Genomic DNA, 144,179 nt, shown 5'->3' on the forward strand with positions numbered 1-144,179 from the left:
TAGAATCTGTCCATTAGGAATAACTTTCTGGTTAGAGGTGGGACTCTGTGCCCACTTCCCATTCTCCTTGCCTACATGCTGTCATGTGTTGGAAGGTACTCTGAGAAATTTTTAAAAATAAAGAACAAAAAAGTTGGAATCAGGCATACAGGAAAAAGTCTTTAGGAGAAAACAAAAATAAAGAAAACATCATGCATGATCTACATCTTGAACATGCTACTGAACTCAAGACTTAAAGGAGTAAATAACATTTTTAAGAGTGTAAAAAAGAAAAGGCAGAACTTTATGCATTGTGAGAGTATTTCTCAAAACTGAATACCAAACAAAGCCATGCTTTTCTAAAAAATAAGACTCTCCTATCACAAGAACTGCTAAATATGGCCCTAGGGGCTGAAAGGCACTGATGCTACATGCAAAGGAGGGGGCAGAAAGGTATACTAAGATTTTAATATTACTATAACACTAAGTAAGCAATGTCATTATTAATATTAAGTAAGTTTAATATTACTATTTAAACGTATTTAAATAACACCTGAGACTATTTGAAGTCAAAGGAAAATAATCAATATAGAGTAGGGACCAATTACGAAGAATAAAACTAATGATGACCATAGTACAAATGACAGAGTGAAATAGTCTATAGTGTGGTGAGGATCTTACATTTCATACCCAGAAGTAGAAAAGTTGTTGCAATTAGACTAAGTCCAAGACACATAGCACAATTTTCACAACAGTGGGCAGAAAATGAGTTGATATAGGAAAGATAACATATCAAGTTTCATGGGCCAGGTGGCTTCTATAAAACTTAGCTGGGTGAACAAATGGCCATAACTTTCTACCAGGCCATTTTAATTTGCAAGAATAGATGCCAGGCTGTATTTGAGTCTCTCTATCCTGCAAAGCAGCCACAGAAAACTATATAGTCAATATAAATACATACAAATAAAAATTTTAAATGTGGAAATACCAAAACCAATCAAAATAATGATCCAAAATATTTCAGCAAAACAGATAAAGGAAAACCAAATAGATAACTATAATGGAGAAATTTAATATACCTAAAATCCAAGTGCACAAAAAAGTATAGACTTCCTAATAAAGGGAAGAAACTGTCAGATTTAATAATTTTCAGGCAGTTAGACTAAGTCTGCATTGACCATTGAGATAGTTCTTTTAAAATACAAAGACACTGACATGCAAAAAGATGAGAAAATTATTCTCACTACTAACAAGTAGTAAAAAAGCAGTGTGACCCTCTTAGTAAAAGTTCAGAGACAATCTTAAAATAGGGGTACTAGGAGAAGCAAGAAAGTTTATGTAAATTTATTTATGTAGAAAAAAAGTTCATTTTCTGGCTATCTTTCCTACCTCATGACAGAGTTGCCAGCCCTGTTTTAGTAATTAATTGTCCCAATTATTGCAACATGACAGTATAATTTGGGATTGGTCAAGGGAATCCCTCGCCCTTTTACCCTCAGGAGTGCTTTAGAAATGATGAACCTGGCATGTGATGTCAACTTTTAAAGGTCATGAAAAAGGTCTGGGATCATCAAGCAACATGAGAGCTGACAACTTAAAGACTTGGATCCTTTAACTTTGCAGTACTGATATACAAATATAAAAATACCCACAATTAGCTCTTTAATCTCTTTTATTTTTTTTAGCTATAAATATCTTACATAGTTTTATTAAATTTATCCCTAAGCATCCCTTAGCTTAGAATGTTCTTATTGATCGCATTTAAAAGCATTTCTTTCCAAAATTTTGGCAGTAACATAAACAAAAAAAAAATCAAAAATCCAATTAATTCTCTCTTGTTGGCCTACTTTCTTGCAAAGCTGCCAATCTCATTTGTGAACCATTCTTGTGAGTGAAGAATTAAAGCTTTTTTTCTCTTTTGCTGTATTCAATTTTCTGTGGTGATATTGTGTTCCCCAATATATCCTGCACCCTAATAAATTTATCTGGGTCAGAGAACAGAACAGCCACTAGACAGACATAGAGTCCAGAAAATGGTGGCACTTACACCTTTAATCCTAGCATTGCTGAGGCAGAGATCCCCCTAGATCTCTGTGAGTTCAAGGCCACACTGGAAACAGCCAGGCATTGTAACAAGAGCCTTTAATCCCAAGGAGTGCTAGCAGAAAGCAGAAAGGTATATAAGGTGTGAAAACCAGGAACTAGCCTGGTTAAGCTTTTAGGCTTTTAGCAGCAGTCAGCTGAGAGCCATTCTGGATAAGGACACAAAGGCTTGCAGTCTGAGGAAACAGGATCAGCTGAGGAATTGCAAGGTGAGAAAACTCTGGCTTGTTCTGCTTCTCTGATCTTCCAGCATTCACCCCAGTAACTGGCCTTGGGTTTGGTTTTATTAATACGACTCTTTAAGAAAATATGGTACATATGCACAATGGAGTACTACTCAGCAGAAAAAAACAATGACATCATTAGGTTTGCAGGCAAATGGATGGATCTAGAAAAAATCATCCTGAGTGAGATAACCCAGACTCAGAAGGACAAACATGGTATGTACTCACTCATAGGAGGATACTAGATGTAAAACAAAGATGACTAGACTGCTATACAACTCCAGGGAGGCTACCTAGAAAACGGGACCCTAGGAAAGACACAGGGAATGCCCAATGACAGAGAAATGGATGAGATCTACATGAACAACCTGGATGACAGTGGGAGTAATGAAGGGCAAAGTTTGAGGGAAATAAATCTTAGGGGAGCAGGAGATCCCAGCTGGATCAAGAACAGAAAGGGAGAATGAGGAATAACAGACCATGATAAATGAAGACCACATGAGAACAGGAGTGCTCAAGAGGTCCCCAGAAATCCACAATGATATATCCTCTGTAGACTGTTTGGAACTCTCATCCAATAACTGATGGAAGTGGATGCAGAGATCCTCAGCCAGGCCCCAGGTGGAGCTCCAGGTGTCCAACTGTTGAGAAGGAGGAGGAACTGCAAGAGCATGAATTGTTGAATCCAAGATTGCAAAAAGCACAGGGACAAATAGCCAATCGAATGGAAGCACATGAATTATGAACCAAAGGCTATGGAGCCCCCAACTGGATCAGGCCATCTGGATAAGTGAGACAATTGAATAGCTTGAACTGTTTGGGAGGCACCCAGGCTGTGGGACCAGGACCTGTCCTGGTGCATGAGCTGGCTGTTTGGAATCTGTGGCTTACACAGGGACACTTTGCTCAGCCTGGAAGGAGGGGACTGGACCTGCCTGTACTGAATCCACCATGTTTAAATGAATCCCCAGGGGAGTCTTGGCCCTGGAGGAGATGGGAATGGAGGAGAGGGGCTGGAGAGAAGGTGGGGGCGGGGGACAGAAGCGGGGAGGACAGGGGAACCCATGGCTGATGTATAAAATTAAAACACAAATATAATAAATAATAAAAAAAGAAAATAAAAGATTCATACTATAATTTTCTAATGTTCTATTGGATATTTTTGCTGTTATGTTCATAAAGGATATAGGTTTGTTGGTATTTGTGTGTGTGTGTACAAACTTTGTAACTTTAACACACTGATTTATAATACAGTTGGAAATTATTTCTTTCAGAACACATTTTTCATAAAATATTTTAATTGAAGATATTTTTCTCTCAGTGTTTAACAAAATCCATATTTAACAGAGTATAGGGAAAAAGAGACAGTTCAGCAGTTAAGAGCCCATTGCTTGTGTAAAATATTAGAATTTAGTTCCCAGCACCCATACTAGGCAGCTCACAACCACATGTGACTCTAGCTCCAGGGGATTCGATACCTTTTGGGTTCTGTGGGTACTGAACTTATATGTACAAACTCAGACACACACACATATATACACATAATTAAAATTGAAAATAATACCTTAAAATGCTACAAACTACATATTTTACAAGTCAATGGTTAAAATAAGAAGTTAATAATTTTATTCTAAAACTCACGCTTCAGATTAAAAAAATATTGAAAGTGAAAAATGGAAAGAAGATTGTAGAAGGAACATCCAGAGGAATATCTTCATGGAGAAAGAGAAAAAAGTGAACACTAGGCTTTATTTTGAGATCAACACAAGGTCTGTCCCAGTAAGGACAAGCCACAAGTAATTTCCCACATCTTCAGATTTCATGTAATACCCGGAAGATACCCTCCAAGTCCATCCTGGATGCTCTAGGTTTTGTAGCCCATATTCATGGTTATCTCTGTATATACAATCTCCAGGTCTGTTCTTGGGTAGGATGGCCTTGCAGTTTCCTCAGATTGGAAAGTCTAATGCATTAAGGGAGCCTGCCTAAGAAATTCCAATAAGAAGCCCTCATGTGGATAACCAAATGAGTAGATATAAGTTTTTTGACAGGTTGTCTGGTTAAACATTCTCTCAGAAACACGCAGTCTGAAAGGACAAAATATGATCCCCTTCATTTAATTTAAACTTCAACATAAGACAACAAACTATTAGGGAAAAAACCACTGGAGGAACATAATTACCTACTAGCTGAAACAAAGACATAAAGATACACAGAAGACTGCCTTGTAATTCAAAACAGTTACCTAGGGAAGTTCATGTAACCACAGAAACATACGCAAACTATCCAATAAAATCGAGAGCTGACAAAAATCTAAAATTTTAACAGGGAGATTGGGATTGTTTAGATGACAAAAATCTAAAATTTTAATAGGAAGATTGGAATTGTTCTTTAAGCATCTAGCAGAAATTCTGGAGCTGATTAATACAATTAATGGAACAGAAAATCCTGTAGAGAACAGTGGCAGTATTCACCAAATAGAAACAAAACAAAGCCAAAGAGCCTCTAACCTTAAAGGGAGGTTATTTGAAAATAGTCAGAAAGAAAATTAGGGAAAAGAGTGGAAAATAATGAATAAACGTCAGGGGATAATGTCCAACAAGTAGATATATAGAGAGGACTACATTAAACTAAATTGCTTTTGAAGAGCAAAAGGAAGAATCAATTTAGGGAAGGGACAACAGCCAGTTTCAGGTAATCTATCTTATAAGGAGTTAATAACTAAAATGAATGATAAAGATACACTCTGAGATGACTGAAAGAGATTTCACAAGTAAAGACATGCACGTGCCCAAAAAGTGTGTAAAAAATGCTTAGTATCACTGATCATCAGATCAGTGAACATAAACTGTGCAGCATAACTTCTTCACATTTGTAAGCAAGGTTGCTACCAAAAAGATAAAATATAACAAATATTTAGGAAGGTATCAAGAAAGGTGTAGTTGGAGTTTTCCTGCCTGGCCCACAGTCAGGACAAATCTCTCTTACCAGCCAGTCCCACAGTCACTCAGACCCAACCAAGTAAACATACAGAGACATATTATTTAAACTGCTTGGCCATTAGCTCAGGCCTACCATTGTCTAGCTCTTACTCTTATATTTAGCCCATATCTATGAATCTATACTTTGTCATGTGGCTCATGGATTACCAGTACCTTACATCTTTCTTGTCATGGCAGCAGCTGGCAGTGTCTCTCTGCCCCAGCCTTCCACCTCTTTTTTTTTTTTTTCAGAGTTAAAAGCCTCACATGATATTGGAGACAATGCAAAGTAGGGTGTAAGAGAGAATCCTACCACACCATACCATGCCAGCCCCCTTACTGTGCACAGCTCCAAAGGTAATTATATCAGCATACTGAGCAGATACCCATGGTCATTGCAGCTTCATTACACATGGTGGCCAAGACTTAGAAGCAACCTAAGTTCTCATTAAAAATAAAATGTGACTTTAATTTCAAGTAGAATGCTGTATCACCTTCAAAAAGGAGACTCTGTCCTCTTGAGTAACATAGTGAACTGCAAAGACATTCTGTTTAGGGAAATAAGCTGGTCACAGACACCATAAGATCTTTCTCATAGAAACACACAATAGGATGGTGATACCAGGACTTTGGGGACTATGGGACTGGGAGTTACTGTGGTGCTATTTTCTTTGTGCTCTAACAAATAAAGGTTACCTGGATATAGAGCTGGAGCTAGCCACTAGAGGCCAGGCAGTGGTGGCACTCACCTTTAATTCCAGCACTTGGGATCTCATGCCTTTCATCCCAATACTTGGGAGGAAGAAACAAGAAGTGATATGGCTGGGCAGAGAGGAAGTGATAAGTCGGGGTGGAGACAGGAACTTGGCTCCTTTTGGTCTGAGGATTTCATAGAGGTAAGAAGTAGCTGTGGCTTGCTCCTTTGTCTCTCTGATCTTTCAACATTTACCCCTATATCTGACTCCCGTTTTTATGATTAAGACCAATAGAATTCACATTAGGTTTAAACAGTACAAAATTAAATCAGGTGGAATAATAAATTCAAGTATTGTCCAACAATATCACTGAAGTTAATAACACTGTATGATATTCCTAAAAATTGTTCAGAAGTAGATTTCAAGTATAGTTTATTACCACAGATGTTGAACTATTTCATGGTGTACACATATTTCAAAACAATAATTAGTTTATAATGAATGGATTTCAATGAGTAAAAAATAATTTACCATTTTTAAAATGTTGAGAGGATGACTCTAGAACATGAGCAGAATGATGACAGAAATAAAAATAGCTGACATATGCGAAAAAAATTCTTATACAATCCTGGGCTATTAGCCTTTTATTTCAGGTTATCATTGCTTTTAATGATGGTAGTCATTGTTGGAGAGACTAAAAGAACACACATTCCCTTATTAACTGTTGGCCCTGGCAGCTTCTTAGGAAGGGTAAAGCTGCCTGTAGTTCTAGCTCCAGATTTGACACATTTGGCCCTCCATGGGAACTACTGTCATGTAGTACATGGATACTACATGAGGCAAACCCATACAGATACACATACACAGTCAAGTTTTGAAATAAATAAATATGTAAATAAAAGTGCTTCCTTCACATATTTTCTTGAAAAAACAGAAACTGTTGTCCAAAATATTTAATAACCAGCAGCACCTGGGGACCATCTCCTTCCTATGAATTACACATTCAGGTCACTGAAAACTTAGAATTTAGGCAGATTGCTTCAGAACTGATGGAGGCTCAGTGGAGATTCTTCTCGACCTGAACATACAGGCTAGGGAGCCTCTTAAGTGCAGGGTCAGGAAGAAGCTCCCAATTCCCTGGGTGGTGTTTACATGTCAAAGTGTGTAGTATCCAAGTGATTCCACTGTGTCCTCAGGATTATGTGGAGCTGTGGGAAGCTAAGGGCTGCACACAATGTGTAGACTTTTATTAGGAGAGAAATGTTTTCAATTGAAAACAAGTCTAACAGCCTTACATTATTTATTGAGCTTTGAAACCACTATCTGCCCCCTGAAGAAGCTAGCAGCCTGTACCTGAATGCCTGCCAGCATTAAATTCTTGTTTTTAAAGTGCTATTTTTCATGTACAGTCAATGAAATCACCCACACAGACACAAACACTCAACCAGATACTCCTAAAGTCATCTCTTATGAATTAAGGCATTATGCGAATATTTTCAAACTTTGGAACATCTTAATGATCCTGGAAACAGAATGTTGGACTGACTTTCTGGAATTTTTATGCAAATGTATAAATGCAAGCGTCCAGTCACAATTCCCTTCCAAACAGCTACATGTAGAAATCCTTCATTAGCCCCTTCCCCTAACTGTGAGATCTGGGAGTCTAAAGTAGAACCTTCAGGGCTATGAGAGGGAGCTAAGTACTTAATGTCATGTAGTCACATCATTAAAATATGACTTACTTACTAATTCTTTTAAAATGAACTTGTCAGTATTTTATTGGATATAAAATTATCACAGTAGGGAAAAGCATATGTACCTAGAATGTCCCTGTCTAGCTATGGGGTTAAGGTGGGCATCAGTGATGGAAAATGCAGAAAAAAATGTTCTGGTTTATTCTAAGTAAATGAGGAAATGTCAATAATAAATATTATCTTTCTTTTACTTCTCAAAATAATGGTTAGTTTATATTTGTCTTTGGCGAGTTAAAGAGGCCTTCAGTGTTGCCCATTAACAGCATGCAATTGGAATATGAATTAGGGCTCAGCTATGAAGCACAAACTGTGGGAGGTGACTTGGTATAAAATTTCTCATCCAAAGATACAAATATGTAAAAAAAAGAAAAGTGTTCTAAAAACAGAAAACTTCACTGCAGGTGTCTGCTACTGGCAATGTCATGCAATAAAGCAGTTGGCATTGATCTATGTTTTCCTAAGCCCTGTGTTCTGCAGGCTTATTAGCAAAGTGTGCTTCACGGAGCTGGAAGTTAGAATGTCTTTCTTGGGGTGAGTGCCTCTCACAGTGCAGGAGTAAGAGTGCCCTTGTCTTTTCAGCAGTTCTTATAAATGGCTCCCAGTGGGTTTAGTAAAGAAGGCAAAGCTAAGATAAAACTGACCTTAAGAATCTTGGAGGTCTTCTGTTCCTGCACCTGCATAATGTCAATGTGAACAGTATGGAGGCATTCAGTACTCGGGATCATTGTAAGTTAATGGAACAGCCAGTTTTGAGCACAGAATGCAGTGGCTAATAGCTCTTCCACTGAGAATATATGTTTGCAGCCTGATGAAAGTTTAAACAAACTTCCAGCAATTGCTAAAAAAAACAACCCCACCCCATCCCATTCATTTCATCTTTGACACTCTCATCTTAGTTAACACAACACATCTTTTCTTCTTGGTTTCTTTGTTGTTTGTTGGCACAATTAACAGGCAAGCCACACACTGAACAAATGATTTTTTTCTTTGTAATATTATGTTGGCATTACCTCTTAAAATTCGAATTATGTTAATCATGAGATTTAAAAACAATTTTCCACTCTGTGCTATAAGAAAATATGAAACATTATCTAAGGCATCAAAAAATGAGCACCTTTGGCCTCAGATATAGTTTGGATTGCATGTACAAGGCCCTAGGTTCAACCCCCATCACTAAACAGAACAAAATATGCACCAAATTTCTGGAGAATATAAAAGAAAAATGAGAATCAATATAGGAACTTACATTATCCAGACTGGATATTAACTGCTGTTGGGAAAGAATGCATTAGTTTATATGCCTACCATTAGAAGTAAGTTTACGTGTCATTACACTCACAATGAATATGTAAAATCTTAGACAAAGAAGAGCTCTTAGGGTTTCTATTGCTGCGAAGAGACACCATGACCACAGCAACTCCTATAAAGGAAAACATTTAACTGGGGCTGGCTTACAGTTCAGAGGCTTAGTTCATGATTATCATGGCAGAAAGCATGGCAGCATGCAGGCAGAAATGGTGCTAGAGAGGGGAGTAAGAGTCCTACATCTGGATTAGCAGGCAGCAGGAAGAGACTGAGACACACTAGACCTGGCTTGAGCTTCTGAGACCTCAAACCCACCCCCAGTGACACACTTTTTTCAACAAGGCCACAGCTACTCTAACAAGGCCACATCTCCTAATAATGCCACTCCCTACTAGCCTATGGGGCCATTTTCATTCAAACTACAACAGAGGCTTAGAGTTTAATTTTAGATTTCATTGTGGTCTATACAGAAGAGAAATTAAGTCTTTGAGCACTGCTGAAATAACTTATTTCACAGAATTATTTCCTGAAGCTACCTGAAAACTGACAGTTCTCCAGACTGTCAAGGTCTAACTAAGAAGGTGAAGCTGCCACAGACCTCATGGAGAGACCCTAGAAGAATTGTGCTTCCTCCATCAATGCAGAGGCCAGGCAGCAGGCTCACTGGCGAATACTCCCTGTGTGAATGGAAAAGCTGGGGAGAGAACCAGCCAAACTCCAATGCTCCTCTGCCTGTGGTCTTCACAAAGGATGCCTGCTCTCTAAGTGTACCTTATCATTTGTTTTGTTTCATTCTCTGCCCAATATTGTCCCAATTAGAGTACAGCACAATTTTTCTCACTGGGTGAAAGAGAATGATTCCATTTTCCAACTACCCATCAATATGGCACATGCTGAATTCTCTACTGACAGACATAAACTGAATTTGCCAACATTTTTCAGTATTTCCATGACTATTTGTTCTCATATTCAGATTTTGAGAATTATAATTTGGATTTAATATTTGAAAAGTATGCTGAATCATTGGAGAGAGCTTTGCAGTGTAATTGCGTGGGAGTGCCAGTGTGGTAAACAGTGATTTCTACCCATTCTACAGAGCTAGAAAAAAAGAATTTGAATGTATTCCATTTAGCAAACTGATGATGTTTGAGGAGATAGATGTTTGTCAGATTCAGACAATGTAAAATGCATTTTTATATACCATAGCATCATGCAGTAGCTCATTAATATGTATGATTTTGTTTTTATTTATGAAGCTTTTAATCATTGTAAATCAGGTGTGATAAAATCTTCTAAAGTAGTAATGAATTAGATCATAAATTCTTTCTAAAATCTAAGTGGATTATTCACAGTTTATTAATCCAAACCTCATAATTAAATGAATCTAATCATAATGACATTCCAAACATACCTAGTTTAGACTTTGCTTTATTGTAAATTGCCAAGCTGGCAACAATTTTTTTTTTTTGCCAGTTTGGTGATTGACTCTGCAGTTGTGTACTATATTGTATCATATGGGTTCAAATACATTGGATCTTGTAGAATATTTCATCAAATAGAGATAGAGATCATACCGGTAAAATGTACCAAAGTATACTTTTTAAAAAGATAATTGGGATCTTATTATGAATGTAGTATAAGCAACAACAGACTTATTTAAAATGCATTCCTTTACTGGAAAATACATTCCAAAACTGCCCAATTTCAAAAGTAGATATTATTAGCTTTAGGGGCATTATCTGATCTTCCTTGAAAATAGCACACACTTAGTGATACTCTTGTAGTAGAAAGCCCTCACAAGATATGGCTAGTGAAGACCATTGGTTTCTAGTCACCTCAGCCTAAAAACATAGTATCACCAGGGAATTATTAAGCAATATAAATTTTAAAATCATGTTTCAGCCACCAAATATAATTCTCTTTCATCTTTTAAGATTTAATTTTATGAATGATGTTAATAGCTATTCAAAGTTTTTTATTAACTGATCTGATTAATTGTGTTGTAGCCAAAGACCTTCTAACTTTTAAAAGCCTTTAGCTGGGCGGTGGTGGTGCATGCCTTTAATCCAAGCACTCACTCGGGAAACAGAGCCAGGCGGATCCCTGTGAGTTCGAGTCCAGCCTGGGCTACCAAGTGAGTTCCAGGAAAGGCGCAAAGCTACACAGGGAAACGCTGTCTTGAAAAAACAAACAAACAAAAAAAAGCCTTTAGTCTCCAAAATTATTGGCAATATTTGAATGTGAGACAAATTTTTAAAGTGACTCCACCTAAAGTTAGTGAAATGGTTTTCTATTTCTTTATTGCTAATATACTATAGTTGAGGTATTTTACATGCCTTTATTAGAATGCAATACTGGTTTTGGTGACTGATCTCATATCTGATAAAGAAATTTTACTTATATTCAATATTATATTAAAGTGCATATGCTGGTATCTATGTAATGACTGTGTTATGGTTGTGTATTTTATAGCTGTGTATATGTATTATGGCTATATGTGTGTAGTTGTGAGTATTCTATGGTTTCATACATGCTATGGTTGTCTGCATGCATTTATGCTTGTGTGTATGATTGTGATATGTATGTTATACTTGTGTGCTTGCATGTTATATTATATAATGCAAGTATGCACACCTAGTTGCATAGACTTTGAAAGATGACCTTTGTGTTGGATAATTGTTGCTAATGCTCAGCATTTATGAAAATGGTAATAGTGAATAATATTATTTTGTTAAATGATTAAAAGTATTATAATTGAACATTATAATCATTAAGTAGATGATCATTACTGCTTGTAGCAGTTTTATTGAGAAAAAGAAAGGATAGCATAGTAACAAACTATTGATTTTCATCATTCATTCACTATTTTTTACTTGAAATTATATATAATTAAAATTCGATTAAAGTATATAAACTAAATAAATATTACCACACTATTCTGGCATTTGGTCTGCAACTTTCCATTGAATGAGTTAGTGGTTTTCTACTTATTTTCCATCTTGCTCAGGCCATTTCATTAATTTGACTGAAAGAACAGAGAACCACTTTCAAAGTTCCCATTAGTGGTTCCAATAGCTGACTTTCTAGTTGAGGTTTAGATCTATTGGTGGGAGCCCACTTAGCTCTTTAGTATGAATCAGAAGAGGAGGGCTACCAGCAGCACCAAGTTTCTAGAAGTAGTATGGAATACTCATAAGTGGGCACAGTTGCGTAAGACGGCTTGGATGGGAAGAAGGAAACAAAGCCCATTAAGGACTCGAGTATTAAATCAGAAGAACAATGCACAAAACCATGAGAGAGAGGTAGGAGAGAATATGAATGGAATAGGGAGAAAAAAGGCATGAGGCAAATAAGTAAAGAATGTATGTCTGGAAAGATCTCCAGGGCAGTGATCTGCAGGACAAGGTCATCCATTTGAAGTCTCTTCAAGTACTCAGAAACAGGTCCCTCTAGCATAAGAACTGTCCTTCTGGAGCTGTATGTTCCGATCATGTTCTAATCCACTTAGTGATTCCCAAGTGAGAGGTCTCAGTGCTCATCATTTATTTCTCACATATTTAAAATTCCCCATCCTGATGATTCTAGTACCAGGACTTTAAAGCCAATTACTTCTCTCTATTTCTCTGCTTTGAAACCAACTTCTGTAATGATAATGCCTATTTTTCCCATATCTGTATTTCCAAATCAAATTGTTTTCTATTTTTGTTATGTTTCTTTTTTTTCTTTTTTCTTATTTTTTTTTTGTGTGTGTGTATGTACAGATCCTCTCCATACATGTTTTCCCTGTCTGTCTGCAGTTATGATTACTATTCCTATAGTCTAGGTGAGGACCCAGCTTGATTTTTGCCATTTTCACCCAGGACATTACAATCTTTGGAATATCACAAAGGCTAAAACAGGATCTATAGACAAATTTCTAAATGGTCTTATTAAATAAAAAAACAAGGAGCCAAATATAGGGGTGAAAGCCTTAGAGAGATCGGGGAAATAGGGGAAGCCACCAGCCAAACTTACCTCACCAACTCTGCAGCTTCTAAATGCTAGCTAGTTACTGTCCTAACCACACCTTTATTGCCTTGCTGTTCTGCCCTCTCATTGGCTATCTTAGCCCAGCTACCTCACTTCCTTGTCACTGTCTGTACAGACCTCCAGATCTCTATGTTTTGTCCTGGGATTAAAAGCATGTTTCACCATGCTTAGCTGTGTTCCCTAGTATGGCCTTGAACACACAGAGATTCAGACAGATTAAGAGCTTGTGCTGCCTGATTTCTTGTTTACTTAAAATGGCTGACCTTTCCCCCTGATCTCCAGGCAAGCTTTATTAAAGCACAAATAAAATATCACCACATTTCAGCACAAATAAAATATCACCACAAGGATCTACTTAGGATCACCAGTTTCAGGTACATTCCATACCACATTTAGGACAACTTGGACCTTTGCATGCTCACCTTAGGAGAGCCTGAAAGCAAAACACAGAGAGGAAGGGGAATGTTCCACAATCTCCTTCAAGGACACAAACTTGAGGACTTGCAACCAAGTCCGATCTCTATAAATTTTCCATAACCCCCCAACAGCAAAGCTGGGGAAGACATTTTATACAAGCTCCCTGGCAGGATATTCAAGTTTCATATCATAAAATTTGCTTTTCATGTCTATTAAATTGCCTATTCTGTGTCAAATGTTACTCACAGGATCAATCAATTACAAGGTGTAATATGGTAGGCAGCTGCCCTTCAGACCAATCACTGACTATATCTTGTACTGTACTCATGAGAGTTAAAGGTGGAGTCTCAGACTCTAGCCCCCCAAATATCCAGAAAGCCCATTTTCAATCTCTTCAATATCATTTGTTCTCACTGTAACTTACACTCTTATTCTTTTAGTAATAGTTTGGTATCAGTTATAAAGACATGCTATTGAGAGATATCCAGAAACAATTATTCTTAGTAGTTTGTGCACAGAAACAGCAACATAAATCAAAACCAAGATTTATTTTTAACTAATCCCTATGAAATAAACAGCAGCAGGGAAATGGGCTCGTACATTTTTATCTGTTGATAACTACATATTTTGGTTCTACATAATTAATGGTCCTTTAAAAGAGTTGAGATGATTAAAGATAGATTTCTCTGAAACTAAATATTCTTCCATTCATGTGGAAACTTATGTATAGAATATACTTAACATTATTATTTAAGCAACAGGAATGTGCCCTGCAGTCCTAGAGAGCCATAACTCAGAAGGCTCCTTTACTAACGCTCAGATTTTTACAATGTTTTGAAGTGCACATAACAATAAACGTATAGATTTAACAGCACCATATAAAAAAGACAATTAAAATAATCAGTATAATTTGTTAATTTTATGGTCCATGCATGTTTGAGCTACTGCATATAGCTAATTTGATGTTTCCAGAAATTCACAGAGTACCACATGCATGTTTCCCCATGCAGATCTTACAAGAGTGTCCATGAGACTGATTGACCAGCTAATTTTTAATTTTCAGGATAACACTTATTAAACAATGCAACATATTCTCTCTCCATCTCTCTTCCTCCCCCTGACTTCTCTCCCTCCCCCTCTTTAATTCCCCCGTTCTCACTCCTCTTCCTCATCCTCTTTCCCTCCTGCTCCTGATGTCTTGATTCCTTCTCACTCCTCTCCCCTGCCTTCCCTTTCTCACTCTTCCTCTCCTCTTCCCTTAGGTAACTGAGACCCAAACAGAAGTTCCACAAATGTGCAAGCCTGAATGCACCCCCCCACACACACACACACACTGGCTTTGAAGTCATTGCCCATGCTTCCATCATCTTGGCTCACTCACTATTTGTTTTGAGATTTGTAGTCCTATTCAAATCCTTTATGGAACAAAGCTGTAAATAAACACATGCGCTGGTACTCTGCAGAGTGTCAAGAGCACAGTCACTGCCTTGTTCTGCTTCACACTGAGGACCACAGCCTGGGGACAAATTGGTTAGTGTGGTTGGTGGAACCAGGCCCTGAGCTACATAAACACTGCTTCAATAGCAGCTTTATTGTCAAAGCTGTTTAAAATTGTTGTCACTTTGTTAAGATTGTGGAAATGCCTTTTAAGAAGTTTATTTTGCATATTTGGGCCTCTCCTGTCTGTGCAAGTCGCCAAGAAAAGCTGTATGACTCGGTACCTAAATGCTGCTCTCAGGGCATTCAGCTCTGCACTCTATAGAACATAACTGGCCAAAGCAAACTTGGCCTTTCACATCTATTTTTGCATGTTACAATAATTCTTTAAATGCATGTGGATTTTCTCATGCAACAAGCTTTGAAAACACTTGTCAAAAGGTTCTACCTAATTAATTAAAATAATTTACAGAAGATGCATTAAAATAAGATTTAAAATGACAGAATGTATCATGAAAGTATATTTTATTGTTATATTATTTATAAACTATATAATTATTATAATATATTTTATTATATATTATCATGGGCAGCAGCAGTAGAACACTAAACATTGGTTTCCTTATGTGACCTTACCAGAAAACTAACTGTAAAATTATTTTTGGAGCATGATTGTATAAGTGGATAGATTTTTGACATATTACAATTCTTTTTGAGGCAACTGATATTAATCCCTTTGCTTTTATCTTGCTCATTACATTAATTACAAATGCTTCATTCCAGGATCACTCAAGTTTAATCCTCACCATAATATCAGCTGAATTGCCTCAAAACTCCAAATTCAGAGAGGAAAAAATGCATAGGGCTAGAGAAATGGCTCAGCAGTTTGGAGCACTTCCTGTTTAATCATGAGGACCAGAGTGCAAATCTCAACATCTGCATAACAACACTTACATCCTGTGATACATCCCTGTAAACCCAGTTTGGAGGGAGATGGGAATGAAAGAATCTGAGCTTGCTCACTTCTAGCATAGCCAAGGAAAGGCAAACCCTAGGTTTTACTGGAGACCCTACCTCAAAGGAATAGATGGAAAGTGATAGATAAGGAAACCTGATGCTCTCTTCTGGCTTATACTGCACACACACACACACACACACACACACACACACACACACACACACATACACAGACTTCCAGGTAAAGAAATAATCTTTAAAAACAAACAAATGCTGCAGAGATGGCTCAGTGGTTTTGATCACTTGCTGCTTTTCCATAGGACCAGACTTTGGGCACAGCTCTCATATCTAGTAGCTCACAAGGACTTGTAACTCCAGCTCCAGTGAATCTGGCCTCTGACGGCACTGATATACACATGATACATTATTTTTCAAATGAGAAATATTTTAAAAGAAAAAAAAATGGTGTACTACATCACAAACACAAAAGTCTTCCTTTTTTGAAGTATTCTGGAAACAAGTTGCCAATCTGTCATCTGTGTGCTACATGGCTATAACATGCATAATGGGGGATAAGGTTACATGGAGTTTACTCCATGAATTCTACTGTCAAGTTCACAAATAGAAAATTTGGCAGTATTCCTAGAAGTGGGGTCCAGGGGGTATAGGTAGATGCATAAGATAAAGCCAGGTCTTTACAGGAAGTTAAGCTTAAGGAATCTCTCATGTTAAATCCTCTGTTTCTTGCCCTTACTTGGCTTTGGAGAGACACACAAGGATTTTCTGTTCTATGCACAAATCAGATTCAAAATGTTTATTGGCTTTCCAAAAGGCATGCACACAACTGGCTGAATATTCAGACAGGATCAATTAGTATTAACATGCAGGATACCACAAGATGAATTTTGAATACTGGTGGTGACTTGAATAAATGTGTGTAGATTCTTGGATATGGATGTTCCATGAAGAACATCAGTATCTCAAGCCAATCAGCTGCAATGGTCCTGTTTCCTGTCAGTCTTTGGCCTTCTGCTGACTATCTCCAGTCCACGACTCCACATCTGTCAACGTAATTTGATTGCCATCATGCATATAGAAGTTCTCTTGCCTTCTCAGGACTCTTGTATGACCTTTTACTACAGTCTATTTCTTCCCCATTGGGCTAGACATTCCTATAACTTCCTTCATAAACACATTCCCTAGAGCCTGACTTAACTGAAGTTTCCCTGTAATTGATTCTTTCTCACTCTGTTCATCTCTACAGTTTAAAAAAAATGCAGTATTGCTAAGTAGAAGGTAGCATGCCGAGTAAACATTCTCTGTGGTGTTTCATGAGTCTATTCAGTCAAGTGAATCCGCATTTGAAAGTTACAAATCTAAAGTTGTATATGTATTGCTACAAACTATTATTTAGATTCAAGTATGAAAATTACCCTCAAATTTAGATCAATTGTGGAAAGTATTACAGAATTTTTTTCTAGATTATGTAATTTCTAAGTTAGCCTTAAATGATGCTATGTATAGCTTTTTAAAGTGGGGGCTATACTAGATATGATAGCAGGGTCTATAATCTCCGTGAACAACAGAACAGAATAGACAATGTAAAATTGTGTGTGTGTGTGTGTGTGTGTGTTGTGATGTATGTTCCTAAGTATGTATATGTGTACAAATGCCTGTGTGAGAGCATGTGGAAGCCACAAGCTGATATTGGTATCTTCTATTATTCTAATGTGTAGCTGGAAGTTTCTCTGGTCCAGACGAATCTTTCCCACCCACATCTCACAGCCGATGGACCCCAAGTAAACACACAGAGGCTTATATTATTTAAAAATTGTATGGCCTTTGGGTCAAGCTGCTTATAACTTAACCCATCTCTATTAATCTATATGTTTTGCTACATGTTCTGTGGCAACCTGCTTCTCCTTAGGTGGCAGCTAGTGCCTCTTCTGCCTCTGCCTTTCTTCTTTCCTGTCTCTCTCCTTGGATTTCCTGCCTACCTATAACCTGACTTGCAATAAGTCAAAGAAGCTTCTTCATTAACCAATCAGAGCAACACATATTCACAGCATACGGAAAGACATCCCACAGCAAACATGTAATAAGTACCCAGCGGGAAGGATAAAGAAGACAACAGGAAGCTCACATTGCAGCTTTGTGTCTTGCATTTTTATTGAATTCTTCATTCTCACTGTGAAAACAAGGATAGTTCTTGAGATTTCAGAATAGCAGACCCATGTTCCAATCACCTGTGGTTGAGGCTGCTGCTTAGGAACAACATACTAAATGCTAAGTGGTCTCAGTATGTTTCTGTAGACTTAGAGCTGTACAGATACTCATTAATTTCCACTTTTCAAGGAAAATAATTTATAAAATCAAAAATGACAATATATTGTTTTAAAATATAACTTGTTTATAAGCAGAAAATTCAGAAACCAACAAATACATCGAAATATTTGTAACTTACATAATTTGATTATATAATTATCAATTTAATTTTATTTCTCTAGTTTCATAAATTTGAGAATTTGTTACTTTAATCAATTATTTTTGTGATTTTAAAAAGTTAATCTTCTAAAACATGTCACCTATTGCCAAATATTTACCATGTACATATAAATAATTATGGAGATGACAATAACATATGCTAAGATCAGTGTAGGTATAACTCAATTTTTTGTCTTCAAAAATAATGAATCCTAGAAAATCCATTTTTCAAGGAAGTTCTCAGACAGGCAGTGGTGTTGCATGCCTTTAATCCCAGCACTTGGGAGGCAGAGGTGAGTTCCACACCAGCCTTGTCTACAAAGCGAATTCCAGAACACTCAGAGCTATACAGAGAACCCCTGTCTCGGGAAAAAAAAAACAAAACAAAACAAAACAAAAAACAAAAACCAGAAGTTCTCAGTAGAACTGAAGTAACTATACTGGGCAAGATGGCTCCAAAGGGAAAGGTGCTCTTCAATGGGCCTAACAACTTGAATTCATACCCTGGGATCCACATGGAGGGATGGGAGAACCAGCCCTTGCAAGTGACCTCCATATGGACACTGTGGTGAATAGGCGTTACCATTCCATCCCACATACAAATAAGTAAATCATTGTAATAAGCTTTAGCTCAAAACTCAGTGAAACTGTATGGAAACCCCATACCAGTGGGCCAATAAGTAAAATGGGGTGTTGGAATGAGCTTTGTTTTTTAATGCTGCATCAAAACATTGTCTTCCTGAATTTCAGAGTCCCTCCTATTGTACATCCATTGGTCTTTTCCTCTCCTCAGCCCTCTACTCTGAATCTCAGCCTGCCTCTCCCTCTCCCACATTCCCACCTGCATCCCTCACATTGTCTCCAGAAAGGAAAAAGAAAGGTATAAAGAAAAAGTTCTCTGTGTTTTTACGATTGGAATTTGTAGGGAAATGACCACGAATGTATGTTCAAAGCAATAACCAAAGAAATACTTAACTTGCTATGTATCCATACTTAGGAGTTCAATGCTCACCATCAGTATCACCAGAATTGATGGCAAGCCAGGCATGGCAGCTCATGCCTATAATTTCATCACTCCATTTGAAAGGCTGAGGAAGTAAGATTGTCCTGAGTTAGAGGCCAATCCACACAACATGGGGAATATTGCCTGATCATTTGGGGCTGCATTGAAAGTTCCTGTCCCTTAGAAGCAATGACAAGAGAAAGAGAAAAAAAAAACTGAATGCAGAGTTAGTATCTATTAAAAACAAAATATTTCCAGGTTTGGTAATGTCAGCACTTCAAAGGCAGAGGCAGGAAGATCAAGACTTCAGGGTTATCATTGGATTTATAGAGAGGTCAGGATCAGCCTAGGATACATGCAATCCTATCTCAAAATTAAAATAAAGATTGTGAACTACTCTTGACACAGTCATTGGAGGAAATGTTTGTTAGCTTATTCTTCTTTGTAGAAACACACTTCTGTTTTCACAATATTCGAAAAGAACAACATGGGTTTCATAGATCATAACACTCCATGGGCTTCTCATAAGCAAATACTGAGAAAATAAGATATGAGCAACCAATTATATCATTTGCTTTAAATAAAAGCAGATGTGGTGATAGAGTTTGAGGCAGGAGAATAGTTTGAAGGCAGTCCAGGCTTCAGAGTAAGATTTTATCTTAAAACAGCAGCAATAACCCTGGATGTCCTGGGCTTACTCAGTTCATCAATGTGATAATTTATACTATTTAGTAACAAAAAGAGGACAAGAAATAGGCCCTTCTAATTAGTGAGCTATACATATGTACTTCTAAGTGTAACATTCAAGTGGGTTATAAAAGCAATCAAACACACACAATTATTCTGAGGAAAACTCCGTTCTCAATATTAAGTTCCCCCATCTGTTATTGGTAGTATTGTGTGTATCATGTCTCAGAATCCTGATAAACCCTTATAGCACAATATAGCTGCAGTTAGAATTTCACAAAGGCAAGGAGCCACAGGATGAGGGATGTGTGCTCACCATTGTCCTGCTGGTGTAAACGAAGGTCTGTCCTCTCCCAGCATATTTCTTCCTACTCAAAATCACTTCTAGTCTTTTATACAATAATGAAATTGTATGTTTTAGTCATGAAAGTCTGAAAAACAAAAATGTTTTCATTTACCACTCATAATTCCCTGGTTCTCTTGCTGAGTGAAGTTACATTTTCTTCTATTGTAACCTCATTCTTGAAGGTAATGTGACAGAGCTGAGGTCAAGAAAAATATCCCACCGGACTAATTTTCCAAACTTCAGGGGAAGTTTTAAGAGAGTGCTTGGCTGTCGAGTCCTACCTTAACACAATTCTCACCTCAGCAGACAAATTCTAGGGAAGCAGGAAACCCTTTGCTTGAACTTCTATCAAAGCACAGTAAGCCACAGACTACTTCTGAAGAGCAGGAAGTTAGGAAAGTCAAAATGACAGATTCAAACCACCTGTGCAGTGTAATTCTTCCTGTGTTAAGAAGACTCTGAACAAAGATAAACACTTACTCAGAGACTCAGCAAACACTCAGAACAATGCAGTCAGTCCTGATGCTGGCCCCTGCAGCCTGTTACAGATTAGCCAGGAGATTACTGACTTATGCTGTGCTCCTGCGTAAACAGTGTAGCAAATACCTGAGAAAATCAACTAGAGAAAAGCCTGGTTTTGTCTCATTATTTGGAAAGCCACATTCATGACTGACTGACTGGCCCCATTTTTATTAGACCTGTGGCAAGACACGGGCAGTACATCATGAAAGTAGAGAAAGCAAAATGGAGGGGTGAAGGAAACAGGATGCCCCAAACCTCCTCAAGAACACATCTCAATAACCTAAAGGCCTCCCATGAAGTCAGCCTCTTAAATGCCCCATCACCTCCCACAGCACCACTCAAAAGACCAACTATTTGATACATGTGACTTTGTGGGACATACAACAAATTACAGCATACATCAAGTTGAGTTTCTTCAGAGAAAAGTTAGCTTTCAGTTAGAAGTAACTGAGATTTTTGTTTTCCAACTATTAATTATCATGTGTTACATGAAAAAGTCTCCCATAAAATGAATTAAATATAAATGACTTATTAATAACTACATAATAATGTAGTCATATGATACTTACATAAACTCAACAGGGTTCAGTTCTATGAAATTTTGACTGACAAATCAGAAGGATGAATAAAGTTTTATTAAGCAACTACAATTGCAGGCAATTAATTATATTTTAATTATATAATTAAAATGAAATTATTTAATTACTTTTTCCACTCAAATGTCCTAGGTGGCTAAAAGCAACATGCTAAGCCTGCGAGTCATTTTAAGTCATAAGAGATCAGGCTCCTCACCCTATCCTTTCATCTTTTTCCTGTTGAAGATGCTAGAGAATGAACCCATAGTAGTAGCCATTCACACATGCTAGGAAAAATGGTGTCTCAACTATATAAGGACAAGTATATCTGCACATAGTATCCAGGCACATAGTATCCAGTCAACCTACCTTACACAACAAGGTTTTCATCAGTGAAAGGTAACAGCAAAAACTGTGTGTGGTTATAGAAATATTTGTGATCCCAGCATTGAGGAGGTTGAGGGAAGATGGTCAGTTCACAGCCAACATAACATATATTGTGAATTTCAGGGTGTCCTGGGATTTATAGCAATACTGTCTCTATATGCATACACACACACACACACACACACACACACACACACACACACACACACAATCTTTAGTATTTCTAGGCTATTTAGTGATTCTTTTATGTTTGATTAAGATAAGGCAAATAATAGATTTATGGCCACCTCTTTAGTAGTTAGGGTGAATTTTGTTATTTTCTTTGGATACTATTATGTTTAGTTTCTCTACCTCCTTCTCCTCCTCTCTCTTTTCCTCTTCTCTAGATTCTAACTAAGCTACTACTTTCTAAATCTTCCAGAATGTGAGTAGTGTATATCTGAATAGAAGAATGGATTATAATGAATAGAATTATAAAATAATTAGTAGTTAATAGAATAGTTAGTATTTAATAGAATAGTTAATAATTAATAAAACTAAATACCCATGTGTGTCATTCATGAATGTTTGAATGTGATTGGCCCTCATAAATTCATAGGGAGTGGCATTAGCAGGAGGTGTGGATTCCTTGGAGTAGATATGACCTGGTTGGAGGAAGTGTGTCACTGTAGGGGTGGGATTTGAAGTCTCCTTTACTCAAGCTTCACTCAGTGTGACACTCAGACCTCTTCCTGTTACCCACAAGTCAAGATATAGGACTCTCAGCTCCTTTTTCAGCACCATGTCTGCTTGCATGCCACCATGTCACACCATGATGATAATGGACTGAACCTCTGAAAATGTACGCCACCCAAATTACATTTTTTCCCTTTATTATAACTGTGTGGTCATGATGTCTCTTCACAGCAATCTAAACCCTAACTGAGACTTCATTCAAGCTGTTTTTAAAAAATACCAAAATTAAAGGAATTATAAAGAATAGGAATTTGTGTCTCATAGTTGAAGAATGGGAAGATAAATGTGCTTTTGTTTGCTTATTTTTTATATCTCTATGTGTGTTTAGGGCCCACTTCCTCATAAAGAGTTTTCCATCCTCTCCTGACTTCCAGAACTGGTATCATTCTAGATATCTAGGGGGCTTTGCATAGAGGTATTGATCCCAGTTATGGGGACTCTGGTGACAGGAGCTCAGCTTCTCTTAAGGCCTGAGAACATAATATCATCACTTTGGAGGTTAGAATTAATTAAAAGGGAGAACAGATCTTGAAATAAACGTAGATAATAGATCATACACATTTTAAATACATATAATATAAATAATTAAATGTGAATAATTAAAATTATTAAATTGAGTCATATGTTTTCTGAGCACCAATCTCTTTATTGTTCACCTGTGCAGTTAAAATGGATTAAGAATATTTTTTCTTTTATTATTATTATTATTAATTAAATTTATTTATTTTACATCCTATCCACAGTTTCTTCTCCTTCCTCTTTTCCCATTCTCTTTCCCTACCTCCCCCTACCCCACCTCAATCCACTCCTCCTCTGTTTCTGTTCAGAAAGGGGCAGGCCTCCCATGGGTGTCAGCAAAGCATGACATATGAAGGTAGGGTAGGATTAAGCTCCTCCCCTTATATTAAGGTTGGGCAAAGCAAGCCAGTATGAGGAATAGATTCCTGAAAGTCAGCAAAAACAGCATTAGGGACAGCCCCTGCTTCCACCACTAGGTGTCCCACAAGTTGATCAAGCTATACAACTGCCATACATAATGTAGAGGGCCTAGGTTGTTCCCATGCAGTCTGTCCATCAAGTCTGTGATATCCTATGAGCTCACATTAGTTGTTTCTGTGGGTTCCCTTGTGATGAGCTTGACCCTCTTGGCTCTTACAATCCTTCCTCCCTTTCTTCAACAGGATTTCTAGAGCTCAGCCAGTGCTTGGCTATGCATCTCTGCATTTGTTTCCATCAGACACTGTAGGAAGGCTCTCTGCTGACAATCAGGGTAGTTACCCAATCAGATTACAGGAGATGGTCAGTTCAGGCTACCTATCCATGATTGCTAGGAATCTTACCTGGGATCCTTCTTGTAGATTCATGGGAGTTTCCCTTGTATTGGGTTTCTACCTGACCACAAAATGCCCTCCATTAAGATAACTTTTTGGTTGCTCTTGCCCTCTAATCACCCTCACAACCCAATCTCTCATGTTCCCATCACTGCCAGCCACCAGTCTACCCAGGAGATCTCTTCTATTTCCCCTTCCTAGGGAAATCCATGAATCTCTGTCCCAGTTTGGGACCTCCCTGTTACCTGGTCTCTCTGAGCCTATGAACTGTAGCATTGTTATCCTTTACTTTACAGCTACTAGCCACTTATAAGTGAGTCCATAACGTGTTTGTCTTTATTGGTCTAAGTTACCTCACTCAGGATGATTTTTTTTCCTGTTCTATGCATTTGCATTCAAATTTCCTAGTGCCATTGTTTTTAATAGATGAGAAATATTCCATTGCGTAAATGTACCTCATTTTCTTTATTCATTCTTCTGTTGGGGAGGGGGCATCCATGTTGTTTCCAGGCTCTGGGTATTTAAAAAAAAGTGCTATGAACAGAGTTGAGCAAGCGTCTTTATAATATAATTGAGCATCCCTTGGGTATATGGCAAATATGGCATACATAGATGGATCTTGAGGTAGATTGGTAGCCAATTTTCTGAGAAACATCCATGTTGATTTCCAAACACATTTGCACAAGTTTGGACTCCCAGCAGAAGTAGAGGAGTATTTCCCTTGCTCCACATCCTATGCAGCATAAACTGTCATCAGTATATTTTATCTTAGCCGTTATAACCAGTATAAGATGGAATATCAGAGTCATTTGATTTGCATTTCCCTGATGGCTAAGGATGTTGAAAAATTCTTTGAGTATGTTTCAGCCATTTAAGAAACTACAGTTGAGAATTATCTATTTAGATCTATACTCCATTTTAAAAATAAGATAATTAGGTATTTTGATGTCTAGTTTCTTGAGTTCTTTACATATTTGGAAATCAGTCCTCAACCAGTTGTGGGGTTGGTGATTTTTAATTCAGTAAGCTAACATTTTGTCCTATTGACAGTGTCCTTTGCCTTACAGAAGCTTTTCAATTTTTTTATTTCCTAACCCTAAAACTAACCATAACCCTATGCCCCTAATCCTAACCCTAAACCCTAGCCCTAACCCTAACCCTAATCCCTAACCCTAATCCTAACCCTAACCCAAGCTTTTCAGTTTTATAAGGTTCCATTTATTAATTGTGACTCAGTGTCTGTGATACTGGTGTTCTATTCAGGAAGTTGTCTCCTGTCTCAAGGCATTCAAGGCTCTCTCCCACTTTCTCTTATCAGGTTCAGTTGAACTGGGTTTATGTTAAGGTCTTTGATCCACTTGGATTTGAGTTTTGTGCAGGGCAATAGATATGGGTCTATTTGCACTATTTTGCATGCTGACATTTGTTGAAGATGCTTTCTTTTTTACATTATATAATTTTGGCTTCTCTGAAAGAACAATACTCAACTTCAAATGGAAAAACAAAAATTCAGGATAGCTAAAATAATCCTGTAAAATAAAAGAAGTTCCACAGGTATCCATAATTTCAAGCTCTACTACAAAGCAGTATGAGATCTGCATGGTATTAGCATAAAATCAGAGAGATGAATCAATGAAATCAAATCAAGGATCCAGACATAAATATACACACCTATGGACACATGATTTTTGACACTAGTGTCTAATTTTTTTTGTGTGAATATGTATGTATGAGTGTATGTAAGTATAGTGTACATTTGTGGTACTGTGAGAAACTGTGTGCAATGCACAGAGGCCAGAGGAGAAAATCATGTTTCTGCACTACCACCAAACACCTCATCTCAGTCCACTGAAACTAGGTCTTTCACTAAAGTTGAAGGTAGACTTAAGGCCAACATGCCCCAGCCATCATCCTGTCTTTCACATACACAATACTGAGATCACAGGCACAGATGGACACATTTAACTTTTTACATAGGTGTTGGGATTTGAACTCCAGTCCTCATGCTTCCATGGCAATAGCTTTCCCCCCCTGAATCATATCCCCAACCCCTTAGAATATTTTAGACAGAAGATAATAATTTTTTGGTGTTTTGCTCTTATTCAAAAGGAGATGTCATCTAGCTGTTTTTATATCTGGCTATTTTTAGTTACATGATGTAGATTATGAGGAAAAATTCATTATTTAACATGTACCTACTTTCAAACAGTTTTTCTTTTTCATTCTTAGCATAGACCATCAGTATAAAATTTCCTGTCCTACATTACATGGTCCATGTCAGAGCATCACTTCTGCTCAAGATTGAATCTCAATGTCCTCAAAGTATTGCATGCTAAAGTTCTCTTCCTAGCTTTTGGAACTGGGATAAGTGGAGGAACAGTTGGGAAGTAAAGCCAAGAGGAATGAAATTCAGTCACTGGGGATAAGCCCTTGAATGAGACTGTGAGATGCTCATCTCTTTGTCTTTTCACACCTGGACATGATATGAAAGGATATGCTCCCACTATGATGTACAGTGCCACCACAGACCCAAAGTAATATGGCTAATCAGGGACTTCAATCTCTAAAGCTATGAGACAAAGGGAATCTGCTCAGCTTAAGTTGATTTGTCTCAAATATGTGTCACAGTAACAGCAAACTAATGTATCCTCTTTAAGTATCCATATCATTTAGTATAGAGGGAAGATCTTAATTAGGAAGTTACAGTATTCAACTGTAAGTGAAAGTGATTATTAATCTGTGGTCATTCAAAATAGGAGGCAATGTTAGTCAAGAAAAATAGAACTAGCAGTCAATAGTCAAGAGTAACAAAATCAAGAAGTAGGTTCTAGTTGAGTTTGTTGATGTTAGTATATAGCCAAGCACAGCTACAGGTTGTTTTAGAGTACAGTGGAGCTGTGACTTCCATGTCTTTTGAAATACAACTGATGACTGGTAAAGCAACCTATATTTTTAGCACTTGTGAAATGTATTCCTGTGATGTTAGCAGAATTTTTCAAAGTTTAAATAGCTGAGATGTTATGGTTAGATGTTAAATGAACCCTAAAGCCCCAGGTGTTAAAAGCTTGATTGCTAGCATGGGGCCATACCAGGATACAGTGACTCATTTAAGAAGCAGAACCCAGTGGGGGGTGGTCTTCAAGTCACTGGAGGTGTGACCTGGGAACCTTGGCCCCTTCTTATCTCTTTGTGCTTCACAGACACCTTAAGTGATCAGCACAATGATGACCTTCCTCAACACAGGTCTCAAAGCAACAAAACAACCACCCTGACAGTTGACCAAAAGAAGCTTTCCCTCTCTCTAAATTCTTTGTCTCTGAAGTTTTCTCACAGTGACAGAAAGTTGACTAACATAGAGGTGTGTTTTGTTGTTGTTGTTTGTTTTTTGTTTTTGTTTGTTTTTGTTTTGTTTTTTTTTTGTTGTTGTTGTTGTTGTTGTTGTTGTTTTGGGTTTTTCGAGACAGGGTTTCTCTGTGTAGCTTTGCACCTTTCCTGGAACTCACTCTGTAGCCCAGGCTGGCCTTGAACTCACAGAGATCCACCTGTCTCTGCCTCCTAAGTGCTGGGATTAAAGGCATGCACCACCACCACCCAGCTGAGGTGTGTTCTAAGATACAGTATTTCCTAGGAAGATGTAAGACCTAGGTCTGTTCAATCCAGATAGGAATCCCACAACAGACCACAGTACGGATACTATCAAAGTCTCACTTGGTGAGTTAACAAGCTTTTGCAGAGTTACTTACAGGAGTATGGATGAGGGGTTACTTACTGGGGCAGAAGTGACTCAAAGGCAACTGCATTGTCAAAGCTCACCCCAATGGAAGACATCTTACAAAAGTTGGGGACCTAGAGCACAGTGAACAGCCTGAAGTCAGTTCAACAGGTTAGAGCACGGCATTTCCAAGTGACTCAATTGGTATAAACCTCTCCCAGGCAGCTTGACAAATTTCTACTTCTTGAAGGCTGCTAGTCTGGTGTCAGTCTTCTTAACTGCTCAACTCCACTGCTCTGAGACGTGTTCTCAGCTTTTATTGTTTACTTTGGTAGGGAGGGGCCTAGTGAATCTGGTCAGTTTCAGGGACTTCCTGGAGCTACTTTGAGCAGTTTGCCTTCCCATTTAAGAAGCTTCCTGCAGGGTGGAATATTACAACGTTTTTAGGAAACTGTTATACAAGTTGTTAGGAACTTAATATTGTCTTTATTTTTTCCTTTTAAAAAATTATTTTATTTAATTGACATTTTTTCATTTATTTTACATACCAACCACAGTTTCCCCTCCCTCTTCTCCTGTTTCCTAACCCCCTGTCCTGACTCCAATCTACTCCCCTCCACATCCACTCCTCCTGCCTCTCCATCCAGGAAGGGGCAGGCCTCCCATGGGCTTGAACAAAGCATGGGCCATCAAGTTGAAGTAGTACCTAACTCCTCCCCCTACAAAAACACTGGGCAAAGTAATCTAGCATGGGGAACAGATTCCCAAAAGCCAGCTAAGCACCAGAGACAGGCCTCAACTCACTTCTATGAGCCTTACAAACAGACCAAACTACATATCTGTCACATGCATACAGAGGATCTAGGTCTGTCCCTTACAGGCTCCCTCACTGATGATCAAGACTCCATATGCTCCAACAAGCTTAGGACAGTTGATTCGTTGGGTTCCTCAGTGATGACCTTGTCACCCCTGGCTCATACAATCCTCATTTTCTTCAGGAAAACTTCTGGAGCTCACCCCAATGCTTAGCTGTGGAGTTCTGCATCTGCTTCCATAGGTTACTAGATAAAAGCTCTCTAATGACAATTAGGGTAGTCACCAATCTGATTGTAGTAGATGGTCAGTTCAGGCACCACTATTGCTAAGAGTTTTAGTTGGGGTCATCCTTGTGGATTCCTGGGAATTTCTCTGGTACCAGGTTTCTTCCTAACGCCAAAATGTTCCTCCATCAAGACATTTCTTTCTTACTCTCCATTCCAGTCCTACCTCCAACCTGACTCCTGCACCCAGCCCACAACCCACTCCCTCATATTGCCATCCTCCTTCCCCTGTCCCCAGTTTACCCTGGAGATTTCCTCTATTTCTCCTTCCCAGGGAAATCCATGTGTCCCTCTTTGGGCCCTGTTTGTTATCTAGCATTTCTGGGGGCTGTGAGTTGTAGGTTGGTTATCCTATCCTACTCCTAATGTCCAATTATGAGTGAGTACATGCCATGTTTGTCTTTATTGGTCTAGGTTACCTCACTCAGAATGACTTTTTTCTGTTCCATCCATTTGCTTGCAAATTTCATGACGTCATTGTTTTTAACAGCTGAGTAATATACTACATTATACAAATGCACCACATTTTCCTTATCCATTCTTCTGTTGAGGGGCAACTAAGCTGTTTTCAGGTTCTGGATGTTATGAATAAAGCTGCTATGAACATAGTTGAGCAAGTGTCCTTGTGGTATGATTGAGCATGCTGACACTCACTTATGCCAGTGCCATTTATTAAAGTTGCTTTCTTTTTTTTCCATTGTATATTTGTGGCTTCTTTGTCAAAAATAAGGTGTTCATAGGTATGTTGATTTATATTGAGGTCTTTGATTCAGCTCCACTAATCTCCCTGTCTGTTTCTATACTAATACCAAGCTGTTTTTATGACTATAGCTGTACAGTAGAGCTTGAAGTCAGGGATGGTGATACCTCCTAAAGTTCCTTTACTGTACAGATTTGTTTCAGTTATCCTAGGTTTTTTGTTTTTTCCGTATGAAGTTGAATATTGCTCTTTCGAGGTCTTTGAAAAGTTGTGCTGGGATTTTGATAGGGAAATATCACACAGGTGGTGATATTTCATTTGTGCTGAAATGTGGTGATATGTAGGCCCTTAGTGCTATGATCTTTCCTCTTAGCACTGCTTTCAGAAGTTTGGGTATGTGTGCATCCATTTTCATTGAAATTTAGGAAGTCTTAATTTCTTCCTTCAGAATGAGAGCACTTCAGTTTCCCTGAGTGTGTAGGCTTTCTGTAGTTTGTGTTGTTGGATTCTAACTTTAACCCATGGTGATCTGATAAGGTGTGGGGTGGGGGTGGTTCCAATATTTTTGTATCTGTTGAGATTTACTTGGTGACTCAGTATGTGATCAGTTTTAGAGAAGGTTCTATGAGATGCTGAGAAGAAGGTACATTCTTTCGTGTTTGGATCAAATGTTCTGTAGATGTCTACTAAGTCCATTTGCGTCATAACATCTGTTAGTTCCCTTATTCTTCTGTTAAGTTTCTGTCTGGCCAACCTGTCTATTGGTGAGAGTCCAGTGTTGAAGTCTCCCACTATTAATGTGTGGTGGTTTGTGTGTGATTTAAGCTTTAGTAATGTTTCTTTTACAAATTTGGGTGCCCTTGTATTTGGGGCATAAATGTTCAGAATTGAAACTTTATCATGATTGATTTTTCCCATGATGTGTATGAAATGTCCTTCTCCATCTCTTTTAATTAATTTTAGTTTGAAGTCTATTTTGTTAGATATAAGGATAGTTAATACCAGCTTGCTTCTTGCTTCTTAAGTCCATTAAATTGGAAAATCTTTTCCCAACTCTGAAGTAATGCCCGTCTTTGAAGTTGAGGTGTTTCTTTCTTTTCTTTTCTTTTTTTTAAATTTTCAAGACAGGGTTTCTCTGTGTAGTTTTGGTGCCTGTCCTGGATCTTGCTCTGTAGTCCAGGCTGGCCTCAAACTCACAGAGATCCACCTGGCTCTCCCTCTTGAGTGCAGGGATGAAAGGCGTGTGCCACCGCCACCTGGCTGAGGTGTGTTTCTTGAATGGAGCAGAAGGATGGATCCTACTTTTGTATCCATTCTGTTAGCCTCTGTCTTTATAGGCAAATTGATTCCATTGATATTAAGGGTTATTAATGACCAGTGATTGTTAATTTTTTTATTTTGTTGGTAGTGGTGGTAGTATGTGTGTGAGTGTTTCTCTTCTTTGGGTTTTGTTAGTGTGAGATTATTACCTGTGTTTTCATGGGTGCAACTAACTTCCTTGGATTGGAATTTTCCTTCTTGTACTTTCTATATGGATGGATTTGTGGATAGGTATTGTTTAAATTAGATTTTGTCATGGCATATCTTGTTTTCTCCATGTATGGTGTTTGAAAGTTTTGATGGCATCTGTGGCCTCTTAATTTCTACAAAGCATCTGCCCAAGACCTTCTGGCTTTTAGAGTCTCCATTGTGAAGTCAGGTGTAATTCTGATAGGTCTGCTTTTATATGTTACTTGGCTGTTTTCCTTTGCAGCTCTTAATATTCTTTCTTTATTCTGTATGTTTGGTGTTTTGACTATTATTTGGCAAGGGGACTTTTTTTTCTGGTCCAGTATATTTGGTGTTTTGTAAGCTTCTTGTACCTTTATAGGCATGTCCTTCTTTAGGTTGGAAATGTCTTCTTCTATGATTTTGAGTATTTTTTCTCTGCCTTTGAGAATTCCTCTCCTTCTTCTACCCCTATTATTCTTATGTTTGATCTTTTCATGGTGTCCCAGATTTCCTGGATGTTTTGTGTTAAGAATTTACTGGGTTTAACATTTTCTTTGACTGATGAATCTACTTCCTCTACCATATCTTCAGTGCTTGAGATCCCCCTCTTCTCTCTCTTGTATTCTGCTGAAGATGCTTGCATCTATAGTTTCTGTTTGCTTACCCAGATTTTCAGTTTCCACTGTTTGTATTTTCTTTATTGTCTCGATTTCAATTTGAAGTCTTGAACTGTTTCCTTCACCTGTTTGACTGTTTTTTTTGTTTGTTTGTTTTTTTGCTTTCTTTAAGGGATTTATTGATTTCTTCCCATTTATTGTTTGTCTTTTCCTCCATTTCTTTAAGGGGATTTTTCATTTAACCTTTAAGGGTAGCTATCATCTTTTTTTTTTTTTTTTTTGGACAGGGTTTCTCTTTATGTAGTTTTGGTGCCTGTCCTGGATCTAGCTCTGTAGATAGACCCGGCTGGCCTCAAACTTACAGAGATCCACCTGGCTCTGCCTCCCAAGTGCCGGGATTAAAGGCGTGCACCACCACCACCACCCGGCTATCATCTTCTTAAAATCATTTTCTTCTGCTTCATCTGCATTGGGATATTCAGGTCTTGTTGTTGTAGGACCATTGGTTTCTGGTGCTGCCATATTGGCCTTTATGCTGTTGAATATAAAGGGCAATGTCTGACACTGACATTTATCCATCTGTTCTTCCAACTGGTGTAGGAGGTGCTAGTGCCTATAGAGGCCGACGGATGTACTTCCAGTTGGTATGGGTGGCCCTTTTGCCTATAGGGTCTGATGATGTTGCCCAGAGAGGGCTGTCAGAGGGGAGGATGGTAGGCACATGTGATGGTAGGTCTTGTAGGAACAGAGTCCAGTGAGTGGTAGAAGTTCAACCTACCTACATATCTCTCACCTTCTGGCCAGCTGCTCGCGTCTGCACAATAGCAGTGGAGTTCCACCAGAGTTGGGGTAGGACTCAGCTGCCTTGCAGGGGCTGAGATGGGAAAGGGAAGGAGCATGGAATGTGCCCTGAGACTTAGGGCCTGGAGGTTGGGGCAGTTCAGCTCGGAGAGCAGTCACTCAACTGGTGTGGGTGGCACTTGTGCCTGCAGGGTCTGCTGGTGTTGCAGGGGAGGGCTGTACATGGGGAGGACACGGGAATAGGTGGGAGTGGGCAGTAGAGGGAGTCTTGTGGGAACAGAGTTCAGGGAGTGGCAGTGGTGGTGGTACGATCTGCCTGCAGGTCTCTCACCAGCTGGCTGGCTGCTGGGGTCCTAAGATTGTCTTTATAAAGGTAGATCGAGTTTTTATTTAAGTAGAGAGACAAGAAAGGGGAGGAAGAAAACTTAGTGAATTTGTACTCTAATCTCAGCACAGAATTACTTGCCTTCTAGAAAACAGTTTATTTTTACGTACTGTGACTAGTTACTTCCATGTTTTAATAAAACATCTGAAATTTTTGTTTTCAGATGCCTCCTTGGCTTTATTTTACTTTAAAGATCTATTCTGGAGATCCAGTAATTATCCAAATCATAGAAAGACAATGAATTACAGGAGACCCTAAAGAATAAAATTAAAAGTATCTATCTCACACTTCCAGAAAATGACTTTTCACTTCTGAGATTAGTTCCATGCCTCACTGTTACTCAGAAATAGAAGAAACTAAAATCAATGTTTGTGGTTAATATTGATGTGTGATTTTTTGCAAGTTTTTATATAATAATAAAATTTATACAATTATGTAAATTAGCAAGTATAAGTGTTAAAGTTTTGAGGGGAAGAGTTTCCCCAGTGAAAGTGTTCCAGCTCTGAAGGGAAAGGTATCCTGGCAGTAGGGAGCCAAGGAACACCACAAAGTCACAAAACACAACCAACCTGACATAGGAGATTTATTGGGAAAGATATAGGAGGGTGTGAAAGGACCTACTTTAGCACAAAACACTCCAAGACCAAGTTCTCAGCTCAAAGAAGATTTATTTGCCGAAGATGGACAAATAACAAGGGTAAGAGACAAAGACAGGAGATAGAGGACTATGGAGGTGGGGAGGAACAAAGGAGAGGAGGAAGGAATATTTGCCCCCGAGGGACAAAGGACTGCCTCTGAGTAGAGAGGAGACAGATATGGCCCACAGGCAAATGGTGTTTATAAAGGTAAAAGGAGAAACTCTGTGTTAGAATTAGGTGTTTAATTTTGATTGGATTGGCTAATTAAGGTAGCCAAATGGTAGCTTTCGATCGCTGGACTTTAATATTTTGACAGCTGGACCCTGGTGGTCAGTTTCAGAGGGAAGAAGTGGACACATGAGGGAATATACCTTGCTGGCTAGCTTTAGGAATGGAATCTAATGGTTTTTAGTAAGGAAGAGGGAATGCAAAAGGCCAAGGCCTGCCAGAGACATGACTGTCATGCTCCGGCCTGCTGAAGTACCTGCAGGGTGGCTGCTTCTGCTTGGGCAAAGAGCCACGAAGAAATGAGTCTTAGGCAGGCTTTAAATAGGGTTTCTTGGAGACAGAGTTTTCTATGGTGGAGATTTCCAGGGTGGAGATTGGTAAAATTTCAAGTCCTAAACTTGGGATTAGCTAAGGAATTGATGTAATTTCAAGCTCAGGGGTTGGTGGAATTTCACGCTCAATGATTGGTGGGTTCTCCAATTCCAGAATTGGTGGGCTCCTGAGTTCAGACATTGATGGGTTTTCAAAACCCAGAAGTGAACTCAGACTTGTTACCCTGTAGCAAGTAAATAAGTAAATAAAACAAGGCTATCTAATTGGACTTGCACTTCCAAGAGGAGCCATGTTTGCCTACTCTGGACATTCGAGGTAACAATGCTAAGCTGGCTTCCTTGGCGCTAGAAGCCTAGGGGAAGGATCACCCCAGAAAAGAGCCCTTTGTAGACAGAAAGGAGGTCAGGTTTGGCTGTCTCTGGCTGCTTCGTGTCATGTCAGAGTTAGCTACAGACCACTACGTTTGTCAACATGTTTAAAGACATGGGGATTCCTGGGTTCCTTCAGCTAGTGTTTACCTTGTGTCAATAGGATTTTATGTACTTGCGGTGAGATTCTCAGTGTAGGAGTCCAACAACTACTACTCCTTTGGTTGATGGATCACACTGGCAACGCCTGGGAATATAAAAGTAAGCCAAGGGTTCTTTTCACCCACAGAAGACCTCAGACCAGACAATGTCAGGCAAGCAACATTGGAAACTACCTGGGGCCTACCTTTTAACTGACATTCTATTAAATACATTTTTGTTTTCTTTTCCTCATAATTCATTGCAATGTAAAGTGCAGTTGAAAAGGTATATATGGTTTAAAATAGAAAAGATTGTTGTTGTTGTTGTTGTTGTTCTTTTTGCACAGGGGGAAATGAAAACATTTCCATAGGCCAGTTCCTTCCCTGTTTGCTTTTAGTACTTAGTGTATTGGAGCAGCTATGGACCAAACATCTGACTCGGGAGAAGTCAGGGAACCATTGCTTGTGCCTGGCTCTGCCTGGGGCTCTAAACAACTGACTCTTTTCTCTCCAGCTGATGAGAATGTCACAATTTATAAGAGCTGTGATGTGCCCAGGTTTGTGTTAGAAAGATAAAACATAATGTATGAAGTGCAAACCTACAGAAAGTGAGAGATTTTTTTTTAACTTGGAAAGCATGCTAAAAGACACAGCAGAGAAAAGCAGGAGATGCCGGGGTAGAAAGGCACACATTCCTGGTCATATGATGTATGTGTGTGATGACCTCATGTCTCTAGTCTAACATTGCCTTGTATTTCATTTGCATAATAAACTACAAAGCATTTATGGTAAAAGCAATGCCAGACTGTTGGTTTGCTTTTTGCCTTCTTCTTCTACAAAAATAAAACATCAGCACTCATTTATAGACCCATGTTTAATTGGTCAGTCTAGTACTTATTTGATTATTCTTGTTGAAAAAGTGTCACAAGCTCCCACATGGAGATCAAGTTCATACTTAAGAATCTAATTTGAATACAAAGTGGAAACTCTCTGTTCAGTGTAATATTTGATCAAATGGAGCCCATTAGTTTTCATTTACTGTACTACTTCATTGATTTCCTGGAATCTGATTTTATAATTCTTGACCCTGCTTGGACTCATTAAAATGCAGCTTTTAACCTTTCTTCTGCAAAGCTTTTTAGGATGAGGAGGTAAACACATGCCATGGGTGGTTTGGAAGACAAGGATTTTCAAAGGCTGGCATGCAGGGTATTCCAGGTAAATTTAGTTCAATTCAGTTCTACAGTTCAATTATGTGAGGGCATATATTTGTGAAGGGGGTGGTGGAAGGGTGTGTTTAGGGAGTTTAAAGCTAATATAATTCCATTCTGCTATTTGAAAAGAATGTTGTCCAGTAGAAAATTGTTTGGATTCAGATTATGTTGCCTTTAAAAGTGTAATCACCAGCCAGTTGCCTCCTTAATTCAATTCCGAGATATGTTGGGAAACAAAACAAACTTCAAAGAAAACAACCACAGATTTCTCCCAACTTTGCCAGCTCACTTTATAGGCAGCTGAGGGTTTGGGCATTAAATTTCATCTGCAAACCTTAATTGGAAGCATCTAAATTATTCTCCTTATAACATTTGGTATTTAGCTGTTACTGCACCACAATCAAAGAGACTCCAAAAGAAGAAGCTTGGCCCCTTGATCACCTTGGGCTATCTGGCTGGTCCTCCATACAGCCTTGCAAGCCAGAAGACTGCAGAGATATGGGTTCTGTTAATGGGAACACAGCCAGGTTCTAACAATAAAACCTCACAAACTGTGTGCTCTCTGAAAGTCATTAGAAAACACACTGAGTATACTTGCTTTTACCTGGGTCTTTCCAGATAGCAGACAGACATCAGCCATGCTGCTTTGAATGGTGAATTTATCTTCTCTTCCTTAGGTGTCATGAGTTGTGGTTATTTTTAAGAATCCTTCAGCATTTGACTTTATGCTACCACACTGCACTGTTCCATTTTTTGCTCATAGACACAGCTCCTTGCTCCCAAGAGCACGTGCATATAAACACACCCAGGAAAGCTAGGACTTTGTGTATCAGTTCCTGAAAACATGTGCATGCAAACACATTCAGGAAAGCTGGGAGCTGTATCTCTCAGCTTATTTACATTTTCATTCTTAAAGATTCTGCTAGCATTGGGAATGTTAACCAAGATTGCTTTTATTGACAGGTCATAGAAGAGTATGAGAATTTACTCAAGGTAATGCTTTGAATATCCAAATATAGTTAACCTTAGAATGAGAATGGAGGTTTCTTTGTTAAGGGACATATTTAATAGAGATTTAAAACCGATGATGAGCTGTAATAGTCAGTATTCCTTAAAATTACCCTACGCAAGACGAGGTAAAGGATCTCTTGTTGGAGGTGATAGGAGAAAGCACCTTGAGCCCAAGCCCTCTGATTCTACATTAAACAGGCCCCAGACCACACACAGACAACTTTTATGGCATCACTTCTTTGCATATTAATCTTCTTTATAAAGCAGATGGTAAGAGAATAAAAAGTTCTCTTCACCATAACAGGACCTTATAAACGGAAATCATTTACAATAGGGAGAATTACATCAATAAAACATAAAATGGATTTAATTGTTAACATGAAATTGAACTCAATCCAAAATTAAGAGTCAAAAGTAAGAAAGATTTAAGATTCCTGCCTCACTTTGTAGTAGGATATTTACTGCCCCTGAGATGTTGCAGTTCAAATCACCCCTTTTTTTTGTTTCTAGGGGTGGATAGTAGTAGTGTGTTGTTCATGTTTGGTCTGACCCGTTAGAGATTTTATGGTCTAGTTTAACTCAGAAGGATAATTCCAAATAAGGAATCATGGGGATTTATATGCTTAGTACTGGGAACCAAACATGCTCTATTTTCAAGCAAAAGGAATTTCCTTAAAATGATGAATTCATGACTTTGCTATTTTCATGGCTCAAGAATAATTTATAAACAGACCCAGGGATGAATATCATGTTTCTTCTGCTTCTTTGTCAGTCCAAGAAATTAGAAGCTCTTATGGAGAGCCTGTTCACAGACTTGTGAAAGCAGGAAAAATACCTTCCTTGATGCACAGAGAAATTCAGGAGCAATTAGCAAGCATGGGCTAGGCCAGAGAGAAAGATAATTCCAAAGTTATCAAAACTAAGAATTCTGAGCTGACCCTGGGTGATGCTGGATCTTTTTCCAAAACTTTCAAATCTCATCCCATGTTTCCATCTCCAGACTATCAAATTGTATTCCATCACCCAAGGTGACTATAATTCTCCTTTCTTTCTTTATGTTGCTTTCTGAAGTATGTGTTTTTGAGATACTAGCCTCTGGGTACTGTTAAATTGCCTGAGACTGATCATTTCAACATGATACAATCTATACTTACTCCCATGGGAACATTAAAATTGTTTAAGAAAATAGCATATATGCTTATGTATTTATATATTTTTTATGATGTCATCTTATGTAGACTCAAACCTTTGATCTTCCTGCTCCTGCTTCTCCAGAGCTAACAGGCATGTGCCAATGTGCTCACCTATAAAAACACATCTTTTTTTGACCTTCTATGTAAGACAGGCATTCTGCTAGGTGTTTTGCAGACATTACTTCACCAAACTTAAAAAAAATAAGTCTGCAAAATGGAAATTATTGTCCATACTTTGCAACAGAGAAAACTGAAGCTCAGAACAGTCCAGTGAGTACCACTCCAGAAAGGTTAAAGGTTCCATAGACGACAGTGGACACAGCACCATCTAGGCAAGACCCACAGACTCTGAAGTTTCAGTTACCAGTACTGGGTGCCCAGCTAAAACCTTGGCCAAATATTGTTTTCCCAGACCCATTCTGATGTCTTTTCTCTCTCTGGGAAAAGATTTTAAATGCAGTGGATTTGGGTCCTGCCGCTTCTGCAGCTGCTTCTTACTCCTTAATCAATCCTGATTTGATTGCTATCCATGTACTCTCTTGCTGTTTTATTTGAAATGAACTTCTGTCCCCCTTTACACCTTTTCTCCTGCAGTTAGCACTGTTGAGAACTTTTGTTCAGAAAGATCTCCATTCTAGAAATGCCAAACATTATACCCTCTTGCACTTTCTTCCATGTGTAAAGTTCTTCCCACCACATTATTTCAACCTGGTGCTGTTTTTTTCTTTGGCCACAGCCCTACACATATGTCTGAGAGTATCTTTGTCACATACTTTGCTATAATCCCCTTAAATTCATTGGGTTACAAAAGGAATTCGCTGTTAGAGCTCTTTCTAATCCATTCTTCATGAGTCCTCCATCTTAATAAATTCAGACATATTCATTCCCCAATTCCAATATCCACTTATTACCAGAGATGATTCTTATGCCATATTTCAATTAGTCATCAACTTTCAGTGAGTCTCTTGAATCTATCACTTCCTTTTTATCTGTGATGCCTTTTTTTAATTTTCAAATTTTATTTATTATATTTTTGTTTTAATTTTACACATCAGCCATGGGTTCCCCCTGTCCTTCCCCTCCCACCCCTGACCCCATGTTCCCCACAGCCCCTCCCCTCCATTCCCATCTCCTCCAGGGCCAAGACTCCCCTGGGGATTCAATTCAACCTGGTTGATTCAGTACAGGCAGGTCCAGTCCCCTCCTTCCAGGCTGAGCAAAGTATTCCTGTGTAAGCCCAAGGTTCCAAACAGCCAGCTCATGCACTAAGGACAGGTCCAGGTCCCACAGCCTGGGTGCCTCCCAAATAGTTCAAGCTATTCAATTGTCTCACTTATCCAAAAGGCCTATCCAGTTGGGGGCTCCACAGCTTTTGGTTCATAATTCATGTGTTTCCATTAGTTTGGCTATTTGTCCCTGTGCTTTTCCAATCTTGGTCTCAACAATTCACACTCTTACAGTCCCTCTTCTTTCTCAACAGACCATGATAAATGAAGACCACATGAGAACAAGAAGAAGCCAAGTGCTAGAAGGTCCCCAGAAATCCACATTGATACATCCACTGTAGACTACTGGCAATGGTCGAGAGAAAGCCTGATATAACCTAATCTGGTGATCAGATGGCCAAAACCCTAGTGGTCGTGCTGGACCTCTCATCCAGGAGTCCAATTGTCTGTCAAGAAAGGAGGGACTGTAAGAGTGTAAATTTTTTTTTTTTTTTTTTTTTTTTTTTTTTTTTTTTTTTGATTTTTCGAGACAAGGTTTCTCTGTGTAACTTTGCGCCTTTCCTGGAACTCGCTTTGGAGACAATCCTGATGTCGAACTCACAGAGACCCACCTGCCTCTGCCTCCCTAGTGCTGGGATTAAAGGCATGTGTCATTACCGCACAGCCCATGATGCTTTTCTTTCATTGAGTCCCAGAATAAACTTCTATATAGTGTATGTTGTGGACAATCACTTCTTCCCTTGCTTCCACTTACCTACACTTGATGTTTCATAGTGTATTGTACACATGAAACCAAAGCTACTCAGTGGCTTTTTAAAAAGTACAAAATCAAAACTTCAGACTAATTTAGTCTGATGCTTAGCAAATATTTTCTGTGAGGATCTACTTCAGATATGGTGACCTCAAACTCTCCAATACAGTTACACAACTATGGTTCAACCAAAGCTTCCATAGACTATATGTGAATGAACAGGCATTGCTGTATTACAGGTTTCATGCCATGGTGGCCATCCTCTGACCTAGACAACATCACAAATTTTTCAACTTACTCCCTGTTGCCCTCTCCATCTCATACTAAGCTACAGGCAATATCAACGACATTGCTCCTTGACTTTTTGTGGTTTTTCTTGCCTTGTGTGCTCATGACCTGTCTCCTTCTAGACTTCTTGTAAGAACACAATGGCTTTTTGTCATAAAACCTTTTGTTTATTTATGACATTTTTGAGAAGTATCCTTTAACTTCTCTCACATAAGCTCTCATGTGTTTCCATCTAAATTTTCACATAATTCTAATCATTAATTTAATTTATTTTTAACTGTATCTGATACAGGAAGGGGATATAACTTTAATATCATTGTTTTCTAAAATCTACAAACATTGCATTTTCCTTTCTACATGGCAGCTACCACAAAATCCTCCCTTGTAGATGAATTGATTGCACCACCATGTATTTTAAAATCTATCTATCCATGATAGATGAAGATGAACACAGGTGATGTGAAGAAATTGCTTAGCAAGGGAAGCTTTTTAGAGGCTGAAGATACTGTCAATAAATTTCAACTCTCTTAGATGCACCAACAACATAGGAACTCAAACAAAAATGGCTTCCATCCTTGCCTGACATACTGTGAGAACATTCTAGACAGATCAGAAGACATGGTTTCATTCCGTATCTTAAGAGCCTTAAATGGAAGAAAAAAATCAGCTTTATACTATCAAGATTAAATTTTAAAACTTTTGGCATCTGAAACTATAACAAGAAAAAAGACATTTGATTAGTTGATATTGGAAATGTAAAGTAAGAAACCAGAAGCAAGACTGAGAGAATGTTTGAATAAAATATTTTAAGAACTCGCTTTCACAGGTACTACTTTATAAGGATATTATTTGTATTTAAGGGAGCGGTGATTCTACTCCTGTTCCTAACACAATGTCTTATAGACACCACTTCATAAACAGATGACCTTAGCATGCATATAGTTCATTTGTCATGCTGCTGAGAATAAAACATACATGTTCTCACCTGTCGTTGCAGTCCCAACTCAACTAACTTTGGCTCCTGTAGAGCTTGCTTTCATCAGAGAGATGTTGCAGTTCCTATCTGTCATTAACTATGCTGTTATTAATCTGTCATTACCAATGCTGAAGTACCATGGGCATTGTATTAATATTTCTGATTTGTACTAAACTACAATGGTACATGCACTATATCAGTTGAGAACTATACAATTGACCATAATTTTTTTCTTTTAATAGTTTACATACATAAATGCATACATTCAGGAAGACCAGTATATATGACATGTTCCATTATTCTATATTCTAGGATGGGATGTATCAATACAATTACCTTATTGATACATTGAAACCATTTAATAAATACAAATTCAATGAGTTCTTCCCTAGCTGAAGTAACAGCAACAACAGACACAATGGCAAAAGTTTTCAAAGGGCTTACTATGTATCAACTATTCTTTTAATGTTTCTATGAATATAAACCCAAATTCATCCATATAAGCCATTACTACTCTTTTCCCAAGATGACCCAACTGAATCAATCATAGAGAATTTATGGAAGTCTATAGAATCACTTGGTGGAAATTGTGGAATGCAAAATGAACAAGGCCAGCTTCTGAATGGACATACTTAAAGACCATACTTTGTCCATGCTCAGGTTTTAAACAAGATGTCTATTCTGTAGTGTACTATGAGAGCTATGTCTCAATTTACATATATAACATAGATGTTATCCACATTCAGATAATGAAAATAACAAGAATAGATCCTAGTTTTATGATCGATGCTTATTATTCTGTCAGTGATCCAAATTCTAGTTCAAACACTGGAAGCCACTGGTCTGTTTCTAATAAAAGCAGAATACAAAATATAGCATACATCACAAAAATTCCTATATAAAGAACTTCCTTAAAATCAACATCTACAAGAATATCAATCATGAATTTGGAAGACATAATAAATGGAATAAAATGTATAGCCAGATTGCTCTGTCACACATTTTTTTTCAAAAGATTTATTATTTGTTTTATGTATATGAGTGCTCTATCGACCTTATTCTGGAAGAGGGCATCAGATCACACTCTAGATGGTTGTGAGCCACCATGTGGTTACTTGGAATTGAACTCAAGACCTCTAGAACAGCAGCCAGTGCTCTTTAACCACTGAGGCATCTCTCTAGGGCCTCTGTCACACAAATATAAACTTGATGAAATGTCTCCAGTGGTAGAATATGTTTGGGAAACTGAAAACAATCATTACCCTGACTGCTAGCAGGCAAGAGAAATAGAAGCGTTGTGAAATGGAGTGCATAGAAACCAGTGTGCTCATTAGAAGACCCTAAATTGAATGGAAAGGAAAGCATTCTCTTTATATTAGCTACAATTTGAGCTATTCCTTGAGAGAACTTGGAAAGCTCCAGATTGTGTAACTAGAAATAGATATTGTGATGGTTGCTTGTGCTGTTCACAATAGCTTATGGTAGGGTCACACTTCTTCATTCTAAATTTGAGGGAAGCCTTGTACATGAGTTTCATTGGGAATTGTTAGCTTGCCTGTTTTGGGCCCTCTTTCCTTTCTCTGCTGGCCTGACAATAGTAATTGCGGCCAGCTCCTTGACCAGCGAGGAAGAACGACCACCATTCAAGGATTCTTCTCAGATCACACTTTATTGGAGCGCCTCTTGATTGAGGGAGAGCGGGAGGTGAGGGGCCCCAAGAACCAAAAGGTAGCTGCTTATATAGGGAACCAAGCAAACGGGTCAGTCTGTGATTGGATCCGCCAGAATGCAAGCATGGGGAGCCACGGGATAGGCTGAGGACATAAGGCCAAATTACCATATACGCACATGCGCAAGCCTCGAGGTGCGCAGCCCAGCAAGCACAGCCAAATATGGAGTTGTTTATAGCAAAGCTGTCAGGAAGTCAGCGTCATCTTAGAATGGCGGCTCCCTACATCTCCCCCCTCTTTATTAATTAAGCAACAGGAGAGAGTAGAGGTCTGATCTCTGATAAGACCTTCAAGTACCCTTTTTTCAGAGATGGGATATTGGTACTGACCCATATGCAATCGGACTTGCTCTCCTTGAAGGAAGGAAAACGTCCTACTCTCCAAGTGCAGTGCACGAGCCTGGCATCCTGTGCCCAATACAAATACTTCACCCAATCAGGTCCCCACCTCATGATGTGTTGACCGATCAAAGGTGAGTAAACAAGATAATTATCCACATACCTTCCCGAGTGCAATGGACTAACTAGTCCTAGGGGTGCAAAGGCTATGTGAACTTATCATTTGTTCTTTAAGGCAGAAAGCCAGATCTGGGAGGAGCCACACTCCAGAGCAGCCAATGCCTGAGTGATAATGACCTTGTCCTTTTTTGTACGTGCTCGCAAACGGCAGACCAACCACAGACAAAGCACACACCCTCCAAGACAGCATGCCAAAAATATACCCACCCCCACCCACTCTTTAAACAGGGAAAGGGCAGAAGAAATCCAGGAAGTTAATCCCTCCGCCAGTCTGGTGTCCACCTGGGTCGAGTTCACCGTGATGATAGACACCCTCAGTTGTTCCATCAGGTTGTCGAATTCTCCCGTCCAATTGCCTAAAAGATAACAGGACAACTGTTTAGACAGATTTACAGCACAGGTAAAGTTTTCATACTGGATACTAGACACACACAACCCAGCATATTTCCATTGACAGCCGAGCTGGGCAATCTGCCAAAGAGTGTCAATTTGCTCTTATTGGCCACAGCCTCTTCATTAGCAAACTCAATCAGGACAGACACCTTAACTCAGGCCCTTGGCCCTAATCATTCTCTATGCGGACCTGCTGGATAAAGCCACGAGAAACCCCAAAATGGGCTCCCACAGGTCCCCCTTTCTTAATATATATATAAACTTATTATTTATAGCTTACAGCAATCTCCATAGCTTTTATACCTCCCAGAGTGGGAGGAGAGGATGATAAAGATGGCATTTCTCTTTTGGATTTGGTCCAAGGTGACTACAGCAGTCTTTAGCTGCATCAAGCCCTCTCTAAACGAAAAACTTAATACAATTGCAAACTTAAAGAATCCCTTAGCTTCATCATTACCATTAACAGGTTAACATAAATATTGCTATACATAGTCACAATTCTCCCAGTCTTACAACTCTAACTCTTAATTTTTTTAATACAGTAGCTCGTTAAGAGCCAGAAAAATTGGGTGCGATGAAGAAGCGCCCATGTCTAAACTTTTCAACCTTTTAAACAATGTTTCACTTTCACTCTCTCTTTGCCAACAGAGAAGAGCAAAAACCTCCTAGCTTTCACTTTCGGCTCGTCCCGCTCTCTCTTTGTCTGCAGAGAAGAGCAAAAACCTCCCCGCTTTTGTCACAGGTTTCCAATTCACCCGGGAATTCCTTTAGCCCTGCTTTTGTCGCAGGTTCCTAATTTGCCTGGGATTTCCTTTAACCCTGCTTTTGTCGCAGGTTCCCAATTTACCTGGGATTTACCGGTGCACCACCCTGACTGCAGAAAGTTCTTAGCCCTCTTTGAAAGTAGTGAAGTTCCCTGTATGGGCCACCACTTGTCACGCCCGCCTCGACCAGCAAGGATGACGCGACACCAGGCTCTTCTTTCTGCAGTTTATTTAGGACCTTGTTACAAGCGATGTCTCTCTCGACGTCTGTGTGTTGAGTTCTGAATCCCCTTCGACCCCCTCACCCGGTGTCTGAGTTTCCCCGGTTTCTGAGTTTCCCGGGTTTCGGCACCAGCTGCGGCGAGCTCCTCGACCAGCGAGGAAGAACGACCACCATTCAAGGATTCTTCTCAGATCACACTTTATTGGAGCGCCTCTTGATTGAGGGAGAGCAGGAGGTGAGGGGCCCCAAGAACCAAAAGGCAGCTGCTTATATAGGGAACCAAGCGAACGGGTCAATCTGTGATTGGATCCCGCCAGAATGCAAGCATGGGGAGCCATGGGATAGGCTGAGGACATAAGGCCAAATTACCATATACGTGCATGCGCAAGCCTCGAGGCGCGCAGCCCAGCAAGCATAGCCAAATATGGAGTTGTTTATAGCAAAGCTGTCAGGAAGTCGGCGCCATCTTAGAATGGCTCCCTACAAGTAATGTGCCTTAAAAAGCCACATCTTTTTAAACTACATCCCCCAGAACCCAGCCAGCACCACAGGGATGAGGGACTCAGACTTTTGGTGTTAGTCTGTGAGATTCCAGTTGGCTGTGGTGATGCCATGTTTTCCTAAACCAACAATTTAAAAAATGACAAACTTACCCTCACAAATCTAATTTGCTAAATAAACACAAACAAAACAAAACAAACAAATCTTTCTCTGTCTTTATTTCTATTATCAATCCAGACTTAACTCAATGATCCTTTCTCCTTTTTCCTGGAACTAGCAGTACACTTACCTGTGCTATGAACAGAAACTCACTTCCAGTTCTCTACATTTCTCCAGTGTTCATGATATTTTGGTTGTAAGCCTCAGCCTTTAAGACCTGAGCACTCTTTCCAACCTGATTTAACCAATATGCTGATATGTTGCTGAAATATACTGTCAGAGATTCCTTTAGATAATTTTCTCCACGGATCATCTATGGGCTAATAATGTATTTGAAAATAGGACGTAAAACATAAAAGTACCAGATTGATAATAGAAAAGACAAGACTGGTCTATCCAAGTGAATTCTGTTTGTGACCATTTTGCTGAATGGCGATATGTCTGCCTCATCCTTGGTAAACCTTGGAGAATTCCCACTAGACAACCCTTGTTTATGTGTTTAGTCTTAATCATTTTGCACCTTTAATACCTTGAACCTGGAGTAATTCAGATGTTACAGGGCCTAGCTCTTGCCTAGTTTTAGGAGATCTCATCAAGACAAAAACAAAATATCTGCCTATAAGTTATGTGTAGCATGGTAGCTACTATGACACAGGCATTGGTAGTAATAATGCACAGTACAACCTTCCTACACTTGAGGCCACAAAGAGTAAGTTCCAGGAACTTCGGCGTGAGGCAGTACTTCTGACTTTGAAGGTCCTACTGACCCCTCTAACCCTAGTCTGTGCAGATTACGTTTCTCTAATCCCAGGAGCAGAGAAATTCAATAATGCAAATCTGAAAGATCCCTGCCTTTAATTTCTATCAAGAGAGAGGAGTTTGAAATACATCCTCTATGAGTGCATTAGGGTGATAATTCTTAGAAATATCAGAATTCATTTCTCAGTAAATTATCCTGCCACATAAAGATATAAAAAGAAACCTTCAAACTGGCAACTAACCATGCATGCTGTTCATTTAAATTGCCATGTTTACTCTCTTCAAGTAAAAAAACTGTTATCGCTTAAACAAGGAATCCTGCCATTTGGGGCAGTTCGATTGAATAGGGAGGACACTGTGCTAAGTAAAATAAGTCAGACACACAAAGGCGAACCAACATCGAAACCATAGAATTAGAGGACCAAAAGACTGTAGCCAGGGCCTGAGAGGTGAGCAGCAGATGGACAGTATTGATCCAAGTGTACAAAGTTTTAGTGAGACAAAATGGATGATTTCTGGATAATTAATCTACAGCATGGTGTGTACAGTTAGTAACATCACGTTACATAGTTGAAATGTGCTGAAATTAGGTTGTGCATGTTCCCCCAGACACTATACACAAGTGACAACCATCTAAGGTGACAGAAACGTTACATAGCTTCATTTTGATAGTCATTGCTTAATGTATGCTATAAATACAGGCAATGATTTGCCAACTACATCACAATAAATCTGACAAAAATGAAGATACAATTTTTTAAAAGACTAAGTGGTTCTTTGTACCATACTTGTCACACCTTCCATCTCCTAACTGTGGTCCATATTCAAAAGAGAGCCTGAAAATGGTACCAGTGTATTTCTTGTTCCCATATCATACTTCAAGTTATGAGTCATAATTCAAAGAAGTATCTTACTAAATAAACATGTTTTCTGTCATTATTGAGTACAATAAGCCAGAAGCCACCTACTAACACTAAAAGTTAAATAAATAAAGCAGAGAAGGTATTTGTCCTGTTAGCCAGACAACGCTAATCTCTCTATGCTGCTAAGTGCTTACACATATCAGACATTGCTTACATTCTCCACCTCCTTCACCCAGAACTGAATTACGAATTACATTGTGTGTAAAATTTCCTCCCAGAAACGAAGGAACAAGACTTCCAAAACCCTTCTCTTATAAATATACAAAATTAGCTCAATAAAGACCACTTATTATTTTTGAGACAGTTCTGCCATAATAATCAGGGTATTAAAGACTGACTCAGTCATCTATATCATGACTTTTAATTTTTTATTTTGTGGGCCTCACACATGCTACACAAGGGCTCTGCCAGTGAGCTACACTTCTAGGCCCATATTGGTTCTTTCATTTTTGTTGTGTGTCTGTGGCTGGGCTTCCTAATTTAAAAAAATCTATGCATTGGAACTATGCTGATGAGTTTAATGTTATTTCAATCTCCATTATTTCCTGATACATATTAAATAACCATACATTCACAATACATCAGTGGCTTCCAGCACATGACTGGAACAGGTGTGCTTCCATAACATTCTATGTCCCACCTGAAAATATTTTGTGCATACAAACAATCATTCTAGGTCAGAAATACTTTAAAATTAAATTTGATTCATTAAAAATGGAAACATTTCACTGGAAAAGACTAATATTTAAAGTAAGAACTTGATGTTGCTGGTGTATAGGTTAATTATTCATAGAAAATTACTCGAAAACCCTGTCATCTGACACTCCTTTGGATGCTAAATAATGGAATTGGCTCTACTCATAGATCCTCATATGTGCCGTATAGAAATGAGAGTTTTGGAAAGGTATAGATTTATAACGAAATTACAAGCTGATTAGTCCAGAATGTTGTCACTTAATGAGAAAGATATCTGCATTCTCATGTGAGAGAACTAGATTCAGGTTTTGTGGAGGCTCTCCAGGAACATTTGTACATGCTGAACTTTCCAAGAATTATCTGTAGTCCCTAGAAGTCAGGTAAATCTTGCTGCAGTTTCAATGGCTGTATTATCTGAGAAGGTGAAAGCTGATTTGCATGCTGACTATGAGATATGGAGCTTCCACATACTGCCTGCAAAGCAGAAAAAGAACACTAATCAAAGACACCTGGCTTGCTTCCATGATGTCACTACTTTACTATGGGAGTTCAAAGCTCTCTGTAAGCATATTGTTGCCTTCCTAGAAAATGAGCTACATAAACTATGTCCTGAGTGCAGTGCTTACCCAGGAGAGTAAATTAACTATCACACTCTATTAAGTATTAGGATATCATTTAGTGACTTCAAAACAACTGTAGAAGTTATATGACAATAAACAGACCCATAGGCTCAGAACCTAAATAAACCTTGTTGTAACCAAGTACTTCTAGTATGAATGAATCACAAAGAAATAACTTCTGGACGTTAATAACCCTATCAAATACATTGCATCCATATACAATATTCATTAAAATATTCTGATAGTATGATTGTAACTTTCTAGGTTACCTGCATGGCAATGTAGGATTTTTTTTTTTCTCTACAAATAATACTTTGAAAACTACAGTATTAATATTGTTAAAGATACAAATGTAGGTAAATTAAAAAAAAAGAAAAAGGGAAACAAAAATTAAACATGAAAATTTTAGTGTAAAATAATACTAAAATTTCATTATTTGGGTACTGTGGCAGTTTTTTTTAAAGATTTGTTTTTATTTGTGCCTATGTGGGTGTGCCATGTGTGTGCAGTCTCACGGAGGCTAGCAGATAGTGTCAGATATTCTGGAGCTGGAGTCGCAGGCAACTGAGAACTGCCCAATCTGGAGGCTGGAAACTGAACTTGAGTCTTCTGAAAGAATAGCAAGATCTGTCTCTCCAGCCCAAGACGGTCATTTAAAAAGCAATAATAGTTATTATTAAAATCAAACTAGGATGTCTCTAAAGTTATTTTCATTATAAAATGACTGTATACACATGGGGTTTGCATTGGGGAATAGAGAATTGGTTGTAGTTTAAAGGGATAAGATCTTATTTTGTAGCAAAAGTTAACCTAGTACTCACTGTGAGGCTCAGGCTGGATCATACCCATAGCAACTCTCTTTCTTTTATAGCCTGAATATGAGACTCAGGGTCTGAGCTACAGTACCCAGAAGAAAGAAAACCAGCACCAAACCCAGCATCAGACACCAACAGTCTCTATGGAATGTAGAAAAGAAAGCAATACTTGCCCACAACACGAAACTGCACAGTGCACCATTTCTTTTCCCCTGGTTTCCCAAACTGAATGTAATAGTAGATGTCTTCCGGTATTTTTTTTTTTTTCATTAAATCTGTATTCACTTGAGCATAGTAAAGATTGTGCTTTTTTGAGCACACAGATTCATAATGGGTGTAAGACTGTGACATCAGCACATTTTGACTGGGTAAAATATTACAGAATTTTTTCCTAGAGCAATTTAAGATATTTAAACTCAGTCTTTATAAGGACTCCCTAGAGTCTCTTCATATGAATACATTTACTTATGAAATCTCATTGTAATTAAAATCTAGGTTGTTTCTGCAATTTTTATTTTCAGGTGACTAACAATGCTGGAATACATAACGTCTTTGTCCATACAACAGGAATATTTTCTAGAAATGGAGCTGGTAGGAAGTGCTGGCTATCATTGCCTGCCTTCCTGGGAACACTAAAGGGAGTTCTTTTTCTCAGTATCCTTTCTGTCAAATGTCATCAAATTCTATACCTTATTAATTTGATGACAAGTTGACAATACCTTATTCTTTTATGCATTCATATTATTTTCTGTGATATGCATATGCTGAGGCTATGTATTATGAACCATATATATTTCTATTTTTTGGTCTTCTCACACTTCAAGAAAAACCACTACTATTGTTCCTACTGATTGCTATGTACCCTTTTAGAGACCCCTGGATATTTCTTTTTTTTTTTAAACTAAAAGATATACATTTTATTCACAATATTATTTAGTTGCTAGTAATTTGAAAATGTGTGTAAGAATGAATAAATTATTATAATTATTACTTTTTTCTTTAGGAAATTTTTAAATTCATTTTACATACCAACCACAAATCCCAGCACACCCCTCCTCCTGCTTCCCTCCATCCTCGCTCCCTGACCCATGCCCCCATCCCCAAGGGTAAGAGCTCCTATGGGGAATCAGCAAAGCCTGGTACATTTAGTTCAGGCAAAACCAAGCCCCTCTCCCTATTTCTAGGCTGAGCATGGCATCCTGCTATAGGTAATGGGCTCCAAAAACCCAACTCACACACCAGGGATAGATCCTGATCACACTGCCAGGGGCCCTGCAAATAGACCAAGCTACACAACTGTCTCCATATGCAGAGGGCTAGCCCAGTCACATGCAGGTTCCACAGCTGTCAGTCTAACGTTCATGAGTTCCTACGAGCTTGGTTCAGTTGTCTCTGTGGATTTCCCCATCATGATCTTGACACCCCTTGCTCATATATTCTTTTGTGTTTGGGTGGAATGTTCTGTAGATGTCTATTAATTCCATTTGAGTCATAACATCTGTTAATTCCCTTATTTCTCTATTAAATTTTTGTCTGGCATTGGTGAGAGTGGGATGTTGAAGTCTCCCAGTATTAGTGTGTGGAGTTTGATGTGTAATTTAAGCTTTAGTAATGTTTCTTTTATATATGTGGATGCCCTTGTCTTGGGGGCCTAAATGTTCAGAATCGAGACTTCATCTTGGCTTTTTACTGTGATGAATACATAATGTCCTTCTCATTCTCTTTTGATTAGTTTTTGTTTGAAGTCTATTTTATTAGATATTAGGATAGCTATGCCAGCTTGCTTCTTAAGTCCACTTAATTGGAAAGTCTTTTCTCAATCATTTACTCTGTCTTTAAGTTGAGATGTGTTTCTTGTATGTAGCAGAAGGATGAATGCTGTTTTTGTATCCATTCTGTTAGCTTGTGTCTTTTTATAGTTGAATTGATTCCATTGATATTAAGGGATATTAATGACCAGTGACTGTTAATTCCTGTTTTTTGGTGGTAGTGTGTGTCTGTGTTTCCCTTCTTTGGGAGTTGTTTGGATGGGAATATCTATTGCCTGTGAGTACATCTGACTTCCTTAAGTTGGATTTTTTCTTCTAGTGCTTTCTGTAGAGTTGAATTTTGGGATAGGTATTGTTTAAATCTAGTTTTGTCATGGAATATCTTGTTTACTCCATCTATGGTGATTGAAGGTTTTGCTGGGTATAGTAGTCTCAGTTGGCATCTGTGGTCTCTTAATGCCTGTATAAAGTCTGTCTTCTGGCTTTCAGAGTCTCCAGTGAGAATTTGGGTGTTGTTCTGGTGGTCTGGCTTTATACGTTACTTGGCCTTTTTCTTCTGCAGCTCTTAATATTCTTTCTTTGTTCTGTACGTTTAGTGGTTTGATTATTATGTGTTGAGGGGACTTTTCTTGGGGGGGCAGTCTATTTGGTGTTCGGTAAGCTTCGTGTATCTTCATAGGCACTTCCTTCTTTATGTTGGGGAAATTCTCTTCTATGATTGAATTGAGAATGTTTAGTTGAATATATGTTCTGTGCCTTTGAGCTGGGGTTCTTCTACTACTCATTATTCTTAGGTTTGGTCTTTTCATGGTGTCCCAGATTTCCTGTATGTATTATGACTTCGTTGCCTTTATGTTTCTTTTGACTGATGCATCTATTTCCTCTATTGTATCTTCAATGTTAGGGATTCTCTCTTCCATCTCTTCTGTTCTTTTGGCTATGCTTACATCTGTAGCTCCTGTGCATTTAATCAGATTTTCTATTTTCAGCATTCCCTTGGTTTGTGTCTTCTTTATTGCCTCTATTTCAATTTTCAAGTCTTGAGATGTTTCCTTCACCTGTTTTATTGTTTTTTCTTGGATTTCTTCAAGACATTAATTTCTTCCAATTTTTTGTTTGTTTATTCCTTGTTTTTTGAGGGAACTTTTTATTTCCTCTTTAAAGGCCTCTATCATCTCCATAAATTCTTTTTTAAAGTCGTTTTCTTCTGTTGCTTCTATGTTGGGATGTTGAGGTCTTGTTGTAGAACTGCTAGGTTCTGGTGGTACCATATTTCTCTTTGTGTTGTTGAATGTATGGTTGCACTGGCACCCTACCCATTTCTTCTTCCAATCAGTGCAAATGGTGTCTGTGTCTCAGGGAGCCATTCTTGGTGCAGCTGGCACTGTTGGTCCAGTTGGCATTGGTGGAGTCTGTGTCTTAGGGAGCAGCTGAGGTCTCATGGTGGGTGAGTTTGGGGGGTGGGGCAGGGTTTGTAGATTACAGGATCCAATGGGAGGCCTGACTGCAGGAGTCTTGCCTGCTGGCCTGCAACTGGGACTGCAGTGAATGATGATAGAGTAGTTATTTCTTTTATTTTTTGAGACTATATATCCCACCATTTGCCCCTCCCCTTACCTTCCTCCAATCACTTCCATATTCTCTTCTTTGGCTTTCTTTCAAATTCATGGCCTCTTTTTTTATTAATTATTATTGCATGCATATGTGTATATACATATTCTGTAGTTGGCTTTCTCTCTAAATAGTAATAAGAGCAGAAACCTTAGCATCAGGAAGACGTGTAAAATAAAACATGAAGATCTGGCAAAATTGAAACTGAAGGACATGTTGCAGTCTACACAGCAAAGAAACATAAGCACAACAGTATGAGAAACCAAGGCATTGGAGACCTTAAAAATCTCACAACTGAGCAACACTGGAAACCAAAAACAATGAGTTACATGAAATATCAGGAAAAAAATGTTTAGAATCCCACTTTTCACAAGAATTAGTGACAGCACAGAGAACTCAAGTCAGTGGTAGACTGAACTAAAGAAATAAACTCAAGACCTAGGTACGAAAGATAACAAAGGGGTCAAAACAGTCAGCAATGTGGAGGGAAGATTCGAAGACACAGAGGGAAAATTATGTGGGGAAATTCAGATGCTATGAAAGAACACAACAGAAATGCTGAAATGAGATCATTAATCAAATAAAAAGAAGCATGGAGAGTAAGGTCCATAGCCAAATCCATACAGAGGAAAACATATTGGAGATGGAATAATAATTTGATGCATTAATACACTCAGAAATATACAAAGAAAGGGCTGGAGAGATGGCTTAGAGGTTAAGAGAGCACTGGCAGCTCTTCCAGGGGTCCCAAGTTCAATTCCCAGCAACCACATGGTGGCTTACAACCATCTATAATGAGATCTGGTGTCCTCTTCTGGCATGTGGGCATATGTGCAGGAAGAACACTGTATACATAATAAATAAATTTTTAAAAAAAGAAGTATACAAAGAAAAATGAATGAATTCAACAGGATAAATGTAAGAACCAACATTTTAGAAGGCTTTGGGAAAAATATAAAGTCATGGTACATGTTCAATTTATACAATTAAAGCATAGCTTCCTCAATTTTATTGTAAGTTTAGAGAAATGCATTTCATTTGAAATGTGCTGCATTAGCTCCTTCTAGTCATTTTCAGTGAGCAGTGCCTGAAGTCACTTCATTGAAGATAGGAGCCTTAACGGAAACGTTCTATCAGTTATAATGTTACTGCCCTGGTATAACTTGTAGACTAACACTGTAATTCCTCTGAGCAAGCCATCTCATTAAAAAGACACTAACAACTCATATTCCTGAATTTTAAAAGTATGTGTGCATACACATAACCTTTATGATTATTGGCCTTATTAAGGTAAACAAAAATATTTTAATTTGCTCTCTAAATTTATAGAGAAATTAAAATCCCTTTAAAAATAATACAAAACTTGATGTTCTCAATTCTACCATGTATAATGTATAAATAACAATAAAAATCACTGTCACACTAGCAGTGTTGTTTTCACCTGCATTTTTGTTTGTAGTCTAATAATTCTGTGTGAACAGTATAATCAAGCATTGTCAGGTGATAAGAACTGTCACTCTTTCTTACATCACTAGTGAGTGGCACTCTGGATGCCTTGATGATGTACCCTGTTAGCACAAAGCATTGCGAGACATCAGCATGCTGCTGCCCCTTATCTCCCTGGTAAAGACATGACATTTTCCCTCGTGAAATGTCACCAGCATTTCTTACTCATAGCTATTCTCAGCAAGCTCTATAAAATGTGCTCAAACTGCTTCTTTGAGGAAAAGAAAATGTGCATGAAATACATAGCCTGACACTCAGATTTGGAGCCATCAACCCTCCATATGGCTTATAGCAAAAATCATTAGCTCTAATCTATCTTAAAAACTTCATTCTAGCTCTTCTGCATTATGCTTCCATCAGCATGAGAAAAGACTAAGTAACAAATATCATCCCATGGTATGACTTGACTAAGCAAGAATTAATGGTGTAAACTAATGAAAGGTTTCTTCCTTCAAAATGTACCCGTGCAAATCCAGTTTCTTCTCACATAACAGTCTGAAGTGAAAGAAGTAACTGAAATTTATTACTAAAAAAAAAAAAAAAACAACAACTTGAAAACCAAATATCACTAGGAAGAAAAATTAAATAATCTAATATTTCTACTTTAACTTTGAAAATGTATGGGTTCTTCCCTACTTTTATGGACATACAATGATGCAAAGACAAGCGTATTTATGTGTGCATATTTGCATGTCTCTACTGACATGACTGAAAACTGTAAGACATACATGTATTTTCAGTCCATTAGCTTTAAATTACCAATTGGTGTGCATTCGTACACTAGATTGTTTGGGGTGTGACAATCAGTTCCAGTTAAAATTCATAGCCCAAAGTAACATTAGTAAGAGGATAGAAGAGGTAGCCCCAGGTCTTCCTTTTTCACAGGACAGAGACACTAACAGAACATCAATACACAGACTGATCCTTTTTCTTAGGAACTGAGAAGCCAGTGAGGCTGCTACATTAGAAAATCATGACGCTTTGCTGAAGTAAAGTTTGTTGTGAAATCTAGACTGACTTTTACTTCAATCCTATTATGGAAATTCCTAAGCTCCAATTTTTCCATGGATAGGTGAAAAGAACAATGGATCTCTTGCTTTGCTAGATTCAGAATCTGTGTTTCAAATGTATTGGTATCCGTGCAACATTGTAAGACATAAAGAAACAAGAAAAAATGATGCAAGGGAGCAAAATGATTCTCCAGAAATTAATTCTTGAGAAATGGAGATTATGAAGTGCCAGTCCAAATAAACAAAAAAACTATTGATGATTTCAGGAAAATGATACATTGAATAACAATGACAAAAAGCATTTCTGCAAAATAATCACAAACATAAAATGAATGACCCGTGGGTGAAGAAAGAAATGATAACAAAACTGGAACCTTCATTAAAAAGAACACAGATTTGATTAAGCAGAAGCAAGCATCAGTGAACAATAATGAAAGACACTTGAAATTACCCAGACGAGCAAAGACAGGAGAATGAAAGAGAATGTGGAAACACCAGGGCTTTAGGAAGACAACACAATACATGGGTAATAGACATTATGGAGCAATGCATGTGTTGTGGGTATTCCAGAAGAAAGAGAAAGGTAGAGCTCTTACTTGATGGGTGATATTGCTCTGTATGCTGTGAATGTGTTGTTCTGATTGATTGATAAATAAAATACTGATTGACCAGTAGCCAGGCAGGAAGTATAGGCAGGATAAGCAGACAAGGAGAATTCTGGGAAAAGGAAGGCTGAGTCAGGAGCCACCAGCAAGACACAGAGGAAGCAAGATGTGAAGGCAGAACTGAGAAAAGGTACCAAGCCACGTGGTTAAACATAAGTAAGAATTATGGGTTAATTTAAGTGTAAGACTTAGTCAGTAATAAGCTTGAGCTAATGGCCATACAGTTCATAAATAATATAAACCTCTGCATGTTTACTTGGGTCCAAACCGCTGCAGGATAAGCAGGTGAGAGAGATTTGTCCTGACTACAGACCAGGTGGGACACAGGAAAATGTTCAGCTACATTTACTTAAAAGAAAAGATAATAAGAAGTGTGCATGTACCAATGAGGAAAGCCATGCTGCATCAGATGTCAGAATATCAAAAGACACCACAGTAAGACACCGCGGTTTTGACCTTTCACATGTTTACATCAAGGAAGATTAGAAAAGCAAGAGGATAGCTGGGTGGTGGTGGCACACGCCTTTAATCCCAGCACTTGGGAGGCAGAGCCAGGCGGATCTCTGTGAGTTCGAGGCCAACCTGGTCTACAGAGTAAAATCTAGAAAAAGCGCAAAGCTACACAAAGAAACCCTGTCTCGAAAAACAAAACAAGCAATAAAAAAGAAAAAGAAAAGAAAAGCAAGAGGAGACATAAGTCTCTGAATCTACATGGGATTATCAGTGAGTTTCCAATCGCATGCCTGTAGGCCAGAGGAGAGCATTATACATGAAAAATTGCAGGAAAAAACTTCAAAACCTAAATACCATTTCTAAACTTTAAAAATAAAAGACATGAACACTTTCTATGTGAACACTGGAACAATCTCACAAGAAATTCAGGGAGATCTTTGAGAAGACAGAAAAAGACACTAAACAGCAAAATGATGGGTAGGAATGTTCAGGGTGTAGTTGTATGGGTTAATACCCAGAAAAGTACAGAAGTACAGAGCAGTATGATCACATACCAGACATGAGAGTGTCTTTAGTCTTCATGTAGAAAGGCTTTAATTGTAATGCTTATGCCCCCTGTAACTATCTCCACTCCACAGTGTGGTAGTGTTTGGAAATGGATCACCTGGGGAGACGATTTGGAAATGAAGGCATACCCTTATGGTTGATGTTAATACACATATAAAATAGAGTCTGGTGCAAAGGTTCTCAGCCTGAGGGTCACAAGCCTTCTACCTCCAAAATTATTTCCATTATGATTTTTTATAGCAGTAAAATTGCAGTTATGAAGTAGCAGCAAAAATAATATTATGGTTTGGGGTCATCCCAAACAAGGAACTGTGTTAAAGGGTCACAGCATTAGGAAGGTTGAAAACTACTGCTCTAGATGCCTCTTTGCCCTGTCCTCCATGTAGAAACACAGCAAAAGACTTGTTTTCTATAATCAGAAAGTGAGCCATCTCCAGTCACCTGGCCTGCCAATCTTCATTCTGAATTTCCCAGACCTCAGAACTGTGAGATGTATGTGTTGTATTGTTTATAAACAACTGAGCTTGGTATGTTTTGCTTTAGCCACTGATCCAAGAGAGAATTTGTCACTGAGAAATAGACCCGACTTTGGAACTGCACAATGTGGCAGCAGAGTTCTCCAGGTGAGTTATAGAAAAGCCTAGATTTCTATAAGTTCACCTTTGAAAGTAGCTCTTGTGAGACATCAGAAAAGAACAGAGTTGTAGAGAAAGCTTCAGTCTTAGAGAACACTTCGGAACTGGGCTGGGAAGATAGCTGGGTTAATAAACATGCTTAAATACCTTAAATTGATTCCCAGAACCTACATTAAAAAAAAAAAAAAAAAAAAAACAAGTAACAACACAGCCTGACCAGGGCTAATGATGGGAGCTTGTCATCCTAGTATTGAAGAAGCAAGCGTATGCAAATTTTAGGGTTCTCTGATCAGCCAGTCTACACTACATGTCAAGTTTCAGTCCAATGAGGGACCTTGACTCAAGAAATATAGGTGGAGCCTGGGAACCAAGCTGAGGTTGTCCTCTGATTGCTACACATATGTGCACATGCGTGCAGGTGCGCGCGCGCGCGCACACACACACACACACACATATACACACCTGCACACATACACATGAGCATGCTGACACACATTCAAATATGGGGGGAATGTGGGAGAAAGACAGAGACAGAGAGACAGAGACAGACTGAAAGCGAGACAGAGAGAGAGAGAGAGACAGAAAGAACTCTTCCACATTGAGAAAGTTGATAGAAATATGGATGGTGAAGGGCATTCTGGTGAGATCTCAATAGAAAATGAGGAACTATCCATTAAACACTGGAGGAGTGGCAATCCTTATGATACAGTTACACCTTAGATTGATATTTTAGTACTTTGTGAAATGTAGATTTTCAGACCGATGAAATGGATTATTTAAATTGAAGATACGGCTAAGAAAACTTCTGAAGGTTGTAGTTGTAAGTTTTTTTCTGGTCCTGCCCAGCCCGCAGCTGCTTGGTCCCAAGTAAACACACAGAGGTTTATATTATTTACAAATGCTCAGACATTAGCTCAGGCTTATTACTGATTAGCTCTTACACTTAAATTAACCCATCGTTCTTATCTATATTTAGCCATGTGGCTTGGTACCTTTTCTCAGTTTTGTCTTGTCATCTTGCTTCCTCTGTGTCTGGCTGGTGACTCCTGACTCCTCCCTCCTCTTCCCAGAATTCTCCTAATCTGCTCGCCAGCCTGTATTTCCTGCCTGGCTACTGGCCAATCAGCATTTTATTAAACTAGTGTGCAAGAGCATTATCCCACAGCAGAAGGCGAAGTTTGGCTTGTACTGAAGGCTCATATGGAGGCTCTTGGAAGAGAGCAGTTGCTTAAAATGGATTTGTTAAACAAAGAGGAGAAATTTTAAAATCTTGAAAACTCTCAGTCTATTCATATTGAAAAAAGTGAAAACACTGGGCTGTGACTAAGTAGCCAGTTGATAAATAAATTATGAGGAAACAGTGGTGTCAAAAGAAACCAGGCACTATGTTTAAATCTGTGGAACTCAGTGTACAGCTCAGTGGCAGAGCACTTGTTCAGTATGCATGAGGCCTTAAGTTTAATTCTGAGCACCATTAAAAATAAGTGAGTGAATAAATAAATAAATAAACAAACAAACTGTAGGGAAGTAGCCCTGAAAGTGAGCCAGGGAATCTTAGGGCTTCTGTAGTAATCACAGGTCAGGAATGTGCTGTCTGGGGAATTCGGCTCTGTCCACTTTGGTTTCACAGGCTCAGACTATCTAGAAACAGAGGCAGGGCATCATCATGAGAGCTCTGTGGCGATGGAATCTCAACTCAGCAGAACAGTTTTGCAAAGGGACAGTAGAAAGAGAGAGAGAGAGTTGGGGCAGAGCAGTGCCTACCAAGCTGGGCACTGGCATAACTCGCCTTTCTTTGAGCCTAGAAGGCAAAGCATCACACCAAAGTTCATTCTCAAACCTTACAGTCCAAAAATTGAATGGCACCAGTCCATTAAGTTTTAGGCTTGCCTGAGACATGATCTTTCTCTTTTTCCTTTTCTTTTAATTTTTCCCTTTGGAAATAGGAAGGTTCTACCCTACAGCTAACCCACAACTATATTTGAAAGTGAGTAGCTCCTCTGGCTTCATAGATTCATATCTGGAAAGGACTCCTCACAGGATGAATGTCCCCTCTAGTCCAATGCTAAGTAATGTACATGCTTTCTGATTGTGGGCTTTAGAGCTCAGGCTGTACTGAGTTAAGAGTCTGGGGACAATACAGGGGAAGAAATGTATTTTTCATACGAGACATACAGATTTTTAGGAAACAAGAGGGCGAATATTATACACTAAGTATTTATACCAGCCTAACATTCTTATATTGAAATACTACTGCCCCCCCATATTGGTATTAGAAGGAAGACCCTTGGGGGGGGGGGTTATTAGAACATGAAGGACAAGCTTTATGTAGTAATTCTGATGCCATGTAAAAAGAAACTCCAGAGAGCTGTCATGCCCCTTTTGGCCTTTAGAAGACACTACCAAGGACATAGCAGCCTATGAAGCAAGAGGCAGACCTCACCACACACCAACCCTGAGCTTCTTGAATTTTAATTACCCAACTTTACATGCTGAAAGTTATTTATTTAGTCATCTGTTTTTTGCTATTGTAATATGGATTGACAAGTGTATTTTTCATTGATGATTCATCATATTTACCTAAAAATCTATCATGTGATATACTTACATCTTCATAAGGAAAGATTGATGATTTAGAAGTTACTAAGAGTCACATAGAAGTTGTACTAAATCATCCATTAAACTGTGTGTGTGTGTATATGTGTGTGTGTATGTATATATGTGTGTATGTGTGTGTATGTATATGTGTGTGTGTGTGTGTGTGTGTGTGTGTGTGTGTGTGTGTGTGTGTAGTGGAGGGGAGAGAAGTGGGAAGAGAGAGTCAGTCTTAAATGTAGTTCACCCTGGCCTCAAACTCACTACTTTCCTGCTTCAGCTTCTAGTCTGTTCAACTCAGCATTCCTCACAAAGGGAGAGAGAGAGAGATGTGTTTTATTAGAATATTATGTAATTCTTGGGTTGTTCAAACTACAACATAAGAATCTTGTGTATTGTGGAGAGCCTTCATCCAGTGACTGATAGAGGCAGATTCAGAGACCCATGGCCAAACAGTGGGCCTAGTCCTGCTGAGGAGAGGTAGGAGGGATTATAGGAGGAGTCACGGACCTCAGGGACTTCAGAGGAAATCCCACAGAAAAGGCCATCCTGGCTCATGGAAACTCACAGAGTCTGAACCAACAACCAGGAAGCCTGCAGGGGACTGTAGAGTTCTTTTATTTAAATTATCTCTGGTTTTGTAATTAAGAGGAACCAGATTTTAAAAATTTCTATTCATGGGGAGATTCACCGTGGGATTAAATGCCATTTGAACAGAAACATCCAGATTTTGGTCGCTTCCATTTCTTTTGCCTAAGATGATTTTTTGACTAAAATCTGAAGGAGCAGTGAAAGTTTTTGATTGGAAAAGTTTGCGGCTTTTATCCATGAAGAAAATAGACATTAATATTCAATAGATGTACCTGGTGGCGAGCAAAAATCAAAGTTTCAGGTCATTGTGGAAAGAGAAAGAATCTTGTGTATTACTGATGAAAATTACATTATCATAAAAAGACAAATAAATAAGTCATTAAATAACCAGATCCTCTTATTGAAGGTAAGGCCGAGGAGAGCGTGGTAGGCCATGCCATCCACTCTTTCCTCCTCATGGTCGGTCATTCATTGACAAAGGACTCTGGTGGTGGCTGTGGCAAAATGGAAATAACTCTTCTAGACAGTCTTTGCTACCCACAAATAGAGGACAAAAACATTCTCTTCTTGGCCTGAGTAAGCGAACAAAGGAACCACAGAGACAGGTGGATAAACAACCCCCCCAGGCTCGCCTTCTGCTCACATCAGTCAAGTGAAGTCAGGACCTCCCAGATTAGTTTCTCACATCCTACCCAGAGGATCTTTGAATTTAGAGCTGGGCATGACACACGGGAAGAGCCTGGAGACTAAATATTCACATTAAATCTCTATCTTTCTTCCTTAGGCTAATAGTTGTTAAAGGATTATATATATATATATATATATAATGCATACTATGCTGCAATATGATACATGCATAATTGTTGAAGTAACAATAATAATGCTTTTTATAGGAATACTTTCTGTAACAACATATAAGCTTGCTTGTATATTATATACAATCATAAATCAGCATCTGTGGTTTTTCTGTGTGATTTTTATAAAAATGAGTCTTATCTGTTGAATCTACTAGAACTCATATTTAATAAGCAAGAACTATTGACTTGAAGACTTCTTGGCCATATGTCTCTGTATATTCATTTTCTGAGCTGTAACTACTTAGTATACGAATGATAGCCAAGACTGACAGCTCAGACTACTAGTCTCTTGTATGGTTTTGGAGTCCTTTTCTGGGTGATAACCCTAAATCTCAGTCTCCAATTTGAACTGCTTGCCTAAGGGGTAGACCTATGTACTGAATTATCCTCTCTTCATTTCCCTCCGAATCCTCAAAAGTGAGGTTGTATGCTGAGTCAGCTCACTCCTTCCAAGAGTCCATTATTAAGCACTTTTTCTTTTTTTACTGCAAATAGATTTTTTTCATATAATGTATTCTGATTATGGTTTCCTTTATCCCAACCCCTCCCTGATCCTCCCTACCTCCTGACCCACATCCTCTCTCTCTCTCTCTCTCTCTCTCACATTAGAAAGGAAACAAGCATGCAAACATAATTATAAAGTAAAACAAACAAACAAACCTGAGTAGGCCAAAGCAAACTCCTAAGAAGCATATACAGATGCAGAGGCACACACGTTGACAAACAGAGAAAGCCCATAAAACACCCAAATCCAGAAACCACATTATACAAGCAAAAGACCTATAGGGAAAGAAAAAAAATTCCTGGTTTCTAGATAAATCATTATGAGACAAAAACAAAACAAAAAAACCCTCCAAAATTACCACTGAGTTTATTTTGAGTTGTCCATCTACTGCTGTGCATAGGGCCTGCCCTTAAGAGTGATTTCTATACCCTACAAGACTCTGTTAGAGAAAACTGATTTTTCATTTGTGAGTTGGGGCTTGAAACCCAGACATTAGGAAAAAGCCAGTTATGCAAACTCACAGGAGTACATACTTGAATCAGACACATTGCTCATGTGAGATGTTGAGTTCTGAGTGACTGTATCATTTGACTACTACCCGTTTTCTTGGACTTATTTCTGTCTGTGGAATTCACACATTGAAAGTTCTACACAAGGCAGGGTGCAGTCTTAACTCTGTATTCAATGCTGTGAATGGTTGTTTCCAATGACAGTCAGCCACTTTCAGAGTAGCTGTATTAGCAAAGCCGACAAGCACTCCGAAGTGGGGGACCTTCCCCTGGAACGCCAGCCAGTGATCTTTTTGCTTTGAGCTCATTATTAACTCTTCCCTGGATCTACAGTTTTTTTCAGAAGAACTGCAAGATGCAGTTTTTAGGTCCCTTTACTGAATAATTTCTAGATAAGTCAGTTAATAGAGATCATTATAAACAATCGGCTTAGGAAGAAACGGAAAAGCCAAACAAACATTCTGATTGGGATGCCCTCTCCTAGTGAAGTTCCTATGGTTGTACTTTCCTTCTAATGGGTCATTGTGACTCTAGTGATGCCTCTTCCCTCTGCTCCCTTGATTACTAAATCACATGCTCATTTACAGTTTGCAAGAGGGGCCCCTGGTTTGTTTCATTCTCCGCAATTCAGAGATACATAACAAAGTCCATGAAAAAGGCTCCTTACTTTAAATGGTAAACGCATGTCTCATCCTTGATCTCATTAGGAAGTAGACACAGAAGAGTAAACTTAACTGGAGATATTCTATATTAAAGAAACAGTAAGCTGTGAGCAGTAACTCTAAATATGTAGTAATGGCGTTTAAAGGACATCGGGGCTTGCCCACAGCAAGGGCAAACTTGGCCAGGAGAATCCTTTGCTTGATTAGGCCTGAATCTTGTTAGGGAAGGCGTGGTTGCCGCTCCTGGATGGCAGACTGGGCTGCTGAGGTTTCTGGGCTGAAGCTGGTCCACATTCAGCAGACAGGAAGGAAATGAGCCAGCCTGCAGGGTGCGGGCGTCCAGCCCATAGGCGAGTCCACAGAGGAAGTCTGGGTGCTGCTAAGGACTCCAAGCCTGGAGCATTCAGTGTCAGTATGCTGGGCTACAACTTTCTGAAGGCGGTCACAGGCTTGAGCTGAGCCTATGAGGTCACTGTGTCCTCTGGGTACGTGGCTGGACGAAAAGCCACCACATGTTCTCACCACACATTCACATCATGGATGGAATAATGCAGCAGATGCCAGAAGGCTAACTCCAAAGCAAAGCTGCCCAAAGGAGGAAAAGAAAGAAAATCCCGGTTTTTTTTTTTTCTTCAGCGTGACTCTCGCGCCCTCTATCGGCAGAGTTGGCGTCATGCGGTTGTTTCCAGAGCAGCCTTTTGAAGAGGCTGTGTTTGAAACAGAGGAACAGTGGTTTGAAATTGGCACCGTGTTCTTTCGAGCCTCACGGTTGACTCATGATTGATAAATTCGTGAAGTTAGTTCCTCTGATTTATAGTGGTATCTTTCTTTGTCTCCTCGACCTAGTAAATTTATAAGTTGGAAATTTAGCGTTGCCTTTATGACTCTTCTTTAGTTTAGTGCCTTTCTCTGAAGCAAACACCAGCCCCGAAAAAGCCGTGTCTTTTTTTTTTTCAACCTCAAACTTATAATCATTATTTGTCCCATGGATTACTATATCTATTTCTTAAGAAATAACTAAGTGCCTATAGTTTATGAGGTAGGTAGATGATTTGCTTGTTGTTTGTAGCTTAAACTGCACTGCAGAGGTAAAATAACCACTCTATTTATTAATAACATTAATAATTACAAACACAAATATTGAAATAATATGATTACCATGATGAAAATAACGACGAGAACAGATATATTCTTACAAAAGAAAATGCTTCATAACCTAATTGTAAGATTGGGCCTAATGAACTGATGCTAGCTTCCTACATGGAGACTCTGGGGGAAGATGAGGACGAACTTTCCAAACAGAGGGAACAAAATCTGTAAAGCCAAAGGCAAAATTCATTTAAGACTCTGAGAATTCTTTTAAGGAACATAAAAATGTGATTATATGGAAGGGAGTCTGCGAAGGGACACATGTTAAGACTAGGAAGACATATTAAAGATGTAGGTATTTTCCCCAAGATCTTTGATATTTTTTCTAGTAGATCCTCATTTAGCTTCCTTTTGTGAGTCTTCTCTGTCAAGCCTCTAATCTAATCCTGTTCTCCAGATCTCCTTCCCCATAACAAGTCTCATAAGTAACCACTCATCTTTGAGATGATCTTGGACCAAAGCCATATCCTCTTCCATGCTTCCAGTTCCAGCCCTGTTGGGGTACCCAGCCTAGAAGATGACACTCAGAGATTCTCGGCTCTGTAACCTTGTGTGGCTGACTCTCTGTAGCTGTGGGGTGCAGCTTTTGCCGATTCTCTCAGTTAGCGTGCTTGATTTGTAATCGTCAGTTGTATTAAGAGGGCACTGCCGTTTTAGTCAGTCTTATAATCACTACGATGCAAACCTTGTGATAGGCCTATCAAAAAGCTAAAAGATCTTTATTTTAGCTCCTCATTCCGGCGGTTCAAATTTAAGATTGGTGGCATGACTTTCTTCAGCCTCTGATAGATGTCACACATCATTTGTAGGAGCGAGTGCTTTCTGCTCAAGACAGGAAGCAAGGGAAAACTGGGATCCCACAGTACATGGAGAGGTATATGGCAGTGATGTCAAAGCCTCATTCTAGGCATCACCACTTAGTGTTCCAACACTTCTCAACAGTGTCAACCTGGGACCCAAGCCTGCAGCCCATGGCCTTGGCTGGGAGAAGTCTAAATCCAACCCATAAATCTCAAGAATGCTGTAAAGCAGGGAAGTGAAGCGCCATGCCGTCAGATGATAAGGAATCTAAGCTCCCTGCCACTAGCCTACAGAAAAGGAGGCACTTACCAGCTCCCATGAGAACTGACTATCCCAAACAAACAATAATGTGAGTAAAACCCTAGACCTATCAATTGAAATCTCATGGGAGTCTGAACTAGGGGACAAAAGCCACCAAGACCTTCCCAGATTCTAGATATGAAATAGACCCATAGTTAGTTATCAACATGAACATATAGCCGGTCAAAACCTTCATGCTTGGAGTTAGTCTGAACTTCTCCACCAATTAAATTTCACAGGGATGAATTTAAGGAAGTTATCTAAATACCAAGATACATTTTCAGCCTGGTATTTGTGTTTGTTACTGTTATCTGGGAAGAGATTCCATTTGATATTATGATAAGGTAGATGCATTGGTCCGGCTGTGTTTAGCATCGCTTCCCCACAATAGTCACTTGGATCTAATCACGTGAATATTGAAATCTCAGCTTAAGTAGGACACCTTTTGGGAATTGTTCCTCCCAAGATGCCCAGACTCCTTACATTCTCCTTCACTGTATTTTTACAGCCCTTTTAGCAAGCATCTGCAACACTTTTAGGAGTATATTGATCTGGATACCTCTAAGATTGCTCATATGCCTGTAAATTGTCATGACTCTCCGAATCTACTGAAAATTGTAGTTAAAAAAGAAGAAGAAAATCATGAGGCAGAGCTTGCAGCACAAAGCTAATGTTGTGTGAGCTGATTACAGGACTCCAATACTAGGAATGCATACATATTTCTTTGAAATCATGAAACCAGGACCTCAAAAATTACCATTACTGAAATGTAGATAGCATACACAGAGGCTTCTGAGCAGAAGAGATGGAGGGAAGAAGCTGAAAAATCACCCAGCAGAATTTTTGAAAAGGTTCTATTTTATCTGCCTTTTGAAGCCAATAGTGCGTGCTTTAGAATAGGAAAAATGAGACACCCAGAAAGTCTTTGTCTTCACCCCTAATCAAGGAAACTTACCTGTGAAACAGAGACCACTACAGAAAATCACAACTAATCCAAATGTAGCCTTGTGGACCCCAGTCCCAGTAGATACATCTACAAAACACTCCTGCACTTAAGGCTCTGGAGATGTTACTGAAGGGAGGGCGCAGAAATATTGTTAAGAACCAGAGTATCACAGAGTTTGCTGTGAGATTGTGTTTCCTAGTAATAACAGAAGCTGCACCCATATAAAGTCTTGCCAGTATGATTGCTCGCTTGTGAGCTGGACAAGACAATGAACATGCTAAACTGGATGCAGAAAATCCTGGGAAGCCTCAATCCTACACAAAGAATAAGAGACAACTAAGGCAAGGTGGGAGCAAGGGGTGTGGCCTTCCCAAGGGAAGAGCACAATTGTTTGTCCAATACTGAATGGTCGGACTTAAAACATACAGAAGAGTAACATACAAACTGAGCAGTTTGTATTTATGTAGTTAGTAATATGTAATAAAATCTAATCTAATATAATATATATAATTTAATATATGTGTAACAATTCATATTTGTATATGTGTGTGTTTGTATAACCATGATTAATTTTTAAAAAGAGGCCATAAATTTGAAAGAGAGCATGGAGGGGTATATGGGAAGATTTGAAGGGAGGAAAAGGAAGGGAGGAATGTTGTAATTAAATTATAATCTCATACATATAAATGTGTTTAGTACCATACCCCCTAGTGTCCTACTGGAGGTCATTGTGCATATTATCTATTTCTCTGTAACAACATAGAGCACCATAAGTCAACAATGTACCACCTGAATCCACTACACCGAAAACACAGGGGCAGAATCTTATAGTTCTGAGAGGTCGCATTGCCTCCAAATATGTCTTGCTGCAAAAATCATTAACTGCTCACTCATGTAAAGTGATGTAGAGGTCCTACAAATTACACATTATGTTCCATTTTTCACTCAATCACATGAATTCATGATAGCAGGACGTGCTCCTTGGCTTGGCTCACTCACTGCTAAGAAGTCAATCCAAAGAGCAGGCTTGCTTCACTGTTCATCATTGTGAAGTACTCAAACAATTTGGAATGATCAACCAATTTTCCACATATACCAATTTTTTTTTTAATTTCTTTTATTATGTGTTTTAATTTTATACATCAGCCATGGGTTCCCCTGTCTTCCCCCCTCCCGCACCCACCCCCACCTTCCCCCTATCTCCTCCCCTCCATTCCCATCTCCTCCAGGACCAAGACTCCCCTGGGGATTCATTTAAACCTGGTGGATTCAGTACAGGCAGGTCCAGTCCCCTCCTTCCAGGCTGAGCATGTGTCCCTGTGTAAGCTCAAGGTTCCAAACAGCCAGCTCATGCACTAAGGACAGGTCCTGGTCCCACAGCCTGGGTGCCTCCCAAACAGATCAAGCTATTCAATTGTCTCACTTATCCAGAGGGCCTGATCCAGCTGGGGACTCCACAGCTGTTGGTTCATAATTCATGTGCTTTCTTTCGATTGGCTATTTGTCCCTGTGCTTTTTGCAATCTTGGTCTCAACAATTCACGCTCTTACAGTCCCTCCACTTTCTCGACAATTGGACACCTGGAGCTCCACCTGGGGCCTAGCTGAGGATCTCTGAATCCACTTCCATCAGTGATTGGATGAGAATTCCAAGACGACTGTTAGGGTGTTTAGTCATCTGATCACCAGAACAGGTCAGATCAGGCTTTCTCTCCACCATTCCCAGCAGTCTACAGAGGATATATCATTGTGGATTTCTGGGGACCTCTCGAGCACTCTGCCTATTCCTGTTCTCATGTGGTCTTCATTTATCATGGTCTGTTATTCCTCGTTCTCCCTTTCTGTTCTTGATCCAGCTGGGATCTCCTGCTCCCCTAAGCTTTCTTTCCCTCAAATCTTGCCCTTCATTACTCCCACTGTCGTCCAGGTTGTTCATGTAGATCTCATCCATTTCTCTGTCACTGGGTGATCCTTGGGTCTTTCCTAGGGTCCTGTTTTCTAGGTAGCCTCCCTGGAGTTGTATAGCAGTCTAGTCATCTTTGTTTTACATCTAGTATCCTCCTATGAGTGAGTACATACCATGTTTGTCCTTCTGAGTCTGGGTTACCTCACTCAGGATGAATTTTTCTAGATCCATCCATTTGCCTGCAAACCTCATGATGTCATTGTTTTTTATACCTAGTAGAAGACTCACTAAAGCAATGTTTTCCATTAACATAGCATCATTATATCACCCTACATTTTCTGTGATTAGACTCCATCTAGGACAGGAGTGTTGTGTACTTTGTTGCTTTGTTAATGGAAAACATTATATTTACTTTTCTGAAACTTTTAATAATAAAGATGAAATTTCCAATGCAACATAGGAAATCTGCTGTACATAGGTAATAATGAGTAGATGTGTGTGTCAGTAACACACGTATTGCAGAAAGCTGTATTGAGAAGAATTGTACCAGTTAATATTTCCTCAACAGATTGACAAAGATATTAATTTCTCAATTTGTACAGAAATCCTCAGAAACAACAACAACAAAAAGAATGGATAGTTTTGATTTCTTTAAATGTCTTGCGCTGGGCTGTCGTGGCACACATCTTTAATCTCAACACTTGGTACACAGAGGTAAGTGACTCTCTGTGAGTTCAAGGCCAATCTTGTCTACAAAGTGAGTTCCAGGACAACCAGGACTGTTACACAGAAAAACCCTGTCTTGGGGAAAAAAAAGTCTTATAATTTCTATAATTACCAGCTATGGGAGAGTGGAATTAGGCAAGTCCAATGTCTCAGTGATGTCATATTTTATGCAAAATTTATTGAAAAAGAATTATCTTATTTTGTGGAAAATAATGCCAGAATATTTAAATTCACAAAAGTTGAGACTAATAGATTACTAATGTTAATAAATATGAATTTTACCTCATTCAGACCAGAAGTGAATTGCAATAATTATAAGAATCTGTTCTCTGCTTAAAGCTCCATGTCAAAGCTTAAAACAGTTTCATCATTCTTACACAGTTGTCAGTCAGTATCTCCAGAATCAGCAGAATGTATTGCACAATAGTACAGCCTAAACTTGTTATTCAAGATTACGAGAAACATCAAAATAAGCATCTCCTGTTACTTAGCAAAGTAAAAAAGTTATTGAGAGTCTTGAAAGTATGCTAAACTCCAAGGAAGACCAAAAGTCACATAGTTATATAATTTCTTCAAGTACAGCAACTCCTCTGAAATTCCAAAACAGAGTTATCATTTACATAGTTCATGCTTGATAATTGTGCAATAAAGTTATGAAAAACATCACAAGAACATCTCCTAGTGTTTTCAGTAAGTTTCAGTTTACAGTTTTGTGTTGGGCTGTATTGACAGTTGTCTGAGGGAGATCCTGTGAGTGCAGGCACAAAAACAAACATCAAAGAGGACAGAAGGAAAACTGGGATCAGACTGACTTCATCAACCTGGATCAAACTTCAGAAGTCTGATGCCAGGCAGTTTATTGTTAGTATATTTAAATACAATATAATTTGGGAGGAAAAAAAAAAGGTTTCCTGGTATAAGACAACCTCTGGTGCATAGGAAGCATAATTACATCAAAACTCAACTCAAGGTGCATGTCATTTCTTCAAAGATGGGTTCTGGAAATAGGCTACCTATATTAGTTTAAATGCCTAAGGAAGGATCTGACCTGGTCTTGGTCATACACATAGCATAGAGGTCATTTAAGATATTAGCCATCTCTGGTCCTGTTGTGTGAGCTTGAGGGAGCCCCTTGCTATATAAATAATGTAAGGGTCATTTAGACTGCTACATATCTCTGGTCCTGGTTGTGAGAACTTGATATGGCCTTGCCCCAAAGATAATGCAGGTCACCAGGCTATTAATCCCCTCCAATTCCCAGCTTTCTAGAAAAAAAAAAAAAACAGGTTTGAAAGAACAATCCTGGGTGCTTAACATTCCTGGTTTCCCTGGAGATCTTTGGGTGCAAGGATCTTCACACTCCCAACAGCTGCCTTCAGCCAGAAGCAGGCTGCAAGGTTCAGGTTGGACATGCCTGCATGAAATTAAACTTCCAACAGGTCATATTTTGTCAAGATGATACCCACTTACCATTTAAGGTGGCTTTTGAAAAACACTTAAGTGGCAAAAAAACAAAAACAAAAACAAAAAAACCCTTAAGTTTGAGTAGAACTTTACAAATGAAGATCTGCACCAGAAAAAATAAAATAGTGAACCATATCCACAAAGACAAAGTAACTTCTCAATGTCATGAGGATAAGATTGGGCATTCAATTTACTGTAGCTGAACTACTGACTCATGTGATCCTCTTCTAGTCAAAGTGAAAGGAAACACTTGTGTTTCTTCATTGTGCCGATTGGTAAGTGCAACATGTGTTTAGAGGGCTTCTCTTTTTCTGAAGGGAAATGGAGGGGGAGTGGATCTGGAAGAGAAGGGAGCTGGGAGGAGTAGAGGGAGGGGAAACTGTAGTCAGGATGCATTGTATGAGAGAAGAATCTCTTTTTAAAAAAAAAACATAAGGCCAAAGATTGAATATAGAATTTTCTAAAGAAAGATTTCTATTTTCTTCTTAGAAAAACAAACCTTAAGATGGGAATTGCTGTTTTTGAGATGCTGTTTGTGAAACTGGAAAGTTCCTTTCTGATGCTGATTATCTGAAAGACTTTCATTAACAGTAGATGCCAATTTACATTAGTTTTACTAGTAGTAGCTGGTTTACATCACTTTTCCCCTATTTAACGAGCCAACAATAATGTATACACACAGACACACACACACAGACACACACACACACACACACACACACACACACACACACACACACACACATATAAAGACACCATACAGAGTCCTTTCAGTGTTGCTAATATGTACTTGTGTTCAGGAATGATTACGTAGGATTGGATAATCTATCTAGGGGCTAGCCACTGGAAAAGACTATGTCTCCTCTCAGCAGCCATTGGCTCTTCACCTAGCAGTGGTAGTCTATGAGATTTTCCCTATCCATGTTGGGATTTCAGCTGGTGTTGTCCCAGTCTTGTTCAGGTGACGGCCATTGTTTAGATTTTACATGTGAAACTCCTTGTCATGTATAGAAGACACTATCTCTCAACAGATGTCCTGGTCCTCTGGCTACTATAATCTTTCCATCCTTCTTCTGAGATGTCCCCCTTAACTTTAGGTGTAAGGTTTATGCTGTAGATATATTAATTGGTGTAAATAGGCTTTGACAATGTGTTGATATGTTTTGGGGAAGGGAAGCCTTCTGTTGTAGAAGGTCAGTCTTTTATGAATCTTTTCCTTTGAAATATGATCTTCTCACATATTTCTCAGTCACTGCCATCCATATTAGTGGCACAAAAGGCAAGAATGAGGTGCAGTTGGGAATCCCTCTTCCCTGGGTCACTCAGACTGGAACAACCAAATGGGAGGATGGATCTGGTTAGCTTTCCTAATTGTAAGCCAGTAGTAAGATTGGAATGCTCATATGTATTTGAAAATGTTTACTTCCCCTTCTGTCTACCAAAAATACAAATGGCCTTTGCTCTGACGTTTTCTTATGATCCCTGTTGAGCTCATAGATTTGAAATTTACAGAAATGTGCCCCCTTCCCACTACAGGGTCCTTGTAAGTCTTAATGTTCAGACTTGTCCACACTGAACTTCCAACAGTTAAGTGAAGGAGGTCAGGTTTTGCTGCTCCCACTACTTCCTTTGGGATTGCCTGAAAATCTGTGGTGCCCAGTATTCACCTGTCTTTCCAGTGCTGGAGATGAGGCAGTGGTTTGCCCCTCCTCCTCACCTTTTGTAAGGAAGCTAGACAAGATTTTGAAATCTTAGTCTTTTTAAAGACAGACTATGGCTATGCCTAACTTCATCAGACTTTCATCTGTGCTATGGACTTCAAAAACTACTTTGAAGATCTTACATTCTTACTGTTGGGATCTCTTTCCTCCTCGCTTGGCCTCTAATGATCTCCCCCTCTTGGTGAGTTGGATTTTTCTTTCTGCTTTGACATTTTTCTGGAAACTTTCAATGGTAACTTTACCAGTCACTACGTGTTTGGTGCTTCTATAGGTATCCCCATGCTTTCTTTATTCTGCAATCCATTTGTAGTGCATGGATACTTGTAAAGTCTGCTAGAAAGAACTAGAGCATCCATGCCCTAGTTTTCCTACTACTGCTACTAAAATGAAATGATGGAGTGTTCTACTCAATTCTTCATGGAGTATGTGATTTTTCCATTCATTGGTTAGAACCAACACTTTTTTGGTTGGTCTGTAGCTTTTGGTTAATTTTTTTATACAATTCTGTGTTGGCTTGCATTAAGCTAGAGACTCAAGCGAGAGGTCTTACAGAGTTCTAGCACTTTGTGCAGTTTTTTTTCCATATTCTACTTTGTTATTCTTACCTGCTTTGGAGTTTTTATATTTCCACTTCTTTCTGCTCAGCTCCAAAGGCCTTCAGGTGATCCCTGAGGAGACATGGACATCTTCTCACAGGGTAGAATATGCAGATGGCACAATTCTCTCACTTAACTGTCCACACCTCAGGATGACTCCTATATAAATGGAAGTCCAATTGCTGAAAAACTTGCTCTGTCTATTTCACCATCCCATATGTGATCATAAGTGAACTTTCTATCATTCTATCTTAAAGAGAAGAATATACTTCAGTTTTATATAAAACTTTTAATCATGCATATATTGTAAAAAAAAAAAAAAGAAAGAAAGAAAGAAATACAACAAAACTTGAGCCAATTCTGCTTGAAAACTAGGATGATAAAATTTTCATCAACCGGGGCCGTTGAGATGACTTAGTGGGTAAAAAGTTCAACCTTCAAGACCCACTTATATAAAGAAGAGACCTAACCACACAAAGTTGTCTCTGGTTGCCACATGTCTGTCATGACATGCATGAAATAAAATAATTGAAGGTGCTGGAGAGGTGGTTAGTGGTTTTGGACACAGGCTACTTTTAAAGGGGCTTACGGCTAGGATCTCAGCATCTATGTCACCTGGTTCACAATATCTGTATCTACAGCTCAAGGGAATGCAACACCTCTAGATTCCTTTGGAACCTGAAAGTACAAGTCATATGTATACAAAGACATGCCTACACATAAATAAAAATTAAATAAATCTAAAATTTTTGAATTTAAAAAAATTCACAAGAAAACAGGACCCTAGGAAAGATCACCCAATGACAGAGAAATGGATGAGATCTACATGAACAACCTGGATGACAGTGGGAGTAATGAAGGGCAAGGTTTGAGGGAAAGAAAGCTTAGGGGAGCAGGAGATCCCAGCTGGATCAAGAACAGAAAGGGAGAACGAGGAATAACAGACCATGATAAATGAAGACCACATGAGAACAGGAATAGGCAGAGTGCTCGAGAGGTCCCCAGAAATCCACAATGATACATCCTCTGTAGACTGCTGGCAATGGTCGAGAGAAAGCCTGATCTGACCTAGTCTGGTGATCAGATGGCCAAACACCTTAACTGTCGTGCTGGAACTCTCATCCAATAACTGATGGAAGTGGATGCAGAGATCCTTGGCCAGGACCCAGGTGGAGCTCCAGGAGTCCAATTGTCTGTCGAGAAAGAGGAGGGATTGTAAGAGTGTGAATTGTTGAGACCAAGATTGGAGAGGCACAGGGACAAATAGCCAAACGAATGGAAGCACATGAATTAGGAACCAAAGGCTGTGGAGCCCCCAGCTGGATCAGGCCCTCTGAATAAGTGAGACAATTGAATAGCTTGAACTGTTTGGGAGGCACCCAGGCTGTGGGACCAGGACCTGTCCTTAGTGCATGAGCTGGCTGTTTGGAACCTTGAGCTTACACAGGGACACTTTGCTCAGCCTGGAAGGAGGGGACAGGACCTGCCTGTACTGAATCCACCAGGTTTAAATGAAACCCCAGGGGAGTTTTGGTCCTGGAGGAAATGAGAATGGAGGGGAGGGGATTGGGGGAAGGTGGGGTTGGGAGTGGGAGGGGGGAGGACAGGGGAACCCATGGCTGATGTGTAAAATTAAAACACAAATATAATTTAAAAAAGAAAAAAATAATCAAATAAAAAAATAAAACCAGACCAAAAGACTCCAGAAAAATAAATTTCACAAGTCAATATTAGTAAAAAATTGTCCTTTCTTATAACAGTATGTACAGCCAGGTTTAAAACTCAGGTTGAAGTTTAGTTTTTAAGAAAGAACATGAAAGTGATGTTTTTAGTCATACTTCACAAAATATGATACAGGCTTAAAACTAATTAATGATATAGACAAGCCCAACCTGAAACAGATTACTATTTATTTTTATGTCTGTTGCCTTTTTAAAATTTATTTGAGACAATGTATTCCTATGGAGGTCAAGCTGGGCTTGAAATGACTATGCAGCACAGATTGGCTTTGAACCTGTAGCAATTCTGAATCAGCCACCTGAACTTGGCGACTATAGATATGACTTAACATGCCTGCTTTAGGGTAGAATTTCTAAACCTCATGCTACAAAACAAAACATACCCAAGTTACAGTTCCAAATCAAATTTTGTGTTGAGACATGATTTTACATGTAATTTCTGTGTAATACTTTACAAATATTAGAAGTTGTTCATTTTAAATAATCGGATATGTTGCATGAAAGCTTCTTGGATTATTGAGAATCCCTTAGCCTATGCTGCTTGTAACAGCAAATCTTCTGAAAAGCACTATTCATATTGTAGCACAGAAAGAGTTATTCGTATTAATAACATACACAGAGAGAGAAAAGGGAAGGGGGAAGACTTATGGGACAGTGCTTTCTTTTGCTTTTTTATTGTTTGCTCATATATGAAGCTATTTGTGTGCAAATACATAAAAATATAAAGTAAATTTCTGATCTCAAAAGGATATGCACATATGTACAGATATTACAGATGGAAATATATAAGCAAAAACTGTGTACAACATAGAGTGAGAAGTCACATATATAAACTAAATTGTAGCAACCATTCACAAAGCATTTGTGTATCAAATCATTCCATTTTTGCATCTCAACAAAGCTGGTAAATTTATCCACACATATACATGTATTATGTATGTCAAGAGAACACAATCCAGTAATGAATGCCTATAACTTCTGACTATGAAATTAGCTGATAATTGCAAAACAAATATGGTAAGTAAAATTTAAAAAAAATTTACATCTATCTTTTTCTACCACAGAGAATTTATGGAAATTTTTACTAAGAATGGTAATCCCAACATTTGAAGCAGGCATACTAATGTTAAGTAATAATGGTTTTAATACAGCTCTACTCAGTTCCAGTTTTCCTTCAGGGCAGAATTGAGTTTCACAAGGCTGTAGCATTAATGGTAATTTAAATTCCATTAAGTAGTGGAGGTTCTGATACCCTCCATATATTCATATGAGTACAGTACAGTCTTCTTAATTATAATCTGGAATGGAGAATCATCTTGAAGTGGGGGTCACAAAATCACCACAGTCAATATCTGAGAAATTGCAGAGAAAAAAAAAACCCTGAGAAAGTAGAAATGAGAAAATACTCTTCAATACATATAGCTATGTCAGAAGTAATTCTCTAAGTGTATGTCAAAAATATTTCTTTCAATACCTAAAAAAAAATTAATATGATTTTTTTAAAAGTGCATTTCTTTAGCACAGCATTCATTTTAAGGATAATCTTCTGGTCTAGTGTTTGAACTTTAAAATGAATCATAAATAATGATACTTCTGATTTGAGAAAAAAAGTAGATTCAATTGCAAATTTGGATGACATGACATTAAGACACTTATGCTGGGGATATTTGTGGCTCCCATTGGGTAATAAACAAAGCTGTTTTGGCCTACGGCAAGAACAGCTTACAACCAGGCAGGAAATCCAAGTAGAGATACAGAGAGACGAAGGGCAGAGTTGAGAGAGACACCAGCCACAGCCAAAGGAACAACAGGATACCGGCAGACTGGTAACACCATGGCCTCATGGCAACATATAGATTTACAGAAATTGGTTAAATTAAGATGAAAGAGCTAGGTAGAAAGAAGCCTGAGCCATAGGCCATACAGTTTGTAATTAATATCAAGCCTCTGAGTGATTATTTTTATAAGCAGCTGTAGGACCAAGGGTGGGAGAGATTTGACTGGACCAGAGAAGTTTCAAACTATGCCCTTAACTACACTTCAGTCTCTTTATGTGTACTTAGGTGGAAAATAAATATGGGTAGAATAACTACATGTTTGATAGATCTAAAACTCTTGAGCAATTTTACCACTCCTAGCTGATAAATTTGCTGAGTTGATATTCAACTCAGAAAAAAACATTGCCTCTGTTTTATATTTCCTATTCCATGACCTGTAAGGAATTTGAAGGAAAATAAACCTTTTAGGATACATGTTTAGTCTGGCTAAGTAGCACAGTTGGCCGTATCCTCCCAGCTCTGTAGTGTCTTCTGCTCCCATCAACTCTAGGCAGGCTGACAGACCACCTCGGGCTGCAAGAAACCAAAAGAATTAATCCAGAACTGTTTAATTCTAGAAAGACTATGTCAAAGTCTGTTCTGTTTTTCTTTGTCATGCTGTTCATTGTCAGAAAACAGAAGAGTGCACACTTAGATCGTATTGTTCAGAAAAGAGTCATACTGCCTTTTTCTAGAACACATATAAGAGAAAGGTGATTGTTTACAGAATTATTATTTAAATTCGTGCTTAAGCATATGGCCATCCAAAAGAAAAAGTGATGGAATTCTGCTATGCAAAGAAAGGCAATGTATTGGTTGTTGGATTGCCATACCAGTCCTGCCATAGTTAAACATATTCTGATGACATTGGTGTAGGAGGGAGAATTATCAGTATGGTTGTTCAAATCAAAACTTAAGTAGCTACCAAAGCCTATGATAAGGAACTGAAATTTAATAGAAAGAAAATATAGAATATTTTACCTTGTAGCCTTCATGCCCATCTATAGTGAGGGTTGGTTTGTGAAGAATGACTTACGTGAGCAGTCCAGGAATTAGTAGATGATGGCATCTGCAAAGAAATATTGCTTAAAACTGAATGGGAATTTGCCATACTAAAAGAGATCACCGCAGAGTCATTTCCATCTTATCTTGCCTGATCTCTATGATGTCTTAGACTGTTGCTAGATCACTGGAATCCATTTTACAGTTAGTTATTATAAGCAGCTTGTTTACAAGGAGTGCTAGTGGAATACATCTGAAGTTTTATTAAAAATCAACAGCATTTGAAAAGAGAAGACACAGGATTTTGTGAAAGCTATTTTCAAATTTAAAAGAACTATAATATGAGAAAAATAGCTAGTTTTAAAAATTCTGTACATGGGTGAGTTTTGCTGAACTCTTCTTATGTTAAGGACAATGAAGATTTGTATTCTTATGATTTAATGATTAAATGGAAAATTTTTCACAGAGTTCAGAACATAGTATAAGTCAACCAATGTACAAGACTATTTTTATCAAATGAAATATATAGAAAAAATTACCAATAGATTTTTTTTAACTCAAGTTTTTGAAGAACAGTTGGACAATGAGAAGTTTTAAGGGTGAGATTTGGTGGTCCGACAAGGCAGTTTTTAATGTGTTTACCACAAGCAAGACTACACGAATCCTAAATAATTTTTGCTTATTCATTCATTCATGTAATACCTTTTTCATCTGCATAATCTGCGTCAGACTATGTTCAAAATCTTGATGTTATAAAGTTCCTAGCCATCTCAAGAGCTTCTATTTTGGAGAAAATGGGGTCTAAAAATAGAATGTGTTCCAAAACAAGTGACATGGAAGTAAATAAGAAAGAAATTGGAAGCACCAGGATACTATTATGTAGGAGTGGGGATCTATGGAGCATTGTGTTGATGAGATCATATAACCACTAATCTGCTTGATAACAAAATATCTGTCCTATACTGAGTTAGAAAAGAGCAATCCAGTCAAAGGACATTAAAAATTGTGCTTAGTCTGTTCATAAAAACAGCAAACTTATTCAGTGAAAGAAAGCATAGAAGGCGGGTGAACCAGTCGGAGTCTGGAGCCTGAAAGCATTTGTACTTCACGGCAACTAGGTTTTCTTGATGCAGCCAAAGGAAGATCTCTGTCAGCAGCAAATGCCAGTTCATGAACACCAGTCCCCTAGTCGGTGCAGCTGCACAAGGAGTGAGCCCACAGCTGGCTGGTTAACCGGAACCAGTGATCGTGACATTACTCCTAATACAAATGTATACAAAATAAATATCTGTTACTTAGAGACCATCTGACCAAGGATGATTTGTTACAGCAGCTCTGATGGACTGATGGTTATCACTTTGGTGCTAAGCACAGGGCCTAGGATTGGTACCCAGAATCCATGATTTATAAGCCAAACCACCCTGTTCAGACTTAAGCTCATTAAAAAATATATTTCAATAACCAGAATCTTTTAATTCATTTTAAGCCAAAAAAAAAAATGATTTCCATTTTAGAAAACACATCTCTTCCTTCTTTTTTCTTTCTCTTCTCCTGGCAACAACTTTGGCTGTAAGGCTCTGGGTAAAAATTGATATAAAGAGAATAAAGACATGAAAGTTACTAAAGAGAATATTTGGTAGCAGCAAACATCCTTTAAGTCTGACAAGACAATGATGCTTGCTATGAGGCTACAGCACTCAGAAGCCCTTCAGGATTAACTCAGGGCACAGCTGTTTGAAGCCTGCTGGCAATTAGAAATCTTTCTTTCTCACAGACAAATCATTACTGGAATTCATCATAGAGAAAATATCAGCCACTTAGGAGAAGCATTTTGGATGTTTGAGCACTGCCATGAAACAATCCTCACTAAGTCAGTGATACACATCAGGCAGAACTTAGCTGTGTCCCTGTGGACATGATATCTCCTCCTGCACTGGATAAGCTCAGGAAAGAGCTGTGTTTCACTATCCCTGGAGATTGATCTGGATCAATAGTTTAAAATTTAGCATGTGTAAGAATTGCCTAGTAAACGGCTGGAAACTTCCCTAGGGCTCACTCAGGAAGGGCTGAGGTAAGATACTTAACATCTGTAGAGTCACAGGGGATCCTAAGGTTGCTGAATGAGGAAGGAATATTTGGAGCCACTAATCTAGATGCAATTACATCTGAAATACATCTGCATACTCAGTTAATTGGATTCTATTTACTGGAGAATTTGAGTTTTGCAAGCTATTAGTTACTTGCTGTAAAGTGCTAAGATTGTCAATGGACACTTGAAATTTATTTTGTTCTGATTATGTAATATCACTTGTAATGGTTAACACTTACAGAGAGCCCAATTTACCTGATAACTTACAAATATGAATATTTTGTGTTCCTCAGAATCTAAGTAGTAGGTATTGCTACCACACCTTCTAGATGACTACATGATGAAACAGCCCTTAGAGGCTTACATAATGTGTCTCTAGATGATGAAGCTGCCTCAGAGCAAAGGCAAGACATAGTCTGGCTCTCCTATAGCAGGGTTTCCAAAAATTCCATCAGCTTTTCAATCACCTGGAAACCTTGTTGATCATACAATGAATGAACAATAGCAAAAACCAGTATTACAAAAATATTTTAATTGTTTTAATGAAGTTGTATTCTCATACCCATAATGTTGCTAATATAATTTCAAACAGTGGCAAGAAGGTATGAACATATTGAGTCTACCTATATAGATCATGCATAGCGCATACATATCTGAGGTTCGGACACAGTAACAATTATTTGATTATATGAAGAGCAAAAGTTTCACAGACAGACTATAATGAGAAATATAATTTAATTTTGGCTAATAGAAAATTATATTCCACTTTTAGTAAAGCCTAAGGAATTTATCTTCTTTGGTCTCACTATGCAATGAAAATAGAAATGTTATCAACTTTCTGGTGAAGGCTAGACCCAGCAAGTAGCCTGATTTACACTGTGTATATTATGCTTTAATCTGAGTTACTTTGGACCTAAAAATTTACATATTATTTTCCACTATGAATTTACTTGCAAATGCATCTCTAAGGATATTTTATTTAGTTTATATTAATATAATTGATAAAGCCTACATTTATTTTCAAAAATTTTAAGACACATCTCTCCAAATATTAGCTCACAATATAGAATACAATTTTTAAGATAGCATAGAGAAGTAAGATTTGAAAATCAAGGGTATATCACACTGAGACATTGCCCAGAGTTTTTGGTGTCTTTTAAATGAAGAAGTTCTTTTAGGCATTAGTATTGATCATTTAATTAGACACATTTAATTAGTCAGGGTATTTTATCACAGCAAAAGAAAATGAAACAAAGACACTGAGAACTATCCTTTTCTCTAGCTGATATTGTTGGTTACTGAAATAAATGCATCACCATTACTCAGTCTTAATCAGTGGATTCTTTCTACTCCTCTTGTTTGCCTGAAAGCTTGGAGATTAGCTATTGCTGGCTTTTGTGGTTACCATGGAAACAACTTTACAGGTTGCTCTCTATAAGGATTGCTTTTGTTTGTTTGTTTGTTGTGTGTTGTTGGGTTTTTATTTTCTTGGTAGAGTAGTGAGGAAGGTTAAGCTTAAGAGTCTAACCCAGAGATTTGCCCATACAAAGAACACATTTTACTGCTAAGCTACACCCCTATCTCATTAAGTTGAAGATTAAAATAGCACCAGCTTCACTTGATAGCAGCTTTGAAAGGAGTTCCTCTGCAGGAAACTTCTAGAAACCAGAATGTCAGCCCAAGGTTCAGTAAAGCGTGGAAAGAGCAGGGATCTGAATGGAGTGACTTGGGACAGCTGTTTGGGTTACTCAATGGACTATTGCCAAGGTTTCTGCTTTCTTGTGTCAAGAAGCCTTCTCCATGGTCCTCACAGAATCCAACAAATAACTTAGAAGGTCTTTCTTTACATTTTGTGAATTACTTTATATAGAACTTCGGATAATCAGTTCTCAAAGCATAGCTGATTATCAGACATGAAAATCTCATCCATCATTAAAGAAAGGTACACATGTAACCAGTGTGCAAAATCCTCACCCAGGGAAACTGATCTTGTACCTGTTACATTCTATTTGCAGAAACCTCTAGCATCCCTATGTCTTAACAGGTATGGGAACTTCAAGAAAATAACAAAAGAAATTCATCAACATAAAATGTACAGCCAAGTAAAATGTTGGAAAGAATGTATTTTAACTTGACTCTTTAAAAAGCAAATAGCGGGGGTCTTTGAAACACTTATCTTAATTTGCTCAGTGAAATTTCCTCACAAATGTGGATTTTCTAACTCCAATGTTTGTTCAGTACTCACAGAGTTAAATCTTAACTTTTCCTATACAGAAGTAAAGCATTAAGTAGAACAGAGCACAGGCAATGTTTTTAAAATAATCAAGAAATGGTTTTGTGAATTATTCATTATCAACATGGAGCAACATGGAGCAACTATGGGTAATAAGACCACACTGACTAAGTATCTAGTATGCATTGTCTGTGATCTGTCATTCCTTTCTATTTTTAGGTTAGAGACTAGACAAAATGAAACTATGTGTTAATTGGTGTATTTCTGTCCATTGGAGACAAAATATCCATCACTGTTGTTGGGTATCATGCATAGTATTACAAAGTATTTTAACCTATGTTTAAGTCTATTGTATTATTATAAAGCATTTAACATATTTTTAAAATTTATCATCTAAATATACTCTGACAATTACTTTAATCAAAATGATTTTTAAGCCAATTTTACTCTCTTGTCCTTTCACTTGTCCAAAAGTTAAATCAAATGTTTTGCCAGGTTTTCATCTTATATTTGTATGAAAGTCATCATTGTAGCATTTGAAATGCACTTGACAACAAATATCCTAGCAACCATGTGCTGTGGCCACCTTGAAGAATGACCTTTATCAAATTTCCTTCCTATTGTAGACCCATTATTCTCCATTGATAGAGAATTATGTTCAGCTCAATCATGATGGAAACTCCATCATCCTAAATTTCACGTCTGCCAGTCTCGGTGTCCAGAGGAAATTTATAAGCATTTCTTTATAAGTCATAGGTAAAATGGCATGCCTGGAGTTGACATATTCTACACAATGGTGGAAGCCATAAACTTTGTTAAAATTGCCAGGAGAGTCACCACAGAAAATGTTGCTTTGTTGTTGCAGGATGACTTATTTCTCTTAATTCTTTTCCTCATTTCGGCAGCTTGTGGCTTTGATCTGTTTCTCACGTTGTAAGGATTTTATACAGTAAATTTTAAACTAAAAATTGAAGCCGGGCAGTGGTGGCTCACACCATTATTCCCAGCACTTGGGAGGCAGAGCCAGGCAGATCTCTGTGAGTTCGAATCCAGCCTAGTCTACAGAGAGAGATCCAGGACAGGCACCAAAACTACACAGAGAAACCCTGTCTTGAAAACAAAATTGAAACAAGGTGTGTGTGTGTGTGTGTGTGTGTGTGTGTGTGTGTGTGTGTGTGTATTCGTTCTTGGTTTATGACAGATATGATAAAATTTTCAGCTACTGCTTCTGTGGTGTATTTTCAATAAACATGAATTTAACTCTTTTTGTTGTTCTCATAATATGAGTGTAATGATTTTCAAATGAGTGAAATACACACTTCAATTATTTTTAATTTTTAGGGTTTTTTGGTGTGTGTGTGTGTGTGTGTGTGTGTGTGTGTGTGCACGCACGTGTATGTGTGTGTGTGTGTGTGTGTGTGTGTGTGTGTGTGTGTGTGTGTGCCGCAGCATACAGGTGGAGATCAGATAAAATTTGCAGGAGTCAATTCTCTCTTTTTTCTCACTATGTGTCTTTGAACTCAGTTTGTCAGGCGTGGCAGCAAGTGCCTTTACCCAGAAAGCCATTCCACCAGCCCACACTTTCCATGAAAGCTCTCACTAAACAGCTAGGTTCTAGCAAACAGCTAATACGTTGGGTGTACTCTGAAGCGGAGAACCTCAGTTTGGGCTCCAGAGAAATGCAGGTAGTGAGGGAGGACCAGAGGGTGTGTGACAGATGGGATGTTCTGTATGCCTTCTTCAAGCTGTACTTGGCTCACCCGAATGCTGCTGTCGCTGTTCTTGTTATTTTAATCCATATATCCCCAAATAGTTTCTGGCATGCTGTCTTCAGCAGAGAAACTCATAAAAACTCAGCATGGGGAAATATTAGCTTGATTTTCCTTCTCTGTAGGTCTGATGATTTCAAAAAGTTAAAAATAAAAAGGAAGAGGTAAGGTAGAGATATCATCAGGCCTGTAAGTTGACAACCGTAAAAATGAAGCCACATGTCTGCTGAGGATACTCAGCTAGCAAGCACCCCACTCACCTAAAACCTAAATACATGGGAGTCCTGACCTAGGCAGGACACAATGTAGTCAGCTGAACATCATTCCCCAAGCATGAAACTAAAGCATTTAGAGTTTCAGCACCTGTGAGGAAAAACACTGGGAGGGTAAACACATGTGGTAGGATGGATAGTTGTGTAGAGAGATGTGTGTAAAACCTTGAACACAGTGCTCAGTACCCAATACAGGAGTAGCAGATGTCCATGACTATTGGAGCATGCCCTCTAAGATTCCTTTCTTGATGGAAATTTGCTATTTTTCATGTAACTTCTAAGAATGAAAGTTACTCCCAATCTGTTTGCCACTGATCAGAGGAGGCATCAACAGCGAATTCCTAAGAGTCCCTCCTTTTCAGTAAAAACTTCCTGGTGCAGGCAGAACATGGCCAGAGGCGATTTTGTCTCTCCTACTAACTTCTTAAACATGGTCTGTGAATGTGAGCTATTGTGTTCCTAAACGTGTCTTTTACCCTCCCGTCTTGAATTATGGTCTTAAACTGAACATGCTCAGGACTGTACTCCTAAGGACACAAGTTTAGGCATGAGCCAATCTTCCATCTTATGGTCCTGGCCCTTCCTCTCAGCTTTCTAATGGTATTCCAAACCTTCTACCCACATTCACAGCACTCTAAGACAGCGGTTCACAACCGTCCTAACACTGCAACCCTTTAATACAGTTCCTTGGGTTGTGGTGACCCCTAACCATAAAATTATTTTCGTTGCTACTTCAAAACTGTAACTTTGCTACTGTTATGAGTCATGATGCAAACATCTGTGTTTTCTGTCTTAGAAGACCACTGTGAAAGGGTTGCATGACTTCCAGGAGGTTGCCGTCCACAGGTTGCGAAGTGCTGCATCAGAGTTTGTCTACTCCACAGCTCCACCCTCCCACAGACCAGTTTCTGAAGCCCATGAACCACATGGTGGGGTTTATCAGAGCGTCCTTTCCTGATACCCCAACTGTTTGCTTCCCCCTAGCCTGGCCCATTTCATCTAAAATATCAAATTGCAGGCACATTATTGTTCAGAACATTCCTATATTATATTTTCTTTTTATTCAGCTCTTGAGTAATGCCCCTAATTTTCCTTCTAACATTGAGAATTTGCATTGTGTCCTTTAAGTCCCGTGCATTCCAAGAGGTTTATTGGTTTGTTTGTTTGTTTTTATCTTTCCAAAGAATGGGATTATTTTTCAATTTTCCAGGTGTCTAATTTCTATCATTTCTTTCCTTCTGTTTATTTTGGATTTAATTTGCCTTTCTTCCATAATTAATGAAATTGGAAGATTAGTGTTTGATTTTAGAACTATTTTAATATATGTATTTAATTCCATAAGTTTTCTCAAAGCATAAATCTTGCTACAAGCCTCTAATTATCTGTAAGTTCTGTCATTTTATGGTTATAAAGTATTTTTAAATTTGTCTTCAAATTTCTCCTTTGATCTACATAATCTTTAGAACTACTCAAACTGTGGTCCGTTGGATGAGATTGTTCTGGGTCTTTTTAGGATTTTTATTAGTTATGTATGTATGTATGTATTATGTGAGTGTGCATGCCTATGTGATCCTCTGCAGCTTCCCTTAAGGACAGTTGTGAGTCACCTGATAAATTAGGGCTGTATTCTGCTTCTCTGGAAGAGCAGCAAGCATTCTGTCACTGAGCCATCATCTCTCAAGCCCATTAGTGCAGTTTTGAGATCATTCAAGAAAGGGACACAAAGTTCCAGTGCTATAATCTGGAGACACAATGTGTAGTGAATAAGGGTAAGAATGTGGTATTGTTTACTTAAGATTTTCTAAGAGAGTAGTGTCTAGAAATTCTCAACACACATGTAAAGGTAACTTTGTAAAGCGATGGCTGTTTCAACTATCTTGTTTTGACAGTCTCACGACTTTGTTGTTTTTATATAGCTGTACCTGAAATAACAACTTAAAAGAAGAAAAGATTCCCTTGAGTTCGCTGTTTCAGAAGATCGTCTCCTTTTCACTTCAATACCCAGTGTGGGGGAACCTTCATGAGGCAGAACGTCCTGTTGTAGAGGCACGTGATTTGGTGTAGAGGTGATTTGGAGGGAGAGCACCTTACGGTCATCAGGAAGGAGGAGAATGGAGGGAAAAAGATACAGGAACAGGAAGAGGGAGAAATCTCCAAAACAAGAACCTATCCCTAAGTGTGTATCCATAGCAATCTACTGTAATTTTACATAGTAAAAGAAACATATATGTTACAATCCAAATTGATATACCTCTAAAGTATCCAGACTTTCTAAAATTATGTTATGAACCAGAGACCAAGCCCCAGGAAGGAAGCATGTAAGAAACATTTTATATTCAAACCATAACAACATATATATATATATGCATATATATCAAGTCGGCATATCAATTTATAAATAATTATTTATATAATTATGTGTATGTAGTTATATGTAATTTTTAAAAACACAAAGAAAAAGAACAGATTCACTGAATCATAACTGCAATGCCATTTACATAGTGTTCTTTGAAAATCTTGCTTTAAAGGAGTGTCAGTTGCGGAAGCATTGAACTCAGGACAGCTGTCTGAGGATGATTCGAGCAGCTCACTGGATGGCTGTGTGCCCCGTGGACTTGCAGTTTCAGTTCCCTGTCTTTCAGTTTCTACTTCTATGAAATGATGTTGTCCAACCTCCTGAGGTATCACTTTGCTGACAATGAGTTCATATGTAAAACACTTGGTAAGGTATGTTGTAATATGTGCTGCAGCATATTCTAGGTCTCGAGTAAGCCACCTTATCACTGTTATAAATATAGAGAGTAGGCGGCATTTTTCTTTCATTGAGTTTTAATTAATTTTTAAAAGGACAAGTAATTCAACAAGAAGCCATTTAAAATATAAACACATTGACTTGGAATTTAGGTGAGTCCTTCCAATTGGGAGGGGATAAAAAAGTAGTATCCATTTCCTCTTAAATAAATTAAGTTTTTAAAATGGCGTAAAAGAAGGCTTTGCCACAGAGGGGGGAAAAAGAGTGTTAACAATATTTTCTCTGAACTACCATTTCCAGATATATCACATATTCAAGTAGTGTTAATAGTATTCCTGAAGATGTTGAATTTATTATAAAAATTAGAACGTAAAAGCAGACTGTCTCACAGGAGAAACATCCCTAAATCTGGAGCTGATACTCTCTTGTAGGTTCTAGAATCACACTGTCTAAATGACAGCAGCCAGTCACGTGTGCATAAGTAGCTGGGGAGCCTGCATGGGATTGCACTAGGACCCTTGAATGAGCATGACAGATGTGTGGCTTGATCTGTTTGTGAATCTCCTGCCAACGGACCAGAACTTATCCACAGTACATGAACTGGCTTTTTTAGAGCCCATTCCCTATGGTGGGATGCCTTACTCAGCCTTGACACAGCGGGAGGGGCCTTGGGCCTGCCCCAACTTGGTATGCCAGCCTGTGCTGACTATCCAAGGGAAGCCTTACCCACTATGAGGAGTGGGTGAGGGTGGGATGAGGGGAAGTGGAAGGAACAGAAGGAGAGGGAGGGGGAACAGTGGGTGGTGTGTAAAACGAAAAGAAAAACTTTAAATAAACAAGTAAACCTTAAAAAATTAGAATCTAATGCAATTTAAAGATTCGTCTTACTTGCTAGCTACATTCAAGTGATCAATGGGTAGATGCAGACAGGAGCTTCATTTTGAGACCAAAAAAAAAAAAATAGAAAAACTGCAATTCTTCAAGAAAGTACTAGTATCCACAGTTTGATGGACTAGCAAAGAACAGGAAGTTGCCATCTAAGGATAATTGCACTCAGAATAACACAGACCTCTCATCCTCTTATGAGGATGCAGAAGGCCAGCCTTTCTGTCTCCTAGACAATGGAACACCAGCTTCCTAACAACCCCCATCAGATCCCTGTGGGATTCAATTCTCTGCAAGTGTCAGCAGCTCTTTCTTTGCCAGGAAACTCACAACATCTTTAGCTTCACCAAGGATGTTTGCAGGTTTCTAGGCTGACTAGGATCCAGAAATAGAATCTGCCCATACATATTTATCGCGGCCATCATTAAGAGTGAGTCAGCACCCATGGAAAAAAACCGCAGTCCAAGGCCTTCCGTCATATTTCTGGAGTTTGATTTAGATCCTTTGTTTTTGTGAAGGCAACTGGGGTCTGCGAATGTTGAGGTCTCATTAGTGAAATCAAAATCCAGTTTAATTTTTACAAACACTCTTTTAGTAATCCAATTAGAATATAATTTTAATAGGAATAAGGTGGTAACTTCACTTTCAATCAGATTCAATTTGGATACATGCTCTATTTGGCTCTCCTGGGTAAGAAAGAACCTGGCTAAGAGCAGTGAGAGAATCCATGTTCACAGGTCTCCATTCTGTTCTGACCTTGAAACATGTCCCCAAGGTTACAATCCAACCAGCACTTGTTGGGAAACTCTGGTGTCAGAGAATTATGAAACTATGTTTCAGTTTGTTTGTATCTGCTTATTTGCTTCCTTATGTGGCACTAGAGATCCAACCTATAGCTGCATGTACACATGCAAGGCAACTGCTGTAACACTGAGCTAGATACCAGCACTCCATTAAAAAATGCACCATACAGCCGGGCGGTGGTGGCGCACACCTTTAGTCCCAGCACTCGGGAGGCAGAGGCAAGTGGATCTTTGTGAGTTTGAGGCCAGCCTGGTCTACAAAGTGAGTTCCAGGAAAGGCACAAAGCTACACAGAGAAACCCTGTCTCAAAAAACAAAACAAACAAACAAACAAAGGCACCATACATTGAGATTATCATGCTTTGGCTTCATACTGATGAATATTTTAAAAATTAATGTTTATTTACTTTATGTGGGTGAGTCACAGGCCAAACTAAGAGCCCCAGTTCTCTCCTTCCTCCTTGAGGGTTCCTGGGATTGAACTTAGATCATAAGGCTTAGTGACAAGTGCTTTTACTCACTGGGTCTTCTTCCAGACTCCTTGATAAGTATTCATGTCTCCTTTCTTATAAATTGTCACTAGGCCTGACTTTAGCTGGACTAAATAAATACATAAATGTCATGACATTAACTTGCAATATACGCAGCATCATGTTATTATGAAAATTTGACATAGTGCCAAAAGGTTCACTATTTAGTCCAATAGAGGACACACATATCCTATTTATAAAACACTTGGGTTTTAAGATGGTCTGAAAAAGGCCATTTAGGTTTCTGGGGATGACCTTGTGTACATGTGTCTATGATGTTGTGCACATCAGTGGTGTTCTTTGTTGTCTAACCCAGGAAGAGCCCAGAACTGATGGAGGAAGCATGCACTCCTGTGGAGCACTATTGACATGAAATTTAACATCCATCACTGTCCTTTAGAATTAGAGGAGATACAGAAGAGAGGAACAATCTTCAGTCAATTCTTATTAAAAATATCAGAAATCCCCTTCTGTTCTAACAAAGTTCTAAAATAAAGTAAAGTTGCTTCAGACCCTCTTCTGAAAATGTAACAACTCCTCCTTGAGGTGAATTTATTTTGTCTCCCTTCACTAGGTTTGATCTTGAAATAGCTATCATTTCACAGAAAGGGAAACAAAAGAAAGCCAACATGAAGCCAGGGATTTGGAAGGCCACTTGGTCTCCCAGCTTTGGGGGTACTTTCCACTGTGGGTGTTGTTGGGGCTCCTACAGCCCTTGAGTGACTTTGAGAGAGAAGAGGGTAAAGGAGATTGAGAGGAGATGAGTGAGATTTGAAGAAGAGATTCTACTTTTGCATGCACCAATTAGAGTTTAAGAAAAGCAGCTGCAAGCTGAGGAGGCGAAGTGTGCTGGGAAAATAGTCCCTTACAAATGTGCCTGCTCTCCAGCTGTTAAATTCCATTAAAAGCCCCATCCTTGCTGTCTATCTTAAACATTTTCTCTTGACAGCTGCAGACGCTCTGTTGGAGAGCAGATGAGTGAGGGAATGTAGTCTATGCAAGAAAACATAACATCGTTTTCTGTATATTCTCAATTAAGGAGAAATGGATATGTTTAAAATATCATGATGGATGTATTGTAATAATTAATATAACAGATTACCTTGGTTTTGAAATTTGCATTCTTTTATCATAAAACCCAAGCATTTTCTAGGATAAAAATGCATTTAAAGATAGTGGTGCATGTGCTACATCTAAATATATACTTGAAAACATTTTAGAAGTTATTTCATAATCATACTTAAAGGTCACTTCATAATGACTGGAATAGTTGAACAAGAAACAAGAAATTAAAATTTTGAATTTTCGAGGTGATAAACAGCTCTATAATTTTTAGCAATTTTACACACACACACACACAAATTTGTAAAGTAGCCCAGGCAAGCTTGCTGTTTCTACAGATGCAGAATTAATGCAGTTCCAGGAAAGAAACCTGTCTGTCTCCAGTCTTTTGGATTTAAAAAAATGATACCAAATACACCTGCCCAGGTGACAAGGACTGTGAAGTGATTAATGTCACAGGGTTGAAAGATGCCATTAAGGACATCATGTGTCAACCTGAGAATCTTACAAGGAGTGTGGCAGAAATCATACATTTCATCCGTTTGGTTCATGCCAAATTAGTATGTTTCATGGAACTTGAAGTCGATTTGCCTCTAAGCAAAAATTCTTGAAGAGATTTTGCACTCTCAGTTTCAGAATGAACAGATTTTGAGGACTCTAGCCTGAATTTCAGTAATTATTTGGGTGGTATTCATATAACAACGAAGAAAAATACATGGTTTACATTTTGTAAATAACGCTGTCACTTGTTTATGCTTTAAACCACATTTTGTTCTTTGGCAAATGTCTGTCGACAATGAGTTGAGGAGTGAGAGGTTTTGTCCCAGGGAAGCATAGGCAAAGCCCCTTCCACCTCTCTCCTGGTTAATAGAAAGGGCATCTGTGAGGAAGAGCACACAGGGTGAAGAGTTCAGAGAAATAACATCGCCATGTCCAGAGCTGAAGGAGATCTTACAGGGACATAGGCAGGTCTGCTGTAAAGCTGCCAGAGCGTATCTTAACTAGCCAATCCTGAAGCCACTAAGCTGGTACAATGTACATGAGCCTTCACTCACTCCTCATCCTTCCATGGGGTTGCCTAATGTTGTCCAGGATGGTGGTGTGGTGTGATGAGCCATATCCTCCTAGGGGCACTAATAGACCATCTTCTCGATAACAGCCATCTGATGCATTAACTTTATTATTCCCAAATAAAATAAAGCCTACACTTTCATGCAACTTGTTCCTACCCCTCTATCACTGCACCCTCATACATGACTTGTGATAAGGATGTCGTACCCTTTTTGTTAAATCAACTTTTCTTCTTGCCACATTTTATGATCCATAAACTCCTCAGCTATACATTATATACATCTCAGGGACTTTGTAATAGTTTTCTTTTGCAGCTTACATTATAATTGTTTACTTCCTTAGTACATTTTACTCTCAAATCATTTGTTATTTAATTCTAGTGTTTTTAGTGTTCAAATATGTCTTGGTTATTGATAATGTCCAAAAAATATCTACTGAGTGAATTGATTTTTTGAATAAATAAAACCTTTACCACCTTAACTAAAATAACACCTGTTTTAAATTTATTATATTATCAATTCATGTGCCAGTTGTTCACTAAAGTGGATAATGTCTTGTTTACACATATTAGTTCCCAAACTAGATTGTAAGCTAGTATTGTGTAACACTATCCCTGAGGAGGCATAAACAGGTATCTACTCACTCCAGGTAGGGAACCAATCCAACTAAAGGAAGGATAGCAACAAAGTCCAAATTAATGAGATTAGTAGGTTTACCTACAGGAAAGACATGACTCAGAGATAGTTGCACCAGCAAAAGCCCACCCCAGCATGAGTGATGGTTTGTGAAAGCTGGAAATCTGGAGCACACTGCACACCTTCTGTTGACAGGTTAGCACATATTGCAACAATCAGTTTGGGCATCTCTGTCTTTTGCAGGCACTTTAGTGGCTTGGCTGTCCTTAGAGGCTTCTGGATACCTCAGCTTGTCTCATAGTGTCTCTCAGCTGTCATCTGGGCTTAAGTAAGCTTTAGGAAGTGATCCTGGTAATTTTCAGGGACTTTCTAAAGCTTGTGAGTTGTCTTTCTAAAGCATTTGAGTTGCTTACTTCCTGAGATTAAGGAACTTGCCTCCAGGAGAGGGCGTTCTCCCTTGAGAACACCCTGTGCCTTGAAGAACTCCTATGCAGAACAGAATGCTTTACCAGGGAGGAGTTTTTCTACATAATAATTGGTAAGAATACAAGACTTACATTTTTTTTAGTATTTAGTTAAATGGTTGCACATGTTTATAACTTATTGATTGTTTAGTAATCCAACTAAATTCAAATTGTTTTTAGAATAGAGAAGATAGAAGCAAGCAAAATACTGTATACATATCTTCAAGTACAATATCTGGGATCACATATTTAGATTATTTTATCATGATGTCTGCTTTCTGGAGGCATCCTCATACCCTTGGTGCTATAAATACAGTCTATGCTTCTTGGATGTTAACTAAGCCTGTATCAAAGTGTAGAATTATTTGTGACAAAAATTTGTAAATTAGTATACACATTAGTAAGCCATATTGTCTGCAAGGATAATAAGGCTCTTAAAACTTTAATAAGAGAAAAAAAAGTCGTTCTTGGAGAATGTTCTAGTATTTCACATGAGTCAGTGAAAAGATGAAGTCATGCTCAGACCCTGCCCCCACCACACACAATTTTTTTTCCATTTCATTGTTTATTTCATTCTTTGACTCTTCGACCCTGTCAGTATCCCCTGCTCTGCGACACTGCTCCAGTCCCAGGGCCTTCCACAGGCAGATCCGCCCATACTGCTTTCATCTCTGTTGTTTCCGGGAAGAAAACTTGGTCAGGCATATGTGAAGGTTCCCAGGACAGGACTTAGGGTGACTTCAGAGTGCCTTTGGAGTCCTCCTCTCTTCTACAGCATGACCAGTTTTCAAGGTTTATAACTTGGAAATCACCTTGGATTGCCTTAGTGTCCTTTGTGCCTGTAACAAAGACATTTTAGCAATCTTTTGTCAGTTTCCTAAAGGAAATATTAGGTTTATCCTAACAAAACCTTTTGTTCTGTGAACTTCTGAATCAAATTCTGACTTCAGTTAAGCCTGCCCTTTTGAGACCTCATCTTCAGAAATGCTTTGGGTTCCTCATTCCTCCAGCTTGGGTCTCTTTTTCCCAGGCAGTGTTTATCACTCTTTGCTAACTGAATGAGCTTCTCTGGATCCATTATAGAGTCATCCTTATTAAAGAAACAGTTCTGCAACTTAATTGAAAATACACTTAGCCAACAATCTACTGTAACACTTTGAATACATTGTGCTAGTGATTTTCCCTGGGGTTTAGAAAGTTCCAACTTGGCTCCATTACTGTAAAAGGAAAAACAAAATGGCAAGTAACAAAATAGTGTCCATACCAGAATCTTGAGATGCTGTCAGTTGCTATTTGAAACATGATGATACTAAAAGGCGATCATCCATCGTATTTGTTGTAAATTCCTAAATTTGTCTATCAAATACAGATTAATACTTAGATTACTTCTGAAGTCCCAATCAGTATTAAAAAGCAGGGTTTAATGCCATGTTTTGTCCATATCCATGGGAGGCTTGCCCTTTTCTGAATAGCAACAGAGAAGGAGTGGATGGTTGTGGCGAGGCAGAGATGAGGTGGAGTAGAAAGACTGGGAGGAGAGGAAGGAGGGGAAATTGTGGTCAGATGTAAAAATTAATTAATTACTAAAAAAGGAAGATACAGTTTATTGTAAAGCTCTACTTTTACTGGAAAAAGATTTTCAGTGGATAATTTAATGTTTTCAGCATGTATCTATTTTTAGCTCTTTTTGTACAATGGCCATGTCTCTTACCAAATGATTTTTTGACCAAGAGCCCTTCAAATGAGCTTACCTCTTAGTTTTGTAATTATACTAAGAGAAACTGAGTGGCAGTCCACAGTGGTGTGGGGTGTCAGCCTGTCCTCAGCTTCCCTAGGCAAAAGACTGCATCAATCTTGGCCAAGAATCTTCCTTTAAACACATTTTCCAGCATGCCTGCTTTGCTGTGTCTAAGTCTGTTAATAAAGCTAACGCTTTAGTTTGACAATAAAGCCACTATGACTCCATATAAACTTCCTTCTAATTATTAAAAGATTGAAAGGAAACATTTAAATATAACTTTGAGCTGAAAACAAGTCTTTATGATTATTTCAATAGAACAATCTAGTGGTATAATCCCCTTTCAGTTTATTAGGAGATGGTAATGAAAACTTTAATTCTACACAGTCAATGTGTGTCACATGAATTTATGGGCTAAACAGCTGTTGCTGCTGGAGCATTTAGAGTGTGTCTCCGCTGATGAGTTGCCGTCTCCATGACAAGGGATGACTTCAACATAATTAGAGTACAGCTGTAGTCACAAAGGGTTCTGATGTCCCACAATATTCTAAGTGGCTTTTCAAGCCTCAATCAAGATAGCTCTAACTGATTGAATCTATGATTTTGTACGCAATGATTTGTACCTTTGGCATAATATTCATGGGTTACCATATTGCACCCTTGGGAGGTATAAACTATACCTTCAAGATATAATTCTTTTGACTTCTGAAAACAAGAAATTTGAGAATTCAGAAATTCACAATCAGTACTAAAAGGCATGTCTCAGATAAACTAGGAGTGCATTTTAACTACTGTCTGATACATAAATGTCCCAACTTTCAACAATTGTGTCTTGATTTTCTCAGTCCAAACATCTTTGGGTGAGAGCTGAGAGACCACAGCCACTGCCATATTTAGTGCTGGGATTTGTTTAACACACAGTGTCTGCTAGGCACTCCGATGGTTTCTTAATTACCCACTGGAGAATGAAGACAGGCTTAGGGACCCAAAACAGAGAAACCCACTGGGAAGGAATAGGCAACTCCCCTCTGAGAATCACACTTTGAATTTTCCTTCTTAATTTTTAAAAGAAACAAAGGAAAGTTGAGAACTTCAGTTGTACACCCAGTGTGGCCCTGACAATGGGTGCTATGAATATGAACACTCTATGAAATTATACTGGTAGATTTCCAAAAATAACAAGTCGTTTAAACATCAAAGCTGCCTCAGCCATAAGCTTCTTCAATTCATTCTGTCTTCACATTTTTTTTTTACCCACCCCTTGATTTGGGAAGACATAGACATTCTCCTAGCATCCCAGACCATCCATGTCTTCAAGAAACAAAAAGTAGAAAACAGTCAGATGACAAGCCACATCTGTGTTTCCAGATTTCCAGACGATTTCAAACAACTTTAAAAATACCTGGAACCCAGCAAGAAAAAGGACACTCTGATGCTCAGCTTAGCCTTTCATATTCTGAGACACACCTCAAAACAGAATAAAAATAAGGTGAAGTTATCTTGTAGTAAGCTTCTTGACCATGGCAGAGGAAACCAATGGAAAGACTCAACACTATGAATAAGTGTTGTGTTTTGGATTTCAGCTTTTTTGTTTTGTTTTGTTTTGTTTTGTTTTGAGCTGGGGATCAAACCCAGGGCCTTGCACTTGCTAGGCAAACACTCAACCACTGAGCTAAATCCCCAACCCTTGTTTTGTTTTTTAAGCTGGAAATTTGAGACTCTAGTTTTTCATCTATCTTCAAAAAAATGTAGATAAGGGAGGAGGAAAGGGCACCACACATAATACTTTCTGACTAGTTTTAACAAATTAAGAAATGCAAAAACAAATCTCAGCATTTCCTTAATTTTAGAGTATCTCGTTTTTTTAAGGTTCTACATTTTATTTTATTCTATTCTATAAGTATGAGGTCAGAAGGTGTCAGAATCCTTGGAGCTTAAGTTGCAGATGGTTATAAGGCACATGTACTGGGAACCGAACTTGAGTCCCCTGGAAGGGCAGCAAATGCTCTTAACCAGTGAGCCATGCCTCCGGCACACAATGTTAAATTTTAAGCTTAAACTTTGGACACCTATATGAAATACAGAGGGCTTTCAGGATCCACCTGGCATACTGGAAAATAGCCCAATTTTAGAACACAAAGATGGGTGTGAGACACTGGTCTTCTTTTTCTATTACCAGGAACCTAGAATCTTCACCCAACTTCTTCGGGCTCGCATTCCTTCATATACACTTTGGGTTTTGACAAGAGAATCAGTCACACACGTGCAGCAGAGGAGCTGAGGTAATTTGATATAAAATCATCTTGGGCTAATTTAAGTGGGTGTATATGGAGATATCAAATATTAAGTATCTTCCTCTGCTGAGAGAACATTTTGCTAGTTTCTTGAGATCTCGGTGAGATGTATATTAAACTTGATTCTTATGGAATACATATTACTAACTTAAAGACCTTAGTGTATCAACCTTAAAATAACAGAGATATGAATTTCATAATGATTAATAGTTTGTATTACTTGTGTAATTTTTTTGTATATAGTTGTATAATTGCAAAATTATTTGTATATAGTTATATAATAAAACTGTCTTTCTTTCTATTGAGAAAGCATTTAATCCTTTCAGTTTTGGATTTAATAACTTAAAGTTTGCCTTTCCAAGCATGAAAATTCAATAGCTACTGGGGCCTTGTTCCTTCAGCCAAATCTGGACTGAAGTTGAAACTCCTCACCTCTCCGGTTGCTTAAAAGGCAAGACTAGCATGCTATGCAGACTCTTCTATTGAAGTACTGGTAATGCTGACAGCTCATAGAATCAGATCATTATTTCGTGGCCTGGGGCAAGTCATTTTATATTTTCCTTTCTGTTCTCCTTGGAAAGATGGCTGTCAGTGTATGTTCGTGAATGAAGAAGCTGTAAGCAGCTATGGATCTTTTCTTAGAACAGGAACTTTGTACTTCCCTAATAATCTCATGACAGAGAGAAGTGTCTCTCTGTCTCTGTCTGTCTCTCTGTCTCTCTGTCTCTCTGTCTCTCTCTCTGCCTCTCTCTCTCTCTCTCTCTCTCTCTCTCTCTCTCTCTCTCTGTGTGTGTGTGTGTGTGTGTGTGTGTGTGTGTGTGTGTGTGTATGTGTTTTGCTGGCTATTTTGGATAGAGCAGAAATGAGGGATAAGCATGTATGTCTGTAGTAAGACATGGAATCTGTATGTCCAGATAGCTGAGTGATATGGTTGATCTATTTTTAACCTCTAAAGGTTAAAATTTTCTGTATTTGCAGCTTCCACAAATAAGGAATAGCTGTTCTTTCCTACATCTGCAGCAGCCTTTATTTACATTTGGTCTCTTCATCTTAGCCATTATGAGTGAGGCAAGGTGATGTCTAAAAGGAGTTTTGAATTTTATTTCTCTTACGATTAAGCATGTTGAACACTTAAAAAAATACTTTTTAGCAATTTGTATTACTTCTTTTGAGAACTCTGTTCAGTCCATAGCCCATCTGATAATTTGGTTGCTTGTTTTCTTGGGTCTTGCTCTTTTTTGTTGTGGTGGTTGTTCTTTGCATCTTTCACTGTACAAAAGCCTCTTTCATAAGACTTGATTTTTCGATTATTGTTTTGTACTCTACGTTGCTGTACTTGCCTCAAGGTTTCAGTATATGCCATATTTTTCCCTCTATCAGGTTTAAAATAGCAGGTATTAGGCTGAGGTCTATTGATTCATCTAGATTTGAGTTTGTTCAGGGTGAAAAGTAAGAATCTAGTTTCATTCATCAGCATGTTGCTATTCAGTTTGTTCAATGCCAGGTGTTGAAGGTCCTTCCTTTTCACCAAAAATCTGGTGGCTGTAGGCTTATAGTTGGATCTTCAATTCTATTCCATTTTCTATTTCTATTCCATCCTCAGCTGGGATATGTATATATTTCAGTTGTAAAGAAAAGTGAAGTTATAGAATTTGTAGGTAAGTGGGTGGAGATGGAAATAATTATTCTGAATGAGGTAACCTAGATTCAGAAACATAAGAATTATATGTACTCTCTCTTATGTGGATCACAGCATTAAATATTTAGGTTTGTGTTTAAATTAGAGCATGAATAAAAGTTAACAAAATAGGAATGGGCTGTGAAGGGGTAAGCCCCTTCAGGGATGATGCTGGAACACAGGTGATGTTACTGTAGTGAGGTAAGTGAAGCTGACAGGGATAGGTAGGAAATAGTAGATCATGGTAGAAAACTGGAAATAAAGAAAAAAAGCTAACACTAAAGATTTGAAAACTCCATATAGAAACCTAGTGTAGGAGCTTCCTAAATATATATACATATACACATATAAAAACAGTTCAAATGGAGTTTCTCTGGATGTGCCTGTGGGTAATTCTTTTTTCTGATGTCATAAGCTATCAAAAATAAGCCTGGTGGGTTAACTACCTTCAGACTGTTGGTCATGGGGTCCCTTAGACCATCAAAGCAAAATGGGTTATTGTCATCTCTCTTGTAACCCTAAAGAACTTGATAAGTCTTTCTGTTGAAGAATAGGCCACAAAAATAAATCTGGCACTGACCTGGAAACTTCATCTTTACTGACTAGTTTTCATAGTGCTGGTATGTTCAATGCTCACTACTAAGGAAGAAAATTAGCAAGTCTTTCCTAGCTGTGGATGCTATGAGCTACAGCAACAATCCTGACAAGATTTTCCCATTGGTTCAATAGTGGCACAGATGCTTTGGATGTAACTATCCTTTTTCTGTTTGGAATTTAGGCCTGCTCCACAAGATGGATCTCATGGCTGGCATTGTTTACTGGGCCAAGAACCTGAAGACAGCCAAGTCATAAGCCCAATAGAAGAACTTATTACTATTATTCAGCTAAATGGATATAGTATTAAACTATACCTTAAGCCCTTAATGTTTTATATCCATATATTAATACAGATCTCAATCTTCATCAGAGTTTGTTTTTGTTGTGCATGGTTATTAATAAAGATACTCACAATTGGTCACAATGTGCAAAGGATAAGATACTGTGAAATGTACAAAGTTAAATGTGGCACTCATGCAAGGCTTGGGGATTATCCTGAAAGAGAGGCTCAAAGATCCAAAGGGTCAAAAGTAGTAGAAGACTGTTCTGAAATAATGTCTTCCAGTCTTGATAAGGCTGTTGCACACATGAACTTGCATTGACTATGACTTCATACAAAAGTCTTTCATGGCCAGGCGGTGGTGGCACACACCTTTAATCCCAGCACTCGGGAGGCAGAGCCAGGTGGATCTCTGTGAGTTCGAGGCCAACCTGAGCTACAACGTGAGCTCCAGAAAAGGCGCAAAGCTACACAGAGAAACCCTGTCTCGAAAAACCAAAAAATAAAAAAATAAAAATAAATTTAAAAAAAAAGTCAAGCCAGCCGAAATTCTAGCATGGATAGGGGAGGGTTTCAAGAAGGCCCACCCATAGCAGAAAAAGCTAATGGCAATTGACCCTGCTAGGGGAGGGAGAGTCTGCTTACTTAAGAGGCATCCCCTGATAGGATGCTTTTCCACTAGGTGGCCATACACCTGTTCAAATAATTCCATCACTAAATGGACTCAGTGGTTTATAAAAGAAAATGTAAAGTTAGCATGGAAAAGTGGTTGTGTGTATAGGTGCCATGGTGGGGGCGGGTGGGTATAAATTTGATACAGACACCTTTTCTAAGTATTCAGCCATATATAATTTTTTTTATGAAATAAACACATTTGTGGAAGAAGAACACTGGAAAGAAACATAAAAACCCCAGATAGTCATGTCAAAATGACAGGAAGAATTGAAAATGGGGTAGGGATCTTGGGGGTAAATATGGTAAAAAGTAATAACTAAAAAATAAATTGATCATTATTAGAACACTTGATAAGTGTATATGTATTTTAAAGAAAACATTGTGAAGGCCATTGGTGAAAATAGGTAGATGAAACCTAAAACATATTTAGAAATAAAATACCTATAATAGTAGAAAAGAAACCAAACAGTTAAAGACTAAAAGAAACAACATTATTTACCAAAGTTTAACAGCAATAGGAAAAACACAAAACAAAAACAGATGAATGATGAAAGTTGAAATAAGCTACATCAGTGTCATTTGAAGTAGGGATTAGTAGGGATTACCCTTAAAGGTTTTCTTCCAGAAAGGAAAAGATGCGTTAACAACAACCAAAATTCAAAAGAATCATAATCTTCCAAAACAAAATCAAAACGCTTAAGAACATAAGAAAACACACTCAAAAATAAAGCAATCAGACCCAGACTACAAAACAAAATTCCTTCTTGTAATTATAAAGAGCAGAAAATTAAAACACAAAAGACTCCAAATCCATCTAAGTAAACATGAATAATTTAACATCCTTTCTAGAGAAAAGGGATTTTTACTCAGAGAAGACCAATATATACATAAATTGGTCATTAATATGTGTGTATATCCTTTGTACATAAGAATCTATTGCTTACTGAGCCTCAAAGAAAACAAAGAAGGTAAAAAGGACAGAGAAAATACATTCCAATCAATATGTCATCAAGCAAGAACAAAAAATCCACAAAATCTTAAAAATAATGCCTTTTCCTGCATGGGTTGAAAAGTTTTCTAGATTCAGTTTAAAAAGAAACTATGAACTCACTCCATTGTAATTTCAAACACTCCCCATCTTTTAAATTGTATTTACATAATTAATATTTGTACTAAACATTTACTGGGAATTTACAATCATAGAGGGGAAAAAAAACTATTGAAAACCAGTTTACAAAGTACGGAGGACAACTTGTTTTGTAAAATGAAAACAAAGTAAAATAAAATGTACATTAAAAATGCTCCCGGGGGTTGGAGATTTATCTCAGTGGTAGAGCGCTTGCCTAGCAAACGCAAGGCCCTGGGTTCAGTCCTCAGATCCGGTTTAAAAAAAAAAAAATGCTGCCTTAAACATACCATTTCGATTATCCCAGTTTATATTTATTTGTTATTTTCTGTCACTTTATTATTTAAATAATTTCCAGCAGTGAGAATGTTACAAAAGAAAATGCAATAGGCATTCATATTGTTCACCAAAGATGATCTCTTTTTAACAATGTAAATTTCCATTCTCTTTTGAGATCTCTAGGATTTGGTGCTTTGGTGTCATGTGAAGACGTGATCACATGCAAACATTTATACCTAAGTCATTGGTGCCTATGTCCTAAGGGAGGGCATCTTTCTTATAATAATTTATTGTGTCTATCACACTCAAGTCACCTAGGATAAATATGACAATATGACCCAGGATACTGATTTCCCTATTCCAAATTTGTAAGTATTTCAGCTATTTTGTCCCAGCAAATAAAAGCTTGGTAACCCAATGTGTATGTTTACATTTTTACAATTTTCTGTACTATAAATAAATATGAAACTAAATCTCTTCGTTAGAAAAAAGCCTATGGTTTATGTATACCATGGGACTCAAAATACTTTGAGAATGCCAAAGACAGAACTGTGAAGTTTGAGCAAAAGATAAACAGGTTTGGTTGCGTTTTAAAATAATGTAGAGCTGGTGATGGATATAGGTGGGATACTGCATAGGTGGAGAGATCAAGATCGGGGTCCAGGAAAACCCCATAACTATGTTAATGACTGAGGGGTTAGAAGGCTCTCAGAGCCTCAGCTTTGGGAGGGAAAAGATGAGGAATCATATCTGCTTTTCTATTCTCATTATTATCTGTATAAAGAAAAGCAAAATAATTCTAGCTTTCCTTTTCTTGGTGCTACAGACATACTGGTTTTTATTTTACCCCTAACACTTTAGAGGAATAGTTAAAATGATGATGAGAAGCACTGTTTCATAGAAGAGTTTGCCTTTCCAGGTTGTGGCATTCAGGGATGGATGGGATTCCACCCAATCTCTGTTCTATACAGAAGAATGTTATTACAAGGATTTAGGGATTGATGGTAGAGTCTTAATTTACCTCTAGTTAGCCACATAGAGAACTGTAGAGCTCTGCTGCTGCTGAACAGCATCTCAAATGAAATCTTGACAACAGATTGAGAATTACAGAAGGTTCATAATCGGAACCAAAAATGAGACAGTGAAGAGAGGCAGACATTTGTCAAACCTTGAAGCACATTGGCAGCCCTTCCTCAGCCACCTGGCTGCCCCTAGGTAACTTCCATAAAGGCTGGGGGGACCCAGAAGAAGCTTAATGGGGGTGATTTGCAAATCTAAGTCTAATACTGACTGCACACTAATGATGCAGAGGCAAAGGAGGAGGAGGCTGTGAATATCACACAGCTCCTCTATCTGTTTTTGTTTTCCCCGATAGGAGATAAAGATTGAGGTGTAACAGGGGATGGGCTCGATTCAGTACACAGAAGCAGATGTCATGGCTGTATGTTTAAGGAAGCTCCCTATTCCCTCCAGCTTTATCCTGGCTTTATTTTTCATTCCAAAAAGATTTCAGGGGCTGAGATGAGACATCATCATCTGCAGGGCTTTAAGCATTAAGATTTAATCAAATTTTTCCAAGATGGCATCTATCTCTATTAGTTTTTTTAAAAAAATCACCATCCAGGTTTCTTGCTGGGATGATACAGCAAAAATAAGGCTGAGCCTACGCTTTACTCTTTTAAATTACAGGGCTACATTTATAGTTCCTATGAGGGTTCACACTAATAGAACTAAGAACTAATATTAAAACTTAATAGGAAGCTTAAACTTAATAGGAAAATCTATTTTGTGAGGCAGAAATCTTATTTTCTAGCATACATTATCTTGGATAGAAAAGAGAAATACTCTTTTTTTTTGGGGGGGGGGGTAGAGGATTTAGTATGTGATAATACCCAAGCCTTTTTCATTGTCATTGTTTGTGGCAGAGCAGTGATTATTCCAGCAATGTTCTAAACAAGAACAGAGGGGTTAATCCTCATTTGGGTTACACTAGAAAGGGAAGTGCCATGGTCAGGTGCAGAGCTCCTTCTGTCTGCAGGAGATATTGCAAGATGAGAGGAGGCTTAAGCAGCCCAGGGAGCTCCACATCTGACCTGCCTTGCTGTTAGCAAGTGGCAAGGGTGCCTTTCAGCAGAACAGCTATGAGGCTATGCTTCACAGGCGGCCATAGGAGAACGATGGGCACTTACCAACAAGAAGCTGGGCTTCGAATGCTCTCAGAGAACAGAGACCCTTTCTTCAAGATGAAGACTGTTGAGAAGGAGAGTGACCTTCACAATTTGCTCTAATACAGTCGAGTTTGCTTCCAATGGCCTAATTAGTGCAAAAGCACCGTAACATTACACAATTAAACCCATGAATTTGAAGTTCTCCAAGGAAAGCTCAAATTAGAAAGGGAAAGGGGGAGCCTAATAGCAATTCAATTAGAAGCAGTCACAAAAGCTAATTTATTTTAAAAGCCAAGGGCAATAATTTATGATCCTGGAGAAATGACATGTCACATGCTTACATTCTTGTACATTGTATTCAGATCACAGTGATGACTATATTTAGACTCTTCATATGTTGGTTTATCCAAATGTCTCTGTGAAAGGGTAACTACTATGAAAGCTAATCTCAAATACCAATATAAAAAAATGAAGTCAGCATATATTAAAGAAATCCTTTTCTAAGGAAGATACTTTCCTTTGCAGACCTATGTTGCATGCTTTCTCTCTTGGGAAAGATGCACATTCAAAAATCGTGGATATGCTGGTATACATTCTATCATCTAGTACAGTCCATGAGGCCACAGTTGCTATGACAACTCTGTTCTCAGAAGATCTCTTGCACATAGTTAATTTCTTGCTTTCTTCATTCCAATCAGTACAGCATCCTTTCAATGATATTGTTAGACTATCTTTGTATAAAGAAAAGGACATATCAAACCATTTACAGGAAATTGTTCATGTTGGAGTAACCACTATTTTGGAATTTCACTGATACATTAGCTTAATTTGAACCTACCATGAGACTAATAAAGAGGAAGCAGTCACAGGGAAGTAAACTGTTCTACCAGGCAGTACAAAGAGACTTCAGCAACTTGGTATTCTCAGGAATTAACTGATTATATTCCCAAAGTTCTACTAAATTTTAGCTTATTTTAGTTCGGCACTGACATAAGAATTATTATAAATTGAATAAAATTAAAGGTCTAAAAGTAAACTAATCATTACAGAAAACAAATTTTCAATAAAGGTGATGGGACAATTCAGTGTTTTCAACAAGTGATATAGAAAACTGTCTATAAGCAAACAGAATAATCATGTGCCTCCACCTTACTTCCCATGCACATTGGATCCAGAAAGATCATAGCCATAAATGTAAGAAAAAAAAAATGATGAAAACAGTTTCCCCAAATGATAGGGCAAAATGTTAATAAATTCGCTTCATAAAAGATTGAAACTTCCATACCACAAAAGATGCCATCAGGGAATAGCAAAGACAGCCTCCAGAATGGGAATTTTTGCCTATCTTATATATGATAAAGGATACCAAGAATTTCTTCAAAAAACTAAAAGAAGTGGCTAATTAATGAAAATTTGTGTCTTTAAGAAAGAATAAGTCAAAAACACAAGGAGATACCATTGCATAGTCAGAAATGTGGCTAGAATAAAGAAGATAGACACTATAACAGTTATTAGTAAAGATGTGAAGAAATTAGAACGCTAGTCTATTCCATATGGGCAAATAAGTGATTTAATCACTCTGGGGATTAAGATGTTTTGAAGGTGTTATTCAAATCCTGGATATATATTCAAAAGTAATGAAATATATCTCCTGAACTCTTATACACAAATACTCATTGCATCATTATTTATCATATTCAAAAACAGACTATCCCAAAGATTCATCACTTAATAAATTGATAAGCAAATGAATTTGATAATGAAAATTATGAACCTTAAAATAATTGCCAAGTAAGAGAAGGCAGTCATAAAGAATGGAATGCCACATGATTCCATCTCTCAGAAATATCTAGGAAAGACAAATCAGAGAAGACAGAAAATGGCCTTGTGTTTTCCACAGACTGAGAAGAAAGCAGAGTAAGAGGATAGGGCAACAGCATGATAGGAGTGCTATGTAACTGTATAGTGCTGGTGGCTATACAACTCTGTCACAAATTTTAAAATGCTGAATTGTATATTCTGAGATGCTGTGGATATCGCTCTGTGTAAATAAAGTTCTGATTGGCCAGTGGCCAGGCAGGAAGTATAGGAGGGACAAGAGAGAAGAGAATTCTGGGAAGTAGAAGGCTGGGGAGACACCACCAGCAGCCGCCATGAAAAGCAACATGTAAAGGTACTGGTAAGCCACAAGCCATGGGGCAAAGTATAGACTAACAGAAATGGGTTAATTTAAGATAGAAAAGGTAGATAACAAGAAGCCTGACATAGCCATACAGTTTATAAGCAATATAAGTTTCTGTGTGTTTACTTGTTTGGGTCTGAGTGACTGTGGGACTGGCGGGTAAGAGAGATTTGTCCTGACTGGGCCAGGCAGGAAAACTCTAACTACAAATGGCGTCCAACGTGTTGGCAAGAGTTTCCACCTAAAACCTGAGAAAAAAGATTCTAAGACGGAGCTAAAAACAGCTTCCTAATTGTCTCTCTCAAGTTAGCGGCAGCCTGCCGCTTTCAGCTACTATGGCGGGTTCCTGGCGTGTGTGTCTGACCTGCAGTGTGGCGGGAATGAGGAATCTACAAGCAGCACTTTACTCTGCTGCGTGGTGGATTTAGCCTTTGGTAGTTTAAAAAAAAAAGTAAGTTTCTGGGCTATGCACTGCTTTGATAGAACTGCTTCTGATAGCTGATGGTACACATGGCTCCAGACCCAGAGCTGGTGGTAAACTGTACCACTGCCATGTTGGGAAGCTGAGGTGGGCGGAGTCAGCAGCCACAGCGGCGTTTCAGTCTTACAAAGATGGATATTACACAGAGAATCTGGTTTATGTTGTCTTTGGGATTTTTAACTGAAGAAAAAGATTTGATCGTAAAAGCTGTTGAGTTAAATAAATATGTAAATTTTAAAGGTAACTTGACTTCAAAATTTGGATATAAGGATATGTTGCTTTGGAAAAGAGTCTCTGCTTTTGTTTCCACAGAAAGCCAGAGGCTGTGGATTTGTTCTAGATTAAGATACATCAGGTTTGATCAGCCAAGACCACCTGAAAGGTCTCCAATGACACAGTGGCACAGATGATCCAACATCCAGAATGGTTTCAAGGCAACTGGCTCAGAGGTTTACCCTCATGGACTATTCCATAATCCTAAATTTTTCTTTGTGTCCCCATAAGATACAGCGCCCCCCTCCAGCAGGAAGTAGTAAGAAAAACTACGTCCAAATTCCCAGCTAGCTTTGGAGATGGAATTGGCTCACTCCTTCTCTAAACCCAAGCACATTGTTAAAATAAAAGGTTAAGAGCTTCTTGTGTCCCAAATCAGAAGAGCCCTCTGGTGTGGGACAGAGAAAAACCGCTATTTTATTTAAAACAGGTTGATTATAAATGCAATCTCTTTCTAAAGATAAAAAGGGGGTATGATATAGATATGATAGGATGAAAGGGTAGATTAATGAACTTACTTCTAAAAGAGCAACAACTCATTTAAAATGTTTTACATTGGTATAGATTTTAGTCTATTGATACAAACTTAAAGTTAATTTTGTTATACTGTGTATATATTTTTAATCGTGTTTAAGGTATTATGTTTGTATAGCTCATTTTAAATTGAAATGGATAATTAAAAATAGATTAATAATTAGTCATCTATGATAATCATACTCGTAGCCATGTTAGTTAAGTCTTCTAGATGTACATAGACATATTTCAGATAGATAGGTAATCTTCAAATACTTCAAAGACCTACAGAATATGGCATTTAAAATACTTTTAATATTTAGACTTTCTGGACAGTGAGACATGGCTCCTCCTGGCAGCACCAATTTACTTCAGAGAGGAGGATGGGCATCGAAGACACTTCATATGGAGTTTATCTTCACCTTGGCAAAAATAGCCATTTGGGCAAGAAACTGTTCTTGCCTGGACTGCTCGATCAACTGGACATGCAGGACCCATAGAAAGATGACCACTGAACTTTGCTTGACAAAATGGTCCTCAGGCTCCTGCTTCACAGAGGAAACTGACAGACATTCTACAGGACACTGAGAGAAGTGACCGAGAGACTCTAGCCCTGTGGGCTGAAGACAAATGCCCCAACATTACAAAGGAACATTAGGTGACTGTTCAGGCTGCCAGCTGTCTCTGTCTACCCTGCAAGACTCCCGAAAGTTGCTTGCATCCTTCTCCCGGTTCTCAGGTAATATTATATCCTTCTGAGGTCTTTGATGTGGTTGAAGACTAGATAGTTATAATTTCCTCAGTTATGATAAAAGATACTTTAGATATAAAACCTTAGACTCATAAATATAAGATAGATAGGATATCTTCTTTAATATTGTAACTGTAATTCTTGCTTGATAATTGTTTTGTTATATGTAATTGTACTATGTAAAAGTTAAAACCTTCCTTAAAAAAAAAGAAAAGGGGAAGTGCTGTGGATATCGCTCTGTGTAAATAAAGTTCTGATTGGCCAGTGGCCAGGCAGGAGGTATAGGCGGGACAAGAGAGAAGAGAATTCTGGGAAGTAGAAGGCTGGGGAGAGACACCGCCAGCTGCTGCCATGAAAAGCAACATGTAAAGACACTGGTAAGCCACAAGCCATGTGGCAAAGTATAGACTAACAGAAATGGGTTAATTTAAGATAGAAAAGGTAGATAACAAGAAGCCTGCCACGGCCATACAGTTTCTAAACAATGTAAGTTTCTGTGTGCTTTCTTGGTTGGGTCTGAGCGACTGTGGGACTGGCGGGTAAGAGAGATTTGTCCTGACTGGACCAGGCAGGAAAACTCTAACTACACTGAGACAATTTCCCCATATGTGAATTTTCTCTCAGTAATGTTACCAAAAGACATCATTTGAAGAGAATCTTTGACCCACAATGAGACCTGATGATCATTTGACCCTTGTGTATCTGTTCCATGGATAAGAACACCATAACGAAGGTTAATATGTGCTGTTAAGTGTTTACAAGTTTAAGGTCAGCCTCAAATTTAGGCTAACTCTCCTCACAACATCAAACATACATAATCAAGTTCCAAGTGCTCCCAGACTATCGTTATTTTCTCCCAGGTAATATTTTCATGATGTTGGCTTTCTATTGAAAAAAAAATTGTGAAGATTATCCACTTAGATCAACATCCCATCTCATACTTATCGGTCAGAGATGTAATTTGTGTTTATATTAGGGGACTGCAATTTAGAACACAGGTAGTAGATTTAGGCAATTTGTGTTTAGCTATGTGACCAAAGGTGGGAACCACACACAAGCTATCTGAACTCTTCCATTTGCAAATTGCCTACAATTCATTAAAAAAAGAAAAAGGATGCTGAGATCATGATATTTTGAGAGCCCTTTGAACAATTGCATGCAATATTCTTAGCAGAGTACCCAACAGATGTAAAGTAGATTGGAAATGATATGGAGAGTGATTCTAAGGATGATGTGGCTTCTCAGGAACAGAAAAATGAAGTCCAAATCCATGAAGTGGGGATAGACAAGTGATTCTTGTCTCCATTCTGATGTTACTACTAACATCATGACAATGTATGCAAAATAATGCATTATTACGGGAGTAAATAACTTCTCCCATTTCCATGTTTTTCAGACATGTACACAAGCACACCTTCACACACATCTGGAAACATATACACACACACACACACACACACACACACACACACACACACACTCACCAAACAAACAGAAAAACTAGCAAAAACACTGAGAATACTGAAAAAACAAGAGGGTAAAATGAATGCTGTAGATATGAAAGTAGCTTTCTTTAAGTTCCTTTGACCCCCTCTTCCTGTACCGTTGATTTCCTCTTTGTTCCATGCATCTATAGAATCACCAAAGAGAAACAAGTGAGATTATTAGAACACTCACAGCTGGAGAGATGTGAACTACAGTGTTCAAGAATTTATTCTAAAGAGTTTGCTTCCTTGCCAAAATAAAAAATACATTAAGCATGTGTAAATAAGTCTCAGAAGGAAAAACTAAAAATAAGTTGTTCATCCACTTTATATAGTGATATAATTTTCATTAAATATTTGCCATTCCGTATATGGGTAGTATGTGTAAACAGACCATGGTATTTTCCAAAACTAATATTTGTTCCTATCTCTCTGTGACATGAAGGATTTCATGAGAACACACTAATAAGAAGGAATCAAGCCAAAGAGAATGGCAAGGAACTGTCAATGACTCAAGGATGGAAGTGATCTCATTCCATCACCAAAACCTGTATGTAGGAGTCACTTATATTCCAATATATGGATGAAAAACTGGTACTATGGAGGGGCATGGAAGACATGGCCAATAGTTCACAGAAGAAGAAGACCCTCTCCCTTTAAGTGTAATTTTTAATAACAGCATTATTGAGCAATAAATCATATGTCACAAACTGCATTCAAAAATGCTGAAATAACAAAACTCACACTCTGTGCCACCCAGGGCAGCTTTATTCTTGTTGAACAATGACAGTGAAATAAGAACTGTTATTGTACCAGGAACAAGAGAGAAAACTAAGGAGGTCATGCATTAGGTGTCAATATTCAATCAAAGGTGATGATAAAAATCAGACAGAAAAAGACTATGTTGAAACCATGAAAGTCTATGTCATCATATCTGCAGGATAAATTGAGTTCTGATCCCAGCCATAAGAATTATACCATATGTTACCCCTGCAATGGGTTTTGTTCAAATTCCAGATCCTTCTCTTTTATTAGCTATGAGACTTTAAATTGGACAGTTCAGAGATCCTATTTCCTTGCATAGATAATACAGAGTTTGTGTATAGTGTTTATTCAGTGGATTTTTTTTCTCTTCTCAGTATAACTTTCTGGTCTAAAGAGCATCGTTCTCCTGTTTGTCTCCTCCATTCCCAAAATTCTAAGAAGAAAAGAATATTAAATAAATCTTAACAAATTTGAGTTTGAATTGGCATATACATTCCCTCTGTGTGGTTTGTGTTTCTAAAGGCAAAAGTTTCCTTCAAAGAGAGGGAAAAAGAAAGGGGTGCACAAAAATGAGGCACTGAGGACAAAGAATTAGAAGCAAATGCCATTTTGCTACAGGTGTCTCCTCCATCTGCCTCTTGAAATATTTCTTGCTGCTTTTCAGTGATGAGCCCTGAGCCTTGGGGAGAGGGTGTGTGATACAGATGTCTCAGAGTTGATCACTCTGCAATCTTTTATTCTCTGCAGGTGGACCAGTAGTGGAGGTATCTTCATTAATCTCCATCTACTGCATAAAAGGAGCTTCTCTGATGAGGTCTGAGAGAGGCATTAATCATTGAGTATAAAGATAAGAATTTAAGGGTTAGCTTATTACTGTGTCTACTGACAGCACCATTGCACACACGACTGCACACTAAGACCTGCAAACTATCCAGAGAGCTAAAATTCCAGCATGAATGGTGGAGAGCTCACAAAACAACTACAAGTTTGAAGCCTACAATCATTTTTAGATGTTTTTCCAGTTAAAATGACAGCTCTTATACAAATAATATTATATAGACTGAACAGGTTATAAATATAATTCATAGAATTTATTTATTATATATATGTGGGAATTCATATATATTTATACATAACATATTTATATGTATGAACTACATATAACCTATATATAAATATATTATACATATAGGAATCATATTTATAACCTATATTATATTTAAATACACATAATATTAAAGATAAAAGAACAATTAAAGAAAAAGCCAATGAATTTTAGAGAGATTAGGTGGTATATAGGAGATGTAGGGAAAAAAGGGAAAATGATGCAATTATATCTTAATTGAGTAACAGATTAATTAATTTTTAAAATGAGCTTATGTCCTTCAGATGAGCTGCTATTATGTGTGGGAGGATATTTCTATCATGTGACACTGGTGAAGGAGCATGGCAAGGAGTCTATTTTTTTTTTCTAGTCAGGTATGGGAAAGCTAAAAGCAAATAAACAGGTCTGTAAGAGAAGACAGTGTCAACAACTGAAAGCAGGAAGTAAGCTTGTTTTCCTAAGGAAGTTCCTTAGGTGAACGACTCAAAACTAGGGTTTTAAGGGACCCTCCAGGCTGCCACAAATTTTCATTAGAACCTTTCAACTTAATGAATATATTAAGCTATTCATTCAGAATTACCATTCTCTAATTCAAAGCAAAACCTGTGCATTTTCAGAACTTTAGCATAATAAAAATAAAGGTAATCTTAGAAGACATGAACTGACTCTGTATACCAAGCCCTATGAACCAAACACAAGTGAGAATGTGAGAATGTGTGACAGGTATCCTCGTGTCCAGCCAGACTTGGAAGGAGATACAGCAGCAATATTGATACTCGTGTTACCTTCGAACCCACAAATTTCATCTCTACATTCTCTAAACCAATGTTCTTCTCATTTCAAGCCGGGAGAGGAAGTGATCCCATAATGTCTAATAGATGTTTCTTTTCTCTGCCTCACACCTCATTTGTATATGGGGTTAATTGCTTATTGGCCTCTAATTATTTCATGCAAATCTCTACCAAATTCCTGAAACTATAGACTGAAGCTCATCAAGCAGGGGACATTAGCAGACAGTTGAGGGCCATGTAGCCAATTTTACTTTGTGTGTGTATGTGTTTACTTAGATGTGTGGGTATGTGCAGATGCATGTGTGTCCATGTGTGTCTATGTATATGGCAATCAGAGGGCAACATTGCCTACTATTCCTAAAGCACTCATCACCTTTTATTTGAGATAGGTCCCTCTTTGACTTAGTAATTTTCTAAGTAAACTCCAAAAAGTTTCCAGGAATCCACTGCCTCCACTTCTCAACTTGCTCTCTCTGGGATGACAGGTATTTGCTACTGTGTCTGGATTTTGAGATGGGGTGTGGGAATCTGGATGCTGGTCCTTATGGTTACAAAGCAAACACTGTATCTACTGCGTTTCCTTCCCAGCCCAGATTCACTTTTTTAAAGTATACACTTCTGTCAGCTATATTTTGTGAGGAAATTGAGTGAAATGAGTCCTTCTGAGACTTATTTACACATGCTTAATGTATTTTTTATTTTGGCAAGGAATCAAATTCTTCAGAATATATTCTTGAACACTGTGGTTCACATGTCTCCAGCTGTGAGTGTTCTAATAATCAAATTTGTTTTTCTTTGGCGATTCGATAGATGCATGGAACAAAGAGGAAATCAACGGTACAGGAAGAGGGGGTCAAAGGAACTTAAAGAAAGTTACTTTCGTATCTACGACTTTCATTTTACCCTCTTGTTTTTCCTAGTATTCTCAGTGTTTTTGCTAGTTTTTTCTGTTTGGTGTGTGTGTGTGTGTGTGTGTGTGTGTGTGTGTGTGTGTGTTTTCCAGATGTGTATGAAGGAGTGCTTGTGTGCATGTCTGAAAAACATGGAAATGGGAGAAGTTATTTTCTTCCATAATAACAACTTTGCCTGTTCCGATTAGTATGCAAAGACAAAATTTACACAGCTTTTACAAAATTCTCAACTCAAATTCCAGCACCAGAAAGGAAACAAATTGAATACTCTGATCTGCTGAAGACAACACAACAGAGTCCCCAAACAGCCCTGACTTCATGAAAGCATTTTCTTTAGCCAGTCCATGCTGTTTATCTTTTCTTCATCTGGAAACATTTTTATAAATGGCAGTAAACAAAGGTAACACAAAACTTACCACAGTCATGATCTTTAGTACATCACTCTAGAGGTAAATGATCATCACTGCTATCCAGTTATGCTAGGATGTTTTCATCATGCTAAGTACAAACTTACTCCCAACTAAACAGCAGTGACTCATTGCCTCCCCGGCCCCTCGTCATCCCTATGAGACTGAAGGCTTTTCTGAGCTCCTCTAGTCTAGGTACACTCTAAGTAGAATCATGCAGGATGTGCCTTAGTAGACACAAGGTAGACACTGGCTTATTTTCCTCAACATAGTTTTCTCAAGTGCTGTAATTTATTTTGTAATGTCCACCATGGGTCCACATAGTAGAGAGTAGGCACCCAGCCCATAGTAGTCTTGAAAGGTGACGGACATCTCAAGTGATGGGGCCTACTGGGAGGACCTTAAGTCATTGTGTATGTGAGCTAGCTGAGGATGACCCTTTCTTTCTCCTTCATTTTCCTCCTAGCCACACAATGATGTGGACAGTTTCCTCTGACATGTATTTACAAAGTTCTGTGTGTCACTTGATAAGCAATAGGCCAACCTACTACAGATAGAATAAAACTTTATGTTGATTGTCTCAGGCTTTTTGTTATAGTAATGGAAAGTAGACTAATCTACCAAAGGGGGTCATTCCTGTTGGAGCATGTTTCAGAAATTTATTTATTTTGGTGGTTGAACTTAGTAAGGTAGTTCTATTTATATAGAGATTTTATTTTTGACAGCAGACCAAAAGGATGTATGCTTGCTAGGTAAGTGGACTAATATTGAGCTATATCCCCAGCTCTACCCATCCCCAATGTATGTAAATAAGTTATGTATTCATTATCTGTTGGGACATTTAATTATTTTTCTACATTTTAAGCAAGCAAGCAAAGTTCATCAGGATGGTACAATAATGCAGACTTATGGTGAACATCTAGACCTTTTTAAAACAGAGCCTTTAAAAAAACCTTGTATTCTCTTGTATCAGATAGATGACATCTCTCTTCACTGTTGGATCACTTAGAAATTAATCACCATGTAGGCTTTTGCCTCTTCTCTATTCTATGTCTTCTGCCTTGGTTTTCCTAGTGGGTATTCCTGTGTCCTACTTAGCAGTTTTGACCCCCATAGGTTTATGTATTTGAATGTTTAGTCACCAGGAGTGGCACTGTTTGAAAGCATTAAGATGACTAGAAGGTATGGCCTTATTGGAGTAGGTGTGACCTTATTGGAAGAACTATGTCACTGGGGCAGACTTTGAGGTTTCAAAAGCCCATGCTAGGTCTAGGCATGTGAGCATATATTCTCTCTCACTTGGTTCTGGGACCCTAGATGCTGGAGGTTGACCCAGCAGAGTTCTTCTCTCCCTCCTGGGTCCTCCACTTCCTCCCTCAGCCCTGCCTTGTGGGTGTGACCATTACCAAAGCCTCAATGGGAGTTGGAACTTCCAGGCCAAAGCTGGGATGGCTACCCACTACTCTCTCTCTCTCTCTCTCTCTCTCTCTCTCTCGATAGATAGAAAGATAGATAGATAGAAAGATAGATAGATAGATATAGATGTAGATATAGATATAGATATAGATATAGATATAGATATAATATCCATCTCTCGGCTACTATTCTAGTGCCTACATGCATGCTTCCATGCCATGATGATAATGGACTAAACCTCTAAAACTGGTAAGCAAACCCCCAATTAAATGCTCTCTTTCATAAGAGTTGCTGTGGTCATGGTGTCTCTTCACAGCAATAGAACACTGACTAAGACACTTGCTTTTAACCAATTCCTCAGAAAACATTTCTACCAAAGCTAAATGGTGGGCTATACTGAAGTCTTAGGCCTTCTTTCTAAACATTGACACAGTAAGGGTCATTCTCTTTAATTTCCTTTCAATCACATGGAGTTTTAGATAACTCTGGCTTTAATGAAAATGAACATTGAGGTTTTCTATACATTAATTACATTTGCATTATCTCTGATTGTTGATCAAAAGAATATGAAGTTTTATATCTACTTCAGTGCAAATTAAGATAATATATCTCTAACACAATTCCTGAAAAAAAATCTATCTAACAGAATAAATAAAATCTGAGGTTTATTTTTAACTTATGTCCTCTTCCCAGAACATTATGCCTTCTGGTTCTACTTGCTTAACCCTTCCCTCCTCATGGATATTTGAGAACAGACTGAGAAAGAAAAAGGTCTCCAATCACAGTGTGCAAATCTGCTTTGTTCTTGGACATCCAATGGTAGTATTCTCCTTCACTATATACTGCACACAAGAACAAACACTATATATGTATATGTGTGCATATACATATATAGTGTGTGTAGATATATACTACATTAGATACATGTGTACATGCATTCACATACAGGAATATGTATGTATAAGAATATATTTATTTAAAATACAATATATTATCTGATTTATAATCCAAAGTCTTTAATTTTCAACTGAATGCACTTATTAATTTTTATTGTTTCTCTTTTCAATGTGTAAGAACACAAGCCACAAGTGAAGGGTTATTATTCTTTTTTAAACAGTCATTGAGAATTGTCATGGTCCAATTACTTCTGAAGAAATGATCTAGCAATTACTTTCATCAAAGTGCATGGCAATGATCAGTGACCTCATTTTATTCAAATTTGGTAGCTATAAAGAGAGTATTGCAAATGACAGGAACCAAGAAAGGCTTGCTGAATTACTCAAAGCTTGTGCATATTCTGTTGGATAAAATCTGTGTATTTTCAGCAAGCTCTTACATTTTCATGGCAGCAGTTATGAAAATGCATGCAATCCATACCGAACATAATAGCTTGACCAATTGTAGGGCCATCAGTGGGCTTCCCTGAGAAGTTAGACGCCACACGCTCTAGAATAAGAAAGGTAGCAATTGATCCTCTCAGTTGCAACTTGCTGACTGTTAAATAAGGGCACAGGTAACACCATCCTGAGGACAGATCCATATTAAGTGCAATCTTTTATATACATACATAAACACATACTTGCACATGCATGCATACAGACATTTCCCTACATCCTTTCAGTTCCACATTTCAAATTCAATTAATCATGCTTCAAAGTATTCAGAGGTGGGCCGGGCGGTGGTGGCACACGCCTTTAATCCCAGCACTCGGGAGGCAGAGGCAGGCAGATCTCTATGAGTTCGAGGCCAGCCTGGGCTACCAAGTGAGTTCCAGGAAAGGCGCAAAGCTACACAGGGAAACCCTGTCTCGAAAAACCAAAAAGAAAAAAAAATGTTCAGAGGAAGTGCATTTTTATGTATAGGATTTAAGCAGACAAATGTTTTTGTTTGTTTGTTTTTAATCTGTGTGGTTTCCTGTAGTCAACTTCCACAGACACAAAATAATGTTATCCTGATACATTAAATACTCATGTAAGGTCAAACTCATAGCCATGGTCTGTCTTTTCATTGTATCACTTACCTTATAGTCAACTTCAGTTTAAAATGCTAAATGGATCATTGTAGAAATTTTATAGGTTTTAAACAGTATGATTTTCACTAGAATAATGAAGCCTTGTGAAATCTAACTTTGTCCAATTTGCTTTGTCTGGCATGTACATACATTATAGATATTATAAATTTTCCACCTATGATCATGTAGCAGCAATGTAGCTTATCGAATGAATTATTGTGGTTTTGCTATGCTGGTGAAAAAGTCATCTTTATTATACTGAATAAATGTACCCAGAGTATAAGGGCAGAGATACTGGCAGCTTTATTACACTATAAAGTTATAATTATTATATTTTTACTGCTAGCTGCTATTTTTATTTTCTCAGTGTGCCTAGATTACTAAATAAACATTGTGACAGATATGCAGTTATAAACAAAAACAATATGTAGTGTTTGATACTATCCACACTTTCGGTTGTGAATTGGGTACAATGAAAATGATCTCCCATGAGTAAGTTAGGACTACTCTATATGATAAATGTATATGCACATTAAAGTGTATGTGCACATATATACATTGTATGTATATAAATATGCATACCACTTTAAATATGTAACTATATATAGCATATAACAAACACATAGTATGCAATTAAATACAATAATTACTAATCATTTATTTGTAAATATATTTTACAAATTAAATAGATATTTAATATATTTATTATAAAATAAAAAAGTTAAATAGATATTTAATATATCTAGCTATGCATTTCATATACATATTATTATATATATTTTGTACATTTGGCATATTGTAGTTAATCAATCTTTAGATTTCTTACATTCACATGTTTTTAAATTGCAGAAATGACTATTGAAACGTATTGAAAGTACCATGGAATTTGATACAAATTACAAATGTAAAATGTCCATTTTCTATCAGCATACTCTATTATGGACTTACTGATGTTACTCACCCTCTGTAACATGCAAGAGTAGTTATCACTTTAAATATGCAAAAGGACAACTCTGTAGTGTAGGACATCTACTGAGTTCACTTGTCCCATGGAAACTCCTTGCTTCCTCCCGTACAGTGTATGGAGAGCCTTATGTAATAAGAGCTATGATGACTATTCAGCAGCCTGACAATTAACACTTAAACATGGGCATGTTTTACTCATTACATATATGTGTAGTGAAGCAAAAAAGATACAAACTTTTAAGAAACTGTTCAGTTTCAGACTATTAATGGTGAAAGAATAAATTCAATGCTTGGAAGTCCAGCCCTCACAACTACCTTTCCATATATATTTTATTATGTAATTTTAATTATCTGTTTCCCTTTGCATCTGATAGCTTTTACTTTCCTCAAATTTCAGTGACACTTTTGTTTCCTTTTTGTTCCCAAGCCCATCGTCACTTGTCACCAAAGTATGTTTGTGTGGGAAGTGAGCATGTACTCTGGTGACCTGTCCTCTATTCTCTGACCTGAAGTCCTGGCTCATGTCAACCACCCACTCCTGGGTGCTGCAGGGTCACTCTAACAGAGACATAAGACAGTGGAGGGGACCACTTTGACTCTTCACAAGTACTCCTGGTGGCTTCTGGTACATTTTTGAACTTTTATAAAAGATTACATTGAATTACTTTTGTGTCAGCCTGGATCCAGGCACTGGATTTACAGTTGAACATATAACATTATATTTTAACAGTGCTGTTCCTCAATGAACAAAGTTTTTCACATTACACTGGAAATTGTTACTCAAGCTAAGAGGGAGAGGTGACCACATTGTAAGTCAGCACATGAAACAGTGGCCCCTGCCCTTGTGTTTCCCTATCTCAGGATAAACAGGAACTCAAAGAAATAATTAAATTATTTTTCTCGCTTTAATTTGAAGAAAATAATCAGTTTCCAAAGAATATAGCTTAGCATAAACCATTTCTTCTACAAAACATGTAACCATTAGTCACTGTTTCAACATTAATATTTTTTATATTTACATGAAAATGAAGAAAAATAGAAAATACTGTCTAGATTTGAAAGAATAATGGTTTATCTAAAAGCAGAGTTATATGTTGTGAGGAAATAATGAATGGAATTAAAAAGCATACATTCTATTTAATCCATCACTTTCATGATATAGTGTTATTCAAACAATGCTGCTTTACTTCCATGGTTGGTTTATCTAGTAGTTAACATTCTGATGGGAGAACATAGCGGATGAATTTTTAAAATAGATCCTCACTGATGCAGAACAGGTGTTTGTCGCAGGAATCCTCAAAGTTCTTATTAATAAAATCAAACCAACGGTATTGGGGTGAATGCTGGAAGATCAGAGAAGTAGAACAAGCCACAGCCACCTCACCTCACCAATTCCTCAGTTGATCCTGTTTCCTCAGACTGGAAGCCTCAGTGTCCTCATCTGAATGGGTCTCAGCTGAACTGTGCTCAGAAGCCTAAAAGCTTAACCAGCCAAAAGCTTCTAGTTTCTGGTCCTCACGCCTTATATACCTTTCTGCTTTCTACCATCACTCCCTGGGATTAAAAGCACGAGTCACCATGCTTGGGTGTATCCTTGAACAGACAGATTTCTGCCTCTGAAATGCTAGGATTAAAGGCATGTGCTACCACTGCCTGTCCTCATGTTTAGTATTGTAGCTGTTCTGTCTCTGACCCCAGATAAGTTTATTAGGGTGCACAATATTTCTGGGAATACAATGCCATCACAATTGTTGACAGAACTTTGCTGAAATTTAGACCCAAAATGTCCTCCAAATGCCTATGGATAAAGTTATTGAGTGGCGCTAAAGCCCAGTGAGGTCTAGTGGGAAGATTTTAAGGCACTAAGAGCGTTTCCTTGCAGTGAATACTGGACTGCCTGCTCCTTCCTGTCCCTCTCTGTTTTCTGGCTGCTGTGACTTGAGCAGTTCCTCCACATGAACTCTCTGTGTGCTGTATTGTACAACATCTAAAGAAAAGGGCCAGAGACAAAGATCTGAAACTGTAAGCCAAAAGATACATCTCATTCTTCTAAGCGTTTTATCTTGTGTATTTTGTGGCAGTGGCTAAAAGCTTAAACAAATAGTCAGCAATGTTGAAAATAATGTTCTACCCTGTGTAGTGCTGTTGTAACAACTCACCTAATGCAGCACTTGAGACCACCACGACATGAACACTGTGGCCATGGTCCACCAAACTGCCCAGCAAACTTCACAAGAATTATTTAAAAGCGAACAATGTCAAGTGGTAGGCTAATTATTCAGTTCATTTCCATTGTCATAGAAATGTCTCATAGACAAACAGGTTCCTTAAAATAACAACATTGAATTCATTCCTTTCTATACTATTAAATATAATGAAAAAAATTAACAATTGTAAGGAAACCAACAACACAAAATGAATACAGCTGAATTACTTTTTCTAAAACAAATTTAGTTTGATTTTTAGCAGATACATAAAAACATTAAAATTACAGATATCAGATAAGAACTTGTAATATTTAAACACATGCACATGTTGGATGATATTTAAATCTTATTAAATATCCATCTCTTCAAACATGCATCATTTTTAGACAAATATATATATTTAGACAAATATATAATTATTGTTCATTATATTTGAAATGCCATCCTCTGGCATTCCAGACTCACTTGACATGTAAAACTATAGCATTGTATGAATTGACAAATGTCCCCCCATGCTGCTTTCCTCTGCTCATAACATCAGGTAACCCCTAACTAGTCTATGAACTTCAGTGTCTTCCATGTCAACAGGATTCCATCTTTTTTATTTCTGAATATTATCTTACTGCATGCCACATTTTTTCTGTCTAGTCATCAGTTAGTGGATAGTCTCTGATAATAATAAATCCACCAACCCCAGTATCTTTAAACAATAGAGGGTTTCAATAGCAAATGTCAGTACATGGAAGAAAAACAATCAGCAAATATGAAGATAAGTTAAATGAAATGGTTGAGTTTAAGGAAGTGAAAATAACGAAACCTAATGACAGTTTGAGAAACCACAGGGTACCATCACATGCACCAGCGTTCTCTTAATGCCAATATCTGAAAATTATCATGACTACACAGGTTCCAAATTTTATAAAAAGGATAAGTTTACCATTGGAAGATAACTAATATCTAATAATTGTCTCTGCACTGAGACAATTGATGGCAGCAACAACAGGGAAGCCAAGCAGCACATACTAATGACTCTGCAAGATTAACAGCTGGGTTTTCACCAGAAAACATAAAGAGCAGAACAGTACTGAATGACATTTTCAAAATATTCAAAGGACAATTAAAATGCCAAGCAAAGATTGTCTAGCCAGAAAAAGAAATCATTCAGGAATGTGATTAAAATCTTCCAAGTTGGTAAAAAAAGAAAGAAAGAAAAATAATCAAAAGCTGAGAGTCATTGCAAGTGGGCATTCTCTGCAGGAAACAGCAAGTATAAACGTCCAAGCTCAAAGAGAAGGATGAGAGATGGTGATTCAAAGCCACACAAATAAAGAGCATGTGAATTTAACCACATGCATAAATATAAAGGCATAGATTGTAAAAATACAATCTATGACTGTATTTTTGTTTACAACTCATATTAAATCCTATTAATAATTTAAAAAATAAGCATAAAATAAATAGAAATGGATGAATATGCAATGATAAAAATTATAATACATGAATAGCAGAGTTATACTGTTGCATTGCTTTTTATACTATTGAGGCTGTGTTGATTTCTATTTAAACAAGTTTTATAAATTTAGGATGCTTATAATAATTATTGTTTTAGCCACTAAGAACATCATTTCAAATAGACAATACCTACACACATTCATGTACACATGCATACACATACACACACACACACACACACACACACACACACACACACACACACAAACATATGCACATACTCACAATGCCTAACTGGAATTCTACCAAAATAATTACTTTAATAGATATGAATATGGAATAAGTGATAAACACACAACTGTAAGACATACAAAAGAGAACAGTACAGAATTAAGGCTGTTCTTATCATTGTTAGCTTTCACTGGAAATGGACTACATGCTCCAGTCAAAGACAAAATTAGGAAGTATAAATAACAGTAAAGCATGATACAATGCTGTATTTATATAATATATACATAATATATGTATATACCTTTTATATGCTACAGGCTACAAAAGATAAAGTACATTTATCAATGTGTTAACCCAGGAGGAAATAATCTAAAATTACATTAATACAATGATCAATAGAGCTGCCAAGTATACAAAGAAAATCTGAGTAAAAGGGGAGTTGGGGTGGAAATTCTATAATAACTTGGAAACATCAATGCCCCACACTTGGTGGTGGATAAACTATCCAAACAGAGATTTCTAAGTAACTACCAGACTTAACATTATAAGGCTACTAAAGCAAACCTATGTCAAACATTTCACTAACAAACTGAAAAATAAGCATTCCTATCAAGTTCACACAGGTCATCCTCTAAAATAGACCCATGTCAGATAAAAAGCAAGCCTCAGGAGAAAATCTTAGATCACACCAAAGATTCCTCTAACAAGGACACAAAACTTGAAAGAGGTAACAGAAGGAAAATTAAATTCTGTAGATAATAGGAATTCCACAATCTATGGGTAAAAGATAAAACTCAAGAAAAATTAAATAATGTTTGCAAATGAATTGAAATAAAAAATATAGAAACAAAATTTATGAGAAGTATAGAAAAGCTCAGAAGGACACTATAGTAGCAAAATTTTAAGTTGAGAAATAGGGCATTTCAATTGAATAATGGTTTTAACCTTCAGAAAATAACAACAGAACAGACAACTAAACTCAGATTTAGTAGAAGGAAAGAAAAATATTACAGTAGAGATAAAGTAAAAAAGAAACACATCAGAGAGAGCAATGAAATCAATGGTTTGTTCTTAGAAAGGGCCATGAGTTAATAAATCTGGAGCTAGACAAAGAAAAGTCTATATAAATAGCTGAGAGTGGAAATGAAAATAGGAATATCACTACTGATTAGAGAGATAGAAAAGACCACAAGGGAATCAATTTGTACACCCAGCGAATGGATGGTCTCACTGAAATAAATAACCAGAAAGTCACTCAGTACCACAGGGATGCAAAAAGAAATAGAAAAACCCCAAGGCAAGGAGAGCCAGGAAATATACTGAATTAGAAATAATAGTCACAACAAAGGAGAGGTAGCTTGGATGTCTTCTCTAGTAAACTCTACCAAACACTGATGAATTAACCCAAATCTTTCCCAAAGTTTTCCTAACAATTGTGAGTTTATTCTAGTGGCTTTTACCACTATATTATCAAAGACACAAGAGAAACATCCATATTAACGGAAAGGTTAGTGACTTAAAAGCCTCAGGTGGACTCGGCACAGAAAAGATGATGCCTGTGGGCTGTTGGGTTCCAGGATGCTTCTGAGAAGGTCAACTTATCCTCTTTGAGTAATATCTACCACTTTGATACTACAGGGAACCTGACCTGTGGATGGAATCTTCCACCCCAAGAGTCGCTTTTTTGGCACTATAATATCCTCAAGCCTCCATGCACCATGTGCACAAATTCTCTCTATTCCTGCCTGCATACTGGAGCCCTTCTGGTGTTCTGATTAAAAGAATAATTCTGCTTCTGGAGATGCTGTTCTCCTGTTCTTTTTTTTTTTCAATATTATTATTTCCACATTGCCTCCATCAATCCCATCCAAAAGACTAGACCATCTAAGGAGTAATTAAATAAGAGGAATAAGCATAGAGTTAAAAACTACAAACAGTTGCAGAAACGCTAAAGAATTTTTCAGTAAATGGAAAGACATGCAGTATTAATGTGTTTAAATTGTGAATTTTTTAAAATGACAATATTTTGTCCATGTAATCTGGAATCACTTTAATTCCTACCAAAATTACAGAAGCCTCCTTATATCTTCCTCTTCTGAAATGTTTGTTCTCTTAAGCTGTTACAGCAGTTTTGATACCTCCCTCATGTTATGTTTTTTTTTTAAATAAATAGATTTAAGAAATCATTTTAAAATTATGTACAGTTGCAGCATGGCAAAATAAGGTGGAACCTTAGAGTATCAATTTAGGAGCTTTATTTAGTGCATTTAATGCAACTGATAATAGCAAATTCCACTTGGCCTGTGTAAGTGAACAATACAGACCCTGTGGGTCCTCTGAAATTCTGCACTCTACTCAGGATACATTCCACCTTCATTACTTAGCGCTCAGCCGCATTCTTTTTCTTTTCTTACTGCTTCATTATGCTTTAGTTCTGAGGGCCATATGAAGGTAGAATATATCACCTTTTAAAAATGCAAAAATTTAGCCGGGCGGTAGTGGCACATGCCTTTAATCCCAGCACTCGGGAGGCAGACGCAGGCGGATCTTTGTGAGTTTGAGGCCAGCCTGGTCTACAGAGCGAGATCCAGGACAGGCGCAAAGCTACACAGAGAAACCCTGTCTTGAAAAACAAACAAACAAACAAAATGCAAAAATTTATATAGCAATTTTCTTAAGTTGATGGCAAAATTTTAAAATGTTGTTTTCATATTGTTTAAAGTCTTATCAAACTGCTTAATGTAGTTTGATTAGATTTCAGTGAAAATTATCTTCCAGAGTGGTTTGTGTTTTCTTCCTGGGATGACTGAGGGGTGGGTAAATAACCTGACTACAATTACTATGTATTGATCAGAATTTCATACAAATGAAGTATGCCAGTAGTGTGATAATTTAAATGCATTTATGTGAAAGCCAAATACACAAAACTGCTACTGAAGCTTATAGGACCCAGTTTCTTTTGCTGACTTAAAAACAAAAATGAAAACAAAATTAAAAACTTATGCCTGAAAAAAAAAAAGGAAAGCTCACATATATTCTGTAACCAAATTGACTTTAGACCAGGATTGCAAATTAAGAAAGAGTTCTTGTCATCCAACAGAGAGTAGGATACATAAGCGAGTGTCCACACAGAAAAGAAGGAATTATGACACATGAAGATTTCAAGCTTGTGTTTGATCATTGGGGCTCCAGTTGGAACCACCCTTTTCTGAAGATGGTAGGACCTTTGTGAAGTGTTACCCAGCTGAAAAACCCTTATTCCCACCTGAAGCCTCATGAGCATCATCTTTCTGTGGAGGACTGGACTAGAGTCCATTTGTGTTATATTCTGGAATGATTTTTCATGTATATGGTGTATGCCTGTGTCCTGATAATCTGAATTAGGTGAATCTAGAAAGTTACAGGCTGAGTTGTTTGGGTAAAGGAAATTTCAAGACAACTTAATATTTAAGCTGTGGCATGTACAAAGGCAGAAATATCTCTACATTGGAGGCCAGCTGGCATATTCTGGGATTAGGACAACACACTTAGCAAGGCCAATAATTTTAATGTAAAAATAAAGTCTATACATCTCTTTGAAGAAGCAATGAGGTGAATTTTCATGACTGTGGGGGAAGGATTAGACAGAACACTAAAAGGGGGAGTAAGTAAAGGCAGGTAAATTGGACTTCATCCAAAGTAAGAACCATGGTACTACAGACGACGTCATCAAGAGATAGGCAAAAGTCTGAAGAAAGAGAAAATACTGGATACTCGTTTATCTGATAAAGGTGTCTGTCTGTTACTCAGGATACATGAGGCTCTGCCCAACTCAACAGGAAAACACCAGTAGCTTATTTCAAATGTCCAGTGATTCAAATGCACGTGTTTCTTAGAAGATACACAAATGACCATGAAACACACCAAGAGATTCACCAACATTAAACATTTTGGAAATCTACATCAAAACTACTTTTAGATACTATTCACAACACCTACAGTGCCTAAACTCAAATAGAAAACAACATGTAAATCCAAGTAAATAAGTATAAAATACAAATATTCCTGACAACTATTCAGAGTAGCCAAAAGATCAAACAATGTAATTGCTAAGCCAAGTGACAAACCCATTATGGTATATGCAAAATATGCAGTAACATTAAAGCATGTAGAGAATGACTGTGTTGGCTTGCTATTGTTCTGATGAACTTTAAACCATTACACTAAGTAAAAGAAGACAAGCACAAACTGTGATGTCTTGTGTGATCTATTAATATAAAATAGCTGCAGCAGATAGACCCATGGGGATAGAACACAGATTGGTGTTTCAAGAGTATGGGGGAAGAAATAACCAATTAATAACTTAATGAGAGCCTTTGGCAGATTAATAGTGGATAACCTAGGAGCTAACTATTCCAGAACTTTTTGCTCTTCACGTTTCAAGGACCTTCTCAGTAACTTATATTCCAATTTTCCATTTCCAAATTTACAATAGGATGCTTTGGAAACAATGAAATTACTTTGTAATTAGATAGAAATAGTAATTTAAAATTTTTGAATGTACTAAATACCATTAATAATTACCTTGATATGATTAAATATTTTAAGAATATTTTATTTTAATAAAAACTTTAAAACTCATAATGGTAATGAGTGCATTAAACTAACAGGGCATTTACTAACCAATGAACTTGAGCATTCAGGCTCAAAGGTTCTACTTTATAATTACAATCATAATAAATCAAATCATTCTTTTGCATAGACTACTCCAAAAAATGTGTTTCCTACTGAGAGCTCTTGTCTTGTGTTTGTGGGGTTTTAACAGTTATATTTTTGACGTTTCATTCTGCTTATTTGTGACCAACAATAAGTTTGACAGAAATTAATACACTTAAGTTTGAGAATCTCCTGCTTTGTTCCACTTTGTTCTGTGCTTACATTAGATAGTAATGAATTCACTGAAAAGATGCATAGGAAGACAAAAATGTTAGCTTCCAGTGTCGGATGGATCAGTTGTTTCTTGTTATAGCTGTTTCTTGGACTAGCACAGCCTGACTCAAGTTTACTCTAAAAGGAGTAAAACCATAGCCTCACTGCCTCACTTCACACTTCCAAAAAGCATGATTTTGTAATAATTTTTCAATTATGAAAATAACTGTGTTTTTCCAGTTTAGTAAAGCAAAAATGTGCAATAACATACCACAGCCCATCAAATTATGCAGATTTAACAACGGCAATTACGTTTTGACAGATCCAAGAGTCTGTGAGAGTAAGGCTAAAGGAGATCTGCCCTTGGCAGTTTGATCGCTCTCCTTGCTGAGGGATCTCAAATGCACTCGACCTGCATCAATTCAGCCTCACAAAACCAATTTTGGTGATGCTCTGTCACGGTTAAAGTTGGTCTCAGCGAGGAAAGAATTCTTGACACATTCATGCATTTTTTTTGTCCCATTTAATTGGAAAACGGAGAAGTTGCTTTAGCCAACAGGTTCTTTTTTGAAAAACAGACCAAGTTTTTTGGCAGATTAAAAGCCTGAGAACTAACCATCCCCAAACTGCTTGTTCTTTGTCTTCCCAAGGGCCTGTTTAGCAACTCTTTGCCCTCACTATCTTTCTTTCTTTTGCTCTTAAAATAACAAACTGTTTCAAGTCCTTTGCTCAAACCTGCACATAACATATGTCTCAACTCTCTGCACTACCTAGTCTCTACTTACCAATCTCCATTCCAAGCACACATACTGGAGAGAGATCTGTGGTCTCTGGCATTTCTCTATCATACCTGTGTTGTCACATAGCAATCCTTCCTAAGTGTCTCTCATAGTTCTTACCCTTGGGAACTTTGAGCTTACAGTTAGAGTACATTATCTTTCATACTTGTTCTCTTAATGTTCTCATTTAAAAGTATATTTCTTATTGAAAAAGTTAAACACAATCATTAACTAGACAAAGTAGGATGTGGGGTTTTTATTGTTATTTAGGTGCTGGGATTGACTCTACCATCCCATGGGGGGAGGCACAGTCTACCATTGAGCAATATCATTAGCTACAAAGTAGAAAATTGAAGTGAACAAATAAATATATTAAGGTATCTATAATACTATTACTCTAAGATGACTAGTGGGAACAGCAGCAGGCAAGGACCTCATGTATGAGTTGCTTCAGCTAAGAGGCAGTTATGTCTGGATCCATAAATTCTGAGAGGCTGTCCATGCCATTATATGATGATCCATAAACTCTGTATACTGCATTGCATTGCTGAAATGTCACCACCTCTCTCTCTCTCTCTCTCTCTCTCTCTCTCTCTCTCTCTCTCTCTCTCTCCCTCTCTCCTCTCTCCTCTCTCTCCCTGGCATTGTAATTGGAATGTAAATGTCCTTAAGGGCCTTTGTGCTGAACTGTTGTAGTATCAGTTCTCCAATATTGGTGAGAATTAGTAAAACCTTTAGGAAGTGGGCCTAGGAGTCAGGTCATTGGTATGCCCTTAGGGATGTTATGAGACCATAGTCTTCTCTCTCCTTTATTTTCTGGCTACCCTGAGGTAAGCAGGTTACTCTACCACATGTTCCTGACCTTCTTACACTGCCTCATCATGGAACAAAAGAGTTAAATCAAAACAAAACTAAATTGTCACACTTTCTAGGTTGGTTACATGAGATGTGCACTGCAGTAATGGGTTATTTATAAACATATGGTAAGGACAGTTATAAATCTCAGCTGAAATCATTTTTGCTGTCAATGAGGGGGCAGGCTTCTAGGAGAATCCATCATTTCGTGTAACTCAGCAGTTTTGGGAACAACTTAATTTAGATGCCTTTTTTCTAGTATAAAACAAAGCTGCTAGATCCTAGTCTCAGCTTCACATATTCCATTGTTCACCCCACTCTCAGTTTCTCTAGGGCAAACATTTTTTTTGTTTTCATGAGTTTCACAGTCAGTTTTCTCAAGATTGCATAGAAAATCACAAAACTGAGACTCCTCTCACTTAAGAGAAGCTGTGTGCCAGTCACTGAGGAACCTCTGTGACCTGGTAGACCATCACTTCTTACATTTATAGACTAATGGTGGCAGAAGGCATGGTGAAGTAAAACCAGAGCACACACAGTCTTTAGAAAGAAGAGTAAGGAGCCACTGGGCATGGTAGCACACTTCTGGGATCCAGGAATCAGAAGTAGAACCAGAAAGATGTTGAATTGAAGGCCATCCTGGGAGATACCCAATGAGAGAGAATCAGTTTCTTTCTAACATATATTTTATATTTTTCACTATCTCAGATTTTTATATTAGCTTTTATCTCAAAAAAATTCTTTGTGCAACCTAGGAACAGGCAACTAAACTAAAAGCTGCTTCACTGACCCTCTTCTGTGGAAACACAAGGTACTGGGAAAAGGGACAAAATGCTTTCATCTCTGCCTTCCTTTCTGTGTCCCTTCTTTGACTGAAGACACACAGTCATATCACTGTCCTAAGCCTGTTGTGACCTTGCATTCCTGGCAGAACAAAGACACCAAGCACCCCACCTGCACCCCCACCACAGTAAGAGAGCAAGGATGCACCCCTGAATAGAGGTGATCTTCTCTTCAAAATGACTTTGTCTCTTCAAGCAGTAGATACTTTGTGGGATTGCTTTGAAGAGCCGTATGTGAGGAGACCATACCTGACAAGCTCTGCTTAGCTATACACACTTCTAGTCTCTGTTCCTCCTCTGTTTAATCAATCCTGAAGATTGGGGCAGTAATCCAAGGGTGGACAAGGTTTAACAGACCTTTTTATTACCGAAATCTTGGTTTTTTGTAGTTCAACTATTATGTTTCCATAGGAGAAGAAAACTTGATTTCTCTAAGAAAAACACTCTGGGCTGAGATATTTCAGACAGGCTGGCATCTCTGTGGCATGAGGGCATGCTAAGAAACCAAGACCTCAGTGAAATAATGCCAATACAACACAATATGGGCAAGTGCTGCCAGAAACACGTTGAACCCATTACACTTTTGACTTTGAATTAGTGTTTGGTCATAGTGCTACCAAAATGCAGTGAGTCCTTTAATAGTCATCAGATGATGATGAGGAAATCTGGGTCTGGACTGAGACCCATTGGGGGTCTCAGTCTCACTAAAATAATAATTTAAAAAGGTACTCAAAAAGAAGCTTGAGAATAGTTTTATTCATGTAAAAAAAATATCAAGGGCATAGAAGTGGTAAATATCAACAGCCACCTGAATTACCAGCATAGAGGTAAGACACATCATGGTAGGTGGTTACATGGCAGGGAAGGGAGGTTAGAGAAGGAGTAAGGAAGCCCAAAGTATCAGACAAAACACACTTCAATTCTGGAAAGCCTCTGAAAAAAAAGTAATAAACAGAAAGGAAGAGTTTGAAAGACTCAACCCAAAGCCATGATAGCTCTGAGGGACTACACTGGGAGAATAAGAATTCTGGGAAGGAAAAGTGCAATATCTCATTAATTGAATAATTATTTCACCTGTCTCTTAAGGTGAACCTGACTCATTAGGGGTAGTCCCTAGGACAGGGCCCAACTGATATGTTGACTTTCCACTGAGGCCAGAGATTCTGTTCTCTTGACCAGAAGGATTCTTCCCTTAATGGCCCTTCACTGCTGTGCTAGCAAACATTCAGAAAGTTTCACTGTTGACTCCCTGTCATGGCCTGGTCCAACTTACAGGCATTTTGTCCTGAGGGATAAACAAGGTGGGAATAGGGTTTACCTCCAGATGGGTCACATAGTGGTTTCTCTGGGGAGGATTTTAATAGCAGAGGGTTAAAAATTCTACCTTTATTTAGACTGTACTAATGTCACATCCTGAAAGTCCCTCCTATCAAGGTGTGAAAGGGCTTGTAGACAGCAAGTCGAAAACCAGACAGTGGCCAATTCTGCCATTATAGTACTCCCTTCATTATTTTTTAATGATTAGACAACCCATTCGTCTCAACTAATCAAAAAAAGAGGAGTGATTATCTCTCCAGGATCTTTAAAAACATTGTCAATTATAAAACTTCACACCATATGCCATTTCCTAAAGCTACCAGCAAGTGACTGGCATATGACCTTCCACTGGAGACGCACTATGAATAAGGGCAATCTGAGAGAAAATTGGCTCCACCAAGAATGTCCTGCAGTTTTAATTGAATAGTGTTGGGTTGTCACGGGGGTAGGGGGGTGTATATCGAGAGGACACTGAGGTGGATTACTGGCAAGTAAGGAGTTTATTAGAAGATTTATTTGGGTAGATTAAACTCATTAGTGATTTCTCACACAGAGTATCAAAATGTGTCAGCTAACTGCATACAGATAGCCTCACAGGCACAAAAATGTGTTGGTATTCCATTGGAGAAAGTATATCCAGCACTTCCCTTGGGAATAATTTTGCCAAGAGTGAGTCTAAGTTTGAATTCTCCAGTTCACTCCCTGTCTTCCCTCTCTATGGAGTTTGTGGTTTCTAGCTTGTCCATAGTCTATCTCTTATATGCATATTTCCTGTCCCAATTTCCTATGGGTCTGTCCCTATGCTTGCCTGATAACTGTCCCTATTACCATCTCGGATTCATCCCTAATAATGGTCTTTGCTCTGTATTTATTGAACAGCACAGAAAGCATCCTATGGGGGAAGGAATGGGATACTTTATGTAAGTCTTTAACAGAGTGTTACAAGTGATTGACTTATTTCAACTGACTCTAAAGTGCTCAATACCGTGAACATACCATTATCAACTAATATATATTTATTATATTAGCCTTTTTTTGACCTGTTCACAATTTCCAGAAAATTATTACCATTACATACATACATACATACATACACACTTGTGTGTATTGCTCTCTCGGTCAAGGGTATGAGATAATACCTACATAGTAGCAAAAGCTGATTACATGTGAAATCCAAGGCAAGTAAGATTGGCTGTTATATTGTTCTCTTCAGGGCAGGTTAAACAGACAGAATAGCCGGCGGTGGTGGCCTGTAATCCCAGCACTCGGGAGGCACAGGTAGGCGGATCTCTGTGAGTTCGAGGCCAGCCTGGGCTACCAAGTGAGTTCCAGGAAAGGCACAAAGCTACACAGAGAAACCCTGTCTCAAAAAACAAAACAAACAAACAAACAAACAAACAAAACACAGATAGAATACACAGCAGCATATCAGGCTAGGTCTTAAGATATATCTCCAGGTACATTTTTAGTCAGTGGGGTCAAGCAAAAGTTCCAATCTCTTAGATGTAATAGCTATTTTGAGGAAATGCACCACCACAATCATCAATGCCATGGATAGACAGAGAGGCAACATCAGGGAAGGCTTCAGGCCCAGAGACTGACAGCATGGCGGGGGCTCTGAAGGAAGGAATTGGAGCCCACACAATGCAAGTAGGAGTCTATTGTGTGGCTTTCTTGGGATATGAGAGGTTTCACAGCAAGACCTTGTAGCCATGCTCTCTGACTCTCAGGTAGAAGGTAGGACAGGGACTGGAGGATGAAATTTGACCGCAATGCTCCCTTTAATGTTAGCTGACTTCCTGGTGAGAAAGCCTGGTCACTGGGATGTCTGTTAGCTAGGGACACAGGGTTTTCAGCAAGGTTCCTGTCAGCATCTCTGAAAGAAGGTTGCCACTGATATTGTGGCCTGGACAATGGCTGGGCTGGCACTGCATTTGTACAGAAAGTGTGCATGTGCCCATGTCATAAACATAGAACTTGCCAGAGACCTGAGTATTGTAAAATTTAGAACTGGCCAAATAATCCCCACTAAATCCTACTCACTCATCAGCGTGTCTGAGCTTAATGTGGTGGTGACCCTTACCTTCCCCCAACATGGTCTTCACTTGTGAGCACATATACTTCCTCTTCTTTTAACTAAAACTGTGTTCATCTACAAGTTCTTCGATCTATAATACCAAAATCTTAGACACAAGGGAGACTGACCTTCCCAGTCCATTCTTTGCAACAAAGAGACATAGTGTCTGCCTGAGTATGCACAGACCACCTGAGACTCCACCTGTCCTTATTAACATTTGAAACTACCTTTCCTTCTGTCTCATCAACAGCCTTAAAGCCAAACCATGGGATGCCGATATCCTAAGGTCTACCTGCTTTGGGAATTATATTGTCTTTTGCAAAACTCCTCAGAGTCAGGGATTTTCTTTCTGGTGGCAAGTAGAAGTGACCCTCTTTTGGTGACACTACATCTGAACAACACAATCAAGACTGGCCACCAACTGAGAAGAATTCCCTGATAGTAAGTTGAGAGCACTTGTAAGCAATATCAATGTTATGTCATGTGCCCTCATAAGAGGTGTGGCTTTACAACCTGAAATTTTTCTTCCTCCAGATTCTGCTAAGGGGGGGATGACAAGGCACCCCTGTGACCTTTACCTGTAGGCAAGTAGCATAGGCTACATATTAACTACGCCAGTTGCCTTGCTGTGTGGGACCCACCCCTAGCCTCAGAAACCTAGCTATGACTGAACAGACTGGATACTGTCTCTCGAAGGACAATTCATCTCTACACCTTCCTTTAGAATCACTTCTCTTCTTTCTCCTGATTTTATCTAAAAACTGCACAGGTCTAGTTCCACAGATGTGTATTTGCTTTTATAAACTTATCTAAAATAAGAATATTGGAAAATTAACATAAATTTAAACTTGACTATTGTCTTTATAATTACTTTTTAACAGTTATTCTGATGCCTGGCTTTATGACATCACTCACACATTTCTCCTCCCCTGTGTGTCCTGGTTTTGCCCAAATCTTATGCAAATTCTTCTAGTGTAACTCAGTTCTACTATTACCTCTTGGATGCAGTATTACCAATAGGTAAATGCACTCTACAAATTGGTCTAAACCCTGACCATACTCATTAGCTATACCTACCTCAAGCAGTTGTTACCCTAAGTTCAACCTAGGTGAAACTGACCATGTTTATCTTATTTACTTTTGAGGAGGTATATATATGTAGGTCAGAAGTCCTTCTCCATATGGTCTGGTAAAAACAATAGGATATAATGATGCCAGCCAACCTCTAGCTTTATTATAATCCCATTTGTCTGCAAAGTGAATTTCTCTAGTATCCTGAGAGTTGACAACTGCCAAGGAAAAGAACAAAAAAGGCAAGGTAGTGAGTTCCTAGAAAATCTCATTTCATATATGTATACAGAATTGTGTATATTCCTCTCTTTTCTTAGACAGACCCTCCTCCTAGATCCTTTGAGCCTCTGTCATCTATAATGTTCATACCCTGAAGGGTTTAGAAACTGATTTGAAAGTTTTCATTCTACTTTTCCTACTCTTGTCCAAGAATAAAAGCTGCCTTTATTTCTCAATTGGTGATCTGTCTTACAATTAGTACTAAAGTTCTAAGATGTAAAAAAAAAAAAAGTTTTTGGTGAATTTCTAATGCTTTATGCTAATAATACAGAATTGTAGGTGAGAGAAAGTTATTTTGCCTTTTCTTTTTATATCTCTTCATTTAGAGATATAATCACAGGCCAACAAGAGAAAAACAAACAGAAATGTCTCAAAACCTTCTATTAATCATGCTTCTCTAAAGGAACAGAACTGATAGAAATTTATATATATATATGATTTATTAAAGTAGCTTATAGGATGGGGTTTGAGTAGTCAAATGGTTGTCTCCTGATGAAAGGCAGAAGATTTGATAGTTTATTCCATGAGACTGGATATATCAGCAGTCCCAATCTGAGGCTGGAGTTCCAGGAAATTCCTAGAGAGCTACAGGTCTTCAGTCTATATTGGAATCCTGAAGAAGTTGGCTCTAATATTTGCCAAGGTGTGCCTCAACAAGAGGACAGATCAACGTCCAGCAAGGAAAGCAGTCAAATGTCAATACGACTGCTGTGGATACCATTCTGTATAAATAAAATGCTGATTGGCCAGTAGCCAGGCAGGAAGTATAGGTGGGACAAGCAGAGAAGAGAATTGTGGGAAGGAGAAGGCTGGAGGAGACACTGCCAGCCGCCGCCATGAGAAGCAACATGTAAAGACACTGGTAAGCCACAAGCCATGTGGCAAAGTATAGACTAACAGAAATGGGTTATGGCACCCAACGTGGGGCAAGAGTTCCCACCTAAAACCTGAGAAAGAAGATTCTAAAACAGAGCTAAAAAACAGCTTCCTTGTTGTCTCTCTCAAGTTAGCAGCAGCCTGCCAGTTTAAGCTTCTATGGCGGGTTCCTGGCATGTGCATCTGACCTGCAGTGTGGCGGGAATGAGGAATCTATAAGCATCACTCTACTCTGCTGTATGTTGGATTTAGCCTTTGCTAGTTAAAAAAAAAAAAAAAAAAAAAAAAAAAAAGGTTTCTGGGCTATGCACTGCTTTGATAGAACTACTTCTATTAGTTGCTGGTACACTTGGCTCCAGACCCAGAGCTTGCAGTAAACTGTACCACCATCATGTTGGAAAGCTGAGGTGGGCAGAACCAGCAGCCACAGCGGTGTTTCAGTCTTACAAAGATGGATATTACACAGAGAATCTGGTTTGTCTTGTCTTTGGGATTTTTAACTGCAAAAAAAGATTTGATCGTAAAAGCTGTTGAGTTAAACAAATATGTAAATTTTAAAGGTAACTTGACTTCAAAATTTGGATATAAGGATATGTTGCTTTGGAAAAGAGTCTCTGCTTTTGTTTCCACAGAAAGTCAGAGGCTATGGATTTGTTCCAGATTAAGATACATGAGGTTTGATCAGCCAAGACCACCTGAAAGGTCTCCAATGACACAATGGCCCAGAAGATCCGACATCCAGAATGGTTTCAAGGCAACTGGCTCAGAGGTTTACCCTCATGGACTACTCCATAATCCTAAAATTTTCTTTATGTCCCCATAAGATACAGCATCCCCCTCAAGCAGGAAGTAGTAAGAAAAACTATGCCCAAATTCCCAGCTGGCTTTGGAGATGGAATTGGCTCACTCCTTCTCTAAACCCAAGCACATTGTTAAAAAAAAAAAAAAAAAGGTTAAGATACTCTTGTGTCCCAAATCAGAAGAGCCCTCTGGTGTGGGACAGAGAAAAACCAATATTTTATTTAAAACAGATTGATTATAAATGCAATCTCTTTTTAAAGATAAAAAGGGGATATGATATAGATATAATAGGATGAAAGGGTAGATTAAGGAACTTACTTCTAAAGAACAACAACTCATTTAAAATGTTTTACATTGGTATAGATTTTAGTCTATTGATACAAACTTAAAGTTAATTTTGATATACTGTGTGTATATTTCTACTGTTGTTTAAGGTATTAAAATTTTAATGGATAATTAAAAATAGATTAATAATTAGTCCTCTATGATAATCATATTTGTAGCCATGTAAGTTAAGTTTTCTAGGTATACATAGATATATTTCAGATAGACAGGTAATCTTCAAACACTTCAAAGGTCTACAGAATATGGCATTTAAAATATTTTGTAAATTTAGACTTTCTGGACAGTGAAACATGTCTGCTCCTGGCAGCACCAATTTACTTTAAAGAGGAGGATGGGCATTGAAGACACTTCATGTGGAGTTTATCTTCACCTTGGCAAAAACAGCCATTTGAGCAAGAAACTGTTCTTGTCTGGACTGCTTGATCAACTGGACATGCAGGACCCATAGAAAGGTGACCACTGAACTTTGTTTGACAAAATGGTCCTTCAGGTTCCTGCTTCACAGAGAAAACATTCTACAGGACACTAAAAAAAAAAGTGACCAAGAGACTGTAGGCTGAAGACAAATGCCCCAACTTTACAAACGAACATTAGGTGACTATCCAGGCTGCCAGCTGTCTGTCTACCCTGCAAGACTCCTGAAAGTTGTTTGCATCTTTCTCCTGGTTCTCAGGTAATATTATATCCTTCTGAGGTCTTTGATGTGGTTGAAGACTAGATAGTTATAATTTTCTAAGTTATGATAAAAGATACGTTAGATATAAAACCTTAAACTCACAAATATAAGATAGATAGGATATCTTCTTTAATATTGTAACTGTAATTCTTGCTTGATAATTGTTTTGTTATCTGAAATTTTACTATGTAAAAGTTAACCTTCCTTTTTTAACAAAAAAGAAAAGGGGAAGTGCTGTGGATACCACTCTGTATAAATAAAATGCTGATTGGCCAGTAGCCAGGCAGGAAGTATAGGTGGGACAAGCAGAGAAGAGAATTGTGGGAAGGAGAAGGCTGGAGGAGACACTGCCAGCCGCCGCCATGAGAAGCAACATGTAAAGACACTGGTAAGCCATAAGCCATGTGGCAAAGTATAGACTAACAGAAATGGGCTAAATATAAGAGCAAGAGCTAGATAATGGTAGGCCTGAGCTAATGGTCAAGCAGTTTAAATTATATAAGTGTCTGTATGATTATTTTATACATGGGTTGTGGGACTGAGGGGGCTTGGTAGAACCTGGGGAGAAGCTTTCCAACTACATACTTCCTTCTTCCATGTCTGTCTGTGTGGACTGCCATCAGAAGGTGTGACTCAGATTTAAGGAAAGTCTTCTTAACTTGCATGTTCCAGGTTTGCTGATGGTAGCATTTGAAAGAAAGAGGTAAGCAGATCTCTGGGTTTCAGGCCAGCCTAGTTAGTCTACATAGTGAGTTCTAAGACATTCAGAGCTACACAGAGAAACTCTGTTTTGAAAAACAAAACAAACAAAAAATTCCAGATTACAAGTGGGTTTTCTCATCTCAAATGATCTATTCAAGAAAATCCCTCACAGTGTGCCCAGCAGCTTAGATTTTAGTTGATTACAGATGTAGTTAAGCTGACAACCAAGATTAGCTATCACACACCTATACATTATGTGTATGTGGGCAATAACAGAACAAAATTAGTAACTCTCAGAATGTGCTAGGAATTTCAGCTTGAACATTATTTTGAGTTAAAGAGAGGTGCATGTCTGTGCAGGAGATCAATTCGTGGTTAATCAAGAAAAGTACAGGAAATAGAGTAGGGTTTGCCAAGCAGGTCTAAGCCTGTCATTAAGCTAACTGTCATTGATAAGAGTGTCAGAGAGTTAGTATCCTTCTGGGACAAAGGAACACAGCCTCACAGAGGGTACAGCTGTACATTTCTCTTAGGAAAGATAAACTTCCTCTTCTTGTCTCCCTGTGCCTTATTGTTCTCAAAATAATCCATTCAAAATTAGCCTTATGCTAAGAAGAGCATATTTGGGGCTGATATATTCTAGTCTCTGAAATTACCACTTTTAGTTTGTCACTAGACAACCATCATCAGGAAGAATGACCAGATGAGATTTCTCAGTTCCTCCAAAGGATAAACAGCAAGGGTGTGTAGGGCATAAGTACCCACTAAATGTGTATTAACTGATAGTTTAATAAGCATATCTGTCTCTACCTTGTGGGTATTTCCATATTTGCAAGATTTACTTTGAATGATGGCATTTTTTACAAATAGAAAAGATGAAATGCTTTGCTTTTAATATTCTAATCTCTATTCAAAATGGATGTGACATGAGTAATTAAGCTGGGGAATTACAATCGATTTAATGTCAATCTTCACAACATACTGGTATTTCCTATGATATTTTCTCCATCTTGACCCATGAAACGTACTGTTAACAGAACTCGTGTGTCTCATCATGCTTTCAATGATATTCTTTATTCCAAGAATCTTACAAGGTAACAAGCAAGGTGAAAGAATGTTCATAATGCAGAATTTTGTCTCAGGTTTAAGGATACATATAATTACTCATAAAAAGAAATACCTTTCCCAACGGAAAGCCATTGTCTCTTTGCTAAGCCTGTCCTCTAGCCTAAGATAGGACTTGAGCAACAGCACTTCCTTCCGATTTCCAGTCATTTCACTTTCAGGTATCCTGATGCACAGCAAGGCCTGTGGAATCCTAAAGAAAGCTATTATTGTGTGCCTCACATTCTATTGTCTCCTTTAGGCTTTTAGTTTATACCAAAGAGGAGTGAATTTTAGGAAGACACCAGCATTCAAAGCAGAGAGGCTTGAAGGCTGAGCCTCCATACATTTAAACAGAGCGAGTAATTACTACTTAAGGTTAATCTCTAACAGGTCCTCCAAACCACTTTTAGCACAATTATTACTTTGAACTAACACAAGAAGCCACCAGGATTGGTGAAATTTATTGATTTACAGGGTCAAGCCAATTAAATATTGAGCCAGCTACCTTATATGCATTTCAAATCAAAATGCTCTAAGTAAGTGTGTATTCTGATGGCAACAAACATCTGTGTTCAAACTTCACAAGATTATTTTATTCTTTTCACATTAGGCAACAGACTGGTAAGAAAAAGATGTACGATTCATAACAGTATATAAGACTTCATACTTACACACAATGATTAATCAACCAACAGTAGACAACCTCTGATGTAGATCAATTCTTTTGAAACTATACTTAAATGAATTAATTAAATCAATTACTTTTGAAGAACTTTCTCCTAAAAGGTCATGAATTTTTATGTTCACTATGGGAATAAACTCCACTTTCTTTGGTCATGTCCATGGGCAGTGGTATGAATGCGACACACTTCTGTTGGTGGGGTTCAATTCATCTTCTTAATTAACAAAGTCTCTGATGATTAAATGACTTTGATGGGCAATAAGTTTCCAGAGGTTGATTTTGTTTCTGGAAATCCCATGATTAACGATAATACTGCAATTAAAGAGTTCAGTTGGTTGGCAATAACAATCTTACCAGGTTTTGAATGACCAAGGTCAATTACTCATCATGCAGCCAGTGCATCTATGGACAACAACTATTCATGAATATCAAGAAGATAAATAAGGCTTTTTGCTATCTATCTAGATGTCAGTTTGAGACTTTTTCCAGTTCAGCTACAAAGAATGAGCCTTGAGAAGGGCAACCATGTAATTTGTTTTCATAAACCAGACCCTTGGAAACTAAAGGGGTACTGGTAATAACTCTTCCAGGATAATGGGCAAAGGTGACGATCTCAGACAACCTGGGATTTACTATCATACTGGTCACCTCTTCCATGAAGCTTTCGGGCTGAAGTCCAAGTCAAAGGAAATAAATGATGCAGGAATTTTCTGTGGGCATGATAAATAACAGGTGATGAAAACTTAACAATAAATCAGTTTGAACAGCAAACTTAACTGTAACTCTCCAAAATCAGAAAACAGGAACTGAAGAGTTGGCCCAACATGTAAGAGCATGTAAGACCTGAATTCAGTTTCCAGAGCCTGCTTTGGGTGCTCACAGCTACCTGTAATTCCAGCTCCAAGAGATCTAACTTTTCTGATCTGCTGGCTCACACACTTGCATCATGAGTGCAGAGAAAGTTACATAGATAGATAGATAGATAGATAGATAGATAGATAGATAGATAGATAGATAGAAATAGATAGATAGATAGATAGATATGAGTTTCCAAGACAAGTGAACTCTTAGAAAAACTTTTTGTTACTATGTTGGTGTAGTTATTAATAATTCCTGAAAGACAAATAAATAAACCTAGAAAGTTCAGTGTTTTTACAATGATTTGTGAAGTGCTACGTTAAGATTAAAGACCCCACAGGATTAAGTGTTTTCTCAGGACAAGGAGAAAGGCATGTCAGAAGAAGTAAAAGAAAGAGATAACATAAAACTCAGCGTTCTCATTGCAGGGAGTAGTTTTAAAAGGATATATCAAGAGAAAGAGCACTATAAACTTAGAAGCCAATAAATTTGGTAGAACAGTAACTTTAAATACTAAAAGTAGGTCTTTCTTAGGAATTTGTAAACCTTAATTGGACATTTGATGTATTGTACTGTAACTTGGTTGACATAAAAGTTGATTGGTCAAACATTTTGAATTATGTCATTTCATACTCTAGTGTACCTGGCTCCAGATGTATTGCAACTGTCACATAGAAATGGGCCCTTTGACTCCCCGTTCCTTCCTCCTCTCCTTCCTCTTCTCCTTCCTTTCTTATTTCCTTCCTTTTTCCTTTCCTGCCTTCATTCTTTGTGCTCCTTTCATCATGAATTTTGTTTGTCTGTTCATTTTTTTTTGTTTGTTTGTTTGTTTTTTTTATTTCTGGGCATCAAACCCAGACTTAAAACATCAAGTGTACACACTCTTTTGAACTATGCCGTTCTCTCTTTCACTCTGTAAACCAAAACATCTGCCCTGGAAAAATCAGCACAGGAACAATTCCGTACGTGACATTGTCACGCCTGCAGTGTCAACAGCCAGCCTCAGAATACTGGCTTGAGATGCCAGTCACATATTGTGGGTCCCCAATATGTGATGAAATTTTCTCCTGCTAAATTGCAACTGAAATTTAATATATACTGAGAGACTCTATATAATGAATTTTGAATGTCAATGTTATGAGACTTTCTGCAACATACCACATGAATTTTTAAATTGCTCTTTAGGTGGATCAAAAAATACCAAAAAAGAGGAGAAGATGTATCTTTCAAACTTAATATTAAAAACTAGAGACCCCACAGGCCATTTATCTGTTCATCACATTTGACAAATGAGCCATGATTTTTAAGTCACCATGAAATCCACAGAGAATACAAAGACCTAAGTATTAAACAAAGGAATGGACACTGACCACATCAAAACTGTATTCCAACCATTAATGAGGCAACTATTTTAAAATATGATTGAGCTGTGTATTATTTGATTAAAAATGGCATTGTAGCTCAAGGAAAAATTCATGTTACTTGTAAAATTGTGCCCTGATAAGTGTTTAGTTATTTAAAGGGGGAAAAGTTAAAATCATTATAACTGTATATAAACTTTTTAAAGTAATTTTTTAAAAATTTATATGTAAGCCGTCTTTTATCCTCATGAATGCTCAGACTTGCGTATATTTTCTTGAACTGTAAAGGGATGAAAAGGGAAGTGCACTCTGGGAGAGGAGGGGTCACGTGTCTCCTGCAGCCCAAGGTCCCAGTCAAAGCAAAGCAGCAGACTAGGATGTGAGCCCCGCACTGAAGAGTAAGAAAATTTCAGTTATTAAAATGTGAGGCTTCTTTTCTGTGTTCTTGGAGCAACTTCCTCTGGATATATCCTGGTTTTGTTTGCTCTGATATCCCCCTGCCTGCTTCCCACCCCTTCCCTCTTCTTTCTTCTCCTTTTTATTCTTTTTTTGTTGGCAGACTGTGATCATTCGGAGCAGTTTCCAGAAATCAGTCCTATGCTCAGATTACATATCTCCATCAGTATAAGATGTAGTCATTTAATAAGAGAATTTTCTGGTGGTGGTAGATCACTTAGGCTGTTTTGACGTTTTCTTTGTTCCTCTGTGGTTCTTAGTTTTCACATTCCTTCCATGTCATCCCATTTCTCTGACAGTGTCCTTCCTTTCTCATCTATTTAATTTCCCAGAAAATAATAAATAAAATCTCTTTGAGACAACCCCTTCACACCTTTCAACTCATCTGGATACTTTCATTATTTTCCTTTCTCATATATGCTATGATCTAATGGTCTCAGACAAATTTTGCATATTTTTAGAATTCATATAGAACTTTTTCTCTCCACTTCTCTCTGTATTTTCTTGACCATGCCTGCTTATCCTCAGTCCTCTCTTTCATATATAATGAGTTCCAGAGTCAGCTACAGCAGATTCCATATTAATTTCCATATTTGTTAGTATATTATTGTTCATAAAGGAACACTATCGTTGTCCACAGTGGAATCTAGACTTGTTTTGTTTTATTCCTATGATTCCTATGTGTTGCTGTGTGTTTGTATTTGGGAGCACATTGGTTTTCTTGATGTTGTAGGAATACTTTCTCTATGTGCTGTTTTGTGAAACAGGTTTTATGGAAATGAGATTTTTCTCTTAGCAGATTTTCTATTCGGGTTCGTCAGAAGTTAGATGTACTTTGGCCCCATTAGTTTAACATTAGTGGTGGAAAAAGGAAGTAGTGGCTTTCCTGACAAACAGAAACCCCTGTTACCGGATTTGTGAGGAATGCTGAGTTTAGGTTTCTGTTTATCTGTTAGGAATCATTGTTTATCCAGTAAGAAGCTGGCCTGGACTGGGCCACATTGTCATCAACACTACCATTTGGGAGACCACTTTGTGACCTAATATTATAACATGGAAAGTTAACAAAACATGCTATTTTTTTTATCTACTTTTGTGGTACTGAGCGTTCTCTCAGACTTCATGCATGGTAGGCAAATACTCAATCTCTGAACATTTGTCTTTGGCATTGGGCTGCTGGGTCCATGGCTTTGTGCATGCTCACTTTGTGCTCTGTCTCTGAGCTATGCTCCCATGCCACAAATAAAGTGAAACATTTCTGGACACTATAAACATTCCCCTAATATCTCTCTACTGTTTAGAAACACATTGAGTTATATCTTATCCATTTCTAGCATCCTTTTATTTTATGCTTACATGATGTGCTGGCTAATTTTGTGTCGATTTGACAAAAGCTAGAGGTATCTGAAGAGAAGAGAGAGTCACAATTGAAAATATGTTTCAATGATATTGGACTGTAGAAAGGTCTGTAGATTTTTGTCTTGATTAATAATTGACTCATGAAATCCCATATCTCACAGTGAGTGGTGCCACCCCTGGGCAGGTCCTAAGGTCTGTAAGAAAGCAGGCTGAGCAAATCCTGGAGAGCAAGCCAGGAAACAGCACTTCTCCATGACATCTGCTTCAGTTACTGCCTCCAGGTTCCTGCTTGGAGTTCCTACCTCAAGTTCTTTTGATGTTAGATTGTAACGTGGAAGGGTAAATGAAACAAAAACTTTCTTCCCCAAGTTGCTTTTGATCATGGTGTTTTATCACAGAAATAAAAAACAAACAAAGATACATGGTATTAGTATTTTAATGTACTTATTGGACATTAAGAATAAGGGGAGTCCACTATGTAAAAGGAGTGAATAGTAATCATTCATGTGTATGTTTATATTCAGATTGTCACCCTTTTTAGAAAACGAGTTAAGAATGACGTCCTGCTTTTTTAAGCTCTTTAGAATGCCATCTTTTATTAGGAAAACAGAAGAGCAAGTGCATTCCTCACTGGACTGTGAAATGGCTATGAATTCACAGAAGACTTCATCTGCCTTGGAGCCTAACCACAAGTATGTATTTTGAGAGACAATATCTGACCACCCTACAGTAATGCATATTCTATAGGGAATGAACATCAATAAAAATAGTCTATATACATTTACAGATGTTGAAATAGACTACTACATTCCAGGCTCTAAACAGGGCCCTCAGAATAAGATAGCTAAAGCGCTGTATGTCTTCCTTACCCTCAGAAAGCTGTCAATAATGGAGCAATGAAGCCATTGAAGCAATTATACTAGAGCATAGAAATGGAAGTTTCTTCTAAAACATTATGACTGTGTGTGGGTGACAAGCTGTGTTCAGCAAACCTTCCAGAAAATTCTTCTAGAGCTTTTCAGCCTTTGGAAAGACTTCGGTCTGCCTGCAGCTCACTCCTGGGACTCATCAATTCAGCAGTGAGGCTGAATCATTTATTAGATTAGTGGCCTACAGAGAAATGCCCAGTGTGAGTCAGGGAGAGCTGTAAGTTGCCTGCAGGTTCTTTGAAGCTGAGCTGTAGCCAGGTGGGAGGGCTAGGACAAAGGGACAGAAGCAGAGGGGATACTTAACCTCCTCAGTTCAGTGCACTTTTACTGTTCAGACCCTGAGGACCACTATGCTGGTTCTTTTGCACTAGCCTTAGAGCCCATCTGAAGTGATGCTTCTGTCTGCCTCTTGGGTGATGAAATGCTAAGTAAAAGAGTCAATGCAATAGATATACTGGAACAGCTTCTTAACCTCTCCAGGTGGATCTATCCTAAAACAAAGATAAGGGTCTCTCAGGTGCCTCCTGTTGTCTCAAAGCCCCAGGTGACATTTGTACCCATGTTTAATGAATGCTGACCTCGATGTATATTTTCAATTTGTTAAGCTGAGAATTATCTCAGAATTAATTATTTTTGTATTGAACCAGTACAAAGTACGGTGGGGGAAATACATTATGGGCAATATATAATCCAGAATCTAAATGATTCAGAAATTATTATTATTGACCAAAAGAGGTCAATTTCCTGGGTTGAAAGTCCATTTTGAGGCATGGTAGCAAAGGTCTGTCTTCCTAATGCTTAGGATGCTAAGACAAGTTTATTCCTTGTCAAGGCAATCCTAACCTACATAGCAAATTCTGAGCTAGCCAGGGCTACAAAGAGAGACCATATCTCAAAAAATTAAAAAACTCAAGGGAGAACTCACACTTTACTGAAAATTGAAAATAAATATTGTAACTATTTTCATTTTTAAAAACTGCAACACAGAATGATGAAAGAAAAAAGAGATGGTACAATTTGGCAATTTTTTTAAATTTAATAAATGGGAAATATATCCGGAAATTACTTCTTATAGATAATTTTTAAAAATTCAAATTTTTGCCCTCCCTTTCAGGCTTTATATCCACGTGGAATACTTCTTCCTCTATATAAAAGAAGGTAAAAACTAGTTTTCTGGGGTCAATATACTATTATCCTTGTATGATGCAATACTAGAGCTGCTGTTTTA

This window comes from Onychomys torridus, chromosome 6, assembly GCF_903995425.1.
Source record: "Onychomys torridus chromosome 6, mOncTor1.1, whole genome shotgun sequence".
Classification (NCBI taxonomy): Eukaryota; Metazoa; Chordata; class Mammalia; order Rodentia; family Cricetidae; genus Onychomys; species Onychomys torridus.